Source organism: Perca fluviatilis, chromosome 2, assembly GCF_010015445.1.
Source record: "Perca fluviatilis chromosome 2, GENO_Pfluv_1.0, whole genome shotgun sequence".
NCBI classification, from domain to species: domain Eukaryota; kingdom Metazoa; phylum Chordata; class Actinopteri; order Perciformes; family Percidae; genus Perca; species Perca fluviatilis.
Window position 1 is genome coordinate 17,664,115 of NC_053113.1, and position 133,297 is coordinate 17,797,411.

At 40.6% G+C, this 133,297-nt stretch overlaps 3 protein-coding genes across 3 annotated transcripts; 2 read left to right on the forward strand and 1 right to left on the reverse strand.

Moving 5' to 3' along the window:
- Positions 1-1,703: 1,703 nt before the first annotated feature.
- On the reverse strand, positions 1,704-79,510 carry zgc:153039 (uncharacterized protein LOC767698 homolog). Its single transcript, XM_039782585.1, is given in 15 exon segments — positions 1,704-4,561; positions 6,051-6,197; positions 9,067-9,241; positions 16,276-16,376; positions 16,379-16,409; positions 16,411-16,470; positions 33,782-33,907; positions 41,168-41,250; positions 45,284-45,441; positions 69,114-69,225; positions 69,946-70,053; positions 72,531-72,857; positions 73,746-73,883; positions 75,077-75,211; positions 78,931-79,510. Coding segments are annotated over 15 exon segments (2,874 nt in total). The 5' UTR covers positions 79,151-79,510; the 3' UTR covers positions 1,704-3,608.
- A 17,070-nt stretch (positions 79,511-96,580) lies between these two features.
- On the forward strand, positions 96,581-102,280 carry LOC120549054. Its single transcript, XM_039785651.1, has 5 exons — positions 96,581-97,306; positions 97,807-97,861; positions 97,952-98,035; positions 98,201-98,446; positions 101,139-102,280. Exons 1-5 carry the CDS (start codon positions 96,875-96,877, stop codon positions 101,690-101,692), a joined length of 1,371 nt encoding a protein of 456 aa, XP_039641585.1. The 5' UTR covers positions 96,581-96,874; the 3' UTR covers positions 101,693-102,280.
- A 6,125-nt stretch (positions 102,281-108,405) lies between these two features.
- chrd (chordin) lies at positions 108,406-126,662 on the forward strand. The gene is made up of 21 exons (XM_039818465.1): positions 108,406-108,877; positions 111,050-111,153; positions 111,307-111,433; positions 113,370-113,522; positions 114,104-114,221; positions 114,515-114,602; positions 115,698-115,839; positions 116,119-116,256; positions 116,557-116,639; positions 118,429-118,576; positions 119,935-120,041; positions 120,650-120,929; positions 121,090-121,331; positions 121,425-121,538; positions 122,875-123,066; positions 123,230-123,323; positions 123,519-123,575; positions 123,818-123,921; positions 124,164-124,427; positions 125,184-125,277; positions 125,600-126,662. Exons 1-21 carry the CDS (start codon positions 108,736-108,738, stop codon positions 125,662-125,664), a joined length of 2,856 nt encoding a protein of 951 aa, XP_039674399.1. The 5' UTR covers positions 108,406-108,735; the 3' UTR covers positions 125,665-126,662.
- The last annotated feature ends 6,635 nt before the right edge of the window (positions 126,663-133,297 follow it).

A 133,297-nucleotide genomic window follows, 5' to 3' on the forward strand; every position in this document is an offset into this window, starting at 1 on the left:
ATTTGTATCTGAAAGAAACTGCAGGTTTGGGCTATAGGATTTAAAAAAAAGTTTTTAGTACTGTAGTTTAGTTCAGACAACAGCTGCAGATACATTAAACCCAGCTTTAAGGAAGTAAAAAAAATCCAGATGTGTGTCAAATCCTTAACGATCAAATCAAGCTAACTATACAACGCTATCCACATACAAAGAGCAGGCCCCCGATGCTGGTGTATGTTTTGGGAAAAAAGCCTTTCCACGTTGAAACTGAATGCATAGAAGCGGGGGGGGGGGGTATATGCAGCTTTTCCACCAGCACTTAAACAAAACATGCATTTGTGAAACAGAGGCTGTAAAGCACATGTGTCAAACTCAAGGCCTGAGGGCCAAATCCGGCCCCTCGCAGGTTTTGATCCGGCCCGCATTTCAATTTAGGTTCACAATAAATTTAGGCCCACCTAGTTTTTGTCGCTTTTGCCAAAGTTTTTGGTGCTTTTATTTAGTTATTTTTTACATTTTTCGTGCTTTTTTTTTCAACATTTTTGACACCTTTTATGGCGGTTTATGCGCTTTTTTCAATGCTTTAGGCACTTTGTTTTAACCTGTTGGATGCTTTACTCAATGTTTTGCCACTTTTTCAGAAGTTTTTGACACTTTTTAGGATGTTTTTGTCACTTCCTGATGTTTTTGTCACTTTTTCAGACAATTTTGACGTTTTTTTTCGGCCTTTTTCCAACCTTTTTTCTCTTAAATAAACATGTCAATAATCTCTACATGTCGGGCCTTGATGTGATTCTCATTTTCCAGTCTGGCCCTTAGGGAAACTGAGTTTGACACCCCTGCTGTAAAGAGTCTTAAACCCCCCCCCCCCCCCCCCCCCCCCCCCCCCCACACTACACACACACACACACACACACACACACACACACACACACACACACACACACACACAATTGTAACCCAATCCACATATCAGGTGATCCGCACACACATTCACCTGCATATAAATACAGCACATACTGTAGAAATGTACGCCTATGTACAGGACGCTTTACAAAAACAAATGTTATTAGATTAATGAACTTAAAGTTGGAAATGTACATGTTGAATGCTGACATTTATTGAAGTTGGATTGTATTCAACACACACACACACACACACACACACACACACACACACACACACACACACACACACACACACACACACACACACACACACACACACACACACACACACACACACACACACACACACACACACACACACACACACACACACACACACACACACACACACACACCTCTCAGAGCCGGTGTCTTTCTCTCAGTGATAAATGTCAGCCTCCCTCTTCCTGAACAGATATCGATGGCTATTCGAGCTTATTTCTCCAATCTGTTGTTCACCTCAGAGCGGAAATGGAATCCATTTCTGCCTGGTTGGCGGTGAGGGTGACTGTAGGACAAGGCAATTTGGCTGGCTGGCACCCTCTAGTATCTCTCGGTCCTCGCTGCATCGCTATCTTACCCCCTATTTCCAAAGTTTACCTCACACAAACAAGTGTGGCAGACACAAAAACCCCTCAGCTCTCTGCTCTGAGACGCACAAACCGGTCTTCAGCTGAAATGAAACAAAGTCCGGACGCCCTGGGCGGTTGTTAAGTGTGATCTGGCTTTCGCAAACAATCTCCTGAGGAAGTAAAAAAGAAAAAGAAAAAAAGGACATGCAATACAAACCTTTATTTTTTTCAGTCAAATCAGTTTCCATCTTGAAAAGTACATATATATTATCAACAGGAAATCAAACACTGAAAATTTCATTTTTTTGCATTCCTGTGAAAGGACAAAGATTGGAAGAAGTGTAGTGTCAGTAGTTTGGTGAGGAGTGTGGTGTCCAAACAAGACCCCTCGTTGGAATTAAGAAGGATCCTATTAGTCCACAAGTAAACATCGATCTCATTTCAAACACAAGGATATCAAGGTCTAAATCCAAGTAAATCCTTCAAATATGGATCAAAGATTGTCAGGATGCATCTACAACTGAAAGAATCTACTTGGAGATTTTAGAGACTTAAAATTCAAGATTGTTTTTTTTTACAATAAACCTGCATTGATCTTAGAGGATATAGATTGCATCAATGTGTCAGGGATACTATGTGCCACAAAATGCTACACAGAGATGATTTAAGTAAGACTAGGTAACTTGTTGATAGAAGAAATATATCCTATTTGTTGAATTTATGAGCAGTAATACGTACCTTTCTCCATTCAGTACACTCAGGGGTTTCGTTGTTATTATATTGTGATAGATATTTTTGTGCAGTTGATATTACTGAGTCAGTTCAGCAAAGGGGACATATGTTCACTTTAAATATTACAAATACTTTGGGAAATGTACTTCAGCATTGAGGCGGGTAAAGCAATGTGGTCACTAGTGCGTAAAAACAATTCAAAAAGTGGAGTACCTAAAATACATAAAAACAATCAATATAATATTGTGGATAATCACAGTAGTTATTGGCACTGTAAACATGTTTAAGGAGTTTTGGAGAGACGTGCAACATGCACTTTGGCAGAGGAAGGACAAAAGTGCATTTGGAAAAAGAGGAATGTCTTCCTAAAATCACACATTAAATTACTTTTGGAATAAAACTGATATAGTAGCACCATCGTTATTATTGTACTAACTGTTTCCTTTGTTCTAAGTTCCTAAAATGGAAAAGCAGATTTCCTGCAAATGACTGCTCCAAGGTGTAACACAGTCCAACTTTCTGTCCGTGATGGAATGAGTCCAAACTTTTGCTCCCTAACTAGCGAGGCACTTTTTTTTATCAAGGCACATGGAATGGTCATTTTAAGGAATTTGAGCAGCAGCACACCAAGAAAACATTTCAAGAAAAGAAACAAGGGGAGTCAGAGGATACTTCAAATTCAGGTTAGAACGTATCAGGAATTAGACGGCTCTCTCTATCGTAGATATGGATGAAGAAGTAGGCCTAAGTGATGGAGGGACAGAGGCGGATTGGCAATCTAAATGTTCCCCTGGGGGCCTGACCATTTCATGCTGCTTTTGACTGGCTTGCGTTTGGCAGGTTGTAAATTTGTCTGGAAAGTGATTAGCTTTACTTGGGTACATTCAGTCTGATTGTTTTATGTGTAAATTGCAACAAGGTTGACATAATACAGTAGTTCAAAATCATGGTGCCTTCAGAAGCTTGATGGGAATACCAGAACTACAAGCTGACAACACAAAAAAATCAAAAGAAAGGTTAAATATGTAGCCAGTCAGGATTTTTGTGATCACCAGGTGGCCAAGTATAATATCCGGTATTCATTTTCAATATTCTAAAATAGGCTCTAGAGCTATAGTGCCAGATATTGTGCGAGGCAGTTCAGGTGATATCAATGAGTCAGCAGTGACATCACCGTATGGGTCGAAATTTCAAGGGCTGTTTTCTCTTCCCCAGTCGGTCGTTGGGTGGAGAGGCCAGCGTCGGGGCACTGCTGAGGTCTACGGTAATGCGGCACTAGGGAGTGGCCCACACGCTTTCAGAGAGAACCTTCTGCTAAACTCAGCAGCCCTCAGCAACCGAAGAAACGCTTCCCTGGATGCGTCAGGAAGGGGATTGTTCAAAGGTCAGTGGTGATGACAGGCGTGACACCGTGGATGAGCAGCGTGGGGCCCAGGTCCTGAGTCAGCAGGTCCAGCTGGTGTAAGTAGGTGGTGTAGCGGCTGGTGTCAGCTGGGGGACGGGGTAAGTACAAGAAACGCACAGCAGGCGCGGGCCGGGCCGGGTCCAGGATCAGCTTATTGACAGCTGACAGGTAGTCATTAGACAGGCGCGTGGCGTTGCTCGGGAAGCTATTAACGTAATCGTTCTCCTCTTCTTCATCTGGTCTCTGCTTCTCCTCTTCTTTAGCGCTGTCAGGGGACTGCGACGACTGCTTTTTGCCCCACTTGCCCTGGCGCTGCCAGTGTAGCGCCACCTGCTGGTCCCACGGCACCGAGTAGACCTGGGCTTTAATCCTCAGCTCTTTCAACAGCTGGCCCAGCTTCTCCTCGGAGCCTCTCACGCTCCGTCCTTCCTCCACGCACAGGAAGAGACGGAGCGTGGCTTTGCGCCAGGCTCTCACCATGTTGAGGATACACGCCAGCTGTAGCAGGAACAGAGAGCAGGTATCGACGTAGCTACTGCTGTCCGGGCGCAGGAGGTTGACGGGCCAGACGTCGACGTACACAGCTCCCTTCCCTGGAGAGGAGGAGGGCGGCGAGAGGACCTGGGCTCGGTCAAAGTCGTTGAAGTATCGGGCAAGCACCACATTCTTCAGCATCTTCATGGCGTCAGCGATGATCGCTACGTACTCCTGGGGTCCTAGAACTTTCCCGTCCCCGAATTCACCATAATCCTGTCTGTCGCTGGACCCCCGCAGCGACGCAAAGTGGAAGAGAGGGGACTGTTGCTCTAGCTCATCCAAGGAGCCCGCGGGATCTCTGGGCTGACAGAGCGACGGATCAATCAGCTTGTCCTTCGGAAGACAGTCGTCATAGAAACCAAGGACGAGGGTGTTAGGACGCATCCCACCTGAAAAGAGAGGAAGGCGGAGAAAGATTCAAGATTCAAGAATCAAAATCCTTTATTAATCCCACAATGGGGAAATTTACAAAGGAAAGATGAGACTATAGCATTTGTTACAATCTAAGGCCGGTTACACACTGGATGCGTCGCGCGAGCGTGTCAGCTGCGTGGCGTGTCCGTTTATATTTCGGCTCCCATGTTAACAGGTTAGAGGTTACACACTGCCTGCTCGAGCCGCGCCGAAAACACGTGCCTGCTAGAAATAGAACCAACGCCTATTTTTCACGCGACACGCAAGCGCGTTGGAAGCGTTTCCAGGCAAAATAAAATAGGAAAAGATGTTTATATGTCGTTTAGACACGATTACATATTAATAAATGACATGTTGATGTTTGAAAGCCTCTAGGTTTTGATATAAATGCAGATATAAATGTTATTTTAATAATATTGCACCTGTCAATACAGAACGAAATATTCTGTAGCCAATTTTGCCATCAATACTGCGGACGTTGTCTTTGCTGTAATCAAATCAGTATATATTTATGTTTAACATGGTATTTCATTTTATCAATGGGAAACATACATGTGTCCAGACAAGGCTAGCAGCAGCAGCGCCGCGTCAGATATGTTTCTGGTGTGTAAAGACCTAGAAAAATCCACGCAGCTGACACGTAGCTGACACGCAACAGAGACGCCACGCTCACGCCACGCAACCAATGTGTAACCGACCTAATACAAATCATTTCTTTATCATTATCATTGATTTTGTGAGTTGTTAAGTTAAGGATGGAGGTTCAGCCATTTTATCTGATGAAGTGAAAGTAAGATAGATGTGAAGAAGACCCTGGAGTGAGAACTGGAGGGAAGCCAACGAGAGATAAGAGAAAGGGCTGAAGAAAAGAAGAAGTTGGACAGCATTGCTGAAATAAGTTAAATATCTGTTAGAAGGGAAGTGCTGCAAGGAGTTTGACCGTAAGCCCTGAATAAAGTTGAGGTGTCAGTTTCAGTGTAAGCACTGAGAGAAATTGAAATGACAGCTGGATCAGAATTACTGAAGTGGCAGTTCAAATTTAAGTTCTGAAAGGAGTTACACATTTGTTCAAAAATCAGCCAGCCCAAAATTCCTGCCTGAAAACAAGCTGAAATACATAAATTATAACATTTAACATTTAAAAGATTTAAAGCCATTATGAGTAGAATTTGAACATTTACAACTTTGACGCCCCTAGTGGTCAGAGTGAGATAAATGGGCTGCACCAATTCTAACCAGGATTGCCTAGTTTTTCTACAAACAAAAATCTATGCCAACAATAAAACTTGGAAAATGCTATTTTAACATAAAATACCTCACATAGTGGCCTTTAATTGTATTTAGAATTTATAAAACAAAAACTCAAATCACAGCCTACAGCTGTAATCCCAGATACCAATGAAGGCTTTCAAATGTTCTTATTGACCAACAGCGACATTTTTGTGGTGATGTGGTGACACTGACCTAGTCCAGAGATGAAGAGTAGATGTTGGACCCCATGACGCACAGAATCGGCCAATGTCAAGTTGACAAAAGATTTGATGTTGAGATTGTCCACCAGAGACAACCAGGAGTCATACTGGGACTGCAGAGGGTCGGACGGTAGAGTGCCTGGAGGGTGGAAGAGAACACAATGGTATGAGGTGAGAGATATAGCTGACCGTTCAATAGAAGTATGTTGGGATTCAGAGAAGGTAAAGGAAATTATACTGCATATTGGAAATGTCTGCATTTCCATAGATGGGATTATTATTAATACTGTATTATTTATACCTCATTATCTTTTAATGTGATGCTGTGACTTTTAGTTTTTACCCCCATTTATTAATTATTTGCACAATACCATTTCATTTGTAGTACCACCTCACCTTTGTAGCAATGGCCCTGTGCCTCAGCATTACAGTAAGTTTTCTCAGAATTGTCTTTCTAGTTACATAATTTAGTGTTTCCCTTACCATGATGGTCCAAAATGATGTTAGCACAGTAGCATAACGCTTGAAAAAACAATAACGTGCACCAGCTCTGATCCTACAGTAGAATCGAAGAGAGTAGGGAAGTCAGTATGACAGAGCTGGAATTAGAGGAACAGCGTGAGAGAGATAAAAGACAAGATGCTGAGAAGTTGGGAGGGCGAAGAGAGAGAAAGATGCAAGCACAAACGACAGCGTAGACAGAATGTGAGACAGAGAGAAAAATACAGGGCAGCACAAACAGGCAGGCAGGTGATCAATCATCCAGAAAAACATCAATATGTATGTAGAGTGCAATCTAGAGGCCACATCTGCAAGTTTCACAGACAATTCCTGTGGTAGTTTAAGTTGTGTAAGGATCTGTTCAGACTTCGAACGCTGTTGTTCCCGTGGATATGTCTTTTTTTGTATTCAGCTTAAATGCAAACAGTTGAGAGACAAGTGAGAGAATAAATGGATGGACTTAAAATGGAGTAGCTGAGAGTCCTTAACAACAACACCATATATTTGTTGTGCTGCACATTGCTGCAGCTCCTCTTTTCTCCCTGTGTTGAGCTCTCTGTTTTAGCTACTAGTGAGGAATCTCACTTCTGTTCCATCTTTGTTAGGAGTCGCACATGTGCAGTAGGTACTGCTAGCTAGTCAGCTGAATGAGTATGAGGGTGTGCCACGCTAGCAGCTAGGCGAGCATTATAACGTGTGTTACAAAGTGACGCACGTTTGTTACAGAAGTAAAGGCTGGACTACAATAGAGCTGTTTGGAGCAGTTTGTGAACAGTGTTTTCTCTGGAAGATGGTAAGTCCCTTTGGGGTGGACTTTTGGCTTTTAAGATACATAACACAATAAAGGAAAGGGGAAAAGCCAAAAAGCATAATATGAGCACTTTAATGTAATTATGTGAATGGTTGTTCTTGTTTTTTTTGCCTCATCAGAAGGGCTCTTCAGTGGATAATGAACATATCATTTTTTCCTCACTGTAAAAAACTCGAGGATTTTGATTCTGAAGACTATTCAGGGCCAGTCCCAGTCTCCCATCAACACAAAGCACGCCCCAACAAAATCCTCAAAAGACAAAGAAAACAATCGATGACCCTGCTCTTTTAAAATCTGTTAGTGTTTGCCTCAGCAGAAAAGAAGGTAACTCCTCCGGAACATTGCGTGCGTGATTACTTCCTTCAAAATAAAACAGCAGCAGATGAGCCGATGTCATGGAGACAGGTCTGGATTGCTAAAAAGGTCCATAAAATGATGAACTGCTCACTGTGAAACAGGGACGCACTTTGCCAATTTGTACATATTCTTTTACTACTTATACAACGTTTTGAGAAGACAGACTCACACTTATTTTGAACCGGTCCTGAATGAAAACATTTAAAGTAAAGTGGCAATATTATTACTGTTTCCAGTAAAGACGAGTACAACAATTTGCTATTAAAATTCAGCAATAATGTTGAAGTCGACAGTCAAAAAAACTAGCTTTTAGTCTTGTCATTGCTGCCTCTAAATATCATAATAATGTTAAATTATCCAAAAAACTATATCCCATCACCATCCCTAATTTGTTTTGCACATAATTAACAGTCACCCTGTCACACTGTGCTGGATTAGATATGTAATGGTGCAGAAGTAAACTTTCAAGCGCTCCTGATGATTTGATGAAACACTGTGTGGTTTCCTGATCGTTCACAGGAGAAACAAGTGATGTTTCGGAATGTTTCAAAGTAAGAGTCCGCTCCATTATGACTGTTGAGTGTTAAGTAAATGTAATATAACACAGTCCTTCCAGAAAAATGCGCCTCTCTCCAGTTAAATTGGAGAGAACGGAGTCAGTGGAGAGACTGGAAGAGCCGATATACATGGCTGTTAAGGATGGAAGCTTGGGGTGCGTCGCTAAGGTCTAATTGAACGGAGGAATTCTGGTATTCTTCGGTAGCCTGAGTAACTTTAACCGTTGTTCATGTGAAATCTCAAAGACAGCCTGATGCTTTGTTTATAGACTATTTGTGGCTGGCTGTTTGCCCTATCTATTCCTGTCGATAAAGTATGATAGGGTAAATCCTGCAGTGCATACACTTGTAGCAGTTATGTATTTTTGTAAGTCATTGTAAGTCGCAAGCGCACGACCCCCCCCCCGTGGAAAAAAAAGTCGGCTCCCCCGAAGGCCACGGTATAGTTCGAACACTGCGTCACTTCATAACGTTCCCATGGTAACAGGGGAAAATGGCTGCTCTTGTGTGAAGTAAACGCAACATTTTTCAACTTTCTGCTAAGATATGTGACTTTTTCAACGAAAATGCGGGGATTGTGAAATCATGCAAGGCCCGCATATTTTGTGCGAAAATTGTCAATTTATGCAGCGAAAGTGCGGCGTATTTGACAAAATGCGGACTTTGGCTGATTATACGTTGAATTATGCAATCGGATAATCGCGTTGTTCTGGAGGGACTGATAACAGGTATCATAGCCGAACACAGTCAGCCGAGGCTTAACAGTGGGTCAGTGTCCTTACTCAGATCTCCAAGCTGGACGTGTCCCAACACGTAGAGGCCGCTCTTCTTGATGTCGTTGATGAATTTGATGAGGCCCACACTGCTGCGAGGGTTAGAAACCATCAGCAGGACCTGAGGCCTCCAAAACTTAACATGGTCCTTCCTCACGTCCAGCATCAGCAGGTACTTACGCACCTATAGAAGAGAATTGGTTAAAGGGTTGTTTATTGGAAAGTGTTATTTTACCCCCAATCCTAGTTCTTCTTTAACCCTGTGGTCCATACCAGTGGACTCAAGTGTCATTCATTCACTGAAGCAGAGGTGTATAGTCCAGGTGCCAGAAAGTAGAAATCCTGTCCAGCAGCTGTCCCAACCATCACTAAACCAGCTCCTCTACCAGGTAGATGAGCTCGTTAGTGAAAACACCTGTTCTAGATGTAGAGGCAGATCCAAAAACATGGCAGGATTTTTACTTTCTGGCACCTGGACTATACACCTCTGCACTGAAGTCATGTGTGTAGGGTGGAGTTCCCCTTAAGAAAGAGATCTCTGCAGTTATCTGAGACTCAGAGCTCAGAACTTAAGTCCATTTTAATTACGCTCCCTGAAATTCATTTCTGGAGGTGATGTAGCTTACACACACAAGCAGTCGAGATTTCTTTGCATTACCTTTTTTAATTTATATTTTTATATAAGCCTACGGATTTGATATGTTCCTTATGCTTGCATAATCACAGCAGGCTTGTTACGCTCAAGCTATAGATGACATAATTCACCATAATGAATTTCACCTGTTAGTTTCAGGAAGTTTACTATGTGAAATTCGTGGCAACACAAGGATGACAATAAAAATACCACTGAAACACTTAAGGGATATGACAGTTCCCTAACTGGTACAGCAAATGAAAAATTATTAAAAAAAATAAATAAATACAAACTAGACTGGACTACAAAACTGGCAGATATGACAATGCCAAAACAATAACACCACAAGGTCAATTTAGTAGCAGTTCTGGAGCTTTCAAACATATTACATGACCTTCGTCAGCAGAAGGAGTTTAAGGCCTTAGAATGAACTTTGAACTTCAGCATTTAGGCCAACATGGATGAGAAGTCCTTAAAGTGTTCTTTTTTTGGTTGTAAATTTGAAAATCTACAATTCCACACCGACTTTATCTGCTGTTGATGTGCTACTCTTAGATGCTTTCTTGCATCTGGTCTAATTTGTTCCCCCTATACATTTGTTTTTCTCATTTTATTCCACTGTACATTGTCCCATTATCTATGTGATTTATCATGCCCAAATTTGTTTGTGGGATTAAACGCAAATGCAAAAAAAACAAATCCCCTACAAGACAGATCAGGCAGCTTCAGAGGTGTGGACTGGATGAGAGTGATTTCAATAACCTGAATGAGCTGCCAAGAAAAACAGTTAAGCAATTTCTTCTTGGAAAGAAGAAATGGCACAACAATTGTCCTCTTACAAATGAAAAGTTTAATTCATAGGTAATAGAACACACTCCCGCTCAGTTCAATACACTTGGGTTCTGCTGCTACTTGGTCTGGTATGACCAGTAGCCTATGGTGGCTAATGTTAGTAACTGTATATAGATATTAGGGATGCACCGAATATTTGGCCACCGAAAATTTTCGGCCAAAATACTTTTATCACCGAAACAATACGGCCGAAATGTTGTGATGACGCAAACAGAAACCGCGTCCTGCACGTGTGTCAGTACCCGATCCGTTCCACCTGCAAAGCGTCTCCTAAGCAAAGAGGTTGAGACGGACCACGGAGTGAAAACAATGAAAAGTACGCTCTTAGAGTCTGTCAGCACACGTTTCAGTGAGATCTATTCGGATCCTCTGCACTTCATCGCAACTGTACTTTATCCGCGTTATAAAGACCATTACTTGGATGCGGAAAAATAGCAGGGTGCACGAGAAATGATCCAGGCCGCGATGGATGCGGAGAACCCGCGTGGAGACGGAGACGGAGACGGAGCAGCGCACGGAGCAGCGCACGGAGCAGCGCACGGAGCAGGAGGAGATCAGAACGCAAAAAAAGACTCGTCTCTCTGCACCAGATGAGGGGCATGCACCCTCGTTGTCTGATGTGTTCAGTGAAATCCTGCAAGAAAGTGCCTCAAATAATAATAACAATAATAGGTAAGCTATTCTGTTATTAGGCTACTATATCAGATTGTAGGCATATTTCTGCTAGATATTTTTTTAATTAAACTTTAATATTAATTTATACAATTGCAATGCCTTGATTTTAGTAAAGTTAGTACACAGTCATAGCCATAAATGCAATGGTACTAATAATTGGCATAATTTCTTTCGGTGTTTCGGTCTTGGTTTCCTCTTTTTCGGTTTCGGGCAAGAATTTTCATTTCGGTGCATCCCTAATAGATATTGCTTTTTAACTGACATTACTGAGTTATTTGTGCTACTTTGACACTACATTTTAACCTGTCACAGATGAACATTTCAGTCGCAAAAGTAAAAAAAAATAGGTAAATACATCATGCCATTTTTTGTAATGTAATTGCCACTATTCAGCAAAAGATACATAGGAATATAAAAAAAATTATATAAAAAGGTGGAAATTTAAAATATATACAATGCCAAAAATAGGTTACCAGTATGGATCAAAAAATATATCAAATATAGATACATATAGAGCTATGTATGAATAATATTAAATTTAAAGTATAGATACGAGTGTATGGTTAATTCAGAATGTTCATGATTATGTCCATGATATTGCACATAATGGCCCATTATTGCACGGTTAAGTCCCATACGTCAGTTGTAAAGAGTTGTAATGATGAAATAATTAAATCCGATGTAATCCAGAGAAAAAGAAAAAGTTCTTTAAGTCTCCGCGCTGAATATCCCGTGTGCATGTGTGTGTGTACCTCTAGCTTATATGTATGCAGGTGCTGTTGTACTGTAACTGCACAGACTTCTCATATATAAAAACAAATAACATCTCTAATTAACATCCCATTAGGATGTGAGAACTGTGGCAGGGACCGAATGGATTGAGTGAATATATTTGTGTGCAGATGTCAACATGTGTATATACATGCGTACATATGCCTCAATCAAACTGTTATTGGTAAAATTGTACCCATCAGTGATTGCTAATGTACGCTTAAATGCTAGTGCGCATCATTAGGATTCTGACAGTGTGTTGATGAGGTGGCATGAAGGTACCATTGAGGAAATGTAACCAAGTGGAACCAAACATCAGATCTGAACCTACAGCCTACTAGGAATGATAAAAACTTCATTTATACCCTCATTGGAATTAATTAGGGATGCACGATATTGGATTTTGGCCGATATTCGATATGCCGATATTTTCAAACTCATTTTGGCCGATACCGATGTATACACATTTTTCCCCTGATAGATAGAGATATATATATATATATATATATATATACACATATATACACACACACACACACACACACACACACACACACACACACACACACTTTCATTTTACTGAAGAGAAATCCAAGTATCTCTCCTGTACTACCTTTACCTTATTACTCTCATGTGTTGTAGAAAAGGCAATACACAAGACAAACAACATTTGATTCTACCATAAATGTATCATTTTACAAATGTAGACAGACATTCACCCCTGAAAAATAGTTAAATTATTTCACTTGGAGGAGAATAAATTATATGCCAGTGCCACATAAGTTCAGACTTCAAACTTCAGACCTTAGGAGTAAAATAAATAAAAATAAATTTTCAAATAAAAAATTTACATTGTCTCCTACTTGAACAGGTCTGCCAAATGCCTTACATCAGAGGCAACGCTAAACAGCCGTTCACTGTCAACACAGAGCACGACATGCACTCGTTCTCTTTCTATTTTCCATTTCACAAACGTGTTATCAAATGGAGATGCAATTGCAGCTGCTGTGTGAGAACCGGAGCATTCCTGTGAGTGTAGGTCGGACAGCTTTTTAAAGGGTGAAGTCTTCGTCTATCCAATGGGCAGTGAGGCTCAACATGCTAACAGGACTCACGCTTGATGTCCAAATGTCTGTGGTGAAGCTAATGTGACTAGCGCCGGCGAGGAGCTTTTCAATGTGAATGGCGACAACACTCTGGAGTTCAGGTAAGGCCACATCAGAAAAGCGCCGGCTAGGCATAGCATACCGCGGCTCCACCACACTAAACGGCTGGTTATCAAGAGCAATACATTCAATGATTTTGTCGTTAAACCCTTTTACCTTTGGGTGGTCGCTGCTGTATTTTGTAGCTTTATCAAAGGACTGAAGTAGAGGCAGCTGCTGATGGGTTTTGCCGGGGTTTATATTTCTATACTCTTACTATAAGTCTTGGTGCTGCTCAGGATGACGACTCTTGAGATGCGTAGCTAATCACATTTGTAGTGTGGAACGAGAGTTGTTTTATGCCTCCTCGCATCACTTGTGCTTTACAAGTAGGCTACTGCAAATAGCAAGTTTGTTATCAGTTTTACATATCTCGAAATACCTCCACACAGACGACACGTTGGAAGTTTAAGGTGCTGGCGCTCATGCTACGTTCATGGTCGTCATGTGCGCACAGTAAACAAGCCACCCTATCGGCACGGCTCATCGGCAGAAATATTCATATCTGCCGATGATGATCATTTTAAGCTTTTATCGGCCGATACCGATGTCGTGCCGATATCATCGTGCATCCCTAGAATTAATGACCATTAGCTCACCATGTCAAAGCTGCTGCTGCTTACACTGTCGTAGTCACAGATGAAGGGTAGCTTTAAAGGATAATTCTGTGTTTTCATGGCTTTTACACTCTCTACACTACATGTGTTGAGTGGTCCTTAAAGTGGAGTGAGTAACACTGTGTTAGTGTTACAAGAAAGTTGGGGAGAAAGTCATCTCTGATGTGAGCAGATGGGGGGAGGAAGTGGAGCCTAAAGCACAAGCCAGTTAACACTGTAGGCCTTTTTTTTTGCTGTGAGAAACACCTGCTTAAATGGAAGCACGTCATTTGAGAATGATTAAAAACTTACATTTCAAAACACTTTAAGGGTGTGTTAAATAGATTTGCGGTAATGATATGAAATTGTAGGAAAAATGACACTTGCAGCTCCACTTAGGGATTTAGCCTGAAAAGAACCCAAAAATTTGTGCCGGTATTGACTGCCTTCAAGGTCCTGAATCTTTGTGTGGCTACACAGCCATCAATCAAAAATGAAGATGCAACAATTTCCAACATTATTACCATCATTATCACCATAACTGTTTTCCATTGATCGGTGACGTACAAAATGCAAAAAACGAGGCCCCAGAGGGCGAAGTCCAACTGCCTCCACTCATCTAATCATCTGTCTCTCTTTATCTCTCCATTTCCCCCTGTCTTGTCATCCATCAGCCTATCATCATTTCTCTGTCGCTTCAGTCTCATCCATCACTTAGTTTCTCAATCACTAACCCCCCCTGCTTATATTCTGCCTCTATTCTTCCCTTCCGTGATACCATCAGCGTTTCTTGCCTCAGTTTGTCTTTTTCTTAATTCTCTTTCTCTCCTAAATACTGTTGTCAGCCGCCTGTTATCTCCCAGTGTGTTTTTTGTTGCGAGCTGTTGTGTCTCCCGTCCCTGCTTCAATGTCACCCAGTTGGCACCCTGCCACACTGACTACTGCTGGAGGGTGCAGGAACGGTGCATGTATGAGATATATACACGCACACACTTGGCTTCTCCTGCTAGGCCTGTTAGTGTAATCATGTTAATCAAACTGGGTGTCCTGCCAGGGGCAGGTTTAGAAACTTTTAAATGTGGTGTCAGACTGGAGCACAGTTTTAAAGAAAGGAAGCCCATTTGTAAAATCAGTAAAAATGTGTTAAGACGCATTTAAAGCCCTGGTCCTTGGAAATAATAAACTGTACATTAGAAATAGTAACATTGTTTATGCAGTGTAATTAATGAATACCAAATAAACAACTACTTAAACAAAATAATATTAATAAATAGCTGCTATTTGTAACTCCAAATAGAATAAAGCCATGGGCTGATTATGAGACAATGGGCCCCTGGACACAGACTTGTAAAAGCCCCCCCACCCCTGCAGTACTACATCCAGACTGAAAGAGACATAACGACTACAGATGATTTTGTGGTTGTTTTGCATCTCTTTGTGATCTATTTGTGTCTCTTTTGGTTGTTTTGCGTCTTTTTGTGGTTGATTTTCCAACAAGAAATGTTAAGAGCCACTTCATACAGGGGCTCTGGTCCCGTGGCCCAGTAGGCCTGTTCACTAATCCATCCATCCATTATACTAAGGCCAAAGGCCAACTACCCATCACCTTCTCTGATAGACCCTGATCTGGTGACCAATCAGATTCCCCTTGCTCCTAGCTGCTGTGTTCCGGTTGAGAGAAACCGTAGAGAGACAGAGGAGGAGATGAAGAGAACAGAAAAGGGAAGGAGGGAAAGGAGGAATGCCTCAATAAGTTAAGTGCTTGTAATAATGTTCTGCCTCCTGACAAGCTGCTGGCAAACCCAGCCACCCTCACTCTCCCTGCCCATAACCTCTGCCCGCAGTCTTGGCAACGGTGCCCCTCGTCAACAGGCCCTTCTGGCAACAGTGTCCCCTCTCCTTGAGAGCAACAGACTCGCCAGATAGAGGACATGGAGAGCTGGATGAAGTAAAGCTCTGTGTGCGTGCGTGCCTATGTTTGTGAGTATATGTGTGTGTAAGAAATGTAGAAAGCTTTGCTGAGGGGGAAGAGGTGATGTGTCTGTGTGTGTGTGTGTGTCTGGTAGACCTGATATAAATATGATAGATAGCTGCTGTAGGAGTGACAAGGCAGTGTTGTGTGTATGTGTTTGTCTGCTAAATGCTAAGTGCTTGGCTGATGGAGGGGCAGCAGAGATCAGTCTGTGTGTGTGTGTGTGTGTGTGTGTGTGTGTGTGTGTGTGTGTGTGTGTGTGTGTGTGTGTGTGTGTGTGTGTGCTGTGCGTCTCTATAAACCGGATAGAACGATTGCTTGGCAGAGGTACAGGCTCTTGTAAAGCTATGGGGATGAGATTTTAGTTGCTCTAGTAATGACAAGGCAGTATTGAGTCGGTCTGTGTGTGTATATGTGTATGTGTGTGTGTGTGTGTGTGTGTGTGTGTGTGTGTGTGTGTTGTGTGTGTGTGTGTGTGTGTGTGTGTGTGTGTGTGTGTATGTGTGGTTGGACCTGGTGGAAAATGAGAGCCTGGCTGATGTAGCCCCAGCTGGAGGTGGGACTGAGGTAGTGAATCAGCAGAAGCAGCAGCAACATGAAGGCGATGCTGGCCGGACGTAGATGGCGTTGATCAGAAACATCATGACGGGCGCAACCCACGATACCCCAACGCGGCATCGCATGCCAGGTGAAGTAACGGAAGGTAGGGCCTAAGAAGAGAACAGGAGAGGTAAAGGTTAGGAAGCGATGCTTGCTTATATATTCCGCAGTTACTTTAATGTCAGATGACAGTTTGAGTGTATGGAGTGGTTTATATTCTGTTAAACCTACAGTCCCTCACACGTGCAAGGACATCATCATTCAACAACACAAGGAAACAGACTGTGCTGAACTTGATAAGTAAAATCTCCTTACATTGATTGTTTACACTAAGGGGCAGCACAACAAGCTGTGAACATGACATATTATCACCTTATCAAGCTGATGTGGTGAACGTGTTAACAAACAGGGGCTTATTTACACAGCTAGCAGACAGACAAACAGGCATACATCCACAGGGAAATATTTGGCTCTTCAGCTGCTACTGTAAGACCTTTACTGTATGTTCACCAGCTAGTCGCTAACTTTATCCGTCTGCTGGTGGGTGCTGGGCATGGAGTGCACAGTAGGTTTATTATAATATAGGTATAAAATAATTCTCTCTGGCTTCATCACGAAGTGACTCCGCCACATTACAGATAGTCATTTGATCCATTATTAATATAAAAAATATTGATTATAGCAGCTTTAAAGTCTGTTGTTCAATTGTCACTCTTTTGAAAGTTTGCCCATGGAGGTGTGATGTGTTTGGTCGAGACTTCAACTTATTAACAAAGAAATATCTTACCAACTCCATTAATAATGTGTCAAACATTTACTTATTTATTTATTTATTTATATATATATATTTATTTATGTTGTCCATAATGGCTTTGGGATAGTTGTTTGCAACACCTTTCGGCCATGTAATATTTATGATAATTTGCATATTGAGAGTTTGCTATATGTACATTGTTCATGTTATTTTTATTCTTGTTTGTTTGTTTTTTATTTAATTGTTTCATGTTCAAAATAAATATGATAAATATACAAAACTAAATGCAAATTTCAAATGTGATGTCTTTTGGAGAAACAATTCTTTATCCCTGACTCCCTAATTAAAATTGACATTTTGTAAACATGATCGGTCTCGATCTATATAGACAAACTAAATGACTTTTTGATATTGCTCTACAGTTTTGACTGTAATCTGGCATTTTCCATGTAATAAAGTATGGACATGGTCCTTTTAAATACATGTCATAAACATGTTATTAACGTGTTATAAACGTGCTGTGTCGTTGTTTAAAGTTCTTTAGAGGGCATTATAAGAAAACCCTTGAATTAGCGACTATCTCACATCCAACACCTCTGAAGAGGCACTTTCCAAATGTCAGCTCTTTAGACTGAGAGAGATTTAACAAACTACAGAGGATTTCGGTGAAAAAGCAGCTGAAATAAAATCAGATTCTCCAAACATGATTATCCATCCACCTGGGTTCAAAAAGCTCATGAAACAGGAGTGTCATACTAAATTATTAAGGTCTAGCAAGAGCAAAGAAATACATATCAGGAAAAGTATTACTCCTTACTGACCTTATTCCCACGCTATCAAATCCATTTTTCAGGAAGCAATGGCAGATTTTTTTCAGTCAGATCCAAAATGATCTTTATACTTTATGATCCCCTTCTTTTGGTCTGTAAAATTGGGCTGGCATTTGTTCATGTTAGGATTTCATTGCATAACAAAAGTCAACTTGCCATCAGGAGGGGTTAACCAAGACTACTTGAGGAGTGGTTAGATTTTTAGATATTAACAAAAGACAGCTTAGACATGAAAGGGGAGAGAGAGAGGGGGAATGACATGCAGCAAAGGGCCGCAGGTCGGAGTCAAACCCGGGCCTGCTGCATCGAGGACTGAGCCTCCGTGCATGGGCGCACGCTCTACCAGGTGAGCTACACAGGCGTCTCAATGCCACTGTGCTTAAGCACGGCCTCACAGAGTCACTACTGTAGAGACTGGAAGTTCTCTATTTTAAATGTGTAAGCGCAAAAACAAGCGCAAAAACAAGTGCAAAGCAGCGGGTCTTGGGTAACAGACTGTTTGGGCGCCTCCAAGTGCACATGCTATTTTGGTTCATGTATGTAAAGCAGTAAAAAATGCAAAAAGGCTGGGTGGAGTGGAATACATGAGGGTGTTGTGATTAGTAAATACACTCTCAGCCAGTCACGTCACTGGTCTCATCATCCTGAAACAACTGAGCCAATCACAATGATGCATGACGACAACAGCTCAAACGGGAAGTGATTGCCTAAATCATTTTCTTGTTTGGATGTTGCATAGCAGCACGATGTGAACACACATCACAAATCTGCAGCCAAGGGCAGATGGTGTTTCTTTTTTTGGTTTTTGTTTTAAACAGTTAATTTGACAGAATAAAGAAGAAAAAGTCTGGTGAAGCTGTTTGTATGATCGATCCGTCTCTATTTCAGTCCCAACTACTGTATCACATTGTAAATGGTCACAACTTATCTTGAAATGTGTCACAGCAGCGTTGGCACCGTAATGCATTTCAAGAATAAAACATTTTTTTCTTTTTGTTTTTTGAGCTGGAGAGGAGGCTGTGACGAACAGGATTAATAAGCTCCAATAATTAGAGGTCTCATGCATAAACAACAGAATACAGAGTTATGGCTGACCAGTCTGATGTTTGTGTGATGAGGGTTTCACCATTTTCTGAAATGTGTATTCTCAGTGCAAAGTCTTAAGAAACATTTTCCACCAAAAAACTTGCTTCGCACTGCCTTATTTGAATAAAACTCCCAACTGTGCAGCGTGCGCTCTGCACATAAATACTACACAGATGGGCAAAGTGAATTTCAAGGTCAGGAAAAATGACCAAACTGGTGGTTTTGTTTATATTGATTATCTTCTAGGGTCTACGGTCTGATGACTAGCATCTTGTTTGAAACAAGTGACAGGAAGATATGAGACTGTGTGCATCTTATTTACTTACAAAAAGTAAAGTATATAAAATACAGCAATGTCATAAAAGTGAGTGAGCCATCTGGAATACGAAGTAACTTTCAGCATCACTAAGGGAATCTTTTAAAATAGCTGCTACGCCTATGGAAGAATATCATTTGTCTGGGATTCACTGGAACATTTCAGTGACACATGATGGTCCAAATCCCCCTCTCAGAGACCTTTCCACCTTGGCAGAATATAATTCTTTAGGAAACATATAATACTCTTAATACATGCTTTAAACAGGTGCCATTATTATGTGCATGATTCTTTTAGCCTCTTGATTCTTGTATGTTTTGTGTCTGTTGTTAGAGTTATGTTTTTTTATGATGTCATCTGTTTGTATATGACATTTTTTTATTTTGCTGCCCATCTTGACCAGAAGAGATATTGTATTTCAATGGGACCTTTCTGGTTAAATAAAAAAAAAAAACAATACCAGTTGTTTATTTATAAATTTGGAGAATGAAAATAGTCAAACTTAAAAGGTAAGGCACAACATATCAACTATATACGATTTAAAAAAAAATTATGAATAAAACACCTTTTTAATATCATATTGCTGTATTAAATACATGTTCTGTTTTTGTTGAGACTGCCATTGTTGACAACTCATCTTTATTCAACTCAATGCTAATTTCTGCACATTCTGTTGCTGATCCTGTGTCAGTGTTGCAGAGGCTCTACTTATGACTACTTACTTTGCTTTTGACATCATGATTTTTATTAAATGTATTGCCCCCAAACTGTCCTCATTTTCCAGTGTTTGTGACTGATGCTCCAGTGGTCCAGGCTGCAGCTATCTGGTCTTTGTACCACTGAGCCATACCACTACACTACATCTACTACAACCACTTTAAATTGAATACTAATCAACAGTAGTGGAAGCTGATGTCATACATGCAAATAGACTCAGGAGCAGGGAAGCCACCATTTCCTAATCGGTGACTGCAACGGGCGGTAACCAAACAAATATGGGCGTTAATGGAGCTGGGACAGGAGCAATTAAAACAAACACCACACATTGATAATAAGCTGCCTCTGCATACTGCTGTAGACCTCTCAGTGTTTGGGTGCATGAGCTTGAATTCATATATGAATGAGTGCCTGAGTTGCATTCCTTGCACATACAGTATGTGCCGTCAACATATACTTCCATAAATGTGTGCGCCATTTAAGTGTAAATTAGTTGAAGGGTCTTGGAGTTGGGAGCTACAGTATGCAGCGGATGAAGCGCTCACGTATTTAGAGGATCATGTAATTGAACCCAATTTCCCTGCAATAACTGCGCCCGTGTGGATAAACAGCCATTAAAATAGTCCCAGCTGTAATTACACAAGCAGCTCAAATGACCGATTGGCTTCCTCCTCGGATACACTAACAGATTTAGACTCAAGTAACCGCTGCCGAACACAACGCAGAAGAAAGTAAAGGAAAGTGCAAAAGTATCCAGAGGACAGCAGGGGTGAGACCACAGGGATAGTAAATTAAAAGAGAAACTATAGGAACAACAGATAGAGACAGCCATTAGCCCCATATTGGTCAACTTTTCTTCATTGATAAGGGAGGAGTAGGTAGAAGATTACACTTGAAAGTGAAAACTTTTAAAGAACAAAGCTGCTGAAAGCCAATATTCCACACTAATATTCAAGAGTCTCCTTCTCCTGTGTAACTGAGACAGTGAATCTGATCCCATTTGTCAAATTTATTCTCATTAGTTTATAGGTCTTAGTAGTTGCAGCACCAGATCAAAAATGGATTTTTGAGGCAGATATTGAAATTTGAGAAAAAATCTCCAATATCAATACATCTGCTGATGTTAATCTTTTTAGCCATGCTAGCAGCTTTAGGATAGCAATGTCAGCCTGTCAGCTGGTCCAACACTTTGGCCCAGACTGAAATGTCGCAACAACTATTGGATGGATTGCCAAGAAATCTGGATAAGATATTCATGGTCCCCAGAGGATGAAGCCTAATAGCTAACAGCAACATTTTTGGTTTTAGTAATATATACAAATACAACTATGGCTTGGTACATACGCATTTCCAAACATTAGATTAACTCGCAACATTACGTTCCATTACGTCATTTTGCTGAATTATGCTTTTATCCAAAGCGACTTACAATTGCTATATGTCAGAGGCTTGCGCCTGTATAATTAGGGGTTATTGGTGACTTGCTCAGGGACACATCGGTTGATGGATTGCGAGGGAATCGAACCCGGGTCTCCCACACCAAAGGCACGGTCATATCCACTGCCCCATCACCACCCAAACATCACATTGGTGTTCCTCTGACCTTTCATCTAGCATCGTATGAGCCTCAGCTCTACTTTGTGCTTTCAATCAGCAAATGTTACAACTATGATAAACATGGTAAACATTACCAGTTAAATATCAGCATGTTAGCTCTGTCATTGTAAGCATGCTGACATTAGCATTTTCCTCAAAGCATTACTGAGCCTCCTGAAGTTGAAACATGTACTTGTCAATTCTCTCTGAAGAACAAACTATGTAATTGATACACTCGCAAGTATGTTATGGCTTTTCTATGCAGGAATGTCTTCTTACTTATTGACTTACTGTTTTAGATCGCTGCAGACTGTTTTAAAGTTTTTTGGTATTTGTACTTCTCACCAACAAAAGGGCCGAGCGAAAGGACTCATCATCATGCTGTAGTTGTCCTTTCTGAGCAAGATATAAAACTAACTCCAAAGCAATACTCCCTCTCTTGTCCCTTTAGTATCCTTTGGCATACAGCAGCATCAGCCGGCTGGGATGCTTAATATGAGCTCTGCGCGTGGAGTTTACCGGTGTAAACAGAAGATTTATGGCTCTTTAAAATTCAGTTGACTCTGCCATTTGGTTAGTTTTATCGGACTTTTTTTAGGCATATATATTCTAGACAAGTTGCAAAAATGTACTCTTTGGAAAGTCCCCAGAAACAGCATTTAGATCACATGGCACCGAAACCTCACCACTGAATATTACACTGATGAAAAAGTTAGATGGCTATCAGCTCTTTGAGCCAGAGTCGGACATGTTTCATTGCAGGTTTTACCGAATCTAAAATCCTTCCACAGTCAGTGGAATGATTTCTCCAGTGAGACTTTTCAAAAGAAATAATAATAAAGCATATTGACTTGTTAAAATTCGGTAGGAAGCTATATCATATTTATTGTAAGTGGATGACAAGATCATCCTGACATATCAGCCCCATCCTAGCCTGTACCCACTGTTGCACCGTAATGGCCTACTGTCTTTAAACTTTGCTTTTATTTCTTCTTACTTGATCACTTAGCATTGGCGGGTGGCCCACAATTCTCTCATCTTCTCCGTCTCTCCATCCCATTGGAGAGCAGGTGCAATTACGGTAAAAGTCACCCACCCAGGTCCGCCCCCTTCCCACCACCTCTTTTGTCTGAAGTCCCTCTATCATCAGCGGCAATGGTACCTCCAGACACCAATCACCTCGCCTCTCAACTCTCTTGTTCTCCAGCGACATGATGTCACTTTAGCTGACACAGCAAAAGCACCCTGAAATAATCGCTGCCAATCAAGTCCTTAGAGACATTAAGAAAAGAAACGGATGAAGATGGAGAGAAGAGACCCGGCTTTTAGCCAAAAGACACGTCATAATTGAGGAAAAGCGGGGACAGAAACTTTATCCTTATAGTCCACACACACACACACACACACACACACACACACACACACACGAGGGGCTGCCAGGTTCTATAAGTGAGAGGTCAGAGAGTGTGAGACGTTACGGCCAGGGAGCGGCCCCAACACTGGCACAACATCAGTGGAGACTGGACTGACCTTAAGAAACCACTTAAGAACTTAGGAACCACTTGATATTGGACCAGCCTAGTATAACTGATGGGAACCAATTCAGCTCAATGTAACTTTACTAAAACTACCTGAACACAACTGCATGATGGGATAATCTCAGGTTCGTCTTTGTTAAACCCTCGCCACAATATAATCAAGAAATCCTGTCATCCTTTTTGATTTCAGGCACGCACCTAATCCTCAACCATTATCAAGTCATACCCATCCATTAACACATAATGATTCTCTAAAACCTATTTTCTCTCATCCATCCAGACACAGTTGATTATCCATCTGGATTTTTACACACTCCAATCTGTCAAATCGCTCTGACTCATATTTGGACAAAGGCGACGGGCCGGGCAGAGGACAAAGCCTTTGTTTTGGAGATAATGGTATAGCTGGTCAATTCACAAATTATTACCAAAAGCGCAATCGCGGAAGCTGCAGAGAATGCTGCTGTAATTTGGACATCACAGGGCACTGAACTGGTAAAAGTAAAAGAGTGTTGTGTTTCTCTTAAGCCGCCAGTTGTTGTCGGCTCCACCGTTGCCCACTCTGACTGAATATCGCCTGCGTTGTGACCGAGTTCCACACTTTCCACAAACATCCTTTGCGCATCAGTGTGCAGGCCTCAGTTGTGCCCTGAATCCTGCCCACTGACCCTGTGATACGGTGTGATATATATGTGTTTATGTGTTGTGTGTTTATGCGTGTTTAAGCCACAAATACAAGAGCCCGGTGCCCATATAGCATCAGCAGAAGGACACACAGCACCCCCTGAGGAACACCGTCATGCTAATACAGCTGCAGCCAACAGAAGCCTCCGCCGCCGTCACAAAAACACACAACAAGTTAAAAGCCCAAAACACAAAACCCAATAAAACACAAAAAAAAAAAAAAAAAACCACAAGCTGCCGACACACACACACACACACACACACACACCCCCAAGCAAAAGATGCAGTCACACATAAATGATTAGAAAAAAACAAAATCATGTCGTGACTGTGGATCTCAGACAAACACAATCTCCAAATTGCATTCCTTTTACTCTCCTGTTGTATCTCCTGTTTGTACACACACACAAACACACACACACACACACACACACACACACACACACACACACACAACCCACACACACAATACACTAACAAGCACACATCTTTTACGCTACATCATAATTTCATTCCCTCCCCTCCCTACACACAACAGCTAAATTAAAGGGAAGCCAAATATTTCTGCTAAATTAGTTATGCTAATTACAGGGCAGTTCTCAGGGGGAGAGACGGCCCTAAATGGCTTTTAATTCTTTTTGCCTGGAAAGAGACGGGAGAGAGAGAGAGAGAGAGAGAGAGAGAGAGAGAGGTGGAGAGCGGAGGTAAGAAGCAGAGAAAGCAGACAAAATAAATAAATTAAATAAAACCCAACACAAACAACTACCGTTGAAATTTGCCCAGTAACACAGCAACAATGAACTAGCAGAATTAACAACTCAGGGGAAGGAGGCCCAAGCGGGCGGGCGGCCAGACAAAAAGCTGCCTTATCAGCTCCAGGGGCCCCCGGGTCCCCCGGGCCGACAGGGAGAGAGAGAGATCAGCGGTAGGAAAAGTTTTTGTGGCTAACTTTGTGTCCTGTAGCCTTTGCCAGCGGTCACACAGTGATAACGAGGCATGAGCAGATAGCACACAGCACTGTACGTACATGGAAGGCACCAGAGGAAACACTGGGCACCCGGAGTGTGCTTTACAGAAAGTTAGTTACCATATTCTCTAACACTAATACTACGAAGCAGACATACTGATATAGTGATGTTCACAGCGCACTCTTGTGGCTGTTGAAATGGATGGATTTTAACATTCTTACAAATGTGAAACGATTCACCGGTACAGCCAAGGTATAGCAACTTTATAAAACATCTGCCAATGGGAACTTAACTAAAAGCTGGTAAAATATAATTTCCCAAAACGTATCACTATTATTTTTAGGTGTCAGGTACTCAAAATCACATATGCACTTGGGATGAATGAGGAAATCATGGTTTGGGCAGGTGCAGTTGAATAATTGCACATCTAAGTGACATATGAATTCATTATTTCCCACAGGCGAAAAGCTTTTTCATCACAATGTCCTCTTTATGTCAGCACATTTTCATCACAATAATACAGCAGGTCTCTGAATTGAGCTCAAAATGAGCTGCAGAATTGTAGATTGAGGAGATACCAGATTTAACAAGAGTTAAATCCAATGTTGCGCACATGACAACAGCTAACCATTGGACTATGGAGTTATATTCCTATCTTTAATCAAGAGCGCATTCTTTCAATTTGAGAGCATTTCTCACTGATATTACGTTCAGATTTTGTAATAATTTCCCTCAAAACCTTGCTCTCACACTCAAATAGTCACTGCTCGCGGCTTGATTTGCTCTGCTTGTGCTCAAAGTTTGTGCTCGGCTTGGATTTTCTCTGCTTGTGCTCAAAGTTTGTGCCTCCGCGCTTGGATTTGCTCTGCTTGCACCCCAAACTTTCTGCTTGGACTCAGATATGTTGTTGTTTGGACGAGATTTCCTGCTCTCAGCTTTGAACCTTCTCCTCGCACTCAGGCTGATTCTGCTCACTTGCTAAAGTTTCTGCTCTCGGATTTCTCCTGCGCGCTTGGATTTTTTGTGTGTTATAACCCTATCAAAAGTCAACAACCAATAGAATGCCAGCTGTAGTGTTGACCAATGAAATGATCCCAACCCTGTTGAGGGTGCGTTCACTTTACTTTAGAACGTCTGTTGAGGGCGGCTGCTCTGTAACCTGACTGTAACCAAGTTTATATACCCCCGCCGTTATAGCTTTATTATAAGTATATGTCAACAATGTGCACAGAATGGTCGACGCACTTTCACCTGCACCCCGACGAGAAACGGAGAAAGCTTTGAAGTGGGACGTATGAAGTTATGTCCACAACTACGAGGGTGAGTAACATAACTTAAGCACCTAGCTAGCTAGCTAGCATATGGCGCTAGCATATAGCCTAGCTTGATGTCCAGAAACAAATATATGTTCTTTATTGTATAGCTAGCTAGATTGAACGACATATGACGGACAGTGTGTGTATATGTGATGACCCTACTTTGTATTTTTTCCTCGTTTGGTTAACCATTGTTCCTGGGATTTGGCTAATTTCATGTTAGAGCCAGTAGTAAAACATAAACTGTAATATAACTGAAAGAACACAAGAAACTGGATTGTTTGTGTCAGTTTTTGCATCACTGTTGTTTGTTGTTCATCAGAATTTAGTCTTCATTCCTTCATATAACATTAGTTTGAAAATAGATTCATAGCAATCTGTATAAAACGTAATGTTAAGTTCAATTTTATCACTATAATAAAAACAGATCTAGAAATGATATGGTTTCTTATTTGCTCCTTAAATAGCAGTTATTTGTTTAATTGATACAAAGCAAACTGAACTGAAAAAACAAGTATTTTGTTTTACTTTCTTTTCATCCAGGTGGGGCTGAGGGGTTTGACCCCTGTTGATCTGTGTGTCATATCACCAACCCATGATAGCTAGAATTCACCCTGCTACTCCAGATCTACCTACTGTACGGCTGGCTACAGACTACAACCATCTGCTCCTGATCTACCTGCTGTACGGCTTGCTACAGACTACAACCATCTGCTCCAGATCTACCTACTGTATGACTGGCTACAGACTACAACCATCTGCAAGTTTTGTTTGTAGTGAACATCATCAACAGCTGCACTTAAAGTCTCTTGGGTTCATATGGGACTTGGTTGTTCTCCATACTGCATCAAACACTATTATTTTTTTGTGTTATATTAGTACAGACAACAGTAAGTATCATTACTTAATCACAGTATATATTATTCTGGTGTACACTGTTGACTTGACTCCATGCTATTGACTATACTTTAGCTTGCCACCTCAAAACTTTACCTTAATTGCTCTTGTATAGTTAATTTATCTTCTACTAGTTGTACATACCTCCTATTTAATTGAATTATTCTTAATTTGTGTTGCCATACCTGAATCATCCCTCTTGTGAACACTAGGCCTATCTTATCTTTATTCATAACCCTGCTCACAAACTCACCTGAACCTGGGTCATCTGTTTGCCAATATCAATGTTCCTGCTACAGTAAATCCTATAGGCACATTGTACTGCTTCACCGTAGTATGAACCATATACTTTTAAGGTTTTGTGTCAAATATTGTGCAATTTGTTATGAATTACTCATTGTTTTGACAAGGTAAATTAAAAGCTATTTACACCAAGTGTCAGCTCTGGTAAATTTAATTGTACTGTTTTTTTTTTATAAATGTTATGGAACATGAAAAAACAATTTGCCTTGATCAGGGGTTTTAATTTGTTGCAAATGTGAACATGGTTTTAATAATCTGTATCTTATTGCTCTGAAAAACTACAATGATTTAAGAAATAGCAGTGATACTTATCAACATTTATTGAATTGATTGAATATATGGACAGACATTACAGGCACCTATTCATGTCAACAGAGAAAACAATAATTTGTTCTCTCCTTTTATCACTTTGATTATACGCTGATGGTGCAGAAAAGGGTGAAGTCCTTGTAGATCTCTGGCACTTTGAGGACAGACCGATCCAGGAACTCTCCACTGTTGTCTTTGTATAGTATGCTCCTATTAAAGACAGATTCATAGACATCAACACGTATTATATTAGGTGTACATAGCTTGCTTTAACATCATTACTATCTTACCTTACCTTCTCTGATTTGGTTTTGTGGACATCAGTAATTTTCTCTCCCAGGCCTGGTTGTGCACCCTGTGAATTTAAGCAAGAAACATAAGTGTATGTAACATGATTTTACTATTATATTATTATTATTTTTACAATTGCATTATTATCAGACTTGCCAACCTTTTGGTTTGTGCTACTGCTGCCGGTCCTCTGCACACAGGTGAGTGATGTGCTGACTGGCACAGGTCCATGCACATAGTGCAGCTGTGATGCAGCTCAACGGGTACTTAAGTCACACCTGGAAGAAGAGAAACAAACCAACAAAATACTTGTTCTTTCTGCTCAGTTTGCTTTGTATTAATTAAAAAATTACATTTAAGTTGCAAATAAAGCATATCATCTCTAGATCTGTTTTATTAGTGGTGAAATTGTACTTAACAGACTGGGTCCGTGTACTTTTTCGTTCATTTGATTTTCATTTCATAAACAGGTATTAAAAACAAATGGTTATTTGATTTTCGTTTTTAAATCATGGGGATCAGACCTCCGGTGCTGGGTCTAATATTCTAATATTAGCTGCTGCATCTAGCTAGCAGCTAGCTACCAGCCCTGTGAGCTTGGTCCCCGTGGTTCGCTCCCCTGCTGACTGACTCTGGTCCGTCTGCAGAGCTGCGTTATCCGCTCTAGCTGACCTGGGAATCTACCGCGCTCGTGATTTCTTCATATTTTATTTACTTTGCAGTGATATGCTATGCACTGATGTCAGGCAGGCTTGCTGCTGCTTTTAGTCTGAGCCTGTGAGATAACTAAACTTCCTTTGAATATAACGTGCATATAAATAGACGGAATAAATAAAAGTCCCCGGAAATAAATATAAGTAAAACATATGTATTTAGGCTATTGAACTATAATGACTAATGCCTATATATGTATTGCCTCATTTATGTATTTCATGTTCCATTTCATAGCCATATTTATTATGTAAAGGGGGCAAAAATGGACGATCAGTCGCTCAGGAAGTTATAGACTACAGTTTCCCTCAACAGCAGCCGGGACATTCTAACGCTTAACGTGAAAAAGCTTAACGTGGTAACTTAATGTACCTAAACAATGATCAATCAGATATCAATCAGTTATCAGTCACATAACGTCCATAATAATTGGACTTTGGGTTAGATTTTTTTGACAGTTTTCAGTGGTTATGAGGAGACAATGAGAGAGAAATTTGGTAATCATTGATCATTGTTTAGGTACATTAAACCACCTCTATTTGTTTCTGGACATCAAGCTAGGCCATATGCTAGCTAGCTAGCTAGGTGCTTAAGTTATGTTACTCACCCTCGTAGTTGTGGACATAACTTCATACGTCCCACTTCAAAGCTTTCTCCCGTTTCCTGGCGGGTGCAGGTGAAAGTGCGTCGACCATTCTGTTCACATTGTTGACATATACTTATAATAAAGCTATAAACGGCGCGGGGATATATAACCTTGGTTACAGTCAGGTTACAGAGCAGCGCGCCACAACAGATGTTCTAAAGTAAAGTGAACGCACCCTCAACAGGGTTGGGATCATTTCATTGGTCAACACTACAGCTGGCATTCTATTGGTTGTTGACTTTTGATAGGGTTATAACACACCAAAAATCCGAGCGCGCAGGAGAAATCCGAGAGCAGAAACTTTGCAAGTGAGCAGAATCAGCCTGAGTGCGAAGGAGAAGGTTCAAAGCTGAGAGCAGGAAATCTGTCCAAACAACAACATATCTGAGTCCAAGCAGAAAGTTTGAGTGCAAGCAGAGCAAATCCAAGCGAGCACAAACTTTGAGCACAAGCAGAGAAAATCCAAGCGCGAGCACAAACTTTGAGCACAAGCAGAGCAAATCCAAGCGCGAAAGTGACTATTTGAGTGTGAGAGCAAGGTTTTGGGGGAAATTATTACAAAATCTGAACGTAATATCAGTGAGAAATGCTCTCAAATTGAAAGAATGCGTCTTGGATTAAAGATAGGAATATAACTCCATATTGGACAAGCTTTGGTTTGGTACCAAATTTTTATTTCTGTAATTTGGCTGAACAGACCATTTGAGTGTCATATACTGTATATATATATATGCACTGGCCATATTAAAAGGATTCTCTAAGCAAACACACCGGTGACTTTTCAGAAATATAAATATTATCTTCCCTCCACCTGTGGACCAACACCATGTTAATACCGGTGCACGTTATTTATTACCAAGTCAGCGTCAGCAGCGGCCAGAAGACAGCAACACAGGATGGACACAGACTCGACTAAATGTCTTAGCTATGTTCAGTACAAAAATCACACATCACTGACTCCATATGACAAAAGAACGTCTGAGATCTGACGACGATTACTGCAGACACTGGCAACTCCTTAGTTTCCATGACTATCAGCGGTTAATTTGACTACAGCGTCAAGAAACAACAACCTGAATTAGCAAAAGTGGGAGCTGACGTATACTTAGGCTGTTCCTTTGGATTCCCGGACAACTAGATGATGTTAAACTGTTAAAATTTGTCATTGTCAAACTGGGTCAAAATATACTTGGGCAGCTATTCATATACTTCAGTGTGACATGTTAGTGTAGCCTGTGTGTGAAGTTGATCTGCTCATGTCTAGTGAAGACCTCCGAGATCTATTAGATGTTAAAGTGCTCAATCATGCTTTTTGGCTTTTCCCCTTTCCTTTGTGTTATGTATCTTTTGTGCACGTTATACACTCACGTAAAAGGATTATTAGGAACACCTGTTAAATTTCACGTTAATGAAATTATCTAATCAACCAATCACATGGCAGCTGCTTCAATGCATTTAGGGTGTGGTCCAGGTCTAGACAATCTCCTGAACCCCAAACTGAATGTCAGAATGGGAAAGAAAGGTGATCTAAGCATCTTTGAGCGTGGCATGGTTGTTGGTGCCAGACGGGCTGGTCTGAGTATTTCACAATCTGCTCAGTTACTGGGATTTTAACGCACAACCATTTCTAGGGTTTACAAAGAATGGTCTGAAAAGGAAAAACATCCAGTATGCTGCAGTCCTGGGGGCAAAAATGCCTTGTTGATGCTAGAGGTCAGAGGAGAATGGGCCGATTGATTCAAGCTGATAGAAGATCAACTTTGACTCAAATAACCACTTGTTACAACCGAGGTATTATTTGTGTACATTTGTGAAGCCACAACACGCACAACCTTGAGGTGGATGGGCTACACCAGCAGAAGAGCCCACTGGGTAACACTCATCTCCACTAAAAATAGGAAAATCAGGCTACAATTTGCACGGAAGCGACCAAAAGTGGACAGTTGAAGACTGTAAAAATGTTGCCTGGTCTGATGAGTCTTGATTTCTGTTGAGACATTCAGATGGTAGAGTCAGAATTTGCGTAAAAACAGAATGAGAACATGGATCCGTCATGCCTTGTTACCACTGGGCAGGCTGGTGGTGGTGGTGGTGTAATGGTGTGGGGATCCCCTTTCGCCTTCAGAACTGCCTTAATTCTTTGTGTCATTGATTCAACAAGGTGCTGGAAGCATTCTTCGAAATGTTGGCCCATATCTGATAGGATAGAGTCAAACACGGTATTAGTATGGTGTTCCTAATAATCCTTTAGGTGAGTGTAGGTTTACAAAGTGAAAAGCCCAAAGTCCCCCCAAAGGGACTTACCATCTTCAACAGAAAACACTGTTCACAAACTGCTCCAAACAGCTCTATTGTAGTCCAGCCTTGTGTCACTTTGTAACACACGTTATAATGCTCTCGCCTTAGCTGCTAGCATGGCACACCCTCATACTCTGCAGCTGACTAGCTAGCAGTACTTACTGCGCATGTGTGACTCCCAAACAAAGATGGTACAGAAGTGAGATGCCTCACCTGTAGCTAAAACAGAGAGCTCAACACAAAGAGGGAAAAGAGGAGCTGCAGCAATGTGCAGTACAACAAAAATATGTTGTTTTCTAAAAATTAAACCACATAAAACCTATTCTGGTACAACCTCTAATACAATTATGAACCTGAAAATGAGTATAATATGGGCACTTTAAAACAAGGCAGTAAAACAAGGCAGAATAAAAGAGACCGACCAACAGTATCCGAAAACTGAAATATGCCATGTCTTTGCACACACAAACTAGTTTTTGTCACATTTGACTCTGCTTCCTGTCGATCACCTGCCACCCACAAAAAGACATAATCAAAACATGTTGTCTTACAAACTGCACTGTCACTGACACAGTGTTCTTATTTAGGCTTTCTTTATGTAGTGGGACAGCGAGTTTTTTTTAAAGCATTTGTCTCAGAATATTTCTCAATATTTTTCAAGTAGTTAAAAATCCAATTATGAGACAAAATTGCTTAATGATTAGATACTATTTTGATGAAAATAATGTACATTAGACATAGACAATAGAATATGAGCTTAAATTAAATGTATGCTATAAAGGCAGTAATTTCCTACCCATAATATATATACGAGTTCACAATGGTCATACAGTACTTTTACCATGCAGTTTTATAAGCACTAAAAAAGGCCTGAGTTGTGAAAAAGGAATGTTCTGAATAGGATATTGTTCTATTGGTCATCTTCCCTAAAATCTGACAAGAATAGTTTGGGATAAAAACATTCTCTCTGTGCTTACATTTAAACACAAAGTAAAAAATAGCAGGTGAGAAGACAGGAGTTTTCTTTCTCAGCCTTTCAGCGAGGTATTAATCACCAAACTGCTCCAGTAGAGTTGACAATTGTGGTCCAATATGCAACTATCAATTCATTCCACTAATATCATTATACAACATATTCATGTTGAATACATCCCAAAGTGCTGAGAGAACCAATATTACAGGAAGATAATGACTTTGTTTTCCAGATGTACGTCTGGTGCTGTATCCTGGTGTCAACTACACTTGACTGATGTGGAAAGTTGCAAACGTTCTCACACGTCTTATGACTAATTTTCAACTATCACTGCAGAGGAATATATAACGGCAAATGCAGAGCTGCAGGCTATCTGTCCTAACAGAAAATGTAATGGATGGCGTTTAAACTGTTTCTCTCCTCCAATAACAAATAAAACCAGAAGCAGAGATGTCAGTTTAATCAAGGAATGTCATTAGAAAAACAATATAGCTTATTGGATTTGGGGATACACTTTTATAAATTAAAGACAGTGCAGTTTTGGATGACATTTGATCCCTTCACTTCACACAGAAAATATAGAATAACTCATAACAAGTTGCAGAGTGAATGGAAAACCTGGCAGCGTTGATGTCATGATGTAATCATCAAGCTACATATAAACTACACACTGTCCTCCGGTTATGCCGCTTTTGTGTGAAAATGGCTTCAAGGGAGCTTTTATAAATCAGGGTCATTGCAAATATACTAGGAATACAAACAGCACCCACGCACACACACACACACACACACACACACACACACACACACACACACACACACACACACACACACACACACAGTAATTTTAAATCTCTTAACATCTCGGCCGCGGTTTACTTGAGCATCCAGTTCAGGCTTCGCCCCCACAAAACAAATGCACACATTTTATTGTCAGTCCCTCTCCAATATGGGGCTATAAGCAGTGGCCAGTTTTATGTCTTTTAATTAGTACACTGTCACCATAGCAGCATCCAGCTGGCATACAACCACATCTTTAATACACATACATAAACAATGGCAGAGGTAGAAAAAAGAAGAGGAGTGCTTAGTGAGGAAAATGTACTACAGAGAATCTCATCGCAGGGGTCGGCCATGAACCTTCATTATGACAGGATATGTGTGTTAATAAAGTGACATGTGTGTACCTGAAATTAGGTGCAGATGCCCATTCCAAAGCAAGGCAGGCCAAGTCCACAGCCGCATACACCAACAGGAAGAAGATGGTCACAATACTGGCGATGGTGTTGAGCTTCCCTGAAAAAAGCACCAGCTAAAAAGAAAGGACAAAAGAAGATGGAGAGAAAAGGGGAGGGAAAAGAGAGAGAGGGATTAACATTCACAGCAACATTCCATTCCAAAGTCGGACAGAAGAGTGAATTTTAATTTCTTTTTTTATGACCTTTTCCAGCAAGCACCTACTTTTCACCCCCAAAAATGTATCTCTAAAATATGAAGTCAATCACATGTTTTGCATGTTCATGTGCTCTTTGAGGAAAAATAAAGTGATTAATCACCAGATTTAAAAGCAACCGATCTTACCTCTGCCATCTGTCTTACATGGAAAGAGGCAACACAAGCTCAAGTATCAGTCTTTAAGGCAAATATGTATTGGAGTTAAAGGGTTTAAGACATTTAAAACTTAACGCTGTTTTGAATAATATGGTATTTTCACAGAAAAGTTCAATTACCTTGTTAGAAATTCTTAAAATGGCATCTCCTTCTTCTCCCTCATTAAAAAATCCAGCATTTAGGACGATGCAAATATATTTAATTTTCATTTCACAAAAGTTTAACTGCTGGACACAAGATTTCTCCTTACCGAAACTCTTTGTGTGCTGGAAGTTTCCAGTTTATACATCGCTATTTTGTAAGTTGCAAACAGGACCATGATTGGCTTGCAAACTAATTGTGATGTCACTAATTACGCTAACACACCCAAATGTGTCAAACTGAGATTTAAGGTCATAACAGAAACTTTCCCGGTTCTGCGGATGAAAACAGCCCTCTAGTGTCAAACTCTGCACAGTGAACATTCAACATCCAAGTAAAGTAACAATAGGCAGAGCACATTTTTGATATATATATATATATATATATATATATATATATATATATATATATATATATATACTCTTAATTGCCTGTACTTAAGTGTTCTGTATTGGAATCTCCAGAATTTGGAGAAGTAACTGGTATATATATATATATATATATATATATATATATATATATGTACATACACACAGTTAGAAAGTAACTTATTAATTATTATTAATTAATATATATACACACACAAGTTACTTTCTCCAAATTCTGGAGATTCCAATACACAACAATTAAGTTTTTGGCGTACACACACACACACACACACACACACACACACACACACACACACACACACACACACACACACACACACACACACACACACACACACACACACACACACACACACACACACACACACGTCATGAAAGGTCACAAAAATGGATGAAAGTCCACCATTCAAGGTCATAGCCGACGCTTGCTACATGAATGTTTTATACTTTGCTCATTTGCTCTTTTAGAAAGATGAGTGATGAAAAATAAAAGGTTCGATAAAAGACTTGTTATCCTGTGAGTTTCATGAATCGGGGCACTGTGAAACACAGGATTGTCACATTTTTATGAAAATAAAAATGTACTGTAAGCCATCAAAATAATGTTATAATTAAAAACAAAAACATTCTACACATAGGGTCTTCATAATCTGTTATCAAGACTGGAGGTTCCAAAAAGTGTTTTATGTCAAGGATCCCCAGATAATTGAGGATTTATCCATTTTGGTCCAAAGAAACCTTATAAAGATGTTCTGCTGTTAAATATGATTGTCTGTCTGCACTGTAGCTGGCAGGTGACATCAAGGTTAGATTTGAATAACGTATTTTGTTTGTAAAAGCATGGCAAAATAACCAAGAAGGTTTATTTGTTTCATTTATGTTGCTATTCTGGTATTTGGTCCTTTTTAGGGATGCACCGAATAATCGGCCACCGAAAATTTTCGGCCGAAAATGGCCCAAAAGGGCATTTTCGGTTTTCGGCCGAAATACTTTTATCAACGAAACAATACGGCCGAAATGTTGTGATGACGCAAACAGAAACCGCGTCCTGCACGTGTGTCAGTACCTGATCCGTTCCACCTGCAAAGCGTCTCCTAAGCAAAGAGGTTGAGACGGACCACGGAGTAAAAACAATGAAAAGTACGCTCTTAGAGTCTTCACTGAGATCTATTCGGATCCTCTGCACTTCATCGCGACTGTACTTGATCCGCGTATAAAGACCATTACTTGGATGCGGAAATAAAGCAGGGCGAACGAGAAATTATATAATATTAATTTATACAATTGCAATGCCTTGATTTTAGTAAAGTTAGTACACAGTCATAGCCATAAATGCTAGTAGGTACTAATAATTTGCATAATTTCTTTCGGTGTTTCGGTTTTCGGTCTTGGTTTCCTCTTTTTCGGTTTTCGGTTTCGGCCAAGAATTTTCATTTCGGTGCATCCCTAGTCCTTTGTCATAAATAATGGGGTTTTTTAAGCCCGTTTGGGCTGGGCATACATATCTGTGTGCATGACGCTTGATAAAGTTATTCATTCATTCATTCTAAGCAGGAAGACACTGTTAAGATTAAGTTGTTCAGTGGCCCGTTAGCTCAGTTGGTAGAGCAGGCGCACATTTATAGAGGTTTACTCATCGACGCAGCGGGTTCGACTCCGACTTGCGGCCCTTTGCTGCACGTCATTCCCCGTCTCTCCCCTTTCATGTCTTCATCTGTCCTGTGAAAATAAAGGCCTTAAAATGCACCAAAAATAATCTTTTAAAAAAAAAAAAATGAAGTTGTTCTACCTTTTTACCGCAGGCCACTTTGAGCCCACAGGTGGTCCCCAGGCTCCACTTTGGGAGCCACTGATGAGGCTAATGTTCAGTGTTAATTAAGATGGTATCTAGGCTGCTGTTCGGCTGCAAGCAATTAGCTATGTTAGCGGCGGCTATCGTGACAACACAGTCAAGTCGAGATACATTCAGAATTCTCAGTGGCTGAGTTGGAGGGAGAGTCCTCCAGTACATCCAATAATACTGACAGCACAAGAATGCATGATATTCACCCTCCCTCTTTGACTGAGTGCCAGGTGATTACTAATAGAGGAGGAAAATAATGACCAAATTATAGATGCTGCTCCCTGCCATATTCAGGGACACCAGAATGTGTGGACGAGGCTGTGTGTAACCACAGATGTGAAAGCCAAGAAAGCAGCTTCCACTGTCCACTATTTCACCTGCATTACATCTTGCTATAACTACCACAATTGCATTGACATTTAATGTCAGCAGTAGGAAATATATAATATTTTTTTAACCTAGTACAATATTGTATTTTGAACTTGTTAGTTGCCCGTTTCAGGTGGACACAGAGTAACATAAGTGTCTTGTGACCACCAGATACATTTAAGTCCAATTTTCACTTTTCCTTTGGCTCTGATTTGGTGTGCGTCATGCGGTGAGGTAAATATATGGCTCTTTAGCTGCTAAATGCTCCATTATGTTTACCAGCTGCTTGGCCAGGTAGTGTACAGTGGGTTACAGCTTCTGGGCTGTGAAAGCAGGGTTGATTAGAGCGAGCGAGTGAACCGAAATAGTAAAATTACAGGCTGGAAAATCTAAAAAACACTCCATGGTTCAAATTGGTTGGTGCAGCCTTAAAGTTTTAAAGTGCTCATATTATACGTTTTTGGCTTTTTCCCCTTTCCTTTATTGCAGTGGTTCTCAAACTTTTTCAATAATGTACCCCTGTGAAATATTCTCTGTGCCAAGTACCCCCTGATCAGGCAAAAGCATTTTATTCTTTTTGGGAAAAAAAGCCTGTATAAAGAGGTACATTACAGTTCTGCACCACCCCTCTCTGATTGACTAAACAACAACTTTGTAACTGAAAAACATTTAAATGCTACTTCAAATGTTTAAAATCCATTACTAAATTAATTTACTATTATAACATTTTTCAGGGAATTATGCATGGCTATTTTTTAATTAACATTTTCAGGCAAAGGTCATCATTAGTTTTACATCTTTACTAAATGAAATATTTTCTGTGGATGTTTTATCATCATCAAGTGTGCTTTCTTTATCTGTGAGAAGCGATTGATTGCGCAGAGCAGGGAGGTAACTACTGTACTGTACCTAGGAACAAACACAGAATATAGTCTCTCTCTCCAATTATGTGTTTCACGATTGCCCACTGAGAAACTACGCTGGAGTTTATTTTTCTTGAGCTCAAGGGCATATCAATGGTATTTAGGTAGGAAAGAAGCAACTCTGATCACTAACTCTGTGACCATGAAGCAGAAGTAAACCGAAGACGAGAAGAGAGGAAAGAAGGTAATGATTGGGAATTGAGATAAATGATGTCACATTATTGACAGGCGGTCAGAAAGAAAGAGAAAATGACGAATGGTGGGAGATATGATAGCGAAAGAAGAGTGGAAAAGATGAGATAGAGGGGAGAAAGAAAGACGAGTGAAAAAGAGAAAGCGGGTAAGAGAGCATCTCTGACCTCTGGCAGTCAAAGTCAGTGGGTGTCTCTCCGGCGCTCCCCTAGGAGCCGTCTCTACCGGAGCATTAATTAGCCATTAACTCAGACACAGGCCAGCATGGACAAATGCTGTCACCGCGTACAACGTGTGTGTGTGTGTGTGTGCGTGCGTGCACACGCGCACCCTAAATCTCTCCTAGATATGTTTTTGTGTGAAGATATGAAAGACTGCTTTTACTGGGAAGCAGTGTGCATAAATTGCCATACATTTTCAGAGATGTCTCTGGGTTACAGGTCACAATTGGACAGTGCTTGTGTATATGCGCGTTTGGGTCCAGATAAAGATACAGAATGGCTAATGAAGCTATTAGTTACAGTAGATAGATATTTTCTCTTATAGTTTAATCAAGAAGTGTGCCCTCATTGTGCACGATCAATAAATGACCGAATTTGTGGCAGTGTTTACACTAAGATACATTTTTGTGACCATTATTTGTGGTTTATAAAAGTCAAAAACCCAAAGTTATCACTGTTTAGAGAAATTACTGCTAATCATGATGTGTGATAAGTTCCAGTGGCAGTAAATATCCAGCCTACAGAATGCTCTGAACATGGGCATCTAGTAACTGCCAGTCTGTGCAGTTATCTAGCCAGAAAGTTGCTTCGGTAACATTTGGTTTCCCTGAATTGAGTCTATAAAGTCACCTAGTTTCTTCCTAACCTGCAATACAGAACATACAACAGTGGGATACCAGAAAATCCAATGATGATGTCCTTCATGGTCATTTAATCACATGTTGTTAATACTAAACTTCCATGCCCAGCACTGCATCCCCTTTTCTGCAAATCACTGCAGCGCTTTAAGTGCTTCTCTGGATTTATCAGACTGTGATCTTAAGAGCAGTTTCCAGCGTGTGAAGCAGTGGGGATGAGAGTCAGCACCTCAAAATCTAAGGCCGTGGTACTCTGCCAGAAAACGGTGGATTGCTCCTTTTGGGTGTTTGTGAGTCAATGCCCCAAGTGAAGGAGTTCAAGTGTCTTGGGGTCCATCCACATGTTCGTGAGTGAGATCAACCGGTGGATTGGTGCTGCGTCAGCAGTGATGCGGATGCTGCACTACGCAGTTGTGGTGAGGAGCTCCCAAATTTACCAGTCGATCTAAGTTTCTCCTCCCTCACCAACAGCCATGAGCTTAAGGTAATGACCGGAAGAATGAAATCAGAGTTACAAATGGCAGAAATGAGATTTCTTCAGTGGGTGGCTGGACTCACCCCTGTAGGGTAAGGGGCTCAGAAATTAAGAAGGAGCTGGAGTAGAATCACTCAGGACCTTTGTTTGCAGAGATTGAGGCTTGATTTTTACTTGACTTTGGCTCAAAATAGTGGTTTTGAATTGGATTGATTTTGTATGGGGAAACTGCTGTGATAGGCAAAAGTTTGAGAGCATTGTTACAGCTGGAGTTCTTTTCGCACAAGGTTTCCAGGGATTTGTAATTTGCATTATTCTTGTTATCACAAGATTCTTTGAGGGACTGAAAAAAAACTGACCAGCATATGTACAATTTCAATGTCATCACGTGCAATGTCCATCTTTTCCATTGCATTAATGTGCCAGGCTGTAGTTTACCTATCCTCTTTACTCTTTTAGTTTGTCTTCTTCCCTTGTTCTTGCATTCCGTCCATTTTGCCTTTACAGTAAAGTCCAATAAAAGAAAGCCTTGCCCCTCCTCCTCCCTTTTCAATCCAGCAGTGTGTGAGGTGAGATTACAATCAGCCTTTTGTCATCAGTGAATCATTCAAATGGCGGAGGAAGAGGCAGAGTGAAAGAGGACGAGAGAGTCACTGATCTCTGATGGCAGCGGCGGCGCAGCTAACGATTTCCATCTAATTGCTCCTCCTCCACTTCTTGAGAGTGCGAGGGATGAAAAGAAGAGGACAGGAGAGGGACAGAGAGAAGAGAGAGAGAGAGAGAGAGAGAGAGAGAGAGATCCAGAGAAGCAGAGGCAATGACAAGCCATTCAGGCTTCAACACTCACCTCTGATAATGATGGGATTGTCAGGCCTATTTGCTCTAAGATCGTCCAGCTCCTCTTTGTCTCTCTATCCTCACCCTCCTCCCCTCTGGCAATATATTCACCTCAGTCTAACTTGACCTATTTCCTTCACATAGAAGACACAATAGAAAAGAAAAAACACTACAGGATTTTCTTTTTTGCCTTCTTTGGTTTGTAAAAAAAAAGTTTGTTCCGATCAGCTGTTCTAATACTACTGTATTCCTGGCCTGATTTCTCCCTGTCGGTTCATGTTTAGGCCTTTATTTTTATAGGACAGCTGAAGACATGAAAGGGAAGAGAGAGGGGGAATGACATGCAGCAAAGGGCCACAGGTCGGTCGAACCCACGGCCACTGTGTCGAGGAGTAAACCTCTATATAGGCGTCGCGCTCTACCAAGTGAGCCACCCAGGTGCCCCCGTCGGTTCACATAATCATTTCTGCATTCCCTTCCACAGTTTTCAGCCACCACTGATGCCTTTATTATCTTTAACCCTACCAAGTAGATACAGTACATATTTGACCACGGAACACCTTTTAGCCCTTTAGTGACAAACATACCCTTGTAACTACACCAAATGTCTGTGAATTAAAACTAAAGTGACATTAACGGCAAAAATCTGGGAGTCATTTTGATTCAAATCTGAACTTTAACAGCCAAGTACAAAGACATATTCACTATCGCTAAAAATCCAACCATTTCTGCCTGATGCTGACCAGGAGAATGTAATGCATGCCACATCAGATCGAAATTAAATAACTTTTATACAGTACGTCTTTTTGAGACTTGAGGCCTAAAGTGGCAGATTTGCTAGGATTTCCCTTTTGATGATTACTGCCAGTTAATCAAGTATGAAATGTCTTTGTTGACTCTCTCCATAATTCGCGTTTGTTTATCTCCACTAACCTGCACAAGAAACCAGGAGAGGAGCACCGAGGCCCAGGGGTTACCACTGTGGGACGTCTTCTTAGCCGGAGATAGCACCTTACCTGCAGGGATGAAAAGAAATGTTGGTGAAAACCTTTGAATTGTAAAGAATTCTGAGCATGAAATAGTTTCTGTAGCAGCAGCTTCCATTCAACAATATCCCCATTGACCTTTAAAACCCACATCAAAGTAACCCGGGGATAAATTAATTCATATACTGAAAGGTTTAATCAAAGAAAGAACATAATGCACTAACAACCTTGGGTTTAATGGAGAATTTCTTAAGCAACATTCTCTATCAAATGTCAGCAGGCATTTACTGTATTCACTTGTTAATACTCAAGTTTACCTTGAGCTCTCCTATTGACATCTCCTTCTCACTGCTATTCCTGATGATTCTTGACACTCTACCTACCATAAGTCTCCATGACATATTTATGTATTAACTTGGCATGCAAAGATTGCAGCCAGAGGACATTTTCTTAGTGATTTACACAAAATAGAATATAAAATAAGGAACAAAATATTGAAAGACTACAGTCTTTCGGAACAGTTTTTCAATCACATACCAGCCCAGTCCTGCAGGATTTAGAACAATGAATGCCTGCCCCTGCAGATGTGACATCTGTCTCCTGCCAACTCCTATGGAGATTTTGATCGCTCCTACTTGTGACTGGATATCCCATCCCGCCGGGTAAATAAGACATGTACAAAGACATAATATAAAGAAATCCTAAGGCCATGTTTAGCACTGTGTGAAAGAACCCAGCCCCCTCAATCATTTCAACAATGCTACACAGACGGCTCCAGTAAAAGAATTGAACCTGGCTCAACTTTTGATCCAACGCAATGTGATGTGATATAAAATACATGCAAGAACACACTCTTGCACTGCTTGAAAAACACAGATGGTCGCCCTCATGACACCGTGAAACAGAACGGAAAAACCATTTTAATTTCGGCGCCCATGTCAGTCAATCCCAGCTCCGGTCTGGTCCGTCTGGTGTGAGACGCCAGGAGACTTTTGGTACATGAGTGATTGTGTAGATGAAACATGAGATTGTATGTTGAAGTTGCTGAATACGCAATCCAGTTTATCTAACGAGTTAAAATTAATTCATTATTTTCCAAACTTTGTACAAACCCTGCGCCAAGACATGACCTACAGTAAGAAACAGGAACAAAAATAACATTAAATGCTTGTAGGTAGCGAAAATTAAAACAGCTTCATGCTAAAGCCATGGTAACTGAAACCACAATACCATTGACCATGAATTCATGAGGTTTCCTATAGCAACGGATACAAATTCTGGAACATCAGACCTCAGAGCGGCAATGATCCTTTTTCAGTTTACACATCAGATCACATTTGGACTAGGGCTGGCAATTTCTTCTGTTACTGACATTTAAACAAAGTGTATGTAATTAACTGCACTTCTATTCAAGACGAGAGGGCGAGAGAGAGGGAAAGCGAGTGGGCGGGCGAGACATCGGGGGAGACAAACTAAGCTGGCACTTAACTTTTTTTCATACCTTACAGGGCTGTTTGGTTTATTGGAAGACAGCTCAAATACATACAGCCTCATGACAATGACATTTGTGTTGAATCCTGTGGCAGATCTTTACAGTAGAGGTTTACAGCAAGAATGAAAGACAGACAGGACGGGAGGTGGGGAGGAGAGAGGTGACGGTTGGTGGAGGGGGAATCCGAATTTAAAACTAAATTTCACAGCTGATGAAGGATGGGAATTAAATCAGTGAAACTTCAAATAGAGTCAAATCAATGTGGCTGAGAGTAGCAGACTGAGTGACTGAGTGTTGGAGGAATGCAGCACCAAGTCAAAGGAGTACGAGATTAGGGAGTTATAGAGAAGAAAGAAATGGAAGGTGTGTTTGTGTGTGTGTTAGAAAATTGACACATCCATCATTTTGTTTGCATAGGACAGTGGCAAGGTTGCGCTGTGAGTAGCATGCATGAATGACAACAACAAACAAACACACACACACACACACAGGTCATACTAAACATTTCATCCCTTCTACAAGAACATTACACATTTATGGTTCCATAGTCATTGACTCTTAATTAAAGAGATTAATCTAAGTTAACCCTTTGGCTGTGGTGAACAGACAGCTGAACTAGAGCCATCTGCCGTTGCTCCGTCTGATCACTCCACAGAGGAACTCGCACTAATACAGCCATTTACCTTCCCTGACACACTGACACACACACTGACACACACACTGACACACACACTGACACACACACTGACACACACACACACACACACACACACACACACACACACACACACACACACACAAAATCAATTTGCAATAGACTTAACAGAGAAGCAGCGGACGGGATAAGGAAGTTGCTCACAGTCATTAATAATGACAAAGCAGCAGGCAGCATGGATTCACACAGAGAGGCAGAGAGAGATGGGAATCGCTTGATATAGGAATGACTGTGGGAATAACTTCATGGCTAACATGCCAACTCAAGAGAGGGGGACGTTAAGTTATGTTGCTCCTTGCTTAATTAGTTTCTTAAAATACACCACACATACAATACATATGTAAGGGTTCAGTATTCCTGAAATGAAATAGTTTGTATAACATGTCATCAAACCATGTCTGGAGGCAAATGTGTTTATACCAGTTTAATAATGGCTACTCTTAAGGATGGGGCCAAAATCTGCTATCATAAGCCTCCTCATGGCTCCATCACCCTGCCCTCCTAATCTCTCTCCAAAAGCTTTTGGATGTCTTTGTAGTCTAAAAGTTATGCATCAAACAGAAAGGGATAAGGTTCCCACACCTTAGGACAGTCTCTCCTCTAAGACAATCATAGTGTACTTGGTTGGCCACAGTAAAAAGTGGTGGAAGTAGCTGTGTGAAGAATTCAAAAAAAGAAAATTAAAAAAGAATGGAATAAGATAGACTGATAGATTCGATAAAGGCATAAAACCAGATAAGTGTCTGAAAATGTATTTTTGTTTAACATGAAGTGAATATATTATCATGATAAACCCCATTGAGTCTTATTTTAATCTAAACTTGCTGGTGAGATTTAGAATTCAGGAAGTTAGAGAAATTCGTACCTATTTAGAACTCAACGTACTGTACCAACTGTTAGTTTAATATAAGTGGTATTTTTTTAATCGCTTGTTTTTACATATAATATAATATCTGTGTTTTATGACACATCTGTGTCATGAAAAATAATTAATAAATCACTCAAAGTAAATGAAAACGTTGACTTTGTGTTTCCACAGACCGTTGTTTCTGTGCTGGATGGATACACAAGGAAATATTTTTTTACTAAAAAAAGACTAACTCTGTAAATCACTTGATTTGACACATCATGGTAATGGTACAAAAATAATCCCTCTCAATCATCACTTATGACCCACCAGAAGTGTGTGGGGGTGTCTGGTTCTGCAGAGACTGTGCACACTGCTTGTATTTTCTCTTTTCTTCTTATTGTTCTGTGTGTGGGACGTTTATGGGCATCAATAAAGAGCCTCTGGGACCCATATGGGTGCCAATAACAGTGTGCAGGTTTTGCAGCTCGTTCTTATTCCTAGGTATCACCGCTTTGTCACATCCCTCTGCCTTACATACCGACTCACAGGTGTAACCGACACACACACAGACAGGATGAACAATCAGAAAATAACTTTTTACTTCTCTGATTCACTGCTTTCTCCGTGGCTGCTTGTCTTTATTCACTCTCTAGCTGCGTATCCTACTGAAGTATTTTAGCTTCTGAGCTATGACGTGAAGTGCTAGTAAGTGGACTTTGAGTTAAAATGATATTGTCAAACTTCAATAGAATGGTTTTGGGTGTCCAATGAGACCATTCAAAGTATTCAACAGAAAGAAAAGAAAAAACATTTTTAGAAAAAGTTATTTAAACTTTCAATTATGTAATTAACATACAAAAGGGTCTATTTTACTTTGTTCACTGAAATGCCATCAGTGCTACTCGTCTCAGTCCCAAAGCCCGCCTGCCTCTATCCCCCAACAAGAACTCTAACAGCAGTTTTAAAAGGACATTTCTCCCCAGCAGGAAACTATTGTGCTACCTACCAAACAAGTCGTCCCTGGCCAGGGCGTAGAGGATGCGCGAGGCTCCGATGAGGTTGCTCATGGCAGCGGAGAAAGTGGAGGAATAAACCCCGATGGTGACAAAGGGTTTCCAGATGTTGATGTCTCTTAGGAAGCTGTAATCCCTCTGAAGCAGGACGCTGTAAAGATATAGAGAATACAATTGAAGAGATTACTTCTGCAAACTTGCATTGAAGTTTAGTTCTGGCCTTTACTACGAACCAAGTACAAAGAAAACCATTAGGGTTTTTTTCAGTTCATGTCTGTGGCATCTTTAGTTTCATTTGATAGTTTTAAGTAGAAATAAATAAAAGATGGGAAAAAAAGATGAGGTATGAGGTAGCTTAACTAATTAAGCAACAGATCAATTTCCAGTACATTCAAATAAATTCCCTCTGCTGATGAAGACCATGTGATACAGTTGAAAGCTCCAGAAAACAAGTGGACCTTGCGTCTGGGATTGTTTTTGCAAACTATGTTTAGTATAGTTTTGTGTGTTTGTATTTATAGTTATTATTCAAAATAATTAAAATCCATCATGTGGGAACATGAATGTCTGCACCAAAGGTCTTGGCAATCCAATAGTTGGGTTTACTCACAAGCCCCCGGCTGAGCGCCGCTACATTGGAGTTTACCCCAGTGGACGAGAGGGTCGCCTCCCTACGCCTGTGGGTTGTGGGGGGGGAAACTCTGACTGTTGTTTGTGCATATGCACCAAACAAGAGTTCGGAGTATTCGGCCTTCTTGGAGACCTTGACTGGAGTCCTGCATGGGGCTCCAGTGGGGGACTCCATTGTTCTACTGGGGGACGCTGTTCGCCACCTCAGGAGGGGGAAGCGGGGAACCATCCAAGCTGTGTACAGTAAGGAGAGGACACTGTTGACCTCAACTGAGGAGGTAATAGGGCGGTGGAAGGAGCACTTTGAGGAACTCCTGAATCAGACTAATATCCCCTCTATGTTAGAGGCAGAGCTGGAGGATGATGGGGGATCGTTGTCAATTTCCCAGGTGGAAGTCACTGATGTAGTCAAACAACTCCACAGTGGCAAAGCCCCAGGGATTGATGAGATCCGTCCAGAAATGCTCAAGGCTCTGGGTGTGGAGGTTGCTGTCCTGGTTGACACGCCTCTTCAACATTGCATGGAAGTCTGGGACAGTGCCAAAGGAGTGGCAGACCGGGGTGGTGGTTCCCCTTTTTAAAAAGGGGGACCAGAGGGTGTGTGCCAATTACAGGGTTATTACACTTCTCAGCCTCCCTGGTAAAGTCTACTCCAAGGTGCTGGAAAGGAGGGTTCGGCCGATAGTCGAACCTCGGGTGGAAGAGGAACAATGCGGATTCCGTCCTGGTCGTGGAACAACGGACCAGCTCTTCACTCTCGCAAGGATCCTGGAGGGGGCCTGGGAGTATGCCCAATCTCAGTCTACTGTGTTTTGTGGATCTGGAAAGGTATGACCGGGTCCCCGGGAGATACTGTGGGAGGTGCTGCAGGGGAGTATGGGGTGAGGGGCTCTTCTCAGGGCCATCCAATCTCTGAACGACCAAAGTGAGAGCTGTGTCCGGGTTTTCTGCAGTAAGTCGGGGCTCGTTTCAGGTGAGGGTTGGCCTCCGCCAGGGCTGCGCTTTGTCACCAATCCTGTTTGTAATATTTATGGACAGGATATCAAGGCGTAGTCGGGTGGGGAGGGGTTGCAGTTTGGTGGGCTGGGGATCTCAACGCTGCTCTTTTCAGATGACGGGTCCTGATGGCATCATCGGCCTGTGACCTTCAGCACTCACTGGATCGGCGCGCGCGCCGAAAGTGTGAAGCGGCTGGGATGACGATCAGCACCTCTAAATCGGAGGCCATGGTTCTCAGCAGGAAACCCGATTGAGTGCCTACTCCAGGTAGGGAATGAGTCCTTACCCCAAGTGAAGGAGTTCAAGTACCTTGGGGTTTTGTTCGCGAGGTAGGGACAATGGAGCGGGAGATTGGTCGGAGAATCGCGCCGCAGGTGCGGTATTACATTCAATTTATCGCACTGTTGGACGAAAAGAGAGCTGAGCCAGAAGGCAAAGCTCTCTACCTACCGGTCAGTTTTCGTTCCTACGCTCACCTATGGTCATGAACGCCGGGTCATGACCGAAAGAACGAGATCCAGGGTACAAGCGGCCGAAATGGGTTTCCTCAGGAGGGTGGCTGGCGCCTCCATGAGAGATAGGGTGAAAAGTTTCAGTCATCCGTGAGGAGCTCGGAATAGAGCCCGCTGCTCCTTCGCGCCGCGAAAGGAGCCAGTTGAGGTGGTTCGGACATCTGGTAAGGATGCCCCCTGGGCGCCTCCCTAGGGAGGTTTTCCAGGCACGTCCTGCTGGGAGGAGGCCTCGGGGAAGACCCAGGACTAGATGGAGGGATTATATCTCCAACCTGGCCTGGGAACGCCTCAGGATCCCCCAGTCGGAGCTGGTTAATGTGGCTCGGGAAAGGGAAGTTTGGGGTCCCCTGCTGGAGCTGCTCCCCCCGCAACCCGTCACCGAATAAGAGGACGAAGATGGATGGATGGATTGTTATACAGCACTGCTATTTTAAATATTTAAGTATAGATATCAGTATCAGTAGACACCCATCATCTCTATAACCATAAACAGATAACTATTCATTTTATTATATTCATACTGGGAAATAAAAATCAAGTTGTCCAAAGTTGTGAGTCATTTCAAACTCATTTGTTCTGGGGAAAACGTGTCCAATGAAAAAGAACATGATTGAAGAGGAAGTGATGATTACTCTGCCAGGGTGCCTAATGATGAGATCGTGGAATAAGGGGCTCACTCCAGTGTGTGTGTGTGTGAGACACCTTGCACTAGACAAGGAGAAAAAGAGATCAGAGTACAAAAACCACAGCAGGGTGTGCATGATTGCAGCCTGCCCCCTACCTCTTTTCAATACATCACAGCTAGAGAGAGGAGAATTAGAGTGCAAAGTGTTTCTCTCTCTCTCCTGATCCATCTCAATCTGTCTTTGTTTCAATGCACGCACACACACACATGCACACACAAAATCTATTCCCCTCCCTCATCCCCTCCATCTCCCTCATCATGGTGTTTTTAAAACCCATTTAAGTTGTTTTTTTCAAGTTTTCTCTCTCAGTTATCCCCCTCTCTATTTATTTCTACTTGTACCACTGTCCATTTTCTCTCTCTCTCTCTCTCTCTCTCACTCTCACTCTCTCTCGTAATTAAGAGTCTCATCACGTTTTCTTTCAGGTCCAGTGATTTTAATACTTATTATCATGGCCCTTGTTAAGTATTGTTCACTCCATCCAAAGACCTGAGAACACTATTATTTCATATGGAGCCTGGCAGGCAGGCAGGCAGGCAACACACACACACACACACACACACACACACACACACACACACACACACACACACACACACACACACACACACACACACACACACACAAAATACACACACACACACACACACTCACATCACACACACACAAAACATTATACACACACACACACACACACACTTCTGCATTACAACAAATCAACAAAACAAAAAGGTTCTGCTGAGAAGTTAACATCACCCTCGAAATTAGGAAATGCCAACTACTTTGTTTATTTGGCGTCTGCGCCTGTGCATGTGTGTGTGCATGTATATTGCAGTGAAAAGTTTATGAACCATTCCTGTAATCAGACTCTCTGACATATTCATAACACCAAAGAACTGTTCACTGGTCTGATACGCAGGCACGTGATTGGAGAGGAGTCTCATTGTATTTGTTGCACAGAAAAAAGGAGTTTCGTACACAAAAAGGGGTGCTAAACATGAGGAATTAAAGTGAGCGAGTGTGTGTGTGTGTGTGTGTGTGTGTGTGTGTGTGTGTGTGTGTGTGTGTGTGTGTGTGTGTGATGATGTGGGTCAAAACTTATAGGCTGATTATTAATTTCTCTGACGTGCAGCAGGAGCAAAATAAATCTTGAAAAGCTTGACATTTCCAAACTGGCTCTCAAAAACAAAGCCGCAGCAAACTGGGTGACAGCGATGACAAATAGTGTGTGTGCGTGTCTGTGTGTGTGTCTGCGTGTGTGGGTAGTAATTATTGATCGGATCATCCAGCTGAAATGAGCTTTGCCATCCAAATAAAGAGGAGAACAAAAGCGTGAGGGAGCTGGTGACAGATTAAAGGAGTTCGTTTAGAGAAGAGGAGGAAACAAAGCTGAACGACTAAAAGGAGCCCGCAGAGATTGTTTGGCCGATTGTTCTCGCTCTTCCCGGCCCGCCCATCCTTCAGCTCATTTGTTTACCATTTTTATTCATGCCCTCATTTGTGTATTCATGTGTATTCATCTTTTAATCCATCATTTCACGTGTTTGTGCTTCTGATAATTCACCAGCGCTTTGGTCGGACATTATGGATTAATTATCTGTGATTTTTCAAATGAGATGAAAAATGAAGCACTGCCAAGGAGTGTTTAGGTATATTATAACAGCAGCATAAAGCTTCTCATCATCAACAGTGCTTAGTCTGCTGTGATCCTGGTCGCCTCAGCTCTTAGAGGGCGAGGTCACTCCTCATCACGAGTAACATAACAATTCAGGATCATCTAGTTTAATGATCCTGAAGAAAATGTCCAATAAATGCTCAAGTGGGATCAGAGCTAGTTACTGAGATGGCTCTGGCTTATGGCTAACATCACGGTTACGCTCATTGCACCATTATGTAACCATTTGTGTCTCTGCAATATGGACATGATGGTCCTAGAAGTCAATACTCTGACTCTGTAGAATGCAAAGGTTAGTCCCTCTAATGAATCTCTCCATCAACATTACAAGGACAGCATTTATTTTTTACTGCTTTTTTGTTTTGTTTGCCCTTTTCTTCCTGGTTGTAAACAGGGGTGGGCGGATATGGTGCTGCTGTTTTTTTGTTAGATTATAGCTGATGTCATTATTTGTGCTCTTATATTCAAAATTAAAAAAAAGCATTAAAGCTGCACTAATCAATATTTTCTATATCAACAGTAAATTAAATTATTAGATTTAATGCAAAAGGGGTCAGTAGGTGACGAACCCACAGAGAATTATTGCCCAGTTCTGCGCCTCTACGGTGATTTTTTTAGCCAACTTTAGCTCATTGTTTTGCTTTTCCAGCAGCAGCAGCAGCAGCAGCAGCAGCAGCAGCAGCAGCAGCAGGGAGCGGTTTCCCTTTGTACACTAGGGCTGTCAATCTTCCTTTATAATACTATTCAAATTCCTTTCCTTATTTTATTTAATATTCAAATAATATTCAAATATTAAATGCTCAAATTCATCTTATTATTAATATTTACGACATTACACAGGCTTATGGATCGCCAATGCCGCTATCAGCATGTGGTTGTTGTTACACGTTCTGTCCACTAGAGGGACTACTAACATTACAATACAAACATTTTTAAGATGGTGCTTTCTTATTAACAATAAAACAGCGGGACAAAATCAAGGACTTTAATTTGTCAACTTTAATGTACCTTGGCTCAAGCTCGTGAATAAAATCATTAAATCCAGACCCGTGCGTGATGCTGATCGGTCTCATATCTTTACAGATGAACCGTGTCAGTTTGTCTGTTATTGCCTTTTGGCGGACAGCTGGTAAGCCCCGTGATGAGGAGAGAGGCAGAAAAGAAGTAATTCTTGCCTGTTTTAGCGGCGGTTCCTCGGACAGATCGCCTAGCTTGTCAGGGTGTAACGTTGTCAGGTGTGCCCTCAGGTCGCTCTCCGCCATTTTTGATAGTATTGTGATGATGATACCGCATGGATGTATTAAGGATTGTGATAAGATTCAAAAACTTTATTGTTCCTCAGACGAAACAAAAGCATTTCATGTTCACATGCGTGTAGGCCAAGGGGGCGAGAAAGGTAAGATTGCATATACTTTCTTTTTAAATACATAAAAAAGCAATATTCGAATAGTAATTTTAGCATTCGAATAGTATTGATCATTTTAATATTAAAATCATATTAAAATTTCTGAATATGTTCCAACAGCCCTACTGTACACCACCTGCCGTGCAGTAAACAGCACGCCAACAAAGTTAGCGACTAGCTGTTGAAGAAAGTCACACACTCCAACAGCTGAGGAGAGTGAACATTGGATTTCCATTTGTCAGGTGGACCAAAACACAACATCAAATGAATGCTAATGTTGCTTTGGGTCTGTTGAATGTGCAAAACAGCATTCAAACATTACATCTTAAAAGGTTCCATGGCATGAAAATGTCACTTTGAGTTTTTTTTAACATTAATATGCGTTCCCCCAGCCTGCCTATGGTCCCCCAGTGGCTAGAAATGGTGATAGGTGTAAACCGAGCCCTGGGTATCCTGCTCTGCCTTTGAGAAAATGAAAATCTTCTCCTTATGAACTCATAAGGAGCAAGGTTACCTCTCCTTTCTCTGCTTTGCCCACCCAGAGAATTTGGCCCACTCATGAGAGAGAGACATCATGGCTTTCAAAGGAGCAAAGTGGCAGTTGGTCAAGGCCACACCCCCACTCTCCACCTTGCCCCCCCTCTCTCCTCCTCAATAGCTACAGACACAGAAATGGCACATCCTAAGGAAAGCTCATTGTGGGACTGGCTCTAGTGGCTGTGATTCTGCACCAAGGCTTAATTTTGGGAAAGAGACTTCAGATACAGTATTAGGGGACCACTAAGGTCTATATAAAAGCATCCAAATAGCACCATGTCATGGGACCTTTAAGAGTTGAGCTGCTCCCGAAAAAGTGGCCAGAAAAAAAAATGGTTGCAGCTTTAAAGATCCCATAAAATGGTATTATTATTTCCATAACATGATATATTTCCTTTTTGAAACAGGATTATTTGGAACGAAACATTAGACAGTAAGGAATAGGGATGGGTAGCGAAACCCAGTATTAAACGGGCTGCGGTGCTAAAGACCATAGTATTGATAAGCTCCAAGGTTACAGGTTCTTTTATTGGCATTTTTTTACGTTTTGGTATAATTTATTATCACGCTGCAGCATCTCCTCTGCTCTATGTGTCGGGGCTGAGCTCCTCCAACTACAATCGTTAGTGTTAAGTGCAATAAAAACTTTGCGAGTAATACTTTATCAATGCACCATGTGTCCACAGTATCTCATCCACCACGCTGTTTTTTTTTGATTATTTTTTAACAATGTCTTTATTGATTTTTGTTTACACTACTGCTATGTTTTACACAATTGTTAAAAACAAGTAAAAACACAAAAGCTGTCTGTATGTAGTCTGTTTTGGTAAGCTTGCCACCACGTATCTTAAAATTTGGCAAATCCTTGTAAACTTAGCTGCTGGCTTCTAGTGAAAATGTATTATGTTTCTAAGCTTAACTTATTGATATGATATGAATGAATGTTTAACTGGGAAGTTCTGGAAGTTAATTTCTGGCCTCAAGGTACTCACGGAATTAACTTTAAAGATCACTTTTTGGGGCATTTTAGCTTTTAATAGACAGGACAACTGTAGACAGGAAGGGGGGGTGGGAACATGCAGCAAAGGACAGCAGGTCGGACTCGAACCCTGAGCCGCTGCGTTGAAGACTGCACATGGGCGCCTGCTCTACCAGGTGAGCTACCCAGGCGCCCGATGGAATTAACTTTAATTAGGGACAGCTGATATAACCTTTTGTCATTTTAACCGGCAAAGCATCAGTCAACGGTGGCTAACAATGAGAAGCTGTTGGCTGAATGCAGAGATGGCAAAAGTACTCACTTCTCGTACTCAAGTAGAAGTACAGATACTTGTGTTAAAAAATACTCTGGTAAAAGTAGAAGTACTGATTTAACTTCTTTACTCAAGTAAAAGTAACAATGTACAGGCTTGGAAATTTACTTAAAGTATAAAAGTAAAAGTAGCCTTGCGAATGACAACCATTTTTTATGCAAAGCTACCTGGACCACACAAATGTTACTAGAGTGCAAGCTGAAAAACTTCAGTGGGGAAAAAAGGCTCTTTATATGCCATTGCCTACATTTTAAATGGATGTCTGCCAAGGCCTAAAACATTACATATATGATTATTGTGACAGAGACTGGGACTCCAGGTTAATAAGATTCTGACTGAGTAGTATGATATGAATTCAGTTGTGATTGTGTGAGAATTCACAGATCCATTCTCTTTTTTTAATCTTCCCCTTAACAGTTAAAGGAATCTACATGTATGTGTGTGTGCTCAAATATGGCTTCTGGAAAGAAATTAAAGGATTAAATATGAATTACTAAACAGACATTAATTAAGAAGTTCCCCATACTTTAAGAGCTACGCAGCACATTCGCCAGGAATCATTCTTGATGCCTAAACATCTCTCTCAGATAAGGCCAAGGATGATTGGGAATGTCTTGCTGCTGTCTGCTGAATCTCTGGGATCTCTCATGTCGCCATCCATACTACTATTGCTAACGTTACCACCATCATGCTGCAATGATTTGCCGAAAATTAATGCCGCCAAATCTGTCGAGTCGTCTTGTAGTGGTGCGTCAAGTATATTATCAATTAGATTGGATTCGGTATTGAGGACGCGAAAAATAATAACGGTAACTCCAGTGAAATTATTTGAAACTTGTTAGTGAGGACTACATTAGGACTGTATTTAAAGCTGACCATTCTGGTTTCCAACTTCGCCCCAGGTGTGTCTGTTAAAACACGGACGGAGACAACTTTTCTCTTTTGATGCTTTATTAAGATCATTAAGATGCTTTAACAAACAACAAAATCACTAGCTAACTTACTTTTAATTTGAAAGAACTATAGACCAATACAACAACAGGCTTACATTAACTGACAACATAAGTTATACGACTTACAGTTCTCAAGGACGCACACACACGATCTAACTGATTATCCTCCGGACAGATTGTGTCTTTTTCTTTTCTCTCATTTTTTTCTCCGTGTGGCCCACTCGCGGTGTAAGGCGCGTGTCTGCGCTATTTTCCGACATGCACTCACAATCACTCCTGATAGACGGTCTTTTGTACAACACTAAAGTAACGAGCCAATTTTCTAAAATGTAAGGAGTAGAAAGTACCGATATTCGTGTTAAAATGTAAGGAGTAAAAGTAAAAAGTTGCCACAAAAATAAATAGTAAAGTAAAAATATCTGAAAAATCTACTTGAGTACAGTAACGAAGTATTTGTACTTCTTTACTTCCCATCTCTGGCTGAATGTTTTGTACACTGCTCTTTGCAAGTATGAAAGACATATTTAAAAAATGAATGGATGGAATCAAAGCAGCACAGGAGATATAGTGTCTACTATAGGTCAAGCTCCAAAACACTGGATCCTACATACAGCTTGACGTCATTCGTTAGTTGTCTTATATTAAGTCTCAAGCCCAAACCGAGATACCCCTGATAAGATCACTATGACATCATCAGGGTTGTTTTTTCAACTTTTAAAAGCTCCTCCAGAGATTCAGAAAATATTATATAGCTGTTTTCACAGGCTAGCCCTCCTCATAACAAATAAACTGAAGTCATACGTATAAAATTGGTGGAATGTCCCTTGAATGGCCTTTTTTTTTTTTTTTTTTTTTTTTTAAAAAGGTGAACAAGATATTTACATAGATCATGTGATTGAGTACTGAGGATACTGAGTAATCAACAGAATCAAACCAAGACCTATTTCAAGGTTTCTGGCCTTAAATGAAAAACACTGCGTAAGTATGCTTTGTAAAAGCCTTCATACCAACCAAAACTTAATTGAATGTATACAAATATAAAGGCAACACCTCAGCTAAAAGACATGAAAAGGTGACAATTCTATGTCCCAATTTCCCACCATGCCAGTCGGGGAAAAACAAAGAAGAACTCTCTCGGCAAACAGAGCCAGTGGCAAAATCCTCAGAGCACACTTCAGAAGTGTGAGTAGTAACAGCCTGAACATGCTTTACAGCCTGCATCTGGCTCGGTGTGCTTTGAATGAGCTCAGGCCTCTTAGAGACGACTGAATCGACTCCATAGCAACAAATGCACCAGCACAGAACCTTACCCTTTACTGCTGGGATTTAATGTTGGTCTTTAGCCTTACTTCACCTTGACCTTGTAGGTACTTTTAGAGTGAAGCCACGGTACACAGGGGGTGAGGAAGAGATATACAGACACATAAAGAAACAGCGGAGGAAAAGGAAGCAAACAGAAGGTAAAAAGGGAGGCAGAGAGGGGTTGTAAGAGCCAGAGAGAGGGAGGGAGAGGAAGAGTTAAGTGCTCTCAGGGGAGAAGACTGTGGTTAAGTATTATTAAATGAGATCAATAACTAACAAGGCCTCTGTGCACTGCGCCCACACACACACACACACACACATAAACACACACACACACACACACACACACACACACACACACACACACACACACACACACACACACACACACACACACACACACACACACACACACACACACACATCTCTCCACTCCCAACACTTCACATGTACTCTGCACATCTCAGCTTTTCCATAGCCCTGTCTTCCTATGGTACCCTTATCTTGTTTTACGGCTCCATTTATTTCTCCAATTTTTAGCCTCTCTATTCAGTGGCAACTGGCAATTTCCAGCCACTTGTTTGTTTTACTCCATCATCTCTCCACTATGCTTGTAACTAGGGGCTGACTGATATGGGATAGCAATTGACAACCATTTTATTTTCCGATATTCAGGGTCAAACAGCCCTCAGGAAAAGCCTGTACACCATCACGGCACAATAAAAGTCCCCAGTGAAACTCAAAACGCAAACATAAGCCCCTTTCACAGATGCACTGAAACCCTGAACTTATCGACAGTACCGAGAGCCAGGGACGTGCACAGACATTTTGGGGGGCAGATGTTCAAGCGAGAAAAAAAACTTCCACCGAGCACAGCTGCGGTGTGTTCTGGCTGCGCTGCGGCCACCGGAGCTGATCACGGCCACAGACAAAAATGCTTGTGATTCTACCAGCACGTTTCAGAAGCATCTCTCTGCTCTGCTTCTGACGGCTGGCTGGCTACCACCAATGAAGTCAGGTCAGGGAGACGTGATGTCAATTTGCGTGTGTTTACTGTGGTTTCTGTGTGAGCTAGAGGGTTGCGCGGTCTTGCAGAATTGGAACTCAAATGCAGTTGTTGAGCATTACAACACACTTATATTTGAGAATTGATGCCATGGGCCACATAAAAAAAAAGTAGAAAAAGAAATAGAAAAATAAATTTCTAGCAAAAAGGGCACTTATCTAGTCAGAGGCTAAAAGTTCAGGTGCCCGAGTACCCCCTGGGGTCTATCTGTGCACGTGCCTGCCTGAGATGGTACATGTCGAATTCACAGGAAGTGTTGATGAGCTTTCTCAGGCTCGCACCTAACTGGAAGAATACAAAAATCCGAGGCTGAAGAAGAAAGGTTTACACGAAAATGTCTAACTGGTGAGACGACGAGATTTGGGAAATCATGTCTTTCAGGGCCTATGCTGAAATAGGCAGAACAAATTCAAGGAAGGGCAAGAGACTTTGTTGTTTAAGAAAGCTCCAGAACACCTACCTTGTGGTGAGATTATTTTCTCAACTGATGTTTCCGAGGTTAAGAATGAACTTTCAACCTCTAATTAATCACCATTTAGCTTTGTCTAAGTCATAAAAGGTTTTAATTATAAGACCAAAAATTGGGATTCTCATTGATCTTAGAGAATGGATAGTAAACTTCTCACCCTCTTTAGAGATTGCACTGAGCTCGCCCGGCAGTGTCCTCAGGAGTTCTCTCTACTCATCAATGCTTGTGTGAACTGTTCAAAAAGTTGAATTAAAATACAAGTTAAGTGCTTCCCAGAGATGTCAGGTGAGGTATTTAACAAATATAATGAACTGCCTCATCTTTCATGGACACCACCAAGTGCCCGCCAAGCCACTTAAAATAAAAATAAAAACCTCTGTCACCCAAATCCTTCCTTTTTCCTCCTCCGTCTGTTGCTCATCAACCCTCTGCCTCTCCCTCCAATCCCAGCAGCTTTTAATTCAGACAGAACATGTTGTGGAAGACTTGGCCTGTACTACCACAATTGTTAGAGAGGGGGCGAAAATGACTGGAATCTCTGCAGTGGAGAGATAGGGGTGAATAACAAAAAGACGGAGCGTGGCTGTGGGGATGGATGGATGAATGATAGACAAGGAGAGGAGGGAGAAAGTGAAGCCAAGAATGCTGCTGTGGGGCGATAGTGCCAAGAGAAAGGGACGGGGGAGAGAGAAAAGTAAGGAATGAGGATGAGGGGAGAAGGGATGCTGGACTTGTTGCCTTACAATGGCTACTGTCTGGACAAGGATGAGCAGAAAGCCTGAGAATGAGAGGATATGATGTAAAGACTGAGAGGAATGACAATACTCTAAAATACTCTATAGATAAAGATAGCGCATTTCAATCAGTGCCAATGGTACTTCTAAATGGGCGTGGCCTCATTTGAAATTGTTGTGAACGTCAGGTAGGTGGATGAACATTATTTGTATAATGTATTTATATTTTCTTTTGCTAATGTTAGATATTTACACAGCTAAAAGCTGAAAAGAAACAGGTCTCGAACTAATTTTCTCCAGATTTGTCTGTCTGAAAAATGCCATTTTAGTTACAGAATGTCCTGGAGATATGTGGCTTGTGAAAAATGGGTCCAATATTAACTTTGGGACAAAATAATCTGTCATAATCTGTGTTTACGTTGACTTCTCTCATTGGAATCAATGTCGCGTCCCCGAAGTCCAAAAAACTGCCACAGAACAGACCAAAAAGACGAGAGGAGACGAGACGTAATACATCTCTATAACAGCAGGCGGCGCTAATCTAAACTGTTGCCCAAGAAATGAAAACCGGCAGCTGATTGGACGAACGCGTCACATGGGTTTGTTTTCTCCGGAAATTCAAAGCCAGACTGTCATGGCGGCCGTTCAGAATACGATCTCATATTGTACTAAAATAGTTCACTGAAACGTGTTTCTGAAAACATTTTAAGCGAGAAAAGTTTAAAAGATTTTCATCAGATTTTGAGAGACTGTGGTCACCTCATTCCGCTCGCCATTTCCGGGAGAGTCCCGACTTCCCTGCCGCCGACCGAACATGTCAGGTCGGCCAAAATGAACGCCGACAGCCCCCCAGACGGACGACGGCACGGGACACACCGAACAGTTTTGAGTCACTGACCTCGCCAGACTGTCCCACGGCCGATAATCGGCCTGATGTGTCCCGGCCTGGCCGTGGACAAACCCATGTGACACGTCAAGAAATGAATCTGAGTTGGGGTGTCTCTGTTCTAAACTGTCTCTGGTAACACACAAGGTTCCTCAATCTTTTCTGCCAAAAAGGGTTAATAACTAAAAAATGTATTCTAACTAGAAGGGCACTGAAAGAACGCAGACCGTTGTCAAACCCAAATGCCCTATCTTGCATTGTTATCCAAAGTGAAAAATTATTTGTGTGTCCGCCCGGGACAATACCAGTGAAAGCTGTAGTCGATGCATTTCTTTAGCCTATTCTTTAGAGCCCCCGGGATAGCCGCACCCAAGCCCACACCACTAGACTAAACTCGGTATTGTCATGTCTCCCCCTCACATCTTTACTTTCATTTGACCCTTTTTGTCATTTAGGGGTAATTTAGGGTTATGTTCAGTTACAATTACTATGCTTACAATAATTACAGTTGATCAGTTATACTCATCTGTATATTTTAGGGCTGTACCGAACACCAGTTTTTGATCTTCGAAGCTTCGGTGCTTTTCAACAGTGAATATTCGAAGCTTCGGTGGCGGCCGCAGCGGCGGGGGAAACCAACATTTCCAAACCGCACCTGAAGGCAGCTTTTTTTCACGGTAAAAGAGACAAGCGAGATGAAGCAACTGCTTTGTTGTTGCAGGACACAGTCCCCCGTTACTACAGTAGGCTACGTTTTTACTGTTTGTCATTAACTGCCGTAGCCTATTCACAAGTCACGTTATTTTCCATGAAAATTAAGTGCACATTTTTATCACGTGTAAATGGTGGATAAAAGCAGCTCGTTCTACTTACAGAACTCAGGTGATTTCTCAAGCTTGATGTGCTGTTGTGGTAGGCCAGTTTCAAATTGCATATTTGACACTGACTTTGTCTTGTCCTCACTTAATTTAAAGTTCTCCAACACAGATGAAGTCTTCGTCATTTTTGTCTTCTTTTCGCTGAATCGTGACGGTAATGACGTTCAACTCATGGGCGTTTTAACTGGGGCATGTGACGTGACGTCCCAGTAAAATCTCAAAGTCTCCTATATTTCGCAGTAGATTAATTTAGATTGATAATAATGGGTAAAAGGATAATACATTTTGTTTCTATTATTTTATTTTCCACAATGCAACGCAGCTTAACCCAAAATACAAGCTCAGGCATGCACTTCTGTCCATGCAAACTGCGCTGTTCTGCGCTCTAGCCAGAGAATACTTCATTGCAGGAACACTTTAGTAGTCCAAGAAAAAGCAAATATATTTATTAAGTATAACGAGGTTGGGTTGTCCATCCTATTAAAATGGCTAGGCTATATAAGAAAATCGTAAAAGAGAGTATTATATTTCGAACATATTCAAGCGCGAATGAGAACCGTTTGGAGGGGGATGCCAGGTTGTGCCAAAAAAAAAAAAGAATATTCGAATGTCAAATTTTCAAATTTGAAAACCAACCCACCGAACGAATATTCGAATATTCGGGTCCAGCCCTAGTATATTTGTGCATTAATACTGTCTGTTTATATATGGGTGTTTGTGTAAATATGTTTGTATTATTATTGTAATATATGTATTATAAATAATTCTATTTTTTCTATTTCTTATAATAATTTCTGTATATTTTTTCTCCGATGTCTATTTAATGTGTATTTGTGTTATTCTGACATGTGTACATCTTATGTCACCATGCATACAATAACTAAAGAGTTTGATTTTGCCTTTTAGTTAATTTTTTTGACATACATTCTTTTAGGGCTGCCCCCTGAAAGTCAAATACTTGAATCATCAGTCCGAGACCCTTCAGTCGACAGCGTCACTCAGACCCAGGGTGAGTCTGAGTGAGACAAAGCTGCCCGGAGGAAGGATAGGCTTTCCCCACTCATGTTCTGAGATACCGTTATCTTCTGCATTCTGCTTAGAAGTGGTGCATTTACAGCTCATAGCAACTTAATATGATATAGTCTGTGGCTTTTGTTTGATATCTAGTATCTAAAATTTCACCCTAAACGTACAAACTCAGTTTAAAAATCTGGCAGTTCAATAAAGTGTTGCTTAATAGTCCATATGAAAAAAAGGAACGTGTGATGTGTTCATACTAACACTAAGTCAGTATAATAGAGGATAGAGGGGACGGTAGTTGCACTTACCAAAGTGTCGCAAATAAAACACCACAGAATGAATATTCATATGGAAAAGCCAAATCCAATTTGACTGACAAAATTCTGAGTCGGGTATAGCCCCACATTATTTTCTATATGTAGCACACACATTTAGTTAATTTTGTAATGTCAACACAAGTTTAATATTTGAGACTTAATTTTGAGTTTTGAGCAAACTAGTCTGTCAAGTGGTCCTTATTTAGTGTTATTTTCTGTCATATTTGCTGAAACTGACCCTATGTTCATGTAAAACTACATATAATAATAAAAATAAAAAAAAAATAAAAAATCCGGCTCCTCTGGCTGTAGTGCGATTTTCAAAATCCACAGCTCCCTGTTCAGATGCACCAATCAGGGCTGGAGGTGTCTAACTGCGTGTCAATCACTGCTTAGGCACACACATTTCATAGTGTCCTCCCCTCCCCCTTCCCCGCGCACAAGCTGCAGATAGGTTTCCTCCACTTCCCCCCTCTTCACACGCACTTTATCGTGCACAGCTCTCCCTTCTGGGGGGAGGGGCTCAGGAGACCGTTGTGGGCTTTAGCAGAAAGGGGGGGGAGGGACTGAGAAGTTGTCGACGTTCAAATTTTTTGGCTAAATCCTGGATCTTCACAATCCTACCTACAGCACCTTTAATTGTGTTGCTGCATTTTGTGCATCCTCATGTGTGTAGCAGACTGATCTCATTAAGTGGTGTATGTATGACACGCCAATTCGTATGCCATTTTGGCATGTTATCAAGACGCATAATCGCTTTTTAGCGTGTTTATCAACGCCGTTCGGCCGCCATTGACCTACATTACGTTTGAATTTTCGCTGTAGCGAGTAGTATGAAAGGATGTAAGTCCACAAAACACAGTACTTTCACCCAGGAGAGCCGGGATTGAATCCCACGCGTGGCGTTTTTCCAACCGTTTTTTTTTTTTTTTTTTTTTTTTTTTAAAAGCCTTCCCCAATGTTTCTTTCCTAAACCCAACCGTTTATTGTTTTCCTAAGCGTGTGACGTTGGTCACCATCATGTTTTTGTGTTACTAAAGCCTTTCCCAATGTTCTTTTCCTAAAACCAACCTTTTTTTTTATTATTTATTTTTTACACACGTGTTACGTTGTTCTCGCCACGTGGTGTGTATGTTTACATCTGCTGTATACAGCGTAGACATACACGTGGATAGCTCAAAATGCGTACAGATAACACGCCATTTGGCTTTAGGAAAGTGGCGGGTATGTTTACGCCATGTCATGATGCCATGTTGTGTGTAGACAACTTAGAATATTAATCTGAGCCAGCGGTAAAACAAGCACTTTTGTGAACGTAAATACAAACTGGACAATTGCCCTATTAACTTACATTGTAGCTTGTTTAGCCGCTGCCGACTGCAGCGATCTCGCTTAATACTGGACCAATGTCAAAGATTTTTGTTCCCATCAGTCCAGATTGAATAAAAAACGGTAGTTACCCTTTAACTTATTGAAAAAGCTTCTGAGTTCCCAGGAGAAGATCCTGCAGACAGAAAGGGGCTAAAGTGAATGAGAAGATGTTGAATTATCAAAAAAGTATGTGATTGAAAGGTAACAGGGAGTGTGTGTGTGTGTGTGTGTGTGTGTGGGGGGGGGGGGATAAAATATAGAATAGGAAAACAGAGGAATGGAAATAGTGCGTAGGTGAAAAGACAAGAGACAAGACACAGCATGTGCAGCATGTTTTTGGAGGATGGAGGAAAAAGAAAGTGCTGTGACGAAAGATGTGACTTTTCTGGAAAAGTGTGAGAAATTTGACGCAGCATGTGTGTATGGAGGGGGGTGCAGCAGAAGAGAGAGATGAGGGACAGAGGCACTTGGGGTAGGAGCCATTGCAAACACATTCACAAGGCTGCATGTCAGAGATAGCACAACAAAAGAAGGCCCAGCAGATTAAAATTATTATAATTATCAAGTCAGTAATTAATACAAAAGGTTCTATAGCGCAGGGCGGATTAGCCTACAGGTCATTGACGCACTGCACTGTGGAGAACACGTGTGTGCACACACACACACGTCAATAGAGCAAAGACCCTCCCCCAACCCATACATACAATGAAGCAGTTAGTTAATATTCAGGCATGAAACTAACAAAATAAAAAACTGGAGCAACAGAGTGAGTGGTCATGCTCACTCTGTTGCTTTAAGTGTAGATTTAAATTCTTAATCCACTCCCCACACACACACACACACACACACACACACACACACACACAAACACACACACACACACACACACACACACACACACACACACACACACACACACACACACACACACACACACACACACACACACAAAAACAACAAACACTACCAAAAGAGCTTGATAAAGTAGCGACAGGGCAATCTGTCATGGCTGGCTAGCTGGTCACATAAGGTTAATAGATTCCCCTCTGTTTCACATCCCCTCAGCCTTCATCACCATCATCAGTATCTCTTACCATAGCAGTATATCGCCAGCGACAATCTCATAAGTTGTACTGTTGTACAGTTGTACGGCTTTTACATCTAGATGAGCTTCATTTTATTTGCAGTACTAATAGCTGTGAAGCAGAAAATGCGCCGATGGCTGTAAAATAAATAAAAAAAGACAAAAAACCAACTCAGTACTGTCAGTGCTACTTTTAAAGCTATGATGCAGAACTACAATTTGCAGAGGGTAGCAATTTAAAAGAGCCTTATGTAAAGGTTAGTTAGTCACTCTAAATGCTCCCTTTAAAGAGAGCATGGCTGGTTGGTAAGAGAGTGTGACTGCCACCCTTTGGTCAACTCCCGTAACTACAACAGGCACTGTTGCTTTTATTTTAGAACTATCAGTGGAAACTTGTTTTAAAATGTATATTTTATCAAGCATAGAAAAGCTCAGTTGGAATAAAATATGTTACCCTGACAGCATTAGGAAACAACAAATCATACATGTTTCGAACACACTATAATGTAATTGTTAGCGGATATGAGGACATTTTGAAGTGTTTGTATTAATATATTTTTTAATAATAATTTAATATGAAAATGAAATAATAATCATGCATTATGCTCATTATATTTATAAATACTTAATCTTGCTCTCATGACAACTGAGCAACCTCTATCCCCTGATGAAGGCCTTGAGGTCAGGGAGGAAATAAAAGTAAAGTAAGTGGACTTTGCGCTTGAACACATACAAGCATAAAACTGTTTTAAGTCCACCTGTGAATGATTTGTACATGTGTATAAACAGTAAATGCTACAAAGTGTAAGGTTGTGTTCATGTGTGAATCATATATAATTAAATATGATTGATCATCTGTTCATACACCTGTTCGGATGCTTGATAGGTTAGGACATACATACAAAAGGGTTTACTTACACACTTAGAAACATCCTTATATTCTAGTTAAATCACACGAGATTCACACACAAACATATGCCTACCTACCACATCCCACGGTGACATCCCATAATAATCAGATACTGCCATCCTCACATTCACAGTCACTGGAGTCTTGTCTCTGGAGTGAGGGCTTCCCTGACAAGTGGTGTAGTAATGCCACAACATGACGAAAGACTTTAATAGAAGCAATCATATTTTAATCCATGATAATTTAGTTAGCCTGACTGTTTGCATAATTTAATGCCAAAAAACCTGCTTTCTGCCTGCCTGCCTGCCGCTTGTGTGTCAGAGTGTGTGTTACTTAGAGTTGGCATGTACAACTGGCTGTGTGAGATAAATGTAAGATGGGTTTTTGCCTCAGGGTTTTGGTTTCCCTTCGTACTAATCACTTTTTTTTTTTTATAACAAAATCAACACATTCCTACACAGATATTTCAGAGTAATTTTCAGAAAACGCTTTCTTTGAATAGGTATGTAAATGGAGGTTTCTTAAATTCTTGTGCCTTGATAAATATTGGGTCTTTCTCTAATTTCCTTACAGAAAATCAATAAAGTTTTATGAGCACTTTAGGTATCGTTGGTAATATTTTTTCTTGGAGTGAGCCGACTTAATGTAGCAGAAACAGCGGTGAATGAAAATGTTTTTCCAGAAGCAGAAGATGAAATACACTGCAGCACACTGCTTACAAACAGGTAATGCATAAAAGCTGCTATTTCCTCCATTAGAAAATGAAAGCTGGATATTAAAATAGATTGTTCACCGGTGGGACCTGTCACTGTCACTATTGGCCCACTTATCTCCTGAAAGTGGCTGCTGGCCAGTCAATGGATGCATTCTTGTGAGTTAGTTGTCAAATATTGCCTGAAGACAATCAGACCATTGTGTTAATCTAGGGAAGTGAAGTAAATTCCAGCCATTACAATGCAAAGGAGAAATGATCACATTGTCAGATTGATCTACCTTATTAAAATAGCTTTACTTCTTGTTTTCTCAGATTAACCAGCATTTAAAAAAATAAAAAAAGTCAAAAAAAAAAAAATCACAAAGCCAGACTGCATGAGGATGAACACAAACAAGTGCACAATATGAAAATACCCCACAAGTTTTAGTGCTTCCGAGAAATTATTATACATTTTTTTTCCCAGCAAGATAACACTTTTATCAGTTCAATTCTGGTCAGCCTCAATAAACCAAACGACCCCGAGCTAAGTGAAGATAAGACAGGGAGCGATATCCCGGGCATGAAACCAATAAAACAGGATTTTACGCCTTCTGTATTTCATAATCAAAAAACAATCTGTACAGCTCTAAGAAACTTGATGTTTCACTTTCCATTCTGTCCATATACAAGAATTGTTTACATTTCCTTTCTATAGTAAGTCATTAAGACATATGACCTGATTACCACAGAAGCCTTGGGTGCATTGACGCATGAGCTCTCTCTTACACACACACACACATGCATAATGCACATGGTGGGATGTCATGTGCCGCTGCTAATATCAGTAAAACTATTTGCAGAACAGAACAAATCTCCATTGATAAAGTTGAGGGAAATCGTCTTCTACTAGCAACACAGAGCACAGGCCTAGCAGGCATATCAGGCATGCAGTTTACACTCATCATGTGCCCAGATAGTATTTAGATCCAGCTGAGTTTACACTGAACTGCTACCATTTGTTTTTTTTTCTGTGGGGAAACTACCCCCTCCAGGCACACAACTAGAGAAGAGACTACAGTGGCTCCTCCCTTCAATGGGGGGTATGCATAATGCATTTGCATTTACAATCCACTACATACTGTATGTCAGTGGTTTTTAAAGTTTATTTTTTATAAAATAATGTTTTCATACAACTGAACTGTCAATTTGCACTACTACCATTTAGAATTCAACCATTTATTTACTTACTTTTTCAACTGTTTAATACTTTTAGCTAACTTTTTAAAAAGTTAGCTTAAAAAGGTAAAAGATTTTTTAAATGTGGTAAAACCCACTAAAATAGGCATTAGACTCCTTTCTCATTGCCAGTAGACGAGTATGCCCGTTTATTTTTCTGGTGTGTCAAGTTCGCGCCAATGTTTACTACGTTCCAGACTCCTTTATCGTATCGCTCAATTTAACAGATCCGAGTTCCCTGTTAAACAGATGATACTCCTAAATCATAACGTATTACTTTGTATGACTCCTAAAGAAAGACTTTTCATTTCGGCTTATATTTAACTTTAATAGCTCTTCTGTGATCTCAATAAATAAACTGAAGTAACATGTGTAACCTTACTGTACATCCCGAAACACTGCCAGTCAGCACGTCCACAAACTCTTTATTATCATGCAATTTCATTTTTTATACTTCATACATACTTTTTCAACTGTTTCATACTTTTAGCTAACTTTTTAAAAGATAAAAGGTAAGAGTTTTTAAATGTGGTAAATCCCACTAAAATAGGCATTAGACTTATTTCTCATTGCGGCCGCAGGCCACACACACACACACACACACACACACACACACACACACACACACACACACACACACACACACACACACACACACACACACACACACACACACACACACACACACACACACACACACACACACACACACACACACACACACACACACACACACACACACACAAACAAACAAACTGTATGGCCTTTTTATTTGGGTCATGTGAGTGGGGGCTGATTTGGCCCAACTTCAAAACACTGACACTGCCTCAAGCCTTCATTAATAAACAAATAACATATCCAACATAAGTCATTCTACAAAGGAAACTACTTTAGATATCTATAACAGATGGAAACCATATGTAAACATACAACAACATATAGAACAAGTAATATGTGTGACTCTAGGGGAAAAGATAGAGTAGTGCAGAGGTGGAGAAAGTGTGTTAAGAAACACATCGTGGTCTCTTATCAGGGTGTATGTGTGTGGTAGGCGGACGCAGGGAGGACAGTGTGGCAGGGTAAATGATGACAGTATTGATCTCTGATGCTCTTTTATAGCCCTGTCGTGTCAGTTTAGCACCTTGGCAACACTCGCTTTAGAGCTACATCAATACTGAACTCTGGCACTCAGCAAAAGACAGATAGAGAGAGACTGATAGATAGAGAGGGAGAGGGAAGACAAATAAATAGAAAGAAGTGCAACATCAAGGTAAAGACTTGACCGCTCTAAGTTTAAGAGTGAAGTGAGGACACAGACACCAAAGTTATCCATGTGGCCCTGATGGATTGGTAGCTGCATGCAAACACTTAATTAAAGGAATACTTCACCGAGCTTGAGTGTCAACAAGGTTTCTATGGATATGTTGATAGGTTTTGACACGTTTTTTTGCCATGACTCTTGGTTGACATTGAAGTACTTTGTATATGTTGTAAATCCAAGCTGAGTATAAAGAACAAACTTTTCACAGCCATTTTCCAAGCCTACAGGTAGCAAGTGTTTGTTATTCAAAATAGAGATTCCGTGGAATATTCCACTAAGAGTAAAAAGTTGTCAATGTTAGGCGGCAGTAGGTCTCCAGCAACAACTCAAAACTAAGAAAACGTCAGTTAGCTAGATGCTTATATGCTTAATTGTTGTAAAAACTTCACAGAGAGAGATTGTGGTTAGTCATGGAAAACCGTGGACAGCTAATAATAAGTGGACAAATTAACATGTGGTTGCTTATCAGAAAGTAGTTTAAAAAAAACAAAAAAAAACAACAGGCTATACACAATCTGGTAAGTCTTTACTTTTGACACAGCTAGCTGCCCACTATCCTTAAATATAAAGTATGCTACATTGTTAGTATATTGTAATGAATCTACTGAAGACATTGCGGTCGGTCTTTTCATCACATACCTCTGCAAAAAATTATCCCAGTTGGAGGGCATAAAATCCAGCCTCCTACTTGGAAGAATAACATTTAAAAATCCTTCAAGTCAAAATTCCCATCCAGAAATCCACATTTTCTCTCAAACCGTTTCCTGACAGTTGGGTTTCTCAATCTTGCAGGATATTTAGAGCATAGATTTTTAATTTTTTTTTTTAAATGCGAGCACAAAAATGATATTATCACACAGACTTATTTAATTTCAGCAAACAATTACCTTTCCTGCGCTTTATAAACACATTTGTGGGTATCCTATTATCCACATAAGCGCATAATATTTTACCTCTCATTTAGTTTTCGTCAGTTGCCCTTTCTCAAATTCCCTGATCTGCTCAAGTCTGTGTGTGTTACAATGTGCCACAATCTCAGCCAATCAGAGAATTGTTGTAGGTCATTTCTGATTGGCTGATTTGTCTTAGTATGTGCATGCAAACAATCGTTTTTTTGAGAATGTCTGCTCTGGATTGAGACAAAAATATAATGCCACACATCAGCTTATTGTTTTTGTGTCTGCGTCTACACAACTAGGTCTGTATTATGGTTTCTGTTGTTGAGTAATGGCTGGATTGACATTTAGCCTCTAAGACTTTATAATAACAATGCATTCAGTAATCATCCAGTGTCAAAAATGGGCTTGAAGTACTGTTTCCATTATTTTGTCCACTTTTATTCAGGCGTGCTGCAGTTGTTCAGATTGATTAACTGCCACCTGGTGTTGGATAACATTCACTTGGAATTGATGGTTTTGAAATCGGCCCCCTCTGATGCTCCAATTCAGTTTGGTGAAGCAGAAAATGAACTCTGTTTGCATTATCTGATAGTCACTAAGTACTGGATTTCAGCTGCGGAAAACAAAACATGCAAACATCTATTACTACAGAACCGCGCAGCACTGGTACTCAACCCGAAGGTTTAATTACCTTGTTGGATCAGTGTGGATTAATGTTCAACTATGGGCTGTTCCACTGCTTTTTGTTTGTAGATGTAAATGATAACTGAATGTGTTCAGTGGCTAGTATAAAACCAAGACACCACGCAAGACAGCTCAAGTTTAACCTAGTTTTTTTTAGCACTACGTCAAATAATAGGGGTCCAAAAATAAAGTGTACGCGTATACAGGACCTTTTTTTTTTTTTTAACGTGTGTGTTACTGACCGGTCACAGGAGCAGGCCACCAGTACGCTGAGCAGGTTGTAGATGATGAAGGTGAAGATGACCGCTGTGATGGTGCCACGGGGGATGGCGTAGCTAGGATTCTTCAGGTCACCTGGTAGAAAGACAAGTTTACGGTGTGTCCACACACACACACACACAAACACACACACACACACTTGTTACCGGGTTAAATCGCTGTGGTAACTTATGCTGAACATGTTGGAGATTAGAGATGAACGGGTGTAAAAGCACTGCCTACTGAGCAATCAATACTCGATTGATAACGGCGTCACCGTTCTTAGAATATCCGGTGGAGCTCGGTGCGCAGAGAGAGAGAGGTGCGCCAATTTTCAGTGGAGGGAATTACGTATAGGCCATTTGTTGGTTTCTTGAGCCGTGTGTTTCCAATGCGCACATCGGTTTGAATTATGTTTTTATATTTTTAATTTTCTCTCATGATCGCTTACCACTGCCAGGGTTGCAACTGAAATAATAGGCTGAAGCAACGAGAGTTCATGGAAAGTATAATTATGGTCAGATCTTGTGCCTGATGGGGAAGGGATATTGAGAAGCGTTGTGATTTACTCATAACAGCGTCAGCTATTTCTTTTACCGTGTCTGTGTTTTACAGGCAAAACTATGGGCAGAATTATAGTTTGCTCTTGTTATGTAAAACATGCGGCTCTGGTAGATGTTTGCGATTGGTCATGCGGTTGACCACCGTACAGCTTACGCGGTACCGCGGTTGTTAGGTTAGGTGAAGCCGGGTAACTGAAATAAATCCAGGGCAGGTTGATCTTGATTCGTAGTACAGGCCTCTGGTCTCACCTACCTGACATGTTCGAGCCAGCCATGATGCCGGTGCAGCCATTAAACATTACAGCAAAAACGGTGGCAAAAGTCATCGTGGTTCCTGTTGTGTAATCCACAGTGTAGTTAGCTGAGGGAAGAGATAACAACGGATAAGTCACTGTAGGTGTGCTTTTATCAGCACCATTAGTCTTCTAAAAGAAAGTTCAATTTGGTTTGTTGGCAGACACTCCTCTGTACCTGCTCGCCACCAAACCTCATCATGTTTTACAGCATTGAGAAAACCATTCTCTACACATCTTCAATCAATCACAGGATGTTGGATCTATTTATAAGAAATAAACTAATCTTCTTTTAGGTCTTCGTTGCTGTATGTGTATAATTGGAAATAAATATATTCCCACCATTCCCAAACCTGTTTACCTTGGATCACGTCATTAACACTTTAACTTTAACAATTCACAACGTTCTGCTCTTGTTTTTCTGTCAATGAATGATAGCAGTTTTCCCTGAGGGAGTTCCAACAAGAACAAAGGCCATATAAAGTACTTTGCTTTATTGATTAATGAAAGTAAACATGTATTGTTTTGAAGTTAAAGGAAGTTAAATAAAGAAAATAATCTAACAGCTAATATCAACAGTTACATTTGTAAGGCACCCTTTGCTCCTTACAATGTAATTAGACCCAATTAGGTTTTAATTCTAATCATGTGATTATCCTTTTTCTCTGGACTTTAAATTATTCACATGTAAAATTATGATTTATGTGTGTGTGTTTGTGTTCTTTCGTCAGATGTTGAATTATTCTAAGCTTGACTGTGTAATAGCTCTCACGTGTGCCTGAGTGCATGCCGGAGTTACACCAATTAGCTCAGTAATCATGTGCTAAGATACAAATCCCTGCAAACAGATTGGAGTGCTTCAATAGATTTCCATGGACATCAAGAACCAGAGAACATTTGCACCATTAGTCCTGTGCCAACAGTGCTGGAAAAGTTATTGTACTTTTTATTTTTATTTTTAAATAAGGGCACACTGGTGCTGGCAACAGGGAAAATCACTAGCCACCAATGCAGAGCAGGGCTGTAGTCGTTGAGTCTAAGACAAGTCCAAGACCAGGACTAGTCGAGACCGAGTCAAGACCTAGTCCAAAGAGGTTCAAGTCCAAGTCAAGACCGAGTCCAAATGAGAGACACTCAATACAGAGACAGAAAAAAAAGAATGCTTTTCAAGACCACTCACTTACCTGTTCATAATTTATGTGAAGTGAGAGACAGTATATCTTTATCTACTTTAAGATGATAATTTAGCTTTATTATTTGTAATAATCAAAAAGCAAGTGCAGAGTAACACACTATAGGATCAAATTAGGCCATATTATTTACTTAAAATATGAAATGGGTTCCCATTCTTGACCTTATTACTTCCTGAAGAATTTATAGTACAAACTGCTAGCTGACATTGTGTCTGTGGCCAAAATGAAAATGATTGAGGTAGCCTCCTGTATATGATGCAGCCAGGCATATACCAGGAGACCAATCTCAATGCCTGTTCTAGATGGATTTTGAATTGAACTAATACCTGTTTTCTGAACGAGTGTGCTTCATCAATGGTTTTGTTTTGAAGGAGGAAGTTACTTTAGAACAAAAGCATATAGTGCTGGACTCGGTCGAGACCAACTAGAATATTTGGCGAGTCCAATGGCCGAGTCCGAGACAAGTCTGAGTCCAAATACCAACGAGTCCAAGACGGGTCCGAGACAACAGAGTGTCTTGAGTCCGAACTCAAGTACTACAGCCCTGCCGCAAAGGCTCTGGATATTTCCATTGGTGCCCCTGTCATTATGTCCTTGTCGCTGCAGCAGTGACTCTTACTGGTTGGTGTCAGGATTTGCACAAAGGGGGTTGGGATCTAGGGGAATAGTGTGAAATGCAACAATTGTAATCTTTCCAGGCCAGCAGTGGAGTTAGCAGTAAGAGGGGCCCTAGTGCCTGACAAAGAGGCATTCCAAATCCACTAATGTACTGAGATACAGTACATTAGATGTCCTGTAAAGTCTACGTCACTGAGGTCATGCTTTCAAACAATAATATGAAAATTCCAAACTTATCGTTCACACATCAGATCAAGTGACAAATCAGTCATCAATAGCTCTACTATAATAATCTTTTGAGGGTTATTGTTGCAATACAATAAATCAATAGAATTAACAAGTACAAGTACATTTTCGGTCCCAGTTAAAACCTGGAGAACACTATGTTTCTTTAAAGCCTCTGAGAAAAGAATGTGTGCTGAAATGCCTTCCACAGTATGGCAGCTTAACTAGGGGCACAATCTAGTTAAAGCCTTACATTGTACATTAATTCAGTAAAAATATGGTATTACTTTCATGTAATGTAGTGGGAAAAACTGATCAATGCTTAATGTCAGACTACAAACCTGTTGACCTTTGTCCTGTATACACATTCAAGTCTGCCATTGGTCTGATGCCTCCTTCATAAGTGAAGTCCTTTGTTTAGTGCAAGTAAGCAACAGTAATATAGCATTAAGTTTGAATGCTTGGTATGAGCACATCCTGAGAGAACTATTTTTGGCACAGCCCCTTACCCCACAGGTTCCCGAGCAGCGTGTCCAACTTGAAGCCAGTGAAGTTGGCTGTGGTGGGAAACCCGGGGCCTGTTCCATTGGCTGATGGGTTAAATGCGGCAGAACTGGGAAGGACGATGGTATGAGGGTGTACGGCAAAGAAGCTGATGAAGATGGTGCCCAGGACAAACATGACCACCAGGAAGATGAGGAAGGTGGCTTTGGCGTAGATGTGGGCTCCCACCAGGCATACCAGCAGGCACAGCAGGGAGATGCCCGTGGCGTAAAGCAGAGACCACCAGTAGCCCGACTGTAGGACCTGGTAGACAGAAGTGACCGCAGACCCGTCTAGCGGTGGATGATATGGTAAAGGTGTCGAAGCAGGAGGTCAAGAGGGAAAAGATACGTGGGGGAAGATTTGTTAATGCTTAACAATGACTGACAGAATGTGTTCAATAGTATAATGTTAGAGCCCAGAATGTCAATATGAAGTGGTGCATTTAAAAAGCTTTGAAAATGTTCAATGTTCAATTTATTTATAAAGACACTAACATCTTTTCACAGGAATAAACAATAATGTCTGTCTAACTGCCCTGCAACAGAAAATTACCCATTTTTTAAAACTTTATTTACCCAGGAAACACGGCCTAAGCTAAGATTTGTTAATTAACTAAAATTCCTTGTCCAGCCAACTTGCTTAGCCCACTCTTAAAAATAACTAGACCCATAGTATTAGGATTGCTTTTGGTGCTATAATTTCTATAAAAAAGGACTATAATAGGGCAGTGCAGTGGTAAACTCACAGCAAAAATGTGTTTTTTGGTTAGGATTTCGAACCTGCCAGCCAGCTGGTGCCTTTATGTGTGGGGTTTGCGCAACATGCAGGTTAGTTAATTGGCAACTCTAAAATGGGAGTGTGAAAGGTTATCTATCTCTATGTGTCAGCCCTGTAATTGACCATAATAATAATAATAATAATAATAATAATAATAATAATAATTTGTAGTTGGTCTACAGTAAGTAATTCAGAGAGCTAATGAAAGTTATGGGAAAATGAATTAATGTTTGCTGATGGATTGGGATATCAATAAAAGTTTTGGGTGTGTCATTGTGAATGTTGTAGAGTATCTTTGTTATATGTTGTAAGTTAAATGTATATAAAATCGTTTTTCTAAAATAATAGAATGACAAATGCTCATCTGGCAGCATTTCACAAGTTTTTAAAATGAAACTCACCTTCTGGCACTCCGAAGGTGGCCACAATGGCTTCAACCAGACCCAGCACAAAGAGAGCGCTGCCGCACACGTTGGCCAGGAAGAACATGAGGCCGATACTGCCACCAAACTCAGGACCCAACGCTCTGCTTATCATGTCTGAGTGAAGTTCAGGCAAAGTGCACTTGTTTGTTAAATATGCTGTGAAAAACAGGTAGGGGTGTGTGTGTGTGTGTGTGTGTGTGTGTGTGTGTGTGTGTGTGTGTGTGTGTGTGTGTGTGTGTGTGTGTGTGTGTGTGTGTGTGTTTCTATTCTTATAGAACCCAATTAGTGTTTAGGACCTTGACATCAGTGACATGAAGACGATGGTCGTTTCCTTTATGAAGGGCTGGCTTCTAGTTAACATTAGAAATATGTTATTGGTCAGGAAAACTGTTGAAAGAATAGTTTGACATTTTGGGGAACAAACTTCTTTGCTTTTCTGTTAAGAGTTAGATGAGAAGAAACCACTCTCATATCTGTACGGTAAATATCGGTCATCCACAGCCAGCAGACGGTTAGCTTAGTTTAGCATTAATACTGGAATCAGGAAGAACAGCTAGCCTGGCTCTGTTCATGTTCATGTTCAATGAATAACTTTTATTATTATTATTATTAATCCTTTATTTGATAGGGACAATGCACATTAATGAACATCTGCATTGAAACAACAAAAACAGACGTAAACACGCCGGAATATAGCCACAGGGCTAATTTACATCCGTAGTCCCCGTAGAGTATATAATCGTCTTCAGGAAGTCACTACTGCAACAACTAAATGTCAAGGAGACAAAGCTCTTTAAATGTATGCATGTAAAGCATGTGTATCAACTTAAAGATGGCCTGTCCTGACTGATAAACAGCACTGGTTGGGGTACTTTACCAAATTCCTGGCAGCGAAACATACTAGCCCCACCCTTATCTAAAGTAGTAAACAGTGTCTTATAGTGCAGATAATGAACAAATCAGACCCCATTCAGTGTCACAGACAATGCTACATTACGTAAACAAAGACACACTTTGTCTTGGTTTTAGTGTAGCAAGGAGTTCTGTGTGTGTGCTCTTGACATGTTGACCATTGACAATGGGACTGATACTACGCTGAATGTGCAAATGTCATATAATGGTGTGTGTGTGTGTGTGTGTGTGTGTGTGTGTGTGTGTGTGTGTGTGTGTGTGTGTGTGTGTGTGTGTGTGTGTGTGTGTGTGTGTGTGTGTGTGTGTGTGTGTGTGTGTGAGTGTGTGTGTGTGTGAGAGTGTGTGAGTGTGTGAGTGTGTGAGTGTGTGAGTGTGTGAGTGAGTGAAGAGGATACAATAGGCGCCCCCGGCATCCAGGGCTCCATTGGTGGAGATGGCACAGACTGACAGCACGGTCATGCAGATGATGAAGTAGGCCACCAGGAGCATTGCAATGGCTTGGTACAGTCCAGAATGGCCCACCATGAATCCTAGTCAGACACAAACACAGTCAGAAGAAAACCCTGACGACTTGGTCATCTGGTTGAAAGCAGAACTTTGGACTTGGCAGTAATGTCATTGTGGTTGAAGAAGGAAGGTAAACTTGCCATTAAGGAGCCCATACCCACAGTGCAGAGGATGTGAGCATTCAATAAGGCATGTACACAAATACATTAATACACACTGTTATTACCACCATCCAGTCAACTACGTGTGGATGATAGACAACGGATGAATCAAAATTAAAGTGACTATTGTACAAAATGACTCATTGAAACATTCCTTCTTCTCTAAAAAAAAATTAAGCTGGAATCACATGTTGAAAGTGATTCCAGCGTCCTCTCCGTGCCTTTACCGTAATGCTGCATTCTGTGGTTCTAAGTAGGACCGCAAGTAATGATTCTTTTCATTTTCGAATAATCTGTTGATTATTTCTCAAATAACTGTTTGGTTTTGTCAGAAAGTGGTGAAAAATATCGATCAGTGTTTCCCAAAGCTCAAGATGACGTCCTCAAATGTCTCGTTTTGTCTACAACTCAAAACTATTCCGTTTACTGTCATAAAAGGAGTCAAGAAACCAGAACATAATCACATTTAAGAAGCTGGAAGAAAGAAATGTATTTCGATTCTCAAAATAGTTGCAGAATTAATTTAATAGTTGACAACTACTCAATTAATTGATTATAATTGGCAGGAGCTAGTTTAACATCAGGAACTATTTTATCAAAGACCAAAAGAACAGAAACATTTGCAACAAAACTAGTTCAGATGCGTGCAATGATTGATTGGAATAACTATAATATCACATCTATCTTCATAAGCAAAGTCATATGCATCTCATCTCAATGTGTGTCAGGAGATATTTACACCATGTTAGACATTTTCCACATCACCATCCTTTTCTACTACTGTGATCTTTGATTATACAGTCCATGGCAGTGACTAACAGCATAATGCTGCTGTTTTCATGATCTGCTTTCATATATTGTACTGCTGTGGGTGTCATGTCATCACACAGGAGCAGAACCAAAATCAAATGGAAAAGGCAGGAAGGCAGCCGACAGTGTTTAAATTAATACGTGAATAAAGATTTCTTTTTTTAAGGTTTACTTTGTTTTAGCACTAGGGGCGTAAACTAGCGGTGGGAATCACCAGAGGCCTCACGATACGATATCATCACGATACTAATGTCACGATACGATATTATTGCAATTTTAAACATATTACTACCTTTTTTCCAACTTCAAATTTTTCCCAATTTCAAATTACAGGTATGTCCCCAAAAAGAAACGTTGTCAACATCTGTTTTATCTAAAAAGATACATTTCTCGGTTTGTTCATCGCACTTCAATTTCATTGCTGCAAAGTGGGATTGTCAAGCAGACAAACTAACCAAAACATACAGTTTAATAATAGAAGATCGATACTTGGAATCTGTGTATCGATACAGTATTGCCACGAAAATAGCGCGATACTATGCTGTATCGATCCCCCCCACTCCTAGCATAAGCCCCTTACTTCCAGCGCCCTTGCTCAAACCACACTCATCTTTAAACTCTGCCATCATCTTGATTTCAACTACACACCTGGATAGTTTCGTGACTGCATCTTCCACGGAACTATCGTGGTGACAAAATCTGTCTGCAGACAGACAGACAAAGATATTAAAACTTATTCAAAGTACTCAAAACCGCCTCTGTGCTAGTTCCAGCTACAGTAGATGTCTCTAGGACCACATTTTGCCATGACAGACACTCAAAAGGTGAAAACAATACCAGCGTCACTGTCGCAAGCTGGAATTGACAGTTTGATTTTAAAGACATGTTATCCAACAACACAAGTCTTTTCATCCTGATCTATGTTGACGCTTTCACAGCAGACGCATTTACAGTAGTTTCACATCCACAGTGAAACTACGGTTAGTTCCTGTGTAGAGTGGCGAGTTATAATGAGAATAGTAGTCTAAAGTCCTACACAGACAGCTACTATGTGGCTGCATGTCAGTCTCTGCATGTGTGTGCATACACTACAGTATGTGTGTCCACTGCACAGCAGCTGACATCTCACGAGACTGGGGGTGAGGGAGGTGGGGCGGGGAGTTAGAAAATAACTTGGAGTTCCAACCAGAAGAGAAATACACAACACCCACATTACTGGAATGTAAGATGAGACAGAAGGAAAGATGAAGTTAAATGTGAAAGGCTTGTTTTTGGTGCTTCTCTGTTGTCAGCGGCCTCTTTGTTATGCTTTGACAGCAGAAATGTGAAACTGATTGCATGACATATTATGACTTTACTTGCTAAATTTATTAAAAAAAAATTTTTTTTGTATAGTGACCCCAAAACATTGAAGGATTTTTACTGATTGTACACTTTTCTACGGATGATAACACTTTGAGGAAAATGTTACAACTACTCTATTCTGTGTAACTTAAACAATTAACACCTGAGCATCTGAAGCTCATCATGCCAAATTTGTTTGGTGAAATCATTACCTAAACCTCAAAAAATAGGTCCAGCAACTTTGAAAAACTGCACATGTATGCTGTGAACAAACTTTCGTTAAGGTTGGAACAATTTTGCACGAGAAAGAATGTTATGTATAGTCATTCAAAACTAAAGAAAAGTCTGTTCAAACCCAACAAATGTAAAAAAAAAAAAAAAAAAAAAGGGAAAAGCTCTTCTGCTGACTGAGGCTATTCATCCACCTTGCAGGTCACATGCAAAGCTGTGTGAGATGTTGAGGGGTTTTCGTGTAAAAAGATACTAAGTATCTAAGTAAAGTACTAAGTACTAAGTCTAATAAATAGTGTCTACTGGTGATATTGTCACTGAACTAAAATGAATGCTAGATTAAATGATATAGGCCTAGTCAGGGTTCAAAATTAACTTTTTCGTCCACCAGCCAAATGGCTGAATGTTCAAATTTTACCAGGCACTCAATAGATTACCACTTTTTTTTTTGTTTTGCTGGTGAGTGAAGCAAATCATCCAGCAACTTGCATATATTTACCAGCATTTGGCTAATGGATGGTGCTTATTTTGAACCCTGGGCCTAGTACAGATCCATGCACTCAACTTTAACTGGTGATGTAATCTCTATTAAATCAAATCTGGGCAATTGAAAATGAAGGATTCCACAAAAAGGTTCAATTTTGTCTAGTTCTCACACTGGTACCACAGGAAACATGACCCTGGTTTTGAGAGCAGGTGCGTATGAAACCTAAAAGGTCCCTACCTCAAAGCTTAAAAATCCCTCTGCAATTCATCTGCTCCACAATCTAAATCTCCCTTATGAACAGCACTGAACCAATGAGGGGAATACTTTAAATGGATTCATCATATCAGCTTGAATGTCATCAAGCATGACTTTATTTTTATAAAATCAACTTAGAATTGGCTCACGCACTGCTCAATAGTGCCCTCCATCATGGAGGCTCCATGGTTATTCAGATAGAAGAACTTCGAACACTATAAAAGTTCATGTTACTACAACAAGCCAACGTTGAGGAATGCATTGCAAACCGAATTCAACAGTACCTCCTAAATGATCAAAGTCATGTTATATACTATATGAACCTTTACTGACAAGCAGGGCAACAATAAAATGTCAGAATTTTGAACGGGGTTTGGCGTAAGTTAGCCTACCTTTCTCTAAAAGGTGTGCAGTGATTGATATATCACGGACATGTGATATCATCAGCACTCACCTATTCTGAGAAACACTACCACGCTGAACATGGACAGCAAGGTAGGTATCACGACACCGATGAAGACGGAGAGTTTCTTCGGTTGGCGCTGATGGCCAGCCTTCTGCCGGGGGCTGCCGTGGTGCTGGACCACGGCCTGGCCGAGCGGAGGGGACCGCGGCTCGGACTCATTGACGCTGGTGGAGAGGCGGTAGTGGAGAAGAGGAGTCCGCTCTGTCATGGTGAAACCTGCCTCTTCACAAGCTTCACAACTTCATGAAGTGCTCTGAATAGCTAACACTCCAGCTTTGCTCTTGAAATCGGACCGTTTCGCCTAATGACTCCGACACGTTTCTAAACTTTTCCAATGTTTTTCTCGGAAGTTCAGCTAGTGACGCGTCCTGAAAAAACGTCACCTAGCTACATGGTAAAGTAGGAAATGGGTGATTTTGTTTTCAATAAAAAAAATAAATAAAACCAGCGTAGCAAACCTCTATATCAAAATGAAGTCCTTACACATATTATTAAAAAGTCAGTTAAAAGTCCACGCGAACTGCCCGTCTCTAACCAATGTGGTAGCGGGTAGCACTAACGTTACTGAATAAAATATCATGTGACGTACTAAAGTAAAGTCGTCTCAAAATCAATAGTAGAACTTCCGGTTATAACTTCAGTATAAAAGTTACTGACATAAGAATACATTCCAACAAGATGGAATATACATAAAACGTAACTTAAATTCAATTGTTCTTCTCGCCATAATATATATATATATATATATATATATATATATTTACATATATATATATATATATATATATATATATATATATATATATAACAAGAATATATATATATATATGCCCATCCTACTATAACATAGGCTGTTCATGACCAATAAATGCCATAAAAGCTAGGATGAAAAAGTATACCATATAAACATCTATCATTATATTAAAGCTATTGTCTGGTCAATCAGAATAAACCAGCAGGCTACTTGCCACACTATACGGGAAATAAATACTGTATGTAACCTATATTTGTCTGGTTTTAAGGACAAATCCTTCAGTTTCCGGTTTTGTTCTGCCTGAAGGTATCTAGCTTGACAAATCTTTCTAACGGTTTTTCCTGTGTTTTCCAGCCCACTTATTTCCAGCTCTTTTAACTGTCTGTTTCCAGCCTGTTGCTTTCGGTCATAAGATCAGGTTGGCTGGGCAAATCAGAGCACTGCATTGGTTCAGCCACCTGCTCATGGGAACTGCGAGGATATAACCACTTAAAATCTGTAACTTGATGTGCATGTGACTTTACATTTACATTAAAAAAAATAGAATTTAAAATGTAGTTACATTTGAACACGTCAGAACATAAAAAGATAAACGTTGAAAACATTACGTATTATTAAATGCAGGTTGTTTTTTATCGATACTTGCATTGTGTTCGTTTAGTATAAAAAGTTATTTTTGGCAACAACGGCATCTTCCATAGGTCAATAAAGCCATGAGAATACAGTGCACTGTGAAAGAACAAACATTTTTCTCTTCTTCTTTCACTTCTGTATTCTCAAATGATGATGCAATTGACTCTATGGCTTTTAGAATTTAAGATATTATTGGTTTAACACGAATGATAAAAGTGATCCAAATAGATCAGTTTTATCTAAGTACTTCACATTTGACTTTCACATCATCAGCAGTGAACTGTAAAGAAATGTTGCCATTTGCAGTGCTCTTATTTAGTATTAGATTTTTTTTTTTATTTAAATGTTTTATTCCTTCTTTTGCTCTTCTCTTTTAGGAAATTTGAGCTTTCAAAATCACTATCAAAGTCTTCCTGCAGGCCAGGGATTAAAAATGTACAGAGTTACATTTGCCAGCCTTCCACAGTCGAAGATGAAGATGAGATGGGATGCTGAGTTTTCATGTGGGCAGATCGCTGCAGAACCCCTAACATAGAGCACCTCTCATCCAGAAAGGGCGCTAAACTTACAGTTTTTATCACACATTGCAAGAAGAAGTATAACCGTTAACCAGCAAAGTGTACTGGTATAGTGTTGTAATCTACAAAGTGATGGTCATTACAAAATTACAGAGTTGTACTATAGATTTTCTTACATGGAAACAAATAAATGCGTGGGATTAGAAATGATGCCAAGACAACAGCATTCCAGTCAGATTAGTTTCACCTGAAATAGGACTACCCAGAAGTCCTATTTGTGAACTGTTCTGGCACTTAATCTTTATTAATTTATATAGCGCATTTCGTATAAAATTGCAGTAAAATGTGCTTAACCATACAAAAATACAAGGAAAATACATACAGCAATACAATGAAAATAAATCAGAAAAATTGATAAAGATTAAGAAAATGCTAAATTGAAAATGGTACGTTTTAAGGTTCCTTTAAAAGTATTTACAAATTGTGACACTCTCAGATCCTCTGGCAGGCTATTCCAGAGACGAGGACCATAGACACTTATGCCGCCTGTAATTCTCTGTCTTCACCTAAACAACTAAAAGGCCAGTGTCAGAGGACCTGATTGATCTAGGGGGAGCATATGTTGAAAGCATGTCTGATAGGATGGGTAAGATGTGTGCTCTCCTTCTGGCCTTGGTCAGTACAAGTGTTGCTGCATTCTGAATGATCTGTAGTTTATGTATAACTTTCTTAGGTAGACCAAAAACCAGAGCATTGCTGTAATCAAGCCTGCTGGTGATAAAAAATATCCTTCTCTTAGTCTCTTAGTATCTGCCTGGGGAAAAAATAGCTGCACTTTAATAATAGTGTGATAAAAGGCCATTTTAACGCCCCTAGAAGTTGCCTCGAATGTATCTTTTACCATAATGTTTACATTAAAAAAAGATTCAAAATAACTTTCCTTATTCATCATGTATCGTATAAAATAACAAAGATATTTCAAAATGAAAAAGAAAATGCATAGTGTGTTAAATTGGAATCATGTGAATCATGAATGGAGTATTCTAAAAGTCCCCAGAAAAAAAGTCCCCAGTTTCAACATGACATCCACCCTAGAACTTCCCTGTCCAAAAAATACTGTATGTTGTAAGCTTTTAACCAAAAATGTTAGCAAAGGTCATTTCTGAAGCACTATTCTGAATTGGCCCCCTGACTATGGAGGTCAATAACAAGGTGCCCCAGTTTTCCCTTGAGTAGGTTTCCGTACCGTTTAAGCACTTCACTAGCGCTGTTCAGGCTGGAACAGTTCTGTACTGCAGAATGAGATGGTAGCACTGTATCATTCTGTAAGGGCAAAAAACGTTGAATCAATTTAATAAACATATAAATATCAAATGTAATAGCAGGAATATGTCAATAAGTAAAAATGTCATATTGTTTATCCAAACTCTTTGTATCCATTCTCTAATTATCATTTCTCTCTTGCTCGCTCTCTTTCTCTCTGTTTCTCTCTCTCTCTCTATCTCTCTCTGTCTCTCTCTCTCTCGCTGTCTCTCGCTCTTTTTCTTTCTTATGGATACATTATTTAGTTTATAGTGGACCTTTTTTGTTTGTTTATGTATAATATGTTTAATATGTGTGTACCATATACAACAATGTATGGTATGTAACCTAGAGTTTTGAGGTGCTCACCCTTGTGTGTATCACCTGTATCTGAAGCCTGTTGTTGATATGCTTTAAACATGACTAAATGAAACCTATTGTAGGCATGGCGCATTCATTTTTTATATCTTTGTGTGCATACGTGTTTACTGGTGTCTAGATGTGTGTTTTTTGTACATATATATATATATATATATATATATATATATATATTTCATTATATTCTATTTATTATGTGTTTATTGTTGAGGGATAGTAGCAACCTTTGGAGAGTTTGTATAGTAAATGTTTTTGTATGATATTATTTGCACTTACTATATTGTAAAGTAGTTTTGTTTTTTTGTTGTGTCTTTTGTGTGTTTTGTTTTTTTCGTTGATGCCGCTGTATATGTAATTTATTAACAGCTCAAAACGAGATGGTTCATCTAAGGTTTCTCTCATATGTCATTACCAGATAATTTTTTGATGTGATCACCCAGTTTCTCCAACAAAGAGGTCTGACGTTCGGATGTGGACTGATTCCTCGACCCCTGCGCTCCGTCTTGAAACACCCGGAGGGCCCCGACCACCTCTGCACGCTTCTGCTGAAGCTGGACAAACACACACACAAAATGTCACAATCTTTTTTCTTTTCTTTTTTTAAACAATGTTTTTATAAATGTTTCATTGTAATTAAAGTTTCCATAAATTTCCTGAAGAGTACTGTCAGTTTTTTAAACATTGCTGCAGGTGGCGTGAGGGGGATATTTTGAAATAAATACTTGAATTTAGGCAATATGTTCATTTTTAATATATGTATTCTTCCTATCATGGATATAGGTAAGGGCACTCACCTTTCTATAGATTTATGTACTGAGTTCATTATTACTTCATAGTTTGTTCATGCTATAGTTTCTAAATGAGGTGTTATTTTGATGCCCAAATATGTAAATTAGATAAAAGCTTGAAATTAACTTAAGTATTGGTTCATATATTGTCTTTCATTTCCGTTAAGCAGCATTAGTGGTTATTTTAAAGCATTTACTTTATATCCGTAGATACTACCAGACAGGCCGATTAGATCTAACAGTGCTGGTATGTATGTGTTTAATTGTTTTGAGAATAAAATTACGTTGTCAGCAAAAAGAGCTATTCTATGATCTCTGTTGCCAATTGTAATCCCCTGCATTTGTCTGCTAGATCTAACCAGTGGTGTAGTCTACGTGATATGCAGGTATACGCCATATACCCTAACTAGGGAAGGTCAAGAATTTCCATATACCCACTTACAAACGTTTTGGTCATAAATTCACCCCGTCTGTGTTGCGAGTCACCTAGGAACAACAACACAGTTGCTTGGCGGTAATTCTCTGTGCAAACATGAAATTAACCAATGTGAATCACTAAAGTAGATATCAAATGAAAGCCAACTCAAACTACACTCTCATTATTTTTTATAAGCCTGCCCCTAAAGCTACTGCAGCTTCAGATGCCACTACAGCAGACGCTTACGTTACAGAAACTACAGAAAATGAGCCAGATGAGGCTGATGCTATACGCGGCAACGTTCCAAAAAAATGATGGGGTTGTCGCTTTGGGACACGTGTGAGAATGAGGCTGGGAGGGAAAAATCACAGTAATCTCACTACACAAAACTAGACTACACCACTGGATCTAACTGCTATTGCTAGGGGTTCAATAGCTAGAATGAACAGAAGTGGTGATAGAGGTGAACCTTGGAGGAAACCTTTTGTAATATTGAAGGGCTTCTCTGCATCATTTTTGGCAGTTTTTCCTTACATTATGAAATCCTTGCCTTCCCTTTACACCTCCATACTATCCATAATTCATCATTTATTAAGCATTAGTTAACTATTAGTTAATGGTTTATTCATTATTACTTATTAATTGTTCATACATAGTTCATCATGAGTAAAGTATTTGTTCACACAATTATAAATGGTTTGTTCATAGTAAATAAGCCTATTAGTTAATGGGTTGTTCACCATTATTAATGAATCGTTCTTACATAATTCATCATCAGTAAAGCATTTGTTCACATAGTTATAAATGGTTTGTTCATAGTAAATAAGCCTATCTTGAAAAATATGTTTGTAAGTACATGATTTATACTTAACAAATAATGAAACAACCATTTTTAAATGAAATAATTTTCCCATTATAAACCATTTACTAACTATTGCTAAATGCTTTGTTCATCATTTGTAAAGCACTGCTCCTATGTTAATTCTCATGAATGAAGCATTTGTATACACACTCATAAATGGTTTGTTCATAGTAAATTTTTAAGGCCCCGTTTTATAAATAGAAGTTTGACACTTTCTAAGTATTGCAAAAAACATTGGTAAGTTAAATAATTTTCCCTTTATAAACTATCTACAAACTAGTAGTAATTTATTTGTTCATCATTTGTAAAGCATAGTTCCTACATTCATTTTAATCAGTAAAGCATTTGTAAATGCAGTTAGTAAATGGTTGGTCCATAGTAAGTAAGCCCATGTAAAAGGTTTATCAGTATATTGTTTAATAATTCCTACATGATGCATTAACCATTTGTAAATTAAGTAATTTTACCATTATCAACTAGGTACTCAGGAACGTAAACGGTTGTTTAAAACTAGGAAGTTAATGATTAACAGACTATCTAGACCTACATTTGTTCATGTCTTAAATAAAATGTTATGATTTAGAAAAAGGCCTAAACTAATAGCTGGGGTGTTAACACATCTGTTACAAATACTTACCAATAATGTAATCCATGATTAACTCATGAGTTACTACTGGTTAGTTAAGTATATTGTGTGAGCCCATCTAAAGTGAGTACATTATATGCTTTACAAAGCATTTATAAATGAGTTCCAAAGGCTAACCGAACCTGGACACACACATGTATTGTTCTATTTGGACATGCCTTCAGAAATATGCCTACGGATAGTTAGTGTGTTAATGGATCTTTAACAAGCACTTACCAACACATCAATCCGTGATTACCTCATGAGTTACTACTGATTAGTTGACTACATGATGTGAGCCCATCTAAAGTGAGTACTTTCTATGCTTTACAAAGCATTAATAAATGAGTTGCAAAGGCTAGCAGATACAACAGAAACACAAGTAAAAACAGTATTTGTAACCCTTAAATTACTGTACGTATAGAATGTACATTTATGAAATAGCTCGTAGTTGTTTAGTTGATATCAATGTGAATTTGGACCAGAACCAGAAGAAAACTAGATTGTTAAGAGCCAGAAAATTGAATCATCAATAAAGAGACAAAAAAACCAAAAAAAAGTTTTAGAAAAGTGTATTACACAGAAACATGGCATACACATATACAGATAAAACACAGGTATGAAAAATAACAACTAAAATAATAAAGTGCGCTCATAAAAGAAACCCTTTTCAGTTCTATGAGCTCAATTGTTCTTTGATGACAAGAGTTCAGAGATGTTCAACGTTGGGGCCCATATGAGTTTGGTTTCTGTTTGTCCTACCACCATGAAGAAGGAATCCAGGGCAATCCGTATAAGTTCTGAGTCTCGATCCTGTAGCTCGCCACCCAGCCCACTGAACTGGGAATCTGTAACCCCTGGAAGACTCTGGGATCTGAAGAATCAATGTAATCAAATATCCTTCTCTGGACCGCACCTCCCGTGCGTAGCGCTTCTCAAATCTCCACCTCCACCACCTGTAGATAAGGCCAAATCAGTTCTCTCAATTAATATTCAGTAATAAAATCAATTGCTTAGGCTACAATGAAAATAAAATGAGGTGATATTTCAGTTAACCCATACTGAAATATCTAAATCTCTATTCAGTTGTACAACCGTTCTTAAATTTCTTCTCTTAGGTATCAAACGTATATAAATCCCTTTCAGGTATTAAAAGTACATTTATATTAATAGGTAACCTTTATACAAAAAATACATTTCTAATTCAAGTTTTATGGAACCTACCTTAGTAACATTAACACTATTCTTAATATAATTGCATAAATTGCATGTAAAAATCTCTCAAATTTTATTATTTTCCCATAACTTAAGCTACAGTGTTGTAATTTAGAGGCATTAAGACATGCGTGCTTATTTATCCCTCTCTGCACAGGTAACAGTAGAAAGAATGCACTAAAAATTAGCCTCTTTGAGTTACTTCTTCATAAACTCCAGTTAAACAATTAAACACACAACTTGTACTAACATTCATTCAACAAATACCCACAGCTAGCAATAGTGTTGAAAAGCAACATTACTTTCCATAACCAATAGATAGAATCATTAGCCTTTTTTCACAGGCAACACAGTACTTCGCTAGGCTTTTGTGGCTAATTACCCTATTAGCATAGTAATACAGCATCTTAGCTAACCCGTTAGCTTTGCACTATTAGCAATAGACAGTATTAGCACCGTTCTCTTAATACATCCATGATTAGCACCGATTAGCATGGATGCTAGCGAACCTAGTGTTAAGGAATGAGTCACCATTTTAATGGAATTACTGCCTTTAACTCCGGCGACAGTGGATTCAGACACAGCTCTCTTTCGTTCGATTTACAACAAAGGCATAGCCAGTATTAGATAGGATTTAATTCACTAAATGTACGTTTTTTTCTCTTACCGAGTGAATAACGGCTGCCTACGTTCGATGTAGGAGGGACGTGAGGAGACGTAAAATCTAAGAGATTTTGCCTAGCTTTGATAGCTGATTGGTCAGCTCATCGACCGATGACGTTCACCCATTGGCTTATTTGCAAGCCCATCAAAGCTAAGTGAAAGTTAACTCGTTTTTCACTATTTTCTCCCATATCTCTTGCAACTATTTTTGACCATATTTTAATAACTTGGAAAACAAAACGAATATCTCAAAATAAAATAAAATAATATAGGGGTGTCATTATTGTTAACTTTGATGGGCTTGTAAATAAGCCAATGGGTGAACTTGGGTCTGTGAGTTGACCAATCAGCTATCAACTAGGCTTGTTTGTTGAGCTCTATATTTACGTCTCCTCACGTCTCTTTGGCGTACATCGGAACGCTATATAGCCTGTTGTTATTCACTCGGTAAGAAAAAAAAAGAACGACATTTAGTGAATTAAATCCTATCTAATACTGGCTATGCCTTGTTGTAAATAGAACGAAAAGACCTCCGGAATCCACTGTCGCCACGGAGTTAAAGGCAGTGAATTCCATTAAAATAGTGACTCATTCCTTAACACTAGTAGCGTGCTATCATTCATGCTAATCAGTTAAGTATACTATGCTAATAGGGTAATTAGCATAGACAGTGGTAATTAGCAACAAAAGGCTAGCGGAGTACTGTGTATTGCCTGTGAAAAGGCTAATGATTCTATCCATTGGTTATGGAAAGTAATGTTGCTTTTCAACACTATTGCTAGCTGTGGGTATTTTGTTGAATGAATGTTAGTACAAGTTGTGTGTTTAATTGTTTAACTGGAGTTTATGAAGAGTTTTCTCATGTTACCTGAGCATGGAGGGATAAATAAGCATGCATGTCTTAATTTCTCTAAATTACAACACTGTACCTTAAGTTATGGGAAAATAATACAATTTGAGAGATTTTTACATGCAATTTATGCAATTATATTAAGAATAGTGTTAGTGTTTCATCATCTACATCCTCCCTCTTGGTCAGATACTCCGCCACTTCAACCTGGACTTCCACTGCTATGCTGACGACACCCAGATCTACCTCAGCACCAAATCCCCCCACAATCCTCCCCTCTCCCACATCAACTCCTGTCTGTCAGCTATTAAAACCTGGATGCAACACAACTTCCTCAAACTCAACAGCGACAAAACAGAATTCCTTCTGATCGGCTCCAAATCCACACTCAGCAAAACCAATAACCCCACTCTCACCATCGACGGCACCATTGTCTCCCCATCTCCCCAGGCCCGCAACCTTGGCGTTATCTTTGATTCCACCCTCTCCCTTGAGCCTCACATCCGTCAAGTCATTAAAACCTCCTTCTTTCACCTCCGCAACATCGCCAAAATCAGACCCTCTCTCACACCCCCCGCTGCTGAAAGACTCATTCACGCCTTCATCTCCTCCCGACTGGACTACTGCAACTCACTTCTCCTCGGCATCAGCTCTACCAACATCAACCGACTCCAACTGGTCCAGAACTCAGCCGCCCGCCTCATTACCTGCTCCAAATCCTGGCACCACATCACTCCAGTCCTAAAACAACTCCATTGGCTTCCCATTTCCCACGGGATCACCTACAAAATCCTGGTCCTCACCTATAAAGCCCTCCACCATCTGGCCCCTTACCTCAACCTGACACCTCCTCTCCCTTTACCAACCCTCACGGTCCCTCAGATCCACCTCAGCCGGGTCTCCTCTCCATCCAAAAGTCCAACCTGCGCTTGTTTGGGGACAGAGCCTTCTCCAGAGCAGCTCCCAGGCTCTGGAACTCCCTCCCCAAGAGATCCGCACCTCTGAGTCCCTCACCATCTTCCAGTCCCGCCTCAAGACCCATCTCTTCACCTCAGCCTACCCATAGTCCACCTGCCCCCCTCCCTTTTTCATCTGTATCTTGTTTTGTTCTACTTGTTTTGTTTGCTCGTTTTGTTTTATGTTTTTATAATCTACCCTGCCCTGTAAAGCGACTTTGAGTCCATGAAAAGCGCTATATAAATTCAATTTATTATTATTATTATTATTAGTGTTACTAAGGTAGGTTCCATAAAACTTGAATTAGAAATGTATTTTTTTGTATAAAGGTTACCTATTAATATAAATGTACTTTTGATACCTGAAAGGGATTTATATACTTTTGATACTTAAGAGAAGAAATTTAAGAACGGTTGTACAACTGAATAGAGATTTAGATATTTCAATATGGGTTAACTGAAATATCACCTCATTTTATTTTCATTGTAGCCTAAGCAATTGATTTTATTACTGAATAGTAATTGAGAGAACTGATTTGGCCTTATCTACAGGTGGTGGAGGTGGAGATTTGAGAAGCGCTATGTAGAGGTCGACCGATATGGGTTTTCTCAGGCCGATGCCGATCTTTTGAAATCAGGGTCGGCCGATGGCCGATATATGCTGCCGATTATTTTTGGCCGATATTTGCATGTTTTTAACCTCTATTTGAAAGATAAAATTTAACACTAATAAGTACTTAAGATACACACAATTTCTCAACAAAAACATTTATTGAACACTTGAACACCAATCTGCACTTGTATACTTACATTAAACATGTATAATGTAAAAACATATATTGTATAAATAAACAAAACGGGTAAGAAGAAAGAAAGAAAATAAATGTAACTTTGTCAAATAAACTTTTCAATTAAAAGATAAAGTTTAGTGCACTTAGCAGCATTTATCAAACAGCTGAGAACAATAAAATAAATTGACCATTTTAACAATAGTTCATGTTTTTTCTCGAAGTTGGCAGTAACATGTCATACGTTTTTCATTAAATATATACGACTTATAAGAATTTAATCCTTACCGTTTTCTCCGAGGAACAGCTCCTTCCTTAGGCACTGGATGAGCCTGCTCATTCTGCTGGTAATTGACTCTAGGGGCAGCGTGCGTCGAACACGTGTTCCACAACAACAACAACAACACCAGGCTGCCCGCAGATGCGCCTGCCTATTAATCGGCTTGATATTGGCCGATGCCGATTATGTAAAAAAAGCCAAAAAATCGGCCGATTAATCGGCCTACCGATTAATCGGTCGACCTCTAGTGTATACAAATGCTTCATTCATGAGAATTAACATAGGAGCAGTGCTTTACAAATGATGAACAAAGCATTTAGCAATAGTTAGTAACTGGTTTATAATGGGAAAATTATTTTATTTAAAAATGGTTGTTTCATTATTTGTTAAGTATAAATCATGTACTTACAAACATATTTTTCAAGATAGGCTTATTTACTATGAACAAACCATTTATAACTATGTGAACAAATGCTTTACTGATGATGAGTTATGTAAGAACAATTAATTAATAATGATGAACAAACCATTAACTAATAGGCTTGTTTACTATGAACAAACCATTTATAACTGTGTGAACAAATACTTTACTCATGATGAACTATGTATGAACAATTAATAAGTAATAATGAACAAACCATTAACTAATAGTTAACTAATGCTTAATAAATCATGAATTATGGATAGTTATTATAAAGTGCTACCCAAATCCATTTTGGTCATCCCCCACAATAGTTGGAAGCACACCCTCTAGCCTTTTCGTCAAAATTCTATTGAGGATTTTTGTATCAGTGTTTATTAAACTTATAGGTCACATATTCTCACATTTAGTGTTTGGTTTTCATGGTTTTGGAAGCAGGATGATTACGGCCTCTCTCATTGAGGCTGAGAGGTAGCCATTGTTGTAGGATTCTAGATACTCTCAGTGGCGGTGCGTGGCAAATTTGACCGAGGAAGCCAGTGAGCTTAGTATGTATCCTTGCTCCATCGTCTGACAAATGAGCTTTGTTTCAGGATTGTAGTTGGCAAGTGCCCGCATCACCACAGCAGTTATGGTATCAGCATCTCGTTCAAGGCTAACGTCAAAGAAACCAAGAAACCGCTCACATATCATTCCCTTTTTATTTATGTAGCGGATAATGACCGTCAATTGGCACTTGCATGATATGTCTGTGGTGTCATCCACTTCCACTGCTATGAATGACGCTGTGTTTATTTCTTTATCTATTTCTTCCTGAATAACATGAGCAGCGCTCTCTATTATGTCATTCTGAACTGTCTTTGATACACCCGTAAATGTTGTAGCTGATGCTAGGCGCCCTGCTAGCGTTGTGTCAAACTCGGCGACAGCTTGCACCAGAGCCGCGGGAACATATTTTAAATTGGGGGTGCTGACAAATTTTCCAGAGTGAAGTTTTCAGCCACAGTCAACCACCACACACCAAACTGCATCTATCACAATTTATTGAACTGTATAGAGATTCAATTCATATAAATAGCCTATCCAAGACCGTAATTAGCCTGCCGTGGGCTACTGATCCCCAAACACCGGGAAATAATAGACCGTTATCGCTATTCAACCAAGTTAAATTTCTGTCATACCCATACTGTCAAGATGAAGACAAAATATCTCTATTTATTAAAACAAAGACACTTTCATCTCCAAAACGTGTACCAGGAAAAGTGTGAGCCCGAAGCTGGCAGCACTGAGTTGACGTTGATGTTCCCTCTGCGGCTACCCTGGTGCTGCTAGCTTGGTTTACGAGATTAGCTCCCTCGTCGTCTGTTGCTAGCAGGGTCGCTACTTCATTCAGTTACAGTTGCTGAGTTTTCTGCATCCGGTCTTTTACGCTTTTTAGCTTGTGGTTAATCTATAAAGAAAATCAAAAAGCGCTTTTGTGCCATTCATTGTGTAAACTTGCTGTTAACTAACTGTTAGCGCTGCTGACACCGGCCGGCACCGCTGCTGTACTGTTACCATAGTTATGTATCTGTCTGAGGCATGTGATTGGTGAGAAACCAGGTTCAACCTGGCTTCCCTGGTTTTTTTATTTATGATGAATTGACCATTCAATGTCGAGCTCGGTCAAACCTAGCTTCAATCTGATTGGCTGAAAATATAAATTCTTTTCTCTAAAGGAGGCCAGGAAAAGCTGGCCTCCTTTGAGCGTTCGTAGCATTTTACTGGCCACTAGACAGAGCACAGACAGGACTGCACCACGCACGCAGTGACAGAGGGGCGCTCTTTCGCTCTGAAGAAAATGATAATGGAATGTTTTGATAAGGGAAATTACAAAATCAGTAAAACACAATTTATAATTCCTACGGTTAAAAATATAAAACGTAATTTTAAATTATAAAATTTATTGTAAACATTTTTTTTTTAATTTTATTTAAAAAAAATATTTTATATTTTAAATTATGTTTTATATTTTTATGGGGAGGCCAGGCTTCCTTTGGCCTCCTAGAGAAACCGCCACTGGATACTCTACATCTGATAAAGCGGAGTTGCTAATTTATCTTTAAAGTATTTATATAAGTCAATTGGGAGGCCATCTGGCCCTGCTGCTTTCCCAGCCTTCATTGCACCTATAGTTTCTATTATCTCAACAGTGCTTAACTGTTTATCCAGTCCTTTTTTTACTTTTACTTACTTTACTTACATTTTTGTTCTGAATTAATTTCCAGTGGGTCAACAATAGTATTTCCATTTGCACCCTCTGTCACAATGTTCTGTGAAATGAAATTGACTGGTTTAATACAACAAAATATTTTAGTACTATGAATTATAAGTATTTGATGTGGCAATTCAAGTCAAAGTCAGTTATTTCAATACCAAGACTAAGAGTCTCTGTGAGGCTTACTTAAGCTAAATGCTAACATCCTGATACTAACGTATATAATATGCTCACAATGACTGATGGTGAACATTGTAAATACCTGCTATTATGAGCACGTTAGTTGGTAAGCAAATCAACAGACATTGTTCCCTGAAGTCTTTGGTAATATATCCAAAACTTTTCCTGCCATGTTTTTGCTTTTTAAGCTCAATTAATGAAACTAATACAAACCTGTATACTTATGCCAATGCTTTGAGCAGTGTTTAGGTAAGTAAGTTATGTAATAAACATACATATTTTAACCAAAACTACAATTTTTTTTTTCACCTAAACCTAAATTGTTTATGTGGTGCCACTACCACTATTTCTATGAGATCAGTTTGTGCACTATTTACAAAGTAGCTTTTTAACAGAATATGAGAGGGGATATGTTTTGCTTCTTAGACCACATGTTTCATATGTAAAATGCCAACCAAAGTAGCATATTATTAGACTGTAAAATTAGTTATTGAATAAGCACAACCTTAAATTGCAGTGTCCATAAGCATTGGACCAAGAAAGAAGACAAAATACATGCTGCTGTTTTTGCAACTGACTGCCAAATTTATGAATGACAAATGGAAGATGTGCGCCTACATGTATGTGCTTTAGTGGATGTCAGGTAGTACTTACAGTTTTTTTTGCCCATTCTGTTTTGTGCAGCGAAACACATGGTAGCTGTACAGGAGAAGGCACCCACGCAGCCAGCCTGAATACATTAACAAAGTCCACAAAAAGCACATCTAAATCAACAAGGAAATTCAAGCCCAATCACTACAGATTCAACTCCTTAAAAAAGTGAGGATTTATTAGGAAAGTTGATGTGATGTTACATTGTTTTTATATGGACGCATCACGTTTTTTTTTAAATTCAACTCTCTTAAAGATAAAATATGTATAGTGAGTATCGCAGTACTGTGTGTTCAGAGTTGGGCCCTGTTCTTCCATGGGTCATTGCCAGAGAGAGAGAGACAGAGAGAGAGAGAGAGAGAGAGAGAGCAACAATCCTTTCTCATTGTCTCGCGTAGTAAACACACCCACACCTCTGCAGTAAGGTGCCAAACTGTTGGATTATGAGTGTATACAGAGCTTCAACTGTTGTTTCTCTATGTCTGTGTTGTGCAAAGGTATGAGACACCTAGGGGAAAAGTGGCAGACGGAAATGAGAACACTGTTATTGGCTGGGAATTACACACCCACGTCTTTGTTAACACCTAAACATCCTCCAAAATAAGCAGAAAACAGTAAATACAAGCATAGGTCAGGGTCTCTGATACATACACTACCACACACTTTAAATGGGTCATAAGTGATGATTGAGAGCGATTGCCTACTTTTGTATTAGTCTATACATGTTTTTGTTGTTTATAAAAGTATAGCATATTATACATTTATATCAATATTAATGCAGAATTTCTCACCATGGCTTTCCTCAGCCTCTCAATTGTTTTCTCCATCTTTTTCCTGGCTTGACGGTTACACAAAAAGTCGGTGGGACTGGCCTGGACATTAGGTAGATGGGAGCAAATCACTTCTATCAGCAGCAGCAGGAGTCCTAGAGGAGCACACAGCGGAGATGACTGACAAGCTGCCATGTTGATCCTTTTTGCGGCAAAAGACAGATTTTTACCCGCCTGCATTTTTTTTTCCTCCCCTTTAATTGTCCTCAGTCCAACTCGACACATGTACGGTATCTAACCTGTTAGCTGTTTCCATATCAAATTTTATCTTGCCAAAATCCCACCCATATGTTTGCCCTGACAAGTATTCATTCACGTCCACATGACTTGTCATTGACACAGATTTTTAAATGTTTGAAGGTTGAAACTCAATGAATGAATGAAGTGTTGAAGGGAAAGCTAATCTGTCTGGTTAGCCTTAGAATATTAGGTCATACAAGAGTCAGTCTGTGCTCCCAGAGTGTGGAACAACCTAATGGATTGAGGCATTAGCTATAGTCCTAATATTAAAATGATCTAAACATCTTCTTTGACATCCAAATTACACATTTACACCACTATAAGTATGTATAAACCGCAGTGACAGCAGATCTCCCCCTTCGTAAATAAAAGTTATAATACAGGGGATGAGTCCAAGCAGTCAACTCACTGCTATAAGCTATAACCCATTCCTACACAGGTGCATTGGCAATACATACTGTGTATTACTAATACATAATGTTAGTTTTCAGCTCAGAGTTGACAGGCCCAGCCTGCACAATGCTGTGAGTGACACCTTGTTGCCTTCCCTTGAGGAGGAATAAGGCTCATGTTGGAAAGGAATCCCACTGTGCAAGAAGGAGTCTATGCATGCCCTTTTCCCACTAACTGTCACCTTTAATTGTTTTACCTGTTACCAAAATCCCATGAAATATGCAAAACTACAATTATGCTAAAGAGAAACAACCTAAGGGAGACGCTGCTGGTGGCCTTCTATAGCATCGTCATAGAGAGCATATTGACATACTGCATCACAGTGTGGTATGCAAACTGCACTGTGGCACAGAAAAAAATCACTGCAAAGGGACAACAGGTCTGCAGAAAAGATCATTGGCTGCTCGCTGCCCACACTTTACAGCATCGCCTCATCCCGCTACCTCAGCAGAGCCAAAAACATAATCAAGGACTCCTCTCATCCAGGCCACAAACACTTTCAGTTACTCACCTCAGGAAGGCGTTACAGGTCTGTCAGAACCCGCACATCCAGGTTCAGAAACAGCTCCACAGACATCACAACTCTAAACATTCAATTACAGAAATAGGACCTCATCATGCTGAATGATTATCTTGCATGTTTTGCACTGCATTTGCACTTTTAAAGTACTATGATCTTTTAAAAAAATATATGTTGGTGTGAGAGTACGGTGTGAGTAAGTGTATGTATGTATGTATGTATATATACTACTATGCACTAGAAGCACCTGTCCCACTATGTGTTATGTGATGGTATGGTTTGTGGAAGGGTATGGCGTGCGCGTATGAATGTATACTTCTAGGCACCAGAAGGAGCACTTCAATTTCGTTGTGATAATGTTTTACAATGTTTTACAATGACAAATAAATTATTCTGATTCTGATGTATTTTTTTTTCTCACATGATCCACCCAGGAAGTGCTACATTTGTTGCCATTCATACTATTTGAAAGCCCAATGCTGACCACAGATCTGCCCCCTACATGGCAATGTGGACAATGAGCCGCCTCCTTCTTAACAAAGAGCTGTGACAAATGTTATTCAACATTCACATCATGAAATCCTAAGGGGGCTAGTTTATAATCCTCCATAAGGGAGGTGTAGCTGAGCTGAACAGGGGACAATCCAGACCAGGAGGAGAAAATGTGTGTTATGTGGTCTACACACCGGTGTCACAGAGGTTGTGTCTAAGTGGCGTGGCTTGTGCTAAGGCAGTAATGAGCTCTTTGTTAATTTAGATGTGTATGTGTGTGTGTGCACAAGGGTTCAATGCAGGACATTATCTTGCAGTTGTGCGTCTCTACGGGAAGGGCCATCACCATGGCAACACCAAGCAATGAGTACCTTTTAAAAGGCTGGGCTCCTCTCTCTCGCTACCACTCTCTTTGTCTTTTATCTGCTCTCTGGCCATTCTACCTATCACACCCACCACAGTCAGCAGGGAGACGGAGAGGTTGGCTCAACAGGAGGATTTGCTAATATCTGTTCAACAGCGTTGTTTTTTATCCTGCAGTCTGCCAGTGTCTGTAAGAAAAGAATGAACTTTCTCATTTTTGCAACAGTGGGATATCTCTACTCACTAGAAGATATTTGTGATTTTCTGGCAAAAGGATATCTTGACAAGAAGAGGTCTCTTTTCTGAGAGAATGGGATTTTTTTTTTTCTCCCATTGTTTCTCGTTGTTGGGCCTTCGTCTTAACTGTAAAGCAAAACTGGATGTCTAAGGAAACATGTGGACAAAGAGATTTCCTTTGCTGACTTTGTTCACAAAACATGATATGAGAACGTCAAAGGAGCAATGGCATTTAAAGAAATTGTTTAATTGACAGTGATGTCAGGGAGGACTGTTGATCCCCAGAAGAGAAACGCGGAGCAGAAGATTCTGGATGTGGAAGCAGGAAAGTCTAACAGGGAGGAAGAAGAGCGAGAAGACATAGACTGTTTGCAGCAGCTCTCCCGCTGTCCTGCTTGCAACCAGGGCTATGACATCCTCTTGATCCTGCCGTGCTCTCACACCATGTGTGCTCCCTGTATAGCAGCTGGAGAGGGAATAAGATCAGGTCAGTCTCAGCACCATAGCGTCAGCCTACCTGTCTGCTCTGTGCTGTGCCCATGCTGTCGACATCCTGTAGAGTTGCCATGCTGGACCTGGTTATCTGCAACTTCCTGTCTCCAAAAACATCCCACGCTGAGTCCTGCAAGTGTCAGCAGGGAGACAGGTACAAAGGAGGGAGCATCTGAAGATCACCTTCAACATGTGAAGGTAAAGAGATGCAAACTCAGAAGAGATCTCTAAAGATGTAAATGTTTTATTTGCCGCATGCTCATACAATATGTATGCATTGACATGCAGGGTGGTGTACTGTTGATGCTTTGAAAAAAGGCTTGTGTGCAATAAAGAATAATAATTAGATTACGTGTAGAACAGGGATTAGAGCTAGAAATATAAGGGGAGAAAATGTAAGGATAATACAGAATAAGGTCAACGAAAGTAAACTATTTTACCAAAATGTCAAAGCTTTCCTTTAAGCCCAGGATCATCATCTTTACTGGGAGCCGAAACAAATTATCTTTGGACAATTGTTTTTCAAAAAGCTTTTACTTATTTGATGGTACTGATACTACACTGTAAGTGAATATTATTGTGCAAATAAAAATACATGAAATACATAATTTCATTCTATGCAACATGTGGTTTGGATTCACAACTTACTGTATGTCTTCTTCTTTTTTTATTCCATCCCATAATGTCACTATATTTAGGGGGACACATACTCTGAGGATGCAGGTGACATGACAGCACAGAGCTGTTTACATGGTGAGTATAGTAATGCATTGATAGGAACCAGTTATGATCTGTAGACATGGAAACCTACAGGATTGTTTACACTCTCCTTATTTGACCCAGGCTCCAATGCTGCCAGTTCCTTAATAGCACCAGTGGATGGCAGTGTAGACCTGCGAGAGGAGGAGATGGAGCAGTCTGTTTTTGGTCAGGAATCATACATGATGCTTTTAATACCCAAACGAAATACTTTCAATAGGTTTCTGTGTATAGAAAATGAGCAACATATTTGGTTGTATGGATTACTATGATAAAAAAGCCAAACATATTACCATCTTACATATGTTCACCCTTTCCTCTGGTCTATTTTAGGACTATGTTTTGCTCTGGACCCTTTAACTATCCCTTCATCCCTCCATCTTTCCCACTCCTCCCTCGCCGTCACCTACCATGGAGAGAACCCTCATGGCCCACCTCTAGACAACATGGTCAGGAGATCGATGACCTCTGACCCCACGGTTACGCTGGCCCTCCCCCAGGTCTGCGCTGATGTTGTCATTGTACGAGGACAGTATTACTGGGAGGTGGATGTCTGTAACAGCTCAGTCTACAGGATCGGTGAGACCTCTGTTAAGTTTGTTTTGGTTGGCTTGATGCCAGAGTGATTATTGCTTCCAGAAACCCTAACTGTTAGTCAGTAAGACTGTGCTTGTTTAAACCCACTCACATGAATACACACATGCACACGTCATCAGACACAACTTCATAGTTCACAGTGCCACCAAGTGGTTAGACCATTGAGAGACCGTTCATCATTGCTTAAGAAACATTTGAAAAGTGATTTCCATTTGGTAAAATTACTGGAACAAGTTGTTCTAATATCTGCAGCTTGTGTTTAACTTTATATCTGTTAGTATGGAAAGACAAAGTGCTTTTATTTGTATTAAATATAAAGAAATGCCAAAGAAGCTTTAAGCACTGAAAAGGCGTCTTTAATCAATGCAGTTCTCTAAAAAGCAATCTGATACCCATACATTCCCTGGAGTGGTTTAAAATGAATGGAATAAGTTGTTATTTGGAAATCACCAGCCAAATCGTATTTAAAAATATTTGGCTTTAAAGCTTTAGTGCGTAACCTTTTGATCACGGAAGGCTTGTATCATGTGGACATGCCGACAGTTTTGTTGTCATTACTTAGAATTCCTCATGGGGGCGACAGAAACTACGCACTATAGCATTAAGAGATTGACATCGTCTGTCAGATGGATGCCAAAAAGTGTCTTTCTTCAAAACAGCAGTCCACTGTTTAACGGTCAAGCTCATATCATCTGAATTAGCATTGTCATATTCATGCTCCTATTTTGCTTTTTAATGATCTGAATTGTTGCACAACATTAAAAGTGGCACAACATTATAATCCTCGTCATCAGTTGCTTCAGACAGACAATCAGATATTTCCCAACCTTATGTTGCTGTCATCAAAATCTCAAAGAAACATGCATTGAACCTGAAACGCTGGCGCTGCACTGCGTAGTTACTGTAACAGTGTAACAGTAAGCTAACATATGAAAGTTCTTTATTCTTTTGACTGCCTTCATTCCTAGAATCAGTTACAGGACAGTGCCACCAAACACAACATTACCTGCTTTAACCTGCAAACAGAGAAAAAGACATGAGACTCTTACATGACTTGGGTCTCTAATCACCATATACACATTTTGGAGATGAACAATAGAGCAAGACTAATGCCTCATGGTTTGGCTCGACTCCACTAGCCTCAACTCACGATTTGTAACAGGTGCTTTTCTCTATTTCATTTTCCACTGCCGACAGTAGGCCTACCCCCTCAGTGTAGGCGTCATCTTCAACGCGACACTCACACCTTTTAATCAGCAGCGATATCTGCACCATAAATATAAAACAAGATATAAAACATGTTGTTGTTTTATGTCTATGATCTGCACTACGTCAACTGTATAATGTACTCTGAATTTTAAGCCATAGTTTTCCTGGCCGCCATTTTTTATTTTAAATCTGGTGCAAGTGAATGAAAATATTGTGGTCGCTATTGACAGTAATTTGGCTATTTAAAAATTGGCTGGTTGGGTACCTGGGTAGCTCACCTGGTAGAGCACACGCACATATACAGAAGCTCAGTCCTTGACGCAGCGGGTTCGGTTCTGACTTGCGGCCCTTTGCTGCATGTTATTCCCTCTCTATCTTCCCTTTCAAGTCTAAGCTGTCCTGTCAAAAATAAAGGCTTAAAAATGCCAAAAAGATAATTACGGCAGGATGACCGACCCAGTTCTCTCTGACCTATTAGGGGTCTGCAGTGTATTAACTCCACCTTCTAGTATTGGCTCAGCTCGCTTGGAACCTTGATTGAGGTGTTACTAAAAAAGTACCAAGTACTATCCCCAACTTTTGCTAAAGAGTGAGTTGAGTTGAGTTGAGTTGAGTTGAGCAGAGCCACGCAGTGCAAATGTGGTATAAAAGTCTACAACAAGGCTAACAGCTCTGTGAGCCTGTACTAAGGCAGCCAAAGTACTGTGTATGGTGTTCCGAGCTAAATGCTAATGTCACTATGCTAACATGCTCACAATGACCATATTAACATGCTGATGTGTATCAGGTACAATGTTTACAATCTTAGTGTAGGGTGTTAGCATGCTAAGATTTGCTAAATAGCGCTAAAAACAAGGTATAGCTGAAATAAAAGGAATGTTTTGTTTTGTAGGTATGTGGTCAGGGCAAGTTAAAATTTTGACCTGATGATAGTGCTAGATGAAAAGTTTTGGGCCAACAATTCATCCTAAGAGAAACATTAACTGTGTACTAAATTGCATAGAATAGTTTTCAAGAGATTTCACTAAAAACCAGAGAGAGGAAAAGCCTGAGAGGAAAAGCCAAGAATCACTTAAGTCAGTGGGATTTGTCCTTTGACAATCATAAATACCAAATATCAAAATATCAATGAGTACCAAATTTTGCTCAAGAGCACCTTGGCAGTGCTCAGGAGGTGAACTGGCACCTCTCCAGCTACCAGTCACTCCGTACTTCAGTCCCTGTGTGTGTGTGTGTGTGTGTGTGTGTGTGTGTGTGTGTGTGTGTGTGTGTGTGTGTGTGTGTGTGTGTGTGTGTGTGTGTGTGTGTGTGTGTGATAACAGAATGAAGTGAAAGAATCAGAGAGGATGTATTCCGGCTGCAGGATTTCTAACGAACTGACAGTTCAGGGATTACAAATCTTAGAAAGATGTTTTGTAAAACAAATGTGCTAAGTGAATATGAAACATCCCTTTCTGTCTCTCAGGTGTGAGCTCACTGGATGGTTCTGGCGGCTGGTGGCTTGAAAGGCAGGGCTTATCTTTTAGCGCAGTGTATGATGGGAGCCGAGAGACGCTCTGCACTGTCCCGCCTCAGATCAAAACCCTCGGGGTCTTCCTTAACATCGGAGGGGGCGCCGTGAGCTTCCACAATCCTCTGACCCAGGAGCACCTAGCCACGCTGCCTACGTGTTTCAACCGTTCTGGAGTTCTCCCTGCTCTGTGCCTGGGCCAGGGTCGGCTGAAGCTGCGCTGTGGCCTCCCCCCTCCTCCTCATGTGTTCCTCAGTAAGGACTCGGCCTACAGGGGACCTTGTGGGGCTGGCGGAGGCCGGTGGCACAGGGAGATTCCCTTTCAGTCCGTGAGGAAAGTGATACAGAAGTTTGAGGAGCTGGCTGTGTCGGACTCAGACTCTGGCCTGGTGTCCAGTTTTGGATCATCCTGCTCCACCTTCTCTTCCCTTCCAGATCTGGGGATTCCTGGGATGTTTCCCTCTGGGCAAGCAGGACAGGGAACTGTGACTGAAAAAGAAAGTCTTTAATGGGAGCATCAGAAACACACCCACCGCTCCTCTGAGTGGTTTGATCTTTGGCTGTCATTTGAAAGGCTAATTTTTCATCTTGAAGGACTTATGGCTGTCTCTTTCCACTCTCTGCGTGACCCTGGACCAGCAATTGACTCCCTCCCCAGGACGCAACCCTTTCTCTCAACCAAACAACCCCTGCTGGTTTGGGATCGAGCCAGAAAGAGTCCTCTGTAATGTGAATTGTGAGGAAACGGTGGGCTTTTAGCAGCAGGACTTCTTGATTTGTCTCTGTGTGGCGGTTGTCACACAGTAGGGGTCCTACAATAGAACTGCGCACGTTCCTGCATCTGTGTATGTGGGTACAAGCACTACCCAGAGTACGAGCGTTTGCTCAGTCACATTCCGGTGTGTGTGTGTGTGCGCGTGAGCAAGAGGGAACAATGTACAAGCGGCAGGGGGTGAGATGACGAGGTGTGAGTACAGTGACACCAGCGGTGTTGACACAGAGCAGCAAGGACAGGTGGTAACATAGATTTATCCCGCGGCCATTCCTTCGATAGGACAGTAGGACTGCCCTTTACTGACCCTTTGAAAACCCCAGGACTCCCAAAGACTTCAAAAGGGGGGGGGCAGAGAGCAGGAGAACAGAGAGGGAGAAAGAGAAAACAGCATGCATGAATTAAAGACAGCAGGTGATGACCTGGTAAAAAAAAGAAAGAAGAAAGAAGGAATCCCAACAGCTTTCATGCCAAGAAGCTCTAAATAGATTAACTGGCTAAGGCCACACCATCTGACCAAAGTAGTACTGAGCTGCTATTTTACATTAGAAGTGGTGAATACTGATTGCAATATAGAGACGCATTAGTTATGTTGGCACATTTTTCAGATGTGGAATAAAAATGTACATTTTAACCCCTGTTTGCGAAGGGTTTTCTCTGCAACTAAACCCTCCTCGTGTCTCTTCTCCATTGCCTTTTAGCTCCACAGACCCCAGATTTTGTTTGCATGTTAGACACAGATTTATTTTGAGCGATTTTGGCAAAGGAAATAATGAAAGTAAACTTTTCCTTCTTTTCTCCTCCCTCACCAAGGCTCCGAGACCCATTTGAAGAACCACTGGTGCCTTATACTTGGCATAGTCGATATTCATGCTCTCCCTGCGACCACTTATGATTATAATGCAGGCCCTATTGAAGAAGTCCCTCCAACGTTTGTTGTCTGTTATTCAATGACTGCCTTTTTGGAAGGTGCAGTCTCCAAGTATTTATTCAGACCAGCTAAACTGTTAATCTCATTGTAAGACGAAAGTAATGCTTGCAATAAAAAAAAAGAAAAAAGAAGAAGCATTAATCAGTAGTAGCACTACAGGGGCACTTCTGAGGACGACAGCAGTGGAGTTGGGCCAATTTTCCAATACATGAGCATCATTTATTTCATGCATGCACGAAATCAGTTAAGCAGCCGGTCAGATTCAGTAATAAGCGATGAGTCAAAGAGAAGCTTGTCAGACTGTCGCCTCTCAGACCACTCATCAGGATGACTGTGTGTTGATGTTTAACGGTCGAGGTATTTACCGCGCGATTAAAAAATGCGTGTGCAGTGACCGCCTTTGGCGCGGCTCTCTCTCTGCAGATCTATCGGCTTTTAGGAATACAGTGTGTGGAAGCAATTTGACTCTTGTAAACAGAAATGAGAGGGCCGTGATGCAGATTTCAAAGAGCCGAGAGAGAGAGAAGAGTTAGAGAGAGCATAGAGGTAGCGTATTGCGAGAGAGGGGTCTAGCGAAAGAGAGCTTCAAGACTTAAAGCGTATGCAGGCGTATTTGGCAGTGTCTACTTTAGGCTACTGGCTTTCTGAACATGAAGTGTATGGCAAGGTAGTGGTGGAATGTAACATTACTCAAGTACTATTCATTCACGTGTTGTAGTTTTTATTCTCATATATTATATTATTTTATTTTACCTTTTTTTTTTTTTTTTTTTTTTTTAACTATTTTATGTCTGTATATTCTTCTGTCTTTCATGTCTTGTCTTAATGCTTTTGATGTCTTATGTAAAGCACTTTGAATTGCCTTGAAAGAAGCAACGAATAATCTTGCCTTGCCTCTGTGTATTTCTATTAATTTCAAAGGGAAATATTACTTTGTAGTGCATCCCAATAGTAGATTAACTAAGTACATTTACTCAAGAAGGCTACTGCCTACCACAAATGTTTGAGGTATTTGTACTTTACTTGAGTATTTACATTTTGTGCCACTCAGTACTTCTTCTTTACTTACTACATATATTACCTAGAAAACGTATAAGAAGTTTATAAAATACAATATATTGCAATAGTTTAACAACCCAATAGAATATAAAGTAGTTAGAATTAGCCTTTGGCCAACAACAACAACAACAACGGAAATGCTGCTTACACTGTAATGCATAATAATCCAATAATATATAACACTGACAGAAGTTAATATGCCATGCCATAAGGAGAACTTGTTCTTTTGATACTTTAGATTTTGCTGATAATACTTTCATTTTGAATAAATGAGTAGCCTATTGCAGTATTCAAATTTAAAAGTGTGGTATTGCTACTTTTACTACAGGATTTGAATTCTGATACAGTAATTATTGTATTATTATAACACTTAAACGGGGCCAATTTATTTGCATAATGTAGCCTACTATGCTGTAGCCTACATGTTTAGACTATTGCGTTGATGTAGGCTCAGTAAAAAGAAATCTGAATACTCTGATCTGATACCCTCCAGCTCAGGATGCATAGTCACTCATTTGGCCTATTTATTTATCTGACTGAAATTATAATAACTTGTCAGTCCATTTGTATACTGAGATTAAGCTATTTATTGCTGGCAAATGATCGAGACTGCACCCTAGAACCACATAGATTCTCTCCCAGAGGTGTCAAAATAAACCAAACACCCCCCACACACACCCCATAACAACCATACCCAGTACATTTGGAGATCGCTTCTTCCCGCTAATTGCCACCAGTAATTATTCTCACACACTCTCCATCATGAGACCCAATACGGAAATAGTGATGATGGTGAGAAGAAAAAAAGGTCCGCTTTTCTCTCTAAAGTTTCGACTGTGTCTGCAAATTGATTCCGTTTGAATGAATAAACATCAACTCTGCAAGACTCCTCACATTTGCATATTGAGTGAGGAAAGGCCCATTCGCCCTTTTCCGTTGCCGGCAGCAGCACAAAACAAAATTAGCTTTACAACTGAGCGGGCCGCCTCTTATTACCATCATTATCAGCATCAGCATAACAGTGGCTGTAAAAGCATCATGCACTTCTTGTTTTGTTGCTCTGTCGGACTTTACGGCTTGCTCTGAGGTACATCCTGCGTTTAACTGATAGGCAATGATCCAACTGATTCTTTTTGGGGTAAAAGATATATGAGTTACTGCCTGTTCTGGGTTGGCCTTAGATGTATGCCTATGATAGAATAAAATGCGCACATAAATTAGGAATGCAACAGGAAATCCACAATTCCAGTCAGAGTTTGTATCATGGCGTATCTAAACACGAGTCAGAAATAATTGGGTCTTTGAGATACATTTCCAGCAACTGAATACGGGAGAAAGGGAAGTTAATAGGCCTAATCTAAACATAATTTGTTTTATAGCCATTTGGGAGTGTTAGAAAGCCCCAAGATGTAGTCACTGGGATTTACTGTCCTATAGGTGCAAAAAAAATGCATGCATACTCTAAATAAGCAGCTGCTTTTTTTTTTTTTAAATGTCTTTTAACTTTTTTTTAGCAAATCACACGGCTATTTAAGTCTCATTGTAAAAGCATAGAGTAAAACATGTCATGCTTGTTAGTGCAGCAAGCTTGCATGTGATGAGGAACAGGTGGTGTGTGTGTGTGTGTGTGTGTGTGTGAGAGAGAGAGAGAGAGAGAGAGAGAGAGAGAGAGTGAGTGAGAGAGGGAGAGAGAGAGAGAGAGAGAGAGAGAGAGAGAGAGAGAGAGAGAGAGAGGGAGGGAGAGAGAGAGAGTGAGGGAGGGAGAGAGAGAGAGAGAGAGAGAGAGAGAGAGAGAGTGGCACATCTGCCAGGCTATAGCTCACTGGCTGAATACTCACACCTCCCAGTCCGACCAGCAAACAGGATGCGGTCCCCTCTGAGTGTGCGCTGTGTAGTCAGACAGACAGATTGGGGCGGGGCGGGGGGGTTAAACAACCCGCATTTATGACCTGAAAGCCGGGGCGTCTGACACAGTGCGCTGATGGAGAGTGAAGTACCCATGTGTGTATCCACCCAGCTGCACCATTATGCCATTATGAATGATTTACATCACCCTCTGACAATTGTATGATCATCAGCAAACGTAAAAAAATTTCCCAAATCCGTAATACTTTGAATTCGGCATTGGCACCCCTAAGAATCGCATATTAACATTCTTTCCTCTGTCTTTCCCCTGCCTTTTCCAAGCATCTTCTAGGAGAGTGGATGCCTTATAAATGAAAGGAGAAGGCCTATTAGTCGAGTGAATAATGGCCTCATGTACGGGTAGGTTATTGTATCATAATTTATTTTTCATACACGGCCTTGTGTCTTAGGGCCCTACCAGAGAGTCTGTTTCCAAACATGCGCTGTACTCCTCCAATACACAAACAACGCTGCCGTCATAACTCCAATAGACAATTTACCATCCAGTCTGCGTAATGAAGCACCGTGTGCAGCGCAGAAGAAAAGTATCGCTTATCACCCTATGATGAAGTGCAAACAGGCCATCATCGACTTTTTTTGTGTGGGGAGGGGGGGGGGGGTGTAAATCTCCACACCCGGATGGAAGTGGCTCTCACAGGCCACATATTGTGACACATTAAAATAACACCTTGCGATCACACCTGGGTCTTCACTTTTGGCACAAAACCAATTAGATTTAGCACTTTTTCACGCGACGTTTTAGGATAGACAAACAGTGTTTAGGGTTCCATGGGTGTGATTAGTAGCCATAGAGAAATTTAAATGAAAAAAAAAAAGTGAAGTACACAACTGTTTTTGTATTTAAATGGTTTTCAAAGTAAGGTCTAGAAACTTGGGGGAACAAACAGCACAATGAAGAATATTATCTTCTCACTGTAAAGGCACTATTTTGAGCATGTTCTCTAGATGATCCATAGATGGGGTTACCCAGGACAGCATTTACAGTAAGCTCAGCAACATTACCATACTCATTACATATTATCATCAAGATCCCAAATCAATTACTCCTTTATTCCAAACATCTCAGCCATGCAATAAACCTGACCTTTTCTAAACTCTCTGAAATAAATCAGCCATGAGCACCACTAATGTAAACTTGAACCACAGAGCGTTTGTTCTGGCCCCCAAGGGACCTCCATGAGGAGCTGGACTGTTGCTCAACTGCTCTGTTTTGTTTGATGGGAACATTTCCCAGATCTAAATAGGCCTAATAAATTTCACTTGTTGATGTTGTGAACCTCCACAATAGCTACAGTGAGCTTTAAAAGATTGAGAATTTTTTGGCACCTGTATCCATGTGTGAGGGTCATAATAAATGGGATTTTAAGTAGACTCATCTAGGTAGGGCTTTTAACCAAGTCAAACAGTTTGAGGTCTGAAAGAGGACAGAGGTTTGCAGATGGCCAGGACAAATTGAAACTGGTTGGACTGAGTTATTCCAACTATTTTCATTTGTTTCTGTTAAGTCACTTAGGTCTCAGCTCCAAACACACTTGAAAAAATAGAGGGTGTAGGCAGCCACAGCAGCAGACACTCACACATTCCTTACAGTACATGATCTGGAGATTCACACTTTCTCTCCACAGGAGCGCTGATGTAGTTCTACCCCATCGATGTCAGCTGACTAAAATGTGTCACCCAGCATACTGAGCAGATTAGGTTTTATCGCTAGGGTGCAGAGTGTGAAAATCAGAGCATAAATACCATAAATCTATGTGGGGGGGGGGGGCATATGACAAATGATTAAAGAAGTAATTAAATAATAAAAAAGGGAGCATTTGGTAACACAACTGTAATAATATTATTAATAATAATATAACATTTCTCTTGAAGCTACTTGCATTATCAAATAAACTCAATAAGAAATGTAGCCTAAATTCACTTCAGAATATTGTCTACAGGTTTAATATCTAACTAACTAATATCTATAGGTCAATTGCTCTGCCTCTTTCTGTTGTTTCTATTGTTGTTTTATTTTTTTAATTTTAATTTATATTTTTTGCTGCTTTTAAATGTCTTATGTATAACTGTACTGTGTCCTTGAGTGCCGAGAAAGGCGCCTTTAAATCAAATGTATTATTATTATTATTATTATTATTATTATTATTATTATTATTATTATTATAAGTCCCAACTTAACAAAAGTTTTGTAACTGTGATGGTGAAGGAAATGCCTATGTCATCTGAAAAATCAGGAAAATTACAGTGGGGAGGCACTTTTTTTTTTTAGCAGAAAAGAAAATCACATTAGAAAAGCCAATACCAGTTGTCGAGGGACCTTCCATTCTTTCCCACTAATAATAGGCTACTTAGCTTCACTTTGTCCCCAGAACCAAAATGGGTTAAAACGGTGTTACAAAAGTTTTGGTAGCCTATAAAATGAATCATACGCAGTCTCGTTTCCATATCTTAAGCGTTAGTGAATTGATAGGGGCGTCAATTGTCCCTTTTCCATCACCAACCCCCACTCATCTCCCCCCCTCCTCCGGCCTGTGGCTGCTTCAAGCTGTCAGGGAAGCAGGCTATAAAACAGAAAGGGACGGGACTCTGAGAAGGCTGCTGGTACTGAGGAAAGACACACGGTTCAGTTGGCTGTGTCCTGTCTTCGGAAAACCTCTGCCTGACTTAAAACTCGGATGATAGACGACTTAGCTAACTAAGTAATGCCAACGGACACTTGGACGTAAGGAGGAAGCTAACTTTTTTTTTTGTACGGGTGTGTAAATAGTCGCTTTAAGTCTACAGCAGCTTCATAAAGTAATACTCTATATCGGAGGTTTGAGGGAAATATTTTGTGGAGAGACGTAAAAAGAGGGAGGTTTGGGATGCTGGTTCCCCGCGCGCTCCGCTCCTTGCTGTACGTGCTGAGCTGCGCGTGGCTGCACACTGGAGCACCCTCGCGGCTCAAGTCACCCGCTCTGCCCATCCAGTCTGAGAGGGAACCGGTGCCCTCCAAAGGCTTATCAGGTAAGACAACTGACACAGAATATAATGTGACCACGACCTGTGCATGTTATGCTGTATGTGACTGTAAAGTGACTATACATCATTAATGAATAAAGAGGAGCCAGTCGTTAATTCGGCTAACATCCAATACAACAAGCAACCTTATCAAATTGATTAACGTAACATAACGTTTCAGCCTTCCTTTCCGTAATGTGTCCGACCCAACACACGCCATAGGAGGCAGCATCGAGCACTAAAAATTTAAAGTTCCAGGTTTTCTTTAAATGTATGCTGTTCTTTGATATCACAAGTATGCCGAATTGCAGTGAGCATACTATTACTTTTAGCAGTTGAAGTTTAAGTATACCGTGTACATATTTATTTGCTGAAAAAAGCAAGAAACCTTTAAACTGCCTGATTTTCTCATAAAGCTTGGGATGTTGTGGCGCATAGGCGTACCGGGGCTAGGTTGACCTGTAAACTGCACGCAAAGGTGAAGTGGCCCTATAACCTAAAACATATTAACAAGTAACATTTAAAGTGGAGAATAACAGTCTTCCTCCTCCACTGCAATGGCAGAGCCTGGTCTACTTTTCGTGAATTGCCCATGTTTCCTTGAATTGTTCTTCAATGCCTGGGTTGCTTCATGTGTAAACTAGAGGCAAACATCTGAGTCATAACCGCAGTGAATGCCATTTGATTCATGTGTGAAAGCCCCTACGTACAAAGCTCATTGCGGTTTTCATAAGGTAACTACTCTGGAGTTCAAAACTGTGGGAACTCCACGTTAACCACCGCCTTCACGTGTAATTCACTGTTGGAAACTGTAATCAATCGACTTTCCATTACAAGCATTGGCTCCTGAGATGATTTATTTCAGCAGAGACAGAAGTGGCAGGCAAAGCGAGCGGCTCACAGCTTGGCTCCCTTTAACTGGATTGGACTGTTTAAAGTGTGTAGTCACTTTAATGAAAGAATAATGTGAACCAGGTTGGTAGCAGTGAGCAAGGCAGGCCATCAGCTCTAGTAAAGTTGGCGAGGGGTAACATCACGTCTGGTGTGTGTGTGTGTGTGTGTGGTGTGTGTGTGTGTGTGTGTGTGTGTGTGTGTGTGTGTGTACATACGGATCACAGCACACACTGCTTACAGGCTATACTATTCCTGTAGTTACAGTGTGACTAACACTCAATTATGATTTTAATTTAGTAATAATAAAACTAAAAGTTATTTGTATCTCCTGTAACACCAATACAGTGCAGTCCCTAGGCTATATGGGGATGCATTTTTTTTTTTTATAGTTATGGCTCTACTCCAGTACACTGGATTCCAAGTGAAACAATGACTAATGTGCTGTCTCTCCGTTTCGAGAGTTTAACATATCCACATTGGGTAAGGAATTGTAACCCCTGTTTATCACATATTTGATGTGGATGTAAACACAAATACAGCACTGTAGCGTAGCCTCATAGTCATTGTTTGCCTTTCAATTCCTATAGTGACACAATGGTGTCCATACGTAGTGTGTTTTAGGTTGAGTTTAATGTAAACTGGATGCTCTTTGTAGTACTTCTTAGCTCCTGTTGCTAACTATTACATAGCCTAGCTTTAACAGAATCAGAATGTATTAAATTACTTCATAAAACTGTACAAATAAATAAATAAATAAAGGGTTGGCCTACATTATGTGTATTTCTGGGAATCTCTGATATTCTTTCAGTGGAACATTTTTATGTCTCCTTCCTTGCTGCTCATGGATCATTTAGATGAGACAGGATGTAAGGTTGAGTCCCAAAACTCATGAGGCATCCAGTGAGTTTCAGTTGACTCCAACATGCCTGGGCAATGAGCTATGCAAGATTTATTTGTTGTTAAATATAAAAATGGGTACAATGGCTCAGCCTAAAGAGTTTATCACCTAATAAAAGCTTTGGAGGTGCACTTTCTCTTACTCTTAAATATTAAGAACTTTATGCAAGTAAGCTCATATCTTCAAATGCCTCAACTAAATGCCTCTGTACTCCCAATAATTCATTCTAGCACAATTAAAAAGGACAAATCTCACATATAATTTAACTTAGTTTGTTATCGAGACTGCCTCTGGTTTGGAAAGAGCCATAGAATGGTGACCATAACTAGACGGTTAGGTTTGACCCCATATACAGCCATTTATAATCAGCCCTGTTTGTGTTACAGGATGCTCATTCGGAGGACGATTCTATTCCCTGGAGAACACATGGCACCCAGATCTGGGGGAGCCCTTCGGTGTCATGCACTGTGTCCAGTGCATTTGCGAACCTGTAAGTTTTTTATATGTGTCACTCTCACGCAGTATCTGTGAAATAGCAGGTTGAACTAGTTTGCCCCAGAAATGCAGAATTATTTACTGTCTTTTTTCAGATGAGATTTTGTGAGTGACTGATCTGTCTGTTTCTCTGGTGTTTCCCTGGCAGCAAAAGAGTCGCCGTGGCAAGGTTTTGGGGAAAGTTAACTGTAAGAACATCAAACAGGACTGCCCAGACCTGGACTGTGAGGATCCCATCCTGCTGCCAGGGCACTGCTGTAAAACCTGCCGTAAAGGTAATCATCTACCGACCCAATCTCACCATTTGTTGCGCTCAGGTTTTGAGATCAGAAGCTGTTTTTTTGTTTTGTTTTTTGCTTGTGATCAAAATTCTACCTGTCCTAATGAAAGATGCATGCATGAAACAGTCAGCTGAGAAAACATGCAAGCACAGCTTAACCTTATGCGGAAAAAAGCAAACATAAATTGCTGTCAGTTGTTCCCCTCCTCTTCTTTGCCACAGTGTTTGTTTATTCTATGTGTGATTCATACCACTCTATTTCTTCTTCTTTTTTCTTTGTCTTCCCCTGTTGCATTCCCAGTTCCCTTGCTTTTTGCTTTTTTTCTTCCCTCGGGGTCAACTAGTTAGTCTTCAGAACAGCTGCTAGATGCAGTGAGCAGGTCAATTGATTTTCCATTCATCCACATCAAATGGACATTTTCTGCAACCTGCCACAACTGAAAGTGCCACCCATCTATTTAGCCTTATTCACACATTGCCACTTACCTTGTCTACACACTGCTGCGCACACAATTCCACCTTATTAGAGAATTAGAGCTCCCCTGCACATGCTCACACAAACACACATAGACAGGGTGGGTCTTCATGCTGCACGGTTATTCAGCAGATTGGGTGTTTTTCTACACTGTGTGTCTGGGAATGGAATGGAAAGTAAAGGTAAAGCACTGTGTGGACAACACTGTGCTGTGGTGTGTGTGTGTGTGTGTGTGTTTGTGTGTCAAGAATTGGACAGGCCCAGGACTGTATGTGTGTGTTGTGGTCAAGTTTTAAGGAAAAGGTTGAGTGTGTTTGTCTTAGCTTTGGCCCCATAGCAGCTAGTATGTATTTGTATAAGTGATGGAAAATGGTGTGTGTTTGTGTGTGTTCATATGTGTGTGTGTAATGACTGGTGCACCTGAGGATACAGTGTTGCTAAGTGGGGAGAAGTGAGAGTGACACTACCCAGAAGCCCTCGAGCATGCCCAGTGGAGCAGAGGAATGAGGGCATGAGGGAATGAGGAGAACGATGAGATTTGTGGGTAGTGTGTGTGTGTAAATCAGACACCGAGAAAGAAAGCAGAGTTCCTCAGAAAGTCCAGCCGAGTTCCTCAGAAAACTGCCTGAGAAATAAAGTCTGTGGGTGACTAAGAGCCACTGTGAGGTTTTCTTTTTCAAGATAATGTCAGTGGGGCTGTATTTGGCTGAGTGAGCATTGATGCCTGTGTCACTGTATGTGTTTCTGTGTGTGTACACCCAGACACACAGCAGTTTGTGTGGAACAGCGGGTCATTGTTGGGATCGCACGCCAGTGTCACTACCAATTTTCCTTAAGCTCTTCAGCTGCAAGAGACTACCCTGGTTAGTTATCCCTGGCTGAGAGAGAGGGAGAGAGAGAGAGAGAGAGAGAGAGAGGAAGTGAGAAAGACAGAGAGAATGTGCTGTAGCCTTCAGCATTGAATTGAAATTGATGTCCGACAATGTCCCATCTATCCATCTCTCACTTTTCTTCTGTAATTTTTACCTGTCTTGCTCAACTTCGGTTTCTCTCTGGCTGATCATGTCCACGCATTTCACACTCTTCATCCATACACAAAACATAATCACGTGAAAAAAAGGCGATGCTTAAGTCTCATCTGTGCACCAGACTTTGAGAACGATGTAGCAGAATGTGTTTGGTTTGATTTGGTTTATTTTGCCAGATACTAAAACAGGTTCAAAGGCAGACACTACAAGTCTATTAGAAACCAGAATGCCGCTACTGCTGATAGTATTCCTATCAGGAAATATAAAAATAATAAAATATTCCTGTTCGTACAAAATGTTATCACATTAAAATAATTGATTTAGGCCAACATTAAAAGGCTAGCATTAGCCATATATACGGGCAGTCCTACTGGTGTTCAGCAAGTATCTCACTAGCTTTTTTTCTAACTTTTTGTTTTTCTTCGAAGGTGAGGATGACAAGAAACAGACAGGCTCTCTGCTGGACAGCTTTGAGTATTTCCATGAGAAGGGCAAGGATAAGGAGGATGACCTCCACAAATCATACAACGACCGGTCCTACCTTAGCTCTGAGGAGTTGGGCCCCAGGGAGAGCCGCACTGGTGAGTATGACTCCTATAGACAGGTCAACAGACCACCAACACACCTACATTTAAACAACATCTACACAATGGGCTGTAATTTGTTAGACCAGCATAAACAATGATAAATAACTAAATAAAACTGTACAAATATAAATTATACATCCTTCAGAAAGCACATTCCTGCAGAACTTAGTTTAGTTTAGTTTTTTCGGCCACCTGTAACTCACAACAGTCAAACATACATAGAGACAAGAAACAAACAAGACCGAAAAGGTGTAGGCTGAAGCCAGAGCTTATTACACCGACCCTTGTTACATAAAATTATATTTTTAATACAAAAATTAAAGTTACAGAAACTAAGTATACACTATATACCCCAGTACAACACAAGAAGTCCAATACATTTTGTGCACCTTCTGGTATTCACACTTCTGTTTTATATTTGTTAATCACCTTATATTTAAATAATAGTAACTTACACATACAGGCATGCACATTTACACACACTCAAACACACAGAATAATAAAAATATTAAAACAGGAATGTTTATCATAGCATATGTTAGTAAGTGCCTTTCTAACCTACTCTCCTTCTGCAGACTTTGTTGCAGTGTTGACAGGAGTGACGGAATCATGGCTGCCCAGCTCCAATGGTGTTGCCAGAGCTCGCTTCTCTCTGACCAGAACTAGCCTGGCCTTCTCCATCACATACCAGAGGTAAAACACACAGCGAGTCGGAGCTGACACGTCCATGTCCTTGGCTTGTTTTGTAACTTTGATCTCTGAAAGTGGTGCTCTTTTCTTTTTCTGATTATCCTCAGTAGCATCGCCCATCCTTTCCTCTACAAATATAAAAGACGTCACAATCTGTTGTTTCAACCATAATTTAGCTGTAGCACTCAGCATGAAGAAGTAGCAAAAGTAGTGAGTTGTAAAAGAATTGAGCTATGTCTATGAAAATGCATTACATTTTTTCAATTTGTATCTCTCTGTCTTCCCTTACTGATCAGAATGGGCCGCCCCAGTAAAATAGGCTTCCTGGATTCAGATGGGACCATTGCTTTTGAGTACAGAGTCCCCAAGGGACAGTCAGACATGGTAAGACATAAATAGAAAATCATCCCTTCTTGCTTCCATTGATGTTGTTCTGATAATGTGTGTCTGTGTGTTTTCTGAGAGAGAGAGACAGAGAGAGAGAGAGAGAGAGAGAGAGAGAGAGAGAGAGAGAGTGTGGTGTGATGAATGCTCTCACTCCGTGACTCTATGTTCAAACTCTGACTTTTTCTCCCATAATTCACTCTGCAATAATAAACGATAAACACACTCACAGACACAGTGACACTTCCTTCCTGCTTCATTGCCTCTTTCTAAACATCACAAACAGAGTCTGATTGCAGTAAACATCAACACTCACTCACTCTCTCACTCACTTACTCACTCAAAAGGTTACATGAGGGAGAACCTTCCATCAGGTCAGAGGTATACAAGACTGAGTTTAACAAAAGGCCAATATTATCCTGATAAATCAGTAAAGTGATATGTTGGTGTAACAGTAGTACCCATGCATCCATGTCCACATCCTCCATAAGGGCTGGCTCGATCACCACACATCCTTTCCTGCCAAAATACACACACACATCTCCTCATTCCATTTCAGACCCGAGTACTCTGTTTAGCGAGGCAGGAGCCCCCTAAATACAGGTCCCAGAAATTGGCCTATTATTATTTTTAGATAAATGTCAGTGTCAAGCACAAGAGGACCTTAGAGAAAACACTCTGAACAAGGGGGGAGGTGAGGGACTTTGCTGGACCAAAAACCTTTGGAAAGAGAATTGTTCACATGTTACATCACCGCTTAGCAGGGGGACAGAGAATATCGCTAATTAAAATGGAGATTAACCCTGAACTGAAAGTTATGAGGTGTCGGCACACTGCCACATTTCGTCCCTCCGCTCTCAGGGAGGGAGAAGTCGTGGCTTCATATCGGCTGAGAGCCTGGGGTTGAGAGTACAATCACGTGGTTGTTGATGTATTCAGCAGATGTGCATGTTTTGCTTTTTCATGAGTGAGAGATATATGAAAATGTTTGGTGACTATAGGCCGAGTATTGTTTTTTGATATTCATGGGCAAATTCCGTCTACACTGCGACCATACTGCAGCTCACCTGCCTGTGTTTGTGCCTGTGTGTGTAGATCTGTGGAGTATGGAAGAACCTGGCTAAGCCTCAAATGCGACAGCTGCAGTCTGAGCAGATGCGCATCAGCATGACCACATCTACGAGCAGACGAGAAGAAGTGGAGGGGAAGATCATCAAACACAGGGCACTCTTTGCTGGTGCGTGTGCATGCAGGATATTATAGCATTCTGAGGGTTTCTTCTTTGTAATGTTCATTAAGACATTTGTATGTCTTAGTCTTTGTGTTGTAGTACACAGTAAACTCAATATTTACAAAGCAGTGGAATTGTATACGTTCTCATGTAATCTTAAAAAGCCTTGCATGGATTAATATAGCTAAAAAGTGGGGGCTTTGTTTACCGAGAAGTATTTGTATAGGAGTCCTGTAACAGAATACAGATACTCAATATGGTAATGTGCATGTGTGTTGTGTACAGAGACATTCAGTTCAACACTGACATCGGAGGAGGAGAACTCAGGCATGGGAGGCCTCGCCATGTTGACGCTGAGTGACACAGAGAACAACCTCCACTTCATCCTCATCCTTCAAGGCCTCATCAAACAAAAAGACAAAGGTGAGAAGCAAGACAAAGAAGGAAGAGAGGGTTGGCACTGAGATATAGAGAAAATGTAACTTGTAACTGTAAATGAGTATTACTTGTAAATTATATTTAATGTTACAAACTGAGATTCCTTACCCCTGCAGGAGCTATTATGGTGCCCTTAAACCAAACGCTTGTTATACAATTCCTCCAAGGAAAGGTTAAAAAAAACCTGGGACAAGAATCCGATTTTGTAATCTCTGTTGCCATTTCAGTCTATCAGTTTCTACCAATTTCATCTCAGTGCTTCTAAATCTGTCTCTCTCTCCTCAGAGCCCCTTTTGGTGCCCATCCGAGTCCAGCTTGTGTACCGACAACACATCCTGAGAGAGCTCCGAGCCAACATCACCTCTCATGTAAGTAACAACACACAATAACAAAGGTCAACAGTTTCCAATGGGCTTTTAAAGGCTGATGCCAACAGTAAAAGCTGTTGTTAGTATTTTGTACCAAATATTTTTATCTTCACGTCTGAAAAATAGAAATGTTCAGTGTTTCCCCACAAATTATTTGGAAAAACGATGCAACCGCCCCCCTCCCCCCTCCCCCCCGCCTCAATATTCAGAATGAAATAAGTGGTAGGTTTTAGGGAAAAGTGTTAAACGATGAATTAAGTGGTAACTGGAGGGGGAGCAGTGTTGTTGGTTAGGAACATATAACACAGCCACACACTTCCTCCTCTCCGAGACGGATGTGGTTTGGTCACCACATCCTAGCGCTGTTGTCTGATCACAGCTAACTACCCTGAGACATGACAAGAAAAATGGATGGAGAGGAAGAGTGAGGAGGAAAACAAGAGAAGAGAGAAAGTGTGCGAGAGGAACTTTTGCAGGAGACAGATGTGAGCAAGGGATGAGAGACCCAGAGGAGAGAGGGGAGGGATGGGGGAGGTAGAGAGGATGGACTGCGTACACTCGTCACACATGTCAGTGGTTAGTGGTCTGTGGGCTGAGATGGATAGAGGGAGGAAGGAGGCAGGAGGAGGAGTGATGAAAGGCGGGCCTGTTTTTAATTCTGCCAGGAATTGCGTGAAGGGCCGCTGCGCCTCTTTCGAGCCTAGCGGTGAGAGGGGCCATCCGTGAGAAATATGCAAAACGTTTGAGCTCAGCAACTGCTACATGACCCCTGTAAGTGTCCTCGAGCTAGATGCAGAAACCCAAACCGCTGACTCATCTCAAGTCTAGCTAAATAACAGAGGCTCATAAACAACAGAGTGTACATCATTTTTAGCTGAAAGGGATACTTGCCTTTATTTTTCCATCTCCAAATACGCACACAAAGGCAAGCAAACACATTTTTAAATGTGTGAAATCATTTTTTTATTGGACCAGTAATTCTGACAGTGTCCTGATTTACACAAGACCCCAATAAATCCTTTTGCACCTTACTCCCCTCTCACTATTCTATCCATTCACTTTCCCCAATATAAGTCACCTTCTCTCTGTCCAGCCCCTCCTCTGTTCCCACTCTGTTTTGGCTCCTCGCTGTGTGGATTTATGGTACATGTATATTTATATTGAACTGAGGCCCTGAAGTCATAAAAGTAACATTTCTTCAACACTCTCGTACATCTGTCCTATTACTCCAACATTTTTCAACGGCCTGACCAACACCCCCCGTCTCTCCTGGAGTCCAGTCGGCCTGCTTGAAATTAAACCTCAATATGAAACCTGTCAAGACAATGCAAGTCATATTTTTTACCAAGAATTTAGGCATTTGTAAGCGGGGTGATTTCAAATTGTGTCTTTTATGTAACATAACTGTCTATGTCCTTAATGGTTTCTGAGTTTTTGATGTCTTTCTGATTGTTGAATTCATCTTCTTTTAAGAGATGTTACTGTTCTGGGATCTGTTTTGCTTTCTGTTCTCATCTGGTCTTTGTCTGATTTAAACTAAATGGATACGTTCGTTTTAGTTGGAAACATGTCACCAATCTGTCTTTTGTCTAAATAAGTTGGGGATTGGTTACTCTGGTAACACGTCATGGTTGTACTAACATAATGTCAACAAGATCTTAACAGCATAATATTACATTTTCATTTCTGGTGTTGAAAAGGCATGTATTTACAATGGAATATGTTTTTATATTTATTGACTTGTTGACCCGCGTATAGCAACTCAAGTTAACAGTTTTAATCTGTGCAGGATCCAGACTTTGCAGAGGTGCTGACAGACCTGAATAGCCGCGAACTGTTCTGGTTATCTCGTGGTCAGCTGGAGATCACCGTGGCAACCGAGGGTCAAGAATCCCGACAAATCTCTGGCTTCATCACCGGCAGGAAATCTTGTGACAGTAAGTGTCCCCGCAATCAAACCCCTTTACACATGTGAAGAATTGAAAACATGTTTTCTTCATGTCTCTCTTCCCATCATTCCAGCCAGGTGGTATCAAACACTGTAAAGGCAACAAACAGAGGTTGCTAAGATTGTGTTTTGCGCTGTCGTTGGTTTGTACTAGTTCATCTGTGGCTGTTTTTTGTCATTCTCCTCTATAAATACTTGTTCTCTTTCTTTCTGTCTCCATCCTTTCAAGTCTTATCGCTGGGGGAAAACCATGTTTATAGACCTCTGTTTGACTTGGTGGCCCACCAAGACTGTGCATGCATGTTTCTCTGTCTGTGTGTGTGTGTGTGTGTGTGTGTGTGTGTGTGTGTATGTCACAAAGAAAGAGACCGGTTTTTGGAATGTTGTGGCCAGCCCAAACGTCTGAAACCGTTGCCTGAAAAGCATGCACACATGGTCTTTTCATGGGATGCATATTTGAACATGAACATCAAACACCAAGGTGTCCATCACTTTGACACCTTGAAAGACGCTTTCATCGTCTAACACATGCAATGCCATGCACATAAACAGACACAAATATGTAAAAGATGTTTTCTTAGTCCAAATTTTACACACCGACTGAACTGACATGCAGTGGTGCTGCCAAGGTCCCAGTCTGCTGGTGTTTCAGTACTGTGATTAACAGCTTGACGTTATGTGTGAAGAATTCAAACCCAACACACTCCCATCCCTCTCTTTCCTCCTCCTTTACTTTCCTGCTCTCCTTCTTTCAGTCTCTCCGTTGTCTGCAGTCCCATTTTGTATATCTTTGACGTCATTTCTCCTCTCTGACTTTTTTCTGTCTTCATGTCATTTTCAGAACTTTTCTCTGCACTTTTCTTATCCTTCTCTGTTACTCATTCCCTCCTGTCCTCTCAGCTCTCTTTTTAAGCCTGCTGCATTCAGCAAGGGTTACCTCATTCTAAGGCTTAACCTTGGGTGTGTGTGTGTGTGTGTGTGTGTGTGTGTGAGACAGACATTGCAACAACATGTAACATGTATGTTTTTGGCAGAAGGTCACGCACACAATTTCGCGAGCATACGCGCCTCTTAATTAGTGGTTACATTAAATCTGTCCTCTCAATGACTGATTCTTGGTGAAGGGATGACATTCTGGTTATGTGGCTTCTATGAGTGTGTGGTTACAGAACGTGAGGAAATGTAATGTGTCCCCCTTCCTCTCCCTCCTTCAACCATATAGTTAAACTTTAGTTTAGGGGGGGAACTCCGAGGGGAAAAGTGATGATTTTAGATAAGTAATTTGAACAGGAATGCGCTCTAAAGTGGATTTATTTTTTTATATTAATCTGTCTTTGTTTGGCTCAGCTATTCAGAGTGTGATGTCCAGCAATGATGCATTGACCCCGGGGAAGACAGGAGGTGTGGGATCCGCTATCTTCAACCTCCATGATAATGGCACACTGGACTACCAGGTATGGATATTTCTAAATAAATACATTTTGATAGTTACAGCATTACGCAAATAAACACAATTATTATTTTGTTCTTATGTCTTGTTGGTATAGTTGATCATAGTAAAACACAAAAAAGGTCACTTTTCCTGAGATTGCAACATGTTTATCTGCGTTTTAGGTTTTAGTTGAAATGTTTGTGATGGTGTAAACTGGATGAGAAAGGAAATGAATCATTTAACCACGAGACAATCTTCCATACAAAAAAATGAATATCACCATTGTTTATGGGGAGTTCTGACTAAGCATTAATAAACCAGGCCAAAATCAAGCTGATCTCATATCAAACCAAAGCACAAAAAAGAACTGTCCTTGACGTGTTTTAAGAAATAAAATACTCTGCTTTGAATAATATTGTGTCTAATATGATTTTTCCACAAAAAAAAGAAAAGAAAAGAAAATATATATATACAGTATATATATGTATATGTATGTATGTATGTATATAAATATATATATATAAAACAGCCAGTTCATCATTCTGCACAGTGAAGGTTAAACATCCAAGTGAAGGAACAATAATCAAAACATTTTTCCCTCATCATTTCTCCCTCATCCCCACCATCTAGGTTCAGGTCGCAGGTCTCACCAGTGACTTTGTAGGCCTAACTATCGAGTTGAAGCCACGGCGGCGAAACAAGCGAACTGTGCTGTATGACCTGACGCCAGAGTACAACAAGGCCACAGGCCAGGCGCAGGGCAGCTGGACTCGTCTGGAGGCCCGACACATCCACATGCTGCTGCAGAACGAACTGTTCATCAATGTGGCCACGGCACACGGCCAGGAGGGGGAGCTCAGGGGGCAGATTAGGGCCCTGCTCTACAGCGGCCTGGAGGCACCCAGACATGGTACGGATTGATGGAAGCAGGGGGTGGAGAAGGGCAAGGGAGGGAGGTCATGGAATTCATAAAATACATGCTTTCTAAATGTGCTGTGCATAGCAGAACAACGTCACCAATGTTTTCAAGTCCTGGATGCACGCTTCATTACCAATTTCCCTTCTTTTAGAGTTGCCCACTCCTCTGGCTGGCCACTTTGTGTTTCCACCAGTAAGAACTGGTGCCTCTGGCCATGCCTGGGTGTCCGTGGACAAACATTGTCACCTGCATTATGAAATCGTTGTCGCAGGCCTCAGCAAGGCTGACGACCTCACTGTGAACGCCCATCTCCACGGACTGGCTGAGATTGGAGAAATAGATGACAGCAGCACCACTCACAAAAGGCTGCTGACTGGTTTCTACGGCTCACAGGTAAATCAGTGTGTACATACAAATGAATGCAAATAGATGTAAAAATACACACTCATACAGAAACAAACTCAAACACACTCTCCTCTCCTCCAGGCTCAGGGTGTGTTAAAGGAAATCAGTATTGAGTTACTGCAACACCTGGACCAAGGAACAGCCTTCATCCAGGTCAGCACCAAGATGAACCCCCGAGGAGAAATACGTGGACGGGTATGTAAAGAAATGCTACAACTTACAGTAACATTGTCTTGATTTTCACTCAGGCTTAGAGAGTTGCAAATATTTCTAAAACAAGTCTCTGTTTCAATTCATTTCAATTTTATTTATAGTGTCACATAATGACAGAAGTTATCTCAGGACACTTTACAGATAGAGTAGGTCTAGACCACACTCTTTAATTTACAAAGATGCCGTAGAGAGTTAAAATGTTGGCTGCGGTCAGAAAGTACCTCTAAGAAGGACCATGTCGAAGCCCCAAACCCAAGATTCATCAAGTAACTATAGTTCTTTCGTTTTAGAAGTTAGTATAATTTAGCTTTTGCTTCACTCTCATGCCCTGTTAGCAATATTAATATAGCAAAAGAAATTCATAGCATTGTACAACATAATCGACAAAGTAGAGATGAGGAGAGGATTAGATTATAGAAAGAAGAAGAGTAGTATTGTCATTGGGGCCTCCATTAACCATCTTAGTGTTTTTATCACGTCTGTGTGATTGCTCATTTAGCGCTCACTAGCCGACTCAAAACACACTTTCACTGACAGGTGCTGCATGCCTGCAGAGACTTTGTAAAAAAGTTAAAAAGCACATTAAAGCGTATGCAAAAAATGCAACCTAGGGTTTCTTTGTGAATATACCCGAGTCAAACTTTCGTTTAAAAGCATAATTATGACGGAAACGCCACTTTTAAGATTCACCGTATTCTCGTTTTCGGGTCAAATGGCCTTTTGAATGGGAGTGCTAGGGGCACTACTATGATAGCATCAAAATCACTATTTTTAAACCACTAAGAAGGCTCCACACAACATGAAACTTTGCTCGAAGTATCACCAGGGGCTCTACACATGAACTCCAGCGTTGAGAACATTGTTTGTGTTCACAGAGTTTACTAACTCACGTTAGCAGTTGTTGTTTACGCTAGCCGCCATTTTGCCAGTCCAAAAGAGTCGATCGAAGAGAAGGCCATTTGACCGAAAACGAGAATACAGTAAATCTCAAAAGTGGCGTTTCAAACGCAAGGTTTGACTCGGGTATATTCACAAAAAGACCCTAGGTTGCATTTTGGCGCGAGTTACGCTTTAAGGAACAATCAACAAGTCAGCTTGAGACCAGCCTTGCGTCAGGTGTGGCCAACACATCTCTAATGTACTAACCACCCTTTCTCTTTTTTTCTTTTCTCTGTCTCTCCCCCACCCCCCCTTTCATCTCAACACATTTCACCCACCACTACATCTACCTCATTTGTGCTGTATTCTTGTTTTTCCTTCATGTCCTCCACCTCCATCTATCCCTTCGTTTTGTTTTCTACACATGTCCTCTGTCCAGGTCCATGTGCCAAACAACTGTGAGTTTGGGACCACGGGGGAGATGGAGGAGTCTGAGTTTGACGACCTCTTTGCGAAGGACCCAGAGGAGCTGAAGAAAGACCCCCATACCTGCTTCTTTGAGAACCAGCATCACGCTCATGGCTCCCGCTGGACTCCCATCTACGACAAATGCTTCTCCTGCAGCTGTCAGGTAAAGACAGGTCAACAATTTGGCACTAGAACGTTAAAGCATTTGAAGAGAAGCTGCGATGTACATTAGTTTGCCGTCTATATAAAGTGCATGTTAGTACTGAATTTTGTATATCATCTTATGGCACAAATAAAATGTCTTCTTTCTGCATTTTTTTCTGCAGAAGCGAACTGTGATCTGTGATCCAGTCATCTGTCCGGTGTTGACCTGCTCCCAAACCATTCAGCCTGAGGACAAGTGCTGTCCCATCTGTGATGGTGAGACAGACATATTTTGATTGTACATGAGATATATGAATGTATGCAATATCATGTTTTATAGTAGTTATTCTGCTCTGAGTCCCTGGTTGTGAGTTATTATTTTGGTTGAATTCCCAAAGTGCTCCCAACAGAAATCATAAAGTTGAAAACTAATTATGTTTTTATGACTCCATTTCCTTTTTTCCTGTTCAGAGAGGAAGGAGCCCAAGGACATGAATGTTCCAGAGAGGGTGGATGAACACCCTGAAGGTAGGTACTACTTCTCTTGTCTCTGACATAGCTTCTCTCCTTCCCTTTTTTTTTTTGTTTTCTTTTAGATTTTTCTCTGAAGGATTTTCTCTTGTAGTGTGTCTTTTCTTTTTACATGTACGGTATATACTGCATTCATTTCATTGCATTTCCACCTACACTTAAAAATCACCTCAATCATTCAGGCATTTTCTTACTGACTGGCCTCTGTAACCCGTTTTCTCCTCTTTCCTTTCTCTCAGGTTGTTACTTTGAAGGGGACCAGAAGATGCACGCCCCGGGAACCACATGGCATCCCTTTGTACCTCCCTTTGGCTACATTAAATGTGCTGTCTGCACGTGCAAGGTAAATATACATCAATAAACCCACTCACATCTGGCTGGATCTACTTTCCAAAATCCCTTAATGGATCATTTATCTTGTATTAGACTGCAAAGAAGCTGGGGCATACGTGTATTTCTCGTAAGTTAAACCTTGGGGAATGTTCAGACTTTGTGGAAAAAGCAATAAGTCAGCTGCAGCTTCTGTTTGTGCTGGAAAGAAAGAATTGCTGCTAACCTTCCGCTAATGCTACATTATATCCATAGGGGTCTTCGGGAGAGGTGCACTGTGAGAAGGTGACGTGTCCGCTGTTGACCTGCAGTCATCCAGTAAGACGTAACCCCTCCGACTGCTGTAAGGAGTGTCCAGAGGAGGAGAAGACTCCAGCAGGCCTGGAGCACAGCGACATGATGCAAGCAGATGGCCCGAGGCACTGCAAATTTGGCAAGAACTATTACCAGAACAGTGACAACTGGCATCCCTGGGTACCAATGGTGGGGGAGATGAAATGCATCAACTGCTGGTGTGATGTAAGTATTGAGGCTACCAAGAAATAAGACCCAAGTGTAAATATTACTTTGCTGACATTTTACTGAAATATAAGTAAAGTTGTTGGGTTATAAAAATGACTTCAAGGCAACCCATTAAAAGTTATTCTTTCAAAGTTATGTTTTGAAGTAGAATATCAAAATACAGTACACAGTTCACTGAGAGTTCAAAATGAATTCTTTCAACATAACAACATAGAAGCGCTCTGATATAGATGATCTAAAGGCAGTACTTTAGCAGATGTGTTGTACTTGTGCAGGAGTCTTTTTAAAAAAAAATCTAATTAGATTTTTTAAAGCTGCTCTACTCAATATTGTCATATGATCAATGGGCCAAATGACAATGTGTAATGTGAAAGGAGTCGCTCATAGTGAAGAACCCACAGAGCATTGTCAACTCCGCGAATCCCCTCAGCTCTACGGAACATTTAGCGTCTTTCAGCCTATTGTTTTGGTTCACACTCACTGCTCTCATCGGCAGTTTCCAAACAGCAGACAGACCGAGTTAGCAATTAGCTGGTGAACATAGTGAGAGTATTTAGCAGCTTAAGAGCCACATAGAGACCAAAAATAGAGCTAAAAGGAGAGTGAAAGTTGATCTGGCATTAAGATAAAATATCATCTTACATAATGATATGCATTCCTGTCATACCGGCATCTTGTGTCTTTTTTTTACCTGTGCTTCTACATTTTGCCTCGTTTCACCAACCCGTCATCTTCCTCTCTTATTGTCCACAGCATGGTGTGACCAAGTGTCAGAAAAAGCAATGTCCAGTACTTACCTGCATTAACAACACCCGCACAGAGGGCGCGTGCTGTCCAGAATGCCTTGGTGAGCAACATAAACACCCCCCCCCCCACACACACACACACACACACACACAACACCAGCAGGGCCTCCCCTGATACACCTGAACGTTTTACACACCAGCTGACGTAACCTCCGATACGATGGAGGTCACTGCCTGGCCAGAAACGTGCAATGACAGTCTGATAAGCGTACAGTGAAATGTTCTTCATTTACGCACATTTAAAAACTTAAAACAGGGAGCTAACATGGTTAAAAAAAAAAAATGCATGTTTTGTTTTTCTGTCTCGATCATGATTCAAATGCGGCTTTAACTTAATACAGAGATTTTTCTGTTCTTCCTTAGATTCCAAAGAGGAAGACGACCAGGTGATGAAAGCTCCAGACAAAAGGCGAACCTGGAGACACTGACCTGTGTGGAGCCGCGAAAACAACACCAAACCCTCCTCTACCCATTTAACCGATCCCTTCTCTGATGGACCCAAACCCAGAGCTGCACACTGGGTCCCCCCCTCCCCTCCACCTCACTCCTCACTCCTCACCTCACACCCACCCATCCCCAGCTTCAGGATTGTAATGGACAGAGAAGAGCAGAGATGGAGATATGATCAAAAATAAAACAGAAATGTTCCAAAGACTCGCTAAGGGAAGGGATGAAGCTATGAAGAGGACCAACAGGACTTTACAGACATTTTCGCCTTCTGCTTCCTGCCTTTCCGATCTCGCTGGAATCTTCTTTTTGCTCCGTTTTTCAAAACAGCTCCAACAGGACAGGAGGTATATTCATGTAGAAATATAACACAGCTGTCCAATGGGATTCTCAGCTTTGTTTGAAGGGCAAACTTTGGTAAGGTTGTGCCAGTTGAATTTGATTGACAGGGCTTCTTTTTGAAGTACAGCCGTAGCTACTGTAGCTCTCACCGCTCTCACTGGATACAGAGGAAAGCGTTGCTTAAATATGTGTGAATGTGTATATGTGTGAGTGTGGTTATGTGTGTGTGTGTGTGTGTGTGTTTTACCAGTAAAGAATATGACCAATCAGTAATACAGAAACACAGTTCTGGGTGGCAAAGCAGGGTTAAAAAAAATAAAATAAAAGAGTGAAAATCTGGAAACGTCCCTTCAGCCTGTCTTCAGCTTTGAGGATTAGTTGTGAGATTGTAGGATCAGCGGCGTTTCATTGGAAGAGAAGTTTGAACGGGTTCAGCTGATTGTTATTTTAGTGTAATACTAATATGAGCTTTGCCTTCACCTCCTGTTGATCTCATTGCTTCTCTGCTTTGGTTGTTCCTATTTCTGTTTCAAATTAGGTAATATTTGTATGATTTTTTTTTTCTATTATTGTTGTTTACTGAAAATGAAGCTGGTTTGTATTTTGTATTTATTGAATGGTGTGGCGACAAAAATAAAAAAAAGATGTCTGTTGGTACAAGAGGGAATACCTGTGGGTTTGTTTTGGACGCTGTAGCTAATAATCCCTCCCTGGTTCCCTTTTTTTTTTTTGCAGTTATATCTTCGTTTTTCATCTGGAGTCCTTGGGATTTTAGTTTTCCACTCTGTTGCTTTCTTTCTCTTTCCTTCCCTCTGTTTCTCTTTCCTCACAGTTTTTCACATATGTAGCTTTGATTAAAGAGGAATGACAGGCCAGAGTGACCCGATTTAATCCTTTGCTTTTTCCTTTCTCTTTCTCCATTGTTCTATCTCTGCCTCTTCACCTACCCTTCATTATCTTCCACATTTTTTTCTCATCTGTAATTTTCTCCTGTTCCTTTCTTTCTTTCCTTGTTGTATCCTTTCTCCTCATATCCTCGTCATTTAATTTCCTTCTGTCTCTTTTTAGACCGTATATCCTTTCCTTTCCCCCCTTATCTTTCCTTTCCTGTTTTTCCTCTCCTCTTCTCTCCTTTCCTTTCCCTTCCTTTCATTTCCTCTCCTCTTCTTGCTTGCTTTCCTCCTCAGTCACCACATGTGCTCAGCAAGGTTTTGTCCCTTACATACCTCCCCATGTAAACACACACACACACACACACACACACACACACACACACACACACACACACACACACACACACACACACACACACACACACACCCGTGCAGACAGACTGAAACATAAACACATATTCACAGATGTACACATGCACAAACTCCTGAATCAGGAACACACACATTGCCAAAGGGCAAGCAGAAATCTTTCCAATAAACACACACACACACACACACACACACACACACACACACACACACACACACACACACACACACACACACACACACACACACACACACACACACACACACACACACACACACACTCTCTGCTGCTGCACTCTGCTGGCCAAAACAAGGTATTACACTAAATTTATCTCCAAAAAACCAGCTGGTTGAAAGCACTTCTGCTGGCACCTGTTGACCTCCCAGAGGCAAAGAGCTGTGTGTGTGACTAAAGGCATGTTGGAAAGTCATCATCAGGCAAGTGTGTGTGTGTGTATGGGGGGTCAGAGCCGGATGGTAGGGGTCAAAGGTTAAGCATTCTGAGCTACTGTCTGTGGCAGCCTGTGAAGAAGCATGAAACATGTACCAGCTTGAGCCCTGCATCTGCACGTGTGTGTGTGTGTGTGTTTGTGTGTGTGTGAGTAACTTTAACAGTACCGCACACCATCTTGCGATGACAACCAAATAAATTCATTCTTCTCTAACATTAATATGCCTAAGCTTAACCCTGATCACACAAGGAAGTTAGAGTCGCCTATAACTGTAGCAGAAATAAGGAAAGCTGTGTCATTAATGAACACCGGGAAATCACCAGGTTATGACGGATTTCCGGTGGAATATTATAAAGAGTACATAGACATTCTTGCCCCAGTCTTGGTGAAGGTGTATCAGGAGGCATTTGAAAAAGGCCACATGCCACCAACAACCTTTAATATCTCTGATTACAAAGAAAGACAGAGACATAACAGACCCATCTAATTCCAGACCTATTAGCCTGCTTAATCTGGACTTTAAAATACTGACAAAAGTGCTGGCTCTACGACTTCAACGTAGTTTTACCCAATATTATACATCCCAACCAGGCAGGCTTCATGAAGAACAGATCCTCATCAGACAACATGAGGAAATTAATACATCTAATGTGGCTTGCCCAGTCCAAAAATGTGCCTACAGCTGCTATTTCCCTAGATGCCGAAAAGGCCTTTGATGAGGTGGAATGGAGCTTTCTCTTTTCCACTTTGTCACATTTGGGGTTTGGTCCCTATTTCTCTCAATGGGTAAAGACATTATATAAAGAACCAGAAGCAGCAGTAATTACCAATGGAGTTATATCACCTTTTTTCAGCCTGTCTAGAGGCACTTGCCAAGGCTGCTCTTTGAGCCCTCTATTGTTTATAATTTGTCTAGAAACACTGGCTGTTAGTATCAGGAATAATGGGAGAATTAAGGGAGTAGAGGGTGGGGGACAGGAACATAAATTGTTGATATATGCTGATGATATTTTAGCTGTAGTGACAGACCCTGAGGCATCTTTGCCACATTTGATGGATACTATTCAGTCCTACTCTAAACTGTCAGGTTACATAATTAATTGGAATAAATCTGAGGCTATGCCTATGACTTCCACATGCCACCATTACATGGTGGAAAAACTTAAATTTAAGTGGGTACCTCAAGGCATGAAGTATCTTGGAATTAAACTCAGTCAAGACCTAGGAGAGATGCCCTCGTTAAGCTTTAACCCGGTGTTGCAAAAAATTTAAACAAATTTGGAGAAGTGGCAAAAGATAAAACTTACTCTGTGGGGAAAAGTAAGATAGTAGCTCCTCCAATTTAACTATTTAGTAATGATGCTGCCAATCATGATACCGCCTGCCATTTATAAGAAGTATGATGATATAGTTAAACAGTTTCTATGGGACGGGAAAAGCAAGGATAAAACTAAGTAAACTCTGCGCCCCCAAGGAGAAAGGGGGATTAGGTTTACCAGATCCAAGGTTATCTTTTGAAATGGCTAAATTAGCCAAATATTGGAAAACGACAGACAACAAGCTAGGTTGGATGGAGACTGAGAATGAGTGATGTTTACCATTTAGTCCAAAGGAGCAACTGTCTCAACGAAGTAAAACAACAAACCCAATTCTTGTCTACTCTAAGGAAGTGTGGGCCAAGGTACAAAAAATGTATAAGCAATATGTACAGCTATATGCTTCAATGTGGTTTAATCCTGCCATACATATTGGTAAAACGTCAGTGTATTGGAGGCAGTGGCGTTCAAGTGGTGTATGTACTATAGGAGACCTGTACAAAAATGGACAATTCATGTCTTATGAGGAATTATCGCGTCAATTTATACTCGAAAGCAAACAAAATGTTTGGAAATACTGGCAAATCAGGGACTGTGTAAAACCACAAATTGGTAATTGTTCAGAAAATGATATTTTGGAATAGCCGAACGCGCCACAGGAACGCTGCACGGCCTCAAGTGGTGAGTTCTCTAATGTGAAATTGTTACAGCAGAGAGACCTGAGAATAGTCTTTACACAGGACAAAGGGTTGGGGGTCCTAGCAGACTGTGGAAAGTATGTAAGGGAAGCAAGAGGGATGCTCACACAATATCAGATCATGCATATATATTATCATACCCTTGTGAGATTACATAGAATGAAATTGATGAATGATAATATGTGTTGGAAGTGTAAAACAGAGGTAGGAACTTTTCTTCACTGTGTAAGGGAATGTGTATTAATGAGTCAATTTTGGGTCAAAGTTGTGGACTTCCTGAGTAACTGCTCAGGTTCAGCGATTCCCCTGACTTCTGCCGTATGTTTACTAGGGGACAGATCACAAATACTGAATATATCAAAAATAACTTTTTCTGTCATTATGGTGGGCTTGGTCACAGCTTCTAGAGTTATTTTAAGACACTGGAAAACTACTGTATGTCCTAATCTGAAAGATTGGACTAATGCATGGTGGACACAGCATCTTATGAGTCTATGCTTCACAAACTGTCGGCTAACATGGAGGATGGGATGACCTCTTGGGATCTGTTTTGGACCTACACAAGGGCTAAGAGAGCAGAGACTAAATACAGCATAGCGTCTCCATCCTTCTGTAGACTGGATTTCCCCCTTATATTTCTTACTTTATTTTTCAAGTTTTATTTTTCCTCTGTGACATGTTGTATGTTTATTCCAAGGTTCTGAAATGTATGACCAACCCTGTACTTATATACTCTATTAAGAATTCAATAAAAATTTAAATGAGAGAAGAAAAAAAAAACAGTAACGCACACAGACAAGTCAAAAAGAAATGAGTTGCAGGGGGAAATGCCGAGCTCAAGGGCATTACAGCAGCAATTGCTCAAGGCAAAAAAACTAAAATCTCTTCCCTTTACAGATCTTATCAGCCTGGCCAGTTGTCTAACCTTCAGGTTAGGTGCATCTGGGAGAAAATCGAGAAAAGGTTGCACAAACCAGTTTTTATTATATCAAAAGGATTTTGACTGTCATATCCTTGGAAATTCACCTTTTTGATCAGCCTGTGCCTGGAGCACTTATCACCCTCTGGGGTTAAAGACGAAAGTAAAACACTTCCTTTATACATGGCCAAATATTATTAAATAAAACTAAGGTGAAAGGCTTTGTATAACAAGGACAAAAGATTGCTTTTTGATATTCTTTCCTTTGTAAAACTTGAGTATGAGTTTTAGCCAAGTTCCAACCTCTATGCCTGAACGGGTCACTCCCACACCTCCATCATCTTCTCTATTCCGTGTTGGCAGATCTTCTCTCACATTTGGGATTTAATAAGGTCGTATGGGCATAAAGTTTCTTTTAAAACTACTTTGGAAAACCATGACTAGCAGCTGCGCGGGAACATAATTTGAACGGGGGCCTTACTAATGTGACCAGCTTATAGGTCCATGGTGACCAGAGATCCCCGTTTTTGGTGGCCTGTCCCCGTTTTTAAATGTGCGTTAAATAGCAAGCCTTGCTATTTTGAGTAGTGTTATCATGAAAATGGGTACCAGAGATGACGTCTCAATCGCGTCGTGCTCTTTTTTATACAGTCTGGACACTGTGTATGTATTAACAGACACACATACGTGAGAACACTTCACTGTCCCGCTTAATTGTAGGAATTCTGCTTTATGCTGCTCTGCAGGGTTTGGTAAAATGTTAGGCCTACTTTTAGGCAGCTTTTATAAACATGATCTTTGTATTTCCATTTTCTTTAGTACTGTATCCATTATTATATGGTTATATGGTTTTAAAAGAGTCACGTTCTTATAAAATTTAAGTTTTTAGGCCTATGTTTAATCATTTAATCCGAAAAAAAAATAGTGAGGCTAGTACTGTACCTGGTTACACAGATCGGACTGCTCCTTTAAGGGCTCTTGTCACTAAAAGGACAGCATGTCTTTCAGTACCCAATTTTACCAACAGGCCTATGTCTGCGCATCAGTTTATTACAGCACAACAGTTACATTAAACTAGAATTGTCCCCGTTTTCTTTAATAGTTAAGAACATCGGATAGGCCTATTTTGGCGCTAAACTCGAATTGTCCCCGTTTTTCATTTGAGAAATGTTCCAGAAACAAATGTTCCACCCAATCAAGTTCCTTCCTGAGGCTATTTTGCAGAGGCGCCATTGCTCCATGCAGTGCTTAGCACCGCCCAAGACGATTGATGATTGGTTTAAAGAAATGCCAATTAACCAGAGCATGTTTTTCTCCCATCCCGGAGTGGACTAGCCAGACCCTCCTTCACAGCACTGTGGAGGAAAGTCTGGCAATGCGAGACTACTATTGTTATTTTCTGTCATGTTGTGTTGTACTGTATTATATTATGTCATATTATGTCATAATATCATGCTGTTATTCTAATCTCATCTCATGTCATGCTGTTACTGTATGTCAGGTCACGTTAAGTCATGTTAATTGCATTTCATGCCATATTGTGTTGTAATTAGGGCTGTCAGCATTGACGCGTTAATCGCGTGGCGATTAAGGGCCGAGCATAACGCGTTAATTTTTTTTAATCGCATTAATCGCATGCCGCCATTTATTAATTTATTTTCACTTCACTCGGCTTCGCGTCGTGCCTAACAGGCTACTATTTTGACCCTTTGCCGCACCGTTACTTATCATCAAGCTGCCATACTTCCTGGTAACACATCCTCCTGCTGCAGGCATGATGGACAAATGCAGCAGCAACACAATTCTGAATGGCGCTTTTTATTTTCCAAAACTCCCGGACGGCTCGTAGACAAGTCGAAAGCCATATGCGCATTGTGTAAAGCCAAATTAAAATTTCACCGAAGCACGTCAAGCTTGAGCTACCACCTACGAGCTAAGCATGGTACAGTTAACGTGACTCAGGTTGATGCTAGTGGGCTCAGGCAAAGCACTGTTTTGGAGAGTGCTACTCGCCGACCTGTTATTGAAACCACAGTGCAAACGCTGTCTCATCAACCGGTGATCACTGGACGTCAGTGAGTAATCAAAATCATTTAGTAGTTACTGCACACTATGTTGACTCTGGTAAGTAGGGTTGGGTACGTGTTCCGGCACCGCCGACGTTGGATCCGGAACCTTTTCTATTGGATCCGGCACCTCCTGTGTCACCAGGAAAAATGAATCGCCTAAATGAAAAACATAAACTACTGTTTGTGTAGTGTTCAAAAGGGAGTTTTTCCTCGCCACTGTCGCAACAGCCACTGCTAATGCTTGCTCTTGAGGGAATTACTGTAATTGTTGGGGCTTTGGAATGTGAGTGTGGTCTAGACCTACTCTATCTGTAAAGTGTCTCGAGATAACTCTGTTATGATTTGATACTATAAATAAAATTGAATTCAATTCAATGTTATCTGTTTTGTTAGTCTTTATTCCCTATTGAAGCTCCACAAAAATCTTTGGCATTTTCGACGCGTTTTGAGGTGAATTTTCAGGGTAAGACGGAGGGGGGAGAGGGAGGGAGGGAGGGGAGGCATTTCAACAGCGCGGCGCTGCACTTCTAGTGACACAAGCGCTTGTGCTGGTTGA

Excerpts from the sequence above, each read along its gene's own strand:
- LOC120549054 (XM_039785651.1), top strand. The coding sequence starts at position 96,875 with ATGTCAGGGAGGACTGTTGATCCCCAGAAGAGAAACGCGGAGCAGAAG. Across the intron at positions 97,862-97,951 it reads AGCACAGAGCTGTTTACATG|GCTCCAATGCTGCCAGTTCC; the intron begins GTGAGTATAGTA and ends TATTTGACCCAG. Across the intron at positions 98,036-98,200 it reads GATGGAGCAGTCTGTTTTTG|GACTATGTTTTGCTCTGGAC; the intron begins GTCAGGAATCAT and ends GGTCTATTTTAG.
- chrd (XM_039818465.1), top strand. The coding sequence starts at position 108,736 with ATGCTGGTTCCCCGCGCGCTCCGCTCCTTGCTGTACGTGCTGAGCTGC. Across the intron at positions 114,603-115,697 it reads CCAAGGGACAGTCAGACATG|ATCTGTGGAGTATGGAAGAA; the intron begins GTAAGACATAAA and ends CTGTGTGTGTAG. Across the intron at positions 121,539-122,874 it reads GAGGAGAAATACGTGGACGG|GTCCATGTGCCAAACAACTG; the intron begins GTATGTAAAGAA and ends TCCTCTGTCCAG.